Below are 140,248 nucleotides of genomic sequence, written 5' to 3' on the forward strand. Positions count from 1 at the left end.
TGCCTGGAAGGGAGCTGTAGATGAGGACTTGGTGATGTTCTGAAATAGTGTGAAAAACATCACCCTACGTTCATCTGCTTTCTCGTCAGACATTCATGAATCCTTGTCAAGAATTTTAGAGTTATGTGTTCAGACTGGTTGTAATTGAGACAGAAGTGGGGACAGAAGGCACGGCTCTCCCGGGACTTTTGCGGTTGGCTTCAGAAACCCTTTTCCCACTGCAAACGGACTCTGGACTCCAGACCCAGGTGCTTTGGCTTCCAGACCCCGCTTTCATCTCTTTCCAGCTATGTAACCTTGCTGAACAATGTTTCCAATCTCTCTGGACTGTTCCTCACCTCTGAACAGGACAGATCTCATTTCATTATCAGGATCTTCCAAGCGCTGACCTTCTGTGGTTCTTTGGAATTTCTTTAGGGCACTTTTCCTGCAGAGGAATCCAGTGACCAGTCTCAGGAGACCTCTGAGGGCTATTTCTTGAAGAGCCCCTAACGCAACAAGGTTGCCCAAGGCCGCACAGCTGGTTACTGCCCTGAGTACGGTTTTATTATTGGCGAAAGAGAAGTGGGCAGGAAACTAACGGTACAGCGTTTTCCTTTCCGAATGAAAATAGCTCCACCGTTTCGTGTTCGGAGGATCAAAGGAATTTTAGCTCGTTGTAAACAACTCAGAAAACAGAGGCGAGTGTAAAGAAGAAAAATGAAAAAGCAGTGGTAATCCCAGCAATACCAGTAAGCAGGAATAACATTTCTGGGAACTGCCTATAGTTTGGGAATTTTTTTCCTACGAGTACCCACAAACGCACTTTTATGCTCTATAAATACAGCCAAATTCATACTATGTTTTTCATATATAACAGTCCCTATATTATACACGATACATAACTAACATCAATTACATATAAAATATACATCACGTGTAATTAATATATATTTTTCCAGGAGTGTGCCCTCGAGCCTGTGACGGCCCTAGGGACCCCTGAACACCTGCTGTTACTTGGGGGAACACGGCCAGAGCAGTAGCTAGAGCCTCGCCGGGAGCAGCCGACCGCGGCATCTGAACTACAAGTCCCACCATTCCATGCGCGGGCGCAGTCGGGCGACCGGAGGGCGGAGGGACCACAAGTACCGGCAGGCTTGGCGCAGTCACAGGAACCACGAGTCCCAGAATGCACTGCTCGAAGCTCGCGCAGGGCCCTCCGGGATATGTAGTCGTCGGGGAGCTAATTCCTATTCATTAGGCCTCAAAGAAAATGCAAATTCCTCCAACGGTCCAGCGATGCGACTTCTCAGGGGCTAGCGAGGAGCCCGAGCGCGCGACGGGGAAGAAAGAAGCCTAGGGGCCTAAACTGTGGCGCGGGAGCACGACGCGTGCGCACGCCCGGCGGTCACCAGCGCCAGCGAAGGGCGCGCGAGAGGCCCCGAGCGGCAGGCCCCTCCCCTGCGCCCCGCCCCCCGGCCGGCGCGCCCGCCCAGGGAGCCTGCGCAGACGGTGCAAGGCAGAGGGCCGCAGGGAGGGACTCGCAGCGCCTGCGCAGAGCGGCGGCTTCTCTCGCGAGGACGGACGCCATTATCGCATCTCCTCGACAAACACCACGAGAATTCCGCAGCCCACACGGTAATTGCAGCTCCCGCAGCCGGTCGCGTCTCCGCCTCCCCCTTCCCGCGGGGCGAGAGCGAGAGCGAGAGCGAGATCTCCCCTCCTCCCTCCTCCCTGCGCCCTCCTCCGGCCGCCGCGCCCGCGCCGCCGCCCCCGCCCCCCCGACGCGGGGACCGGCCCCAACGGCCCGCCGCCCTGCGCGTCCCCGCGTCAGCCCTGTCAGCCGCCGGTCCGCCGCACCTCAGCGCCCGGCTCCGGCCGCCCCTCCCCCCGCCCCGCCGCCCCCGCCGGCGCGGGCCTCTCCTCCGGGACCTGCCCCTCACGAGCGGCGTCCGGCCGCGGGGCGGGCGGGGCGGGGTCGCGCTGCTGCTGCGGTGCAGCCTCTCCGAGAGGTCCCGGGAAGCCGGAGGCTGCGGGCGCGGGGACCGCGGCTGCGGAGCGGAAGTGCGGGAGGCGGCAGGTTCACCCGGGGCGGGCCCGAGTGAGGGGGACGTCCGTGGGGACCGCTAGTCGGTGCTCGGAACGCCTGAACCACCTGTAACGTTAACTCCGTGGATTCAGCTCCAGTTCTCCTTTGTCTGGCAATTAAAATAAGCGTGTGTTCTTGGGACGTGGGATTCTGTCACCACTGGCGTTAATTTGTAGCAAACGGCTGTCATGTGCGGGTCCTGTGCTGCGGCCGGGCCTGCCGAGCGTTTGCAGCGTTTCTCAGCACAGCGGTCCAGTCAGGTGGACGGGGAGGTGACTGAGGCTCACGGAGGGTAAGGGACTTGTCCGGGACACACAGCCAGGTTTGAACGCGATCTGTCTCAAGTCCATGTTCTTAAAAAGCTGCACACATACTTGATGTCTTAATAAAGAATTGTACCCAATAAAATGTCAGTGGAAAACTTAACATGAGAAGCAGAGCCCCCTGCCCCACTTCTCAGTTCCACTCCTCAAATTCTTTGGTATCTTTTTGTTGTTTCTCGGGGAAGTTCTCCATAGCTCTAAATAATAAGCTGGCATCGTATTGGTCTTATGCATTCTTGCCTTGCTGTTACGACAGGATGAGTTAGCTTTTCGTGTCTTATCTCACCTCTTCTGTCCCTGTCGAGCGCATATGGCTTCACAGCCAGCTAATACATTTCCCCTCTCTACAGCCTTTTCTGTTTTTCCTATTGTTTGTGATGGCCTTTCTTTTTCTTTGCACTTTCTGTTCCCATTGATTCTTTACCTCGTTTTAAATTCTCAAGGATGGTGCTGGATCTCTCCAACCTTCCCCTTCCCCCGCCCGCTGTCCTTTTTCTAGTGTGGACTGATAACTCTTTAGACCAGCCCGGGTATCATCCTGATGGTTTCTTTTACTGTACATCTGTGTTTGTTCAGGCCTCACGTTTTAATCTTGGCTTTTCTTTATTTCAATGAAAACTTTCTGCCAAGGAGCCTTATTCCTTCTGGGTAACTCGTGAGGATCCTCTTTGGTGTTCAGCCATTTCTAGAATGCCCCGAAAATGTCGAGTCCCACCATGAACGCTCTTTGACTTTGGGGACGTGTCCTTCAGCTCTGCAATTGGAAATTCTCTTGTATCGCTTGAGAATTTCGTCTGGTCTGCTTTTACTCTCCTGTTTAAGGAGTTCCTGTTAGTTTGATGATGGACATCTTGGATTAACTCCCTGAATCTCCCGTCTTTATCCTCTTCCTGTGTCGTTTCATTCTTGTTTCTGGGATAGGGCTTCCATTTATCTTCCAGTCCTATTTAAAATTTTTTTATTTCTACAGAGTTTTAATTTCTGAGGACTGACTTGTTCTTTTTTCGTAATAACGTATCGTCTGGTGAATGCGTTATGTCCTTGGCTTTGAGGATATACTATTAAGGATTTGTTCAGTTCTCTTGTTCTCTGATTTCTTGTTTCCTCTAGTGTCACTTGTTGTTTTCTTCTTTTTAAAAAGATTGGCTTCTTACTTTGTGTGGCAAGTACTCTTCAAATATTGGTAATTATTGTTGTCTAAGGCAGGAGGAAGCAGGCAGTGAAATCTGAGTCTGTGGGGCTGATTTTTTTTTTTTTTGGCCGCATTTGCGCGGCCTGAGGGGTCTTAGTTCCCCGACCAGGGACTGAACCCCGGGCCCACTGTAGTAAAAGCGTGGGGTCCTAACCACTGGAACGCCAGGGAAGTTCCCTGTGGGGCTGATTTTGAAAATGTGCGGGTTTCCCTTCAGGTGTTTGGGAACTTTTTATTGTGCTGGAACCTCAAATGCCAGAAGACATGTTCTATGGGCCTTTCAGCGTAAGGAAGACCCCTTTGATTTGGGGCTGCTCCATTTGGTGTAGGGAGGGCCGTAGTGCAGCTCTTCTGTATAGGGATCTGACTTCTGTGGGCAGCCACAGCCCTCGCCCTCGACCGAGGATCCTGGGTATGGGGTCCTCGCCTTCCACAGGCTTAGAGCCGTCCTTCGGTTGTATCCACTCCTGTGTGCTGCAGATTGCTATTTCCTTTTCCCCCCATTAAATCCTCTTGGTCGCCAGAAATTTGCAAAATCTCTTGCCTGTTGTCTTATATTCTTTCTTGTGGGTTTATTATAAGATCTTAAAAGTCATTTTAATGGGATGAGCAGAGCTCACCTGTGGGGCCAGTCGCTTTCTGTGAGTAGGTAGTCCGGAGTCTGTTCTCATTGCTGTGCTCTCCTGCCTCCCGGTGGCCTTGGTGATGGTTGCCCACCAGCAGTGGGATGGATGGCCAGATCACGGTCCCCATGGCCGCCGCTGCGTTGCAGTTGTGGGCGGGTGGTGTGCGCTCCTGCCGGCCGTTCTGGCTCCGCAGCCTTGCAGGGTGCCAGGCTCGTCTGGGGAAGGCCAAGCACAGACAGCGTTAGAGCAGAGATTGTGATTTTAGACTCTGCAGTGAGCTTCTCTCTGTGTCACTGGGCCGAAGTTTAAGGATTGCCTCTAGGTAAGAAGTGATTACAGTGCTCTAAGTGTAATCTGGATGCATTTACTTGATTGTCTTCTGAAAGTTGTGAGCAGTGAAATACATCAGTTGTGTTTTCCAGGGCCTTGCTAGTGGAGTGGTCCACAGCAAGGACCACAGGATAACCATCACTGGGCTTTTGAGAGAAAAGCAGACTCTCAGGCCCTGTCCAACATACGGTATCAGAATCTGGAGCTTTGTAAACTTTTCCTTTTTAAAAAAATTTTTTTATTTTTTATTTGTTTATTTTTGGCTGCGTTGGGTCTTCGTTGCTGCGCGCGGGCTTTCTCTAGTTGTGGTTAGTGGGGGGCTGGTCTTCGTTGCAGCGCGCGGGCTTCTTATTGTGGTGGCTTCTCTTGTGGCAGATCACGGGCTCTAGGCGCACGGGCTTCAGTAGTTGTGGTGCGCAGGCTCAGTAGTTGTGGCGCACGGGCTCAGTAGTTGTGGCGCATGGGCTTAGTTGCTCCGTGGCATGTGGGATTTTCCCGGACCAGGGATCGAACCTGTGTCCCCTGCATTGGCAGGTGGATTCTTAACCACTGCGCCACCAGGGAGGTCCCAGTAAACTTTTCCTTTTGAAGGAACTTTAGACTTACAGAAAAATAGCAAAAATAGTTTAGAGAGCTTCCCTATGCCTATCACCCACTTCCTTTAATGCTGACATCTTAGATTATCAAATATTCTTATAAAAATCAGAAAATTAACATCGTCACAGTACTGTTAATTGAACTGCAGACTTTGCTGAACTTCATCAGTTTTCCACTAACGTCTTTTTTCTGTTTCAGGAGCTAATCCAGGATCCCTCTCTGCATTTAGTTGTCACGTCTCCTTAAGCCTCTTCCAATCTGTAATATTTACACAGCCCCAAAGTATCTCTCCCAAGATGTTTATAAATTACAAGGGAAAAATAGTAACTTCACAGTGGAAAAACCTGGCAGATAGCATCTCAGCATCACCAGTAATAAGACATAATGATATCATGTTTCTTGATATGCACTGAGACAGAAATGCATACCCAGAGTCTAACCATGACGAAACCCAAGTTGAGGCACATGTGCCAAAATCTTGACTAGTGCACCTCAGAAGTACCCCAGGTGTTGAAAGATAGGAAAAGATTCAGAATTTGCACTTTAAAGGACTCCCAAGTGTAGCATATGCACTTTGCTGAAGAAATACTTCCTGTGTTAGATGGTTGTCAAGGAGAAAAGAGATAAAGAACCACAAGCCTTGTTTGGTGGATTGGTAAATGGGTATCCCTGGCACAGGGTCTAGGGGAGTTTGCCTAAATGGCTTATTGGTAACACCACTTACAGCTTACGAGCCTTAGTTTTTCCTTATGACCTTCATCTACGCTATAAATTCTGAAAACTTTAGCTGTACAGTTAAGTATACATATTACATGACAATGCCAGACTGACTTTAAAATGTCCATGTAACTTTACCACTTTAGCTATTTAAATCTGGAAAAAACAAGCACTTTCTCATTTTGAAGAAAAGACTTCTGGGGGAAAATACGTATTAAAGCTCTCAACGAGAATGTCTTAGAAAAAGCTGTAAAAAGTTCTCCCTTTAGGAGAGGGAGATAAAGGTCGTTACTGTGCTCTCTGACTTCACATATGTGATGGTCATGAAAACAGTTGCATAATGAATTGTTCACTGCAATTGCCCTGAACCATTCTGAAATGTTTATTTTTGGCAAATTTGAGAGCCGCTGGGGGGGCGGGGTGGGGGGCGGCATCACATGGTTGAAATTTGCTCTTAAAAAGTTACACTTGTTTTGTTCCAGGATAGTACCTGGAGCTCATTTAAGTCCTCAGAAGAGTAGAATCCTAGCATCATCCCTCCCTTTCAGAGTAGTTTTAAAACTACTTAACCCTTAGGTTTCTCACTTTTGTGTAGGTTGTGAAACCAGTTAAAAGCGAGAGCTTTAGCTAATGATCTCATTTTATGCCATCTGCCTTGCCTTTGACTCTGTCTGTCCACTATCCGGGGCTGTGCCCGGCCTGCCTCCTGGGAAGAGAGGGGGCCCTCTTCAGTTCTAGAGGGCAGGGAGCAGGGGGATCACTCCTGACGCCTTTTCACCCTCCCAGTGCACGCCCTCATCATAATGCTGCAGACTAAGTCTAAGAGGAAGCTGAGCTTGGGATGACCACCCAGAGCCTGCCATTGCTTGAAACCTGTGGGTATTCTTGAATGAAAACACGATGGAAACCTTAACTTCCTAAGCCACTAGCTGAGAGTACACCCGAAGCATTGTGGAAGTCACGTGGAATTGATTCCTATTTTGAATTAAATTCTCTGCATCTTTCACATCTACCCATAGCCAAGAACTGTCTGATTTGATTAAATGTTTTGGATCGTCTGCCTCTGTGGTGGGGTGGACAGTAAGATTTGCTTTGTCTTTATAAGGACCCTCGTGCTGGGGAGGGGGGATGGTGGTGGTGATGACTGGTGACCCATAGGGTTGGATTGCTGACAATGCATAAGTGATGGAGGAATAAAATCCACCAGAAAAGGCCAGAGAAGGTGAAGAGATGAGAATAGGTTTTATTACATCACTGAAAAGGTAGATAGGTGGGATGGAGGGTCTGTGGAAGCCGACTACCCTTTCCTTGCCCTGAGTCCTTCTGTGTTAGCATTTAGAGTAAATGAGTGCAGGTAATGCTCTGAAGGAGAAAGTGAGTTGGCAGGAAGGGCCCAGGTAGGGATGGGGCGGGCGGAGTGGTGTCAGGAAGCCGGCACTGCGCTGGGCGGCTTTGGGCAGAGCCCTGTACTGACAAACCTTTTGTAATAAAGATTTACCTTCTGTGCTGCAAAGAATGCTGCTTCTGGTCTCTAGTGATTTTTCCTTTTTCTTCAAGGTGGAAAGTCATCAAATGACTTGAAGCAAAGTTAAACCTTTCTAAAGTAGCAATGGGTTTGGATAAAGCTGGCAGTGAAAACTTGATGCGTGTGCTGCTGGCATTTCCTTGTAGGTGTGAACTGTGTCCCTTGAGTGTGGTGACAGCCCCCGGGCACCTGGATCTTCCTGGGTGGGGGGGGGGGGGATGACTCAGGCTGCGGTTCCAGCTGTCACCACCAAGAGTGGCCCTGCACTTGCGTTGGCAGGTGGATGGCAGGATGGGACCTGTCCTGTGAACTGGTGGGCTGGAGCCAGGGGTGGGTCTCTGGAGCAGAGTGCTGCGTTAAGCTGCCTTTTATGCTGGGAGCTTCCCTGGAGATGCCAAGTCATTCACTCCACCCATGATTTTGACTGAATCTGACAAAGAATGCTGGGCATCCTGTTTACCAGTGAAGAATTGCTGCAACTGTCAGTGGGCAAACATAGTTTGCAGTCAACTGGCTTTCTAGTTTTGAAATTAAACATTTTGTGGATTTTTCAGATTTGCAGGATTCAACTAATTTCACGTTTTTTGTGAAGCGACGGTTTAATATTTATTACATTATCTTACATCTGTATAACTTAAATTTGCATAATTCAGGTTTGTATAAAATGCAGTCCTACTGTGTTGGGAGAAAGAAAGCTGAAGGGGTGCAGTAAGATGAAAGCAAACGTGTACTGCCTGGGGTTCCCTCTGTGCGTAGCTGTTAATAAAACACTCAGGGCTTCCCTGGTCAGAATCTGCCTGCCAATGCAGGGGACACGGGTTCGAGCCCTTGTCTGGGAGGATCCCACATGCCGCGGAGCAACTAAGCCCGTGCACCACAACTACTGAGCCTGCGTGCCACAACTACTGAAGCCCACGCACCTAGAGCCTGTGCTCCACGACAAGAGAAGCCACCGCAATGAGAAGCCCGCGCACCACAACGAAGAGTAGCCCCCGCTCACCATAACTAGAGAAAGCCCGTGCGCAGCAACGAAGACCCAACACAGCCAAAACAAACAAAAAACACTCAATTCAGCTTGCTTCCCGAGTTTTCCAGGGATCATTCAAGAGCTCAGGAAGCCTGCTTTGCCTCTTTGGGATTTCTGTGGATCCACTATGATCTGAAGCAGAAATCGCTCTTTCCGGCCAACAGGAGGTGGAGCCGGCAGAGCCAGCCCATCCTGGAGCGCCTCTCAGGAGGCCACCATCACTGCTCTTCAACAAAATTTCCTGCCTCTTTTTCCCCTGTCTCAGTCTCCAGGCAGTTTCTAGAGTCTGGAGATGCCACTGATGTGGTTAAACGCTCGGCTGCAGGGCAGAAGTGAACAAACTTTGTGTCAAGAGCCATATGAGTAGACATTTTTGGCTTTGGGGGTCTGTCCCAACCACTCGACTCTGCCCTTGGAGAGGCCGGAATAGACGTGGCTGTTTTCCAATAAAACTTACCTCCAAAACCTACCGCTGGCTGGACCTGCCCCTCAGACCGTAGTGTGTGGCTCGAGGCTGCAAGTGCTCATGCAAGCTGGGGAAAGAAGTCAAGCAGGGGAATTGGGCGAGAGTGAGCCGGTGGCGAGGCGCCCCCGCTGGGCCCCTTTCCCGCAGGCCGCTCCACCGCCAGCGGCTGCGCTCCTCTGCTGACTCAGGGAGCCTGGGGTCGTCAGCAGGGTGTATTTTGGGGAAATCTGCACGAAGTATAATCGGCGTCAACGAAGCACCTTCAGATGAGAACGCGTCTGTCCGTCCTCACTGCCGTTCTTTGGAAGAATAGCCTCAGCATCTCTTCATAGGAATTGGATTTGGGTTTTTTCAGGCTTCGAAGTTGCAAGAATAGTACAAAGAATTATGGTGTAGGCTTGTCCTAGAGTCTCAGATGCTAATATTTTATATTTGCTAAATCCTTTCTCTTCTCTGCAGCTCTCTGTGTTTGTGTGTGTGTATATTTTTCTATTTTTTTTCCTGAACAGTTTAAACTATGAAGTCCCTTTAACCTTAAACACTTAAATGGCTGTTTCCTATTAACAAGGACCTTCTCTTATATAACCACAGTACAATTTTCAAAATTAGGAATCTCTCATTGATGCGGCTGTGTTATCTAAGCATCAGATCTAGTTCAGATTTTATTAATTATCCCAATAACGTCCATTTTTAGCAAAAGAAAAAAGGACTCCTTTATTAACATTGGATGTATTTTTCCCTAAGAACATTTGCCCTTACCGACATTATCATAAATTGGCACCATACTCCTTACAAATTACAAGTTTAGTGACATCAAAAGTCTGCGTATTTATTGTTGACAGCAAGCACTTTGCATAATCATTTCCTTCTGCTATTCTGTTGGGGAGAGGGATGGGAAAGACTGACAGTAGAGGTAAGAGGCAGAATGCCGGGCTGTTTTTAAAGTCTGCCCAGATCATTGGCTGCACGTGTGGATGCGGTGGGATTATGATGTGCTAGAGCTGTGGATGAGAAATGAGTATGACCTTACATGGTGTCATTTGTTAAGTTTATAAAAGTTCTTTAAGGTCGCTCTCCAGTCTACATAGTCCTGTTGGGCTGGGGAAGGGTTATTTTCTAAGGGCTTCTGCTGTTCAGTGCTGGACCCATCTATTTACAAAAGTACAGTTGACCCTTAAACAGTGTGGGGGGTAGGGGCACCAACCCTGCACGTAGTGGCAGATCTGAATAGAACTTGTAGTCAGCCCTCCGAATCCATGGTTCTGCATCTTCGGTTCAACCAGCTGCGGCTTGTGCAGTACCGAAATGTTTACTGTTGAAAAACATCTGCATATCGGTGGACCTGTGCAGCTCAAAGCAGTGTTGTGGCTGCTTGGCTTTGGGGCAGACTTGGCAGTGTCTGCTCTGCGTGCAGGGCAGCCACGCACGGCTTCCCTCCCGCGGTGGTGTGGGGCGCACATCTGAGCATGTGTGAGACCCTTGGCACACGGCGTTCTTGGTACTTGGACCTCCTTGCCCATTTGCAGCCTGAAGTTCAGAGTCCTCGTCACGTTTCAGACCAGCTTCCTGGGGTTCTGGAGCAGTAAGAGGGAGGCATTCTGGTCTGATTAAGGCATTTGACTACGCATGTGGCTTTGAAAAGGTTAAAGTATCTTTATAAATACATGCTTTACATGGACATTTTAATGGCATGAACTTTTCATCAGTCTTAGATCAGGCCCAGTAATTTTTGGGTTCTAAGTGCAGTTTCTATAGGAAGTTGTTTTCCATGACTAAGTTTTTTTGTTTTTTTAAAATTAATTAATTTCTTTATTTTTGGCTGCGTTGGGTCTTCGTTGCTGTGCGCCGGCGTTCTCTAGTTGTGGTGAGCAGAGGCTACTCTTCGTTGCGGTGCGTGGGCTTCTCACTGCGGTGGCTTCTCTTGTTGCAGAGCATGGGCTCTAGGAGCGCGGGCTTCAGTAGTTGTGGCACGCAGGCTCAGTAGTTGTGGCTCGTGGGCTCTGGAGCGCAGGCTCAGTAGTTGTGGTGCACGTGCTTAGTTGCTCCGCGGCATGTGGGATCTTCCCGGACCAGGGCTTGAACCTGTGTCCCCTGCATTGGCAGGTGGTTTCTTAACCACTGCACCACCAGGGAAGTCCCCATGACTGAGTTTTAATTACACATTGAGAATTATGATCTTGAGTAAAATGGAGACTGTGAACTTGGCTCCTTGGCCCCCGAGGTGACAGTGGCGTGGGCTGTGTCTGCCATCTCCGAGCCATGCCAGCGCCGTGCATGGGTCAGCCAGCATCTGCGACTCGTCCTTGGCGGGCTCCTTACACTTTTGTCCGTTTTCTGCTGTGGATCAGATTACTTCGTTCTCCTTGGTTATGGGCCCTGCCTCTGAGGGGCTGTGTTTGCCTGATGTCAGTTGTGTTTCAGAAACCTCTGCAGTGGTCCCTGCATCTGTCACCTGTCCTCGTTACTTGTTTTAATGACTGCTCAAGCTGGGTGTTCATCGTCTTTTTTTATGTTCCTGGCTAGGATTACAGCTTTCCTTAACATCTTGCCACATGGTCGTTAGTATTATTTGGTTTCTGTGCAATTTCGAGGTGGGAAATGGTTAGGACACTGGCCTCCTTACCCTGGACGGCTGACCGCCCTCCTCTCCAAGCCTTGCAGCTCATGGGAATAAACAGGAAGGGCAGATGAGTGATAAACTGATTTCAGTTTCTGGAGGGAGCTGAAGGATGGATGGATGCACAGCCCTGCTCTCAGGGGAGGCAAAGGGAACATGTGGTGATGGATGACAGTGGGGTTAGTTAGCCCGACGCAAAGTGCGTTACCGAGTGACCGGGCCCTGCCCCCCATGCCTACCCCTACCGCCACCCCACCTGCTCTCCGGTCTCATGTTGCCTTAATAAATATTTATGGTGAGGCGATGGGCCTGTCTCTGTAAAACGGGGATGCACCTACATCCAAGGTTGTGAAGACTCAGGGAAATAATGCAAAGATGTGTTTGGGATCCATTGAATGGCAGCTCCTGTAATTACTGTTATTATCACCAATCTCACCCGCCAGGCCCTGTATCTTTTTATGCTTTACCAGTTTGTATGGGGCAGGTTTAACTGATAGAAATTTGCATGGAGTCAGAGTTTTGTCTGTGATAAACTTCCGTCACAGAATCTTAGAATTTGAGAACCGGACAGGAGCTTAGAGGTGATTTAAATAGTACAACTTGCTAGTTAAAAGCTTGGGCATGGGGGCTTCCCTGGTGGCGCAGTGGTTGAGAGTCCGCCTGCCAATGCAGGAGACACGGGTTCGTGCCCCGGTCCGGGAAGATCCCACATGCCGCAGAGCGGCTGGGCATGTGAGCCATGGCCGCTGAGCCTGGGCTTCTGGAGCCACAACAGTGAGAGGCCTGCGTACCGCAAAAAAAACAAAAAACAAACAAACAAAAAAAAAGCTTGGGCATGGTTGTAAAGTATACACTTGTTAGAAACGCACGGACCCTTGATAAATGTGTGTTTCTACCGTGAGGAATCCTCCAGTGTGAACTCCACACAGCTGGCCCAGCGGCCGCCCTTGACAGTCATCAGGCTTAAGACAGCCTCTTGTTCTCTCCGGGGAGGTGACTTTTCTCCTGCACTTCTCAGAAAGTAAATTGTGGTAGATTCTGTTGCTATATAGTGTTGTAAGTTTGGCAGACTATTTGTTATTCAGTGATATTTTATGGACAATTTTAAATTCTATCAGATGCTTTTAGACAGTTTGCAATGTTGAGTTTGAATTCTTATAATTTTAGGGCCAATATTTCTTATTGGGGCACATGTAAGTGGGAAAATGACTTTAAAAATTTTACATTTCACCCTGAATTCAGCGTGATGTGTTGTGGCTCTTTGCGACATAACTTTCTTCTGTAGAGGTAAAAACATTGACCTGTCATCTAATCTGTCCTCACGTCTCTGGATGTTTTCCACGTTAACTGTAAAAGCACAGCAACAAGTGAAGCGAAGTGTAGGAGGGAGCATTGCCTGTAGCCTCCAGATGTTTCATGTTTTACTTTTCGTTTTTTTAACGGGAAGGTGATTACAACCAAGATCTCTTCTGTCCCGTAGCTGAAGGGTTGAAGGAGCTGCCAGGCCAGGGACAAGTTCAGTAAAATCTGTGCTTACGGGGCACGTGAACCTCAAGGTCGTTTCTTTATTCACTTGCCCAGGATTTACGGGTCGCTCCCATGTGCCCAGCAGGGTGTTTGTGACGTGATGATCCAGCGCGCAGAGCAGAGGTTTTTACATTAGAGTGAGGCTGTCAGTCACTGGACAAGCTGTGACAGCCCCCGAGCAGCCCCAGCCAGTGTGCAGACAGCTGGGTGCGGCTGTGTTCCAATAAAACTTTATTTGTGAACGCTGATGTTTGAGTTTAATGTAATTTCATGTCAGGACATACTGTTCTTCTTTTGATTTGGTTCATGGGCTGTACAGGTGGAGGGTTGGAATTGGTCCACGGGGCCAACCCTTGGTCTAGTGAGTGAGTGAATAAAATGAGGTCATATCTAGGTAGGCAGGAGCCGGATTGGGAGAGGCCTGAAATGCGGGTAGAGTTTAGATGTGATGCCAAGCCGGGCGCTGTGACGACAACCCTTTGGGAGGGATGAGCCTGGAACTCATCTGCAGGTTGGATGGGAGGGGATTGGCTTCCCGCCTCACCGTGTGTGGCTTTGGGAGGGATGAAGGGACAGATCCGTGGATTCCACCTTAGGGTGGGTTACAGAGAGATGACACCTAATCGCCAGGGACCAGAGGCAGGGACAGGGAAGCCGGTTCACGGGTTCAAGGAAGCGGAGCCCAGCGGCACAGGTGTAGTGGGAGAGGAGTTGGGTGGGAAGGAGCAGGTGGGCAGGGCCCCCGGGCCTGGTGATGGTCGGATACTGGGGGTGACAGCAGAGAGAGTTAAAAGAGGAGTTGCAGGGTTTTTTCTGGGGGGCTTGGTGGGATCTCCTTGAGCGGTGCTCTCGGGAAAGTGTAGGGATGGGGGCAGAGTTCAGCTTTGGAAGTGCGGGAGCGGATTTTATTGTCAAATGGCCATAGTGTGGTTTGACATACTGGACCAGGGAAATCACTGGTGAGGGGTCCGGGCGGCAGTGGAGATTTGGGGGCATGGGTGTCACTCCCTGTAAGGGCCTGCCGTGTGCCCCCAGGATATGTGCTTCTGGGCTCTGGTTCCCGGAAGGGGCTCCGGGTGCCGCGGCGTGTGGCTCAGACCTGGTGCTGCTGGAGGGCCCAGCGTAGGTGGGGCCAGGGGTGAACCCCGGGGAGGAGGAGGACCCCAGGGTGCTCTGAGCGACGAGAAGTGCTGAGCAGGGAGGCCGGTGGGAGTCGTTCACAGGGCTCTTGTCCAGTCCGACGGTGAGTTTGGAAACCAGTGTTTTGTTTGGGGGCCTGAAGGGTGTGGGAAGGGATCCTGTTTGCGGACGGGCGTGGGCGAGAGTTCCAGAATGTGCTATAGGAGTTTGGCTCTGGAGGGACGTGATGGCAGCTGGCGGGCGGCAGAGTGGATTGGAGGGTTTTATTATTTTTGCTTTTTCTAAAACAGTTATTTTGCAGTCGCCTGAGATTTGCAGGTACGTTGCAGAGGTGGTACAGGCTGTTTTTCCACCATTACGTCGTACATGGCCGTGGCTGGGACGGTGTCCGCCTCCAGGGCGCTGGCTCTCCGAGCTCACCTGAGCTTGTTGACTGAATCCGTGATCCTGGCTGTCTCCTCGCTGGAATCTAGGGGGCACTTCCTAGAGGGGCCCGGTGGACACACAGGCGTACACCCTGCATCTAGGTGCACGACGGGGCGACGTTTTGGCACGTTGCGTTGTTCCTGTTTTTTCCTGCGTTTGATAGTAAGTTGCAGAGGTCACCTCATTTCACCCCTCAGTGCTTGAGCACTCGTGTCCTGGGAGCAAGGACATTGTTTTACATAACTGCACCTACAAACAGGAACAGTGATTCCGAGTCACTGAAGATACGGTCCATACTCAAGTTTCCCCTGAGATTCTTTGTGGCTGCCTCTCCCTGTCCCGCCCCTGGACCTCCCTACGCTGGCAGGTCTCCGCAGCCTCTGCCAGTTTGTTTCATGCCGTGGACTTTTCAAGAGTCTGGCCAGTAGACCGGCATCTCTGACCCCTTCGTTCGTCCTCCGATTGCTCAGCTCTCCGCCGGTTCTGGGCAGCGTGCCCCGATCCTCCCGGCCGGGTAGCTGCTGCAGCCCCCCACTGGTGTCCTCCCTCAGCCCTGGCGGGCAGTCGATCCCCAGGATACCCCCAGTGTCACTGCTCCGACTTACTGCCTTAGTGTCTTGTGGGCAGGGCTAGCTCTGCTCCCTTCAGCGTGTGTCTAGCACAGAGCCCGGGGGTTGTTTTTTGAAGAATGTATGGATAAATGCAATAAGATCATTGATATTAATTGTATACGTAGTCCATAGACACTCATTAAGGCTTGTCACAGAACTAAGAAATAAGGTTAAGGTGTTTAAGCCTACAGTCCCCGTACATTATTATAGTCCTGCATCTTTGGCAGATTTAGTATTTTATGTTATCAGAAAAATACTTCACAGTGTAAGCAATTTAGGAGCTACCAGAGAAGAATTAAAATATGGGCATTATCTATGTAGAAACTGAAACTTTTATTGCGAGATATATGCAGGCCTCTGCACTGTATTTACATTTATCATTGGCAGTTGGTAAATCAAGTAAAAGTTGCTTTTAATTGCTTTTGTGGTTTCCATTTTATAGCAGACATTATCTGAAATTCATTTTAATGTGTATGTGGTTCTTATGCTTTCTTTCTAGAGATATAATTCCTGAAGGCAGTGGTTGTCATTGTGGTCCACAGACCCCAGGGATGTCCTTGAGACATTCCCAGTGGGTATTTGAGGTCAAAATAGTTTTCATGACTGTCAAGAGGTCATTTGCCTCTTTTTGCCTGTTAACATTTGGACCGAGTCCCCGAGCTACCATTGTTGCTGGATTCCTTACTGCCGTGCAATTCAGAAAAGCCATTCTCACCTAAGAAGGTCCTTGATGCAGCAGTAAAAATCATTCATTTTGTTAAATCTCAGCCCTGAGCACCCCTTTTTCATACTCTGTGTAACGAAACAGGAAGTGTGTGGAAAGCACTTCTGCGTTTTGGAGTTGGGAGGTTGCCTGGAAGATGGGCCTTTCTGCAGTTACCTGGGTTGCTAGCTGAACTGGCCGCTTTTTTTCATGGACCACCATAACGGAATAATTGACACGTTACCAGTGTTTCTTACTAAACGGACAGAGTTAGCCTGTCACTGCAAGGAAAGCAGCTAACACTATTGCCAGTGGTAAAATTTGTACTTCCAAGTAGAATTGGAATTTCAGAAAGCTTGTATCTGCCACTGTGAACCTGGCAGCTTCCTAATACTTCAAGACTTTTCTTTTTCTTTTTTTTTTTTTTTTTTTTGCGGTACGCAGGCCTCTCACTGTTGTGGCCTCTTCCGTTGCGGAGCACAGGCTCCGGACCATGGGCCCAGCCACTCCTGGGCACCCGTGTCTCCCGCATCGGCAGGCGGACCTCCAACCACTGCGCCACCAGGGAAGCCCCTCTTTTTCTTTTTTTAAAATTAATTAATTAATTTACTTTTTTGGCTGCGCCGCACGGCATGCGGGATCCTAGTTCCCTGAGCGCGGCTCGAACCCGTGCCCCCACAGTGGAAGCGCTGAGTCTTAACTACTGTACTGCCAGGGACGTCCCCAGGACCTTTCTGATGAGATCAGTGCTGACGTTAAGGAATGTGTTGCTTTAGATAATCTGTAATTAACAACATTCGGAAGGTCTGCATAACTCACTGAACCAGTATTTTTCCAAGTGACCAAATCAGCCCCGGGTAAATGTCCATTTAAAGACAGATTTTAAAGTGATAAAGTAACAAAAAGTTCAGCAGTACAGTTTTAGATTCCACATTGCAGCTCACGTTTGGGGAGAAATAAAGCCCTTGTTGAGGTTTGGTGTTGTATTACAGAGGAATATCCGCAGTTATCTTGAACGGGCTGTTCAGACGCACTGCCCTCTTTTTCATGCAGTAATAGATATGAGAACCCAGTTGTTTTCCAGTAAGTCTGACATTAAAGAGATTTGTCAAAATGCAAAACTGTGTCTCTTCTTGCTGAGATTTTACTGCTGTTGTTTTGGAAACTCTAGTAGTTATTCTTAAAAAATTAATTAACTAATTTGTTTTTATTTTTGGCTGTGTTGGGTCTTCGTTGCTGAAGGCGGGCTTTCTCTCGTTGTAGCGAGCTGGGGCTGCTCTTCCTTGCAGTGTGCGGGCTTCTCATTGTCGTGGCTTCTCTGGTTGTGGAGCACGTGGCATGGGCTTTAGTAGTTGCGGCACGCGGGCTCAGTAGCTGTGGCTAGCAGGCTGTAGAGCAGAGCCTCCATAGTTGTGGCTTGTGGGCTATAGGTGCGCGGGCTTCAGTAGTTGTGGCTCACGGGCTCTAGAGCGCAGGTTCAGTAGTTGTGGTGCATGGGCTTAGTGACTCCACGGCACGTGGGATCTTCCCGGGCCAGGGATCGAACCTGTGTCCCCTCCACTGGCAGGCAGATTCTTAACCACTGTGCCACCAGGGAAGCCCCTCTAGTAGTTATTTTTGGTAAAAAAAAAGTTTTGTATGTTAATATGTAATATATGGATTTTTGTAATTTTTGAATGAATAAAGTATTCCCACATTTTCTGTTCTAATATCAGAGATGGTGATATTGATAGATACATGTCCACGAGTACAAGCTCACTAACTTTCAGATGGGGAAGGGGGTCCTGAGACCAGTGTGTCTTGAAGTAGGACAGTGGTGCTGTGGGATCAATTTAAATCCGGCCAGTTCCGTTTCCTGCATTGGTGGTTTGTATTTGAGGAGGTTTATATATTTTGGAAAAGGTGAATAGAAGTGGCCAGTTTAATCAAACATGTTAACTTTAGAGGGGAAGGACCTGCCATCTGAGGCTAGTTTGACCTTCTTCTCCTAATTTCAAACTTAAACATTTTTAGGGGGGCTGTTTTGAAGAAGAAACAGTGTGGCCTGGATTTTCTTAAGAATCAGTGCTTTCCGATGATCTAGTACCTGGCTGGTCATTTATAGTCATGTTTCCTCTTTCTTCCCTATTTGTCCCTTGAGTATCCCCCTGCCACGCCACACTGACTTGGGGAAAATCAGTAAGCTGAGTCTTGTTCACATGTCTCAGTTTAATAAAAGTTGATTTCTTTGCTTATTTCATACTGGCTTTTAATTAATTTTATTACTCCATCTATATCCAGATGGATCTGATTGAATGGAATGATCTTTATTTTCTTGGAGGTGCCCTGTTTCTGGAAGTTGAGCTTTTTAACTGGGCACCACTGGGCCGCTTCCTGCTGGTCTTTATGGTGTGTGGACTCGGCCTTGCTGCTCAGGTGGACGTGAAGCTGGTGCCAGAGGCGGGGCGGCGGCTGGGGCACCGTCCCATCCCCATCTGGTGGGACGGGGATGCTGCTGGGCCTGGGTGCTGGCGGTTCCCACTGTCTCCTGTGCGATTGCTCTCCGAGACTTGTCTTCAGGGTCTTCTGTCCCTTGTACTCATCGGGGCCGCTCCTGCGCCTCCGAGGACTGTCTTCAGCCCGTGTATTTGGCATCTGTAAAGGGAGGTCAGCCTGGCATGGCCTACTCCCGAGGCCCCTCCACGGTGAGCTAGGCGTGCCCCCGCTTCCACCCACGACGTCACGGCACCTGGGCCGCGTCTCTTCACACGGCTCGCCTGCAGGGATCTGACGGCTGGGAAGTAGTTCTGGTAGAGCAGAGTCGGAGGTCACACAGTGGCTGTAGTGTGCGCCTCCCAGGGACAGCCTCCTTGCAGACAGGTTCAGTGGGGCGCTTGTTCAAGGGCTGATGGGAGAAGCAGCTCTGTGCAGAGTGTCTGCCCTAAAAACCCCATATGTTGTGACATCCCTAATGAGATGACCCGTGTGATGTCGTTCTGGTGGTGACTGAGAAAATCCCGGGGTGGGCACACGGGGCTTTGCCTGGTTACGTCTGCTGAAGTTCAGTCGTGTGCTCGATTACAGTAGCTTTTCTTTTTTTCCTGTTTCAGTGGCCTTGTGGTTTTATTTTACGGGTGTCTGAAATATTTAAAAATGAGCAAAATTAAAACTGTGCAGTTCGGTGTTCTTTTTTATTTCAACACTTCTTTTTAATAGAGAAAAATAACATATTTACATAGTTCTGTGTTTCTGCTGATGACCAGCTGCTCGTGTCTGTTGCTGAGAACCCCTGAGCAGCTTGTATTTTCACTGTTAAACCTAACATGTCATTTGCATGAAGTTCACAGTTGTAAGCTAAACAGATGTGTGACTTAATTGTGGTACAGTCCTTACTGAAATCAAAACACAGATGTAGAGAACTCTGCCGCCCTTCCTGCACGCTTTGTCAGCAGATGTGCGGCCCTTCATAGTTCTGCCCTGGGGGGTGACTCTCCCTTGGGCTCTCCCACTAGACCCACGGCATGGACGTGCATGGTGTGCCAGGCCCCAAGCCGGGCAGGGAGCAAGATGGTGAGAGTTCCGGCCCAGTGGAGCTCGTCTTCCAGCAGGGGAGACAGATGCTAAACAAGATGGGTGTTTAGCCTGCGTCGTAGGTTAGATATAAGGGCTTTGTGATAAAGCAGGAAAGGGCAGCAGGGACGTGGGTGCTGGTGGTGGGTGTGACGGGTGAGGAGTGGCTGGCCGAGGGGCAGGTGGACTTCGGAGGGTGAGGGCTGAGCTGGTGTGAGCCTGCCCAGCTGGGGCGGCCTCCTTAGACGGCGGACTGAGGAGCCACAAGGGGAGCCTGAGGGGCGCGGAGAGAGGCTGGCTGGTGCTGGGTGCCAGGCACGCACCTTGAATGATTGGGGAACCTTCAATGGGCTTTGAGCAGACAGTGATGCTGAGATGGGCTTTAACATGATCCCGTAGCTTTTAAACACTGGCAGTAATTCTGGGGCAAAGGCAGAGCAGGGAGACCCAGGTGGGGGCCAGTGCGTGGGTCCAGATGTGCAATGACAAGGCCGGAGTGAGGACAGCGGGAGATTCTGCCTGTAGGTCGGATGAGAGAGGAGAACCAAGGCCCAAAGGTTCTGGCCTGAGCACCTGGGGTGGGAAGTCTGGAGGTGTCAGCTGGTTGTGGAGAGGTACGAGTTCAGTTTGGGTTCCTTCACGTTGAGACTAGACACTCAGGGGAAGTGGCCTGGAGGCCGGTTGTCACGTAGATCTGGAGTTCCTGGGAGAGGTCGGAGGTGAAGTGGATAGTGAGCCATCAGCAGATAGATGGTATTTCAGTGTGGATGAGAAGAGGTCCAGCGCTGAGCCGCAGGGAGAGGGGTAGTCTGACCCATGGTTCAGGAGAAGGGGCACTGCAGGGCAGGGCACATCAGGGCGTACCTGCGCGAGTGGTCATGGCTGTGGATGCTCACACGCTGTAGGCTGGGAGGTGGATTTAGGGCAGGATTGAAGAAGGCTCCCTAATTTTTATCCAGATTTGATGTGCTTGGCCTCATCTGTGTACTTACTGCTCTGTTTTAGAAAAACAGTAATAATAAGCGCTATAAATAACATGTACTTATAGAAAGTTCAACAGTCCAGGGGCTTCCCTGGTGGCGCAGTGGTTAAGAACCCACCCGCCAACGCAGGGGACACGGGTTCAAGCCCTGGTCCGGGAAGATCCCACATACCGCGGGGCAACTAAGCCCATGCACCACAACTACTGAGCCTGCACTCTAGAGCCCGCGAACCACAACTACCGAAGCCCGTGTGCCTAGAGCCTGTGCGCCGCAACAAGAGAAGTCATTGCAGTGAGAAGCCCACACACCCCAATGAAGAGTAGCCCTGCTCGCCGCAACTAGAGGAAGCCTGCACACAGCAACGAAGACCCAACGCAGCCAAAAAAAAAAAAGCTCAGCAGTCCAGAAGGATAAAGGATGAAGGTCAGGTTGTTTTATCTGTACCTTTTCCCTCCTGTGTCACCTTGGTTCAGTGTGTATCATTCCAGAGCATCTCGTGTGCATTTGCATACACGGACACGTGACTACACACAGACACGTGACTACACATACATGCAATTTTTCTCTTATACTCCTTTCTGTTAGTATTGTGTTCTGGAGACCTTTCCATTCACATGAATGACTGCGGTGTCTCATGTCATTTACTTTACTAGTTCCCTGCGGCTGAGCACTTGGGTGGTTGATTTGGGTCGGTGGGCTCTTTTTCCGCCGGCACCCTGGAAGATGCTCTCTTCACAGGCTTGTAGTCGTTGCTGTTTAGATACATTATTGAACAGTAATCGCAGTCCAGCTCCTTTACGATATTAAGACTGGACTGTCTCCAGGATTTCTGAGAAATGGCAAATTTCATTTGCCAAACTGGCATCCACATGCATCGTTCTGTTCTAGTTTTCTTGGGCCTGTTGCCCTAATTTTTTCTGTTCATACGTTCACTGTTAGCAGAATTTTAAATGACTCTTTATCCTGGCAGTAGAGTCATTTTGAGTAAACAGCTTGGGTAATTGTGTGGTGTCCTCATTTGGAAGAGGGTAGGATTCAGGATTTTATGGTGAGCTCGGAGTATCTTCTTAAGTCACTCACGGAGCTTCTAGAAATCAGGAAAAGCTTGAGTGGGGCACCTGAGAACTTTCCACCAGCCATTTGTGAGAGACAGGTATTTAACCTGGGACGTGTGGCCCCAGGGCCATCATGAATGGGCTTCAGGGTGAGTCACGGAGGTTAAGCCTGGCTGCATGCAGCAGGTTCCAAAATGTGTTGTTTTTAGAGCAGGTGGTTGGTGATTTTCCTTTGCTATAAAGGAAGTCCGAGGCAGGCAGTCCAGGAGGCCAGCAGCAGGAGGGCAAGAAGGAGGAAAGGTCCAGGAGCTGCCCCGCACTGCGTCTGCGCTCACACCCCATTGGCCAGAGTGGGTCACGTGGCCACGGTGTGCTGCAGCGGCTGTGCTCTCTGGTGGCCCCGTGCCCTGTGAATTCGGATTCTTGTAACACTGAGCATCAGGGAGAGCAGGTACTGGGGTAGGCAGCCAGCAGTCTCTGGTAATTATGAGGCTCTGAAACTTGGCAGGACTGCGTCTGTGCTTTTTTCCTGGAAAAGGATCTGTAAGTTTTTAAAAAGTAGATCCTGAAAGCAGTGTGTGACCTAAAACGTTTTAAATCCATCAATTCAAAGGTGGGTAGGGTGGTATTATCTAACTGAGGGCCACTGCCTTCATGAAGGAGTCCACTGTACCCCTTTAATAATCCTTGCTTTGGTTCTTACTTTGGAAAAAAGACCGAGTTATGGCCCTAGTGGCTTTGGTCTTTGTACCAACCACAGTTAATCTGCTCAGAGGTCACCTTCAGAGGACCCAGGTTTAGAATAACCCCGGTAGGTCCTGCCTGCCTCTGAGTCCTGGGGCTGCGGGTGAGGCTGAACGGGTGCCAGGGCTGAGAGTCGTACTGCATATGAGGGAGGTCGGAGGTGAGGATTTCCTCACGGTGGACGCCTCAATATTTAGTTGTCTGACCATTTTTAAAAAGTATTTTTACTTTTGAAAAGCTGATAAATGTACATGATAAAAAAAAGGCAAATACAATTTCCTTTCATCTTTGTGCCCCAGGGATAGTGTGTGCATGTCTAGCATTTTTTTTTTTTTTTTAAAGTGTGTTGTACACATTCTGCCCCATTTTTGTTCATGTAATACTGCATCTCGGGAGTTGTTCCTCAGAGAGCTCTGACTGGTCCTTCTAGACCAGCAGTCCCCAACCTTTTCGGCACCAGGGACCGGTTTCATGGAAGACAAATTTTTGCACAGATGGTGGGGGGAATGGCTCAGGCGGTAATGTGCGTGATGGGGAGCCATGGGGAGCGGCAGGTGAAGCTTCACTCGCTCGCCCGCCACTTACCTCCTGCTGTGCGGCCCGGTTCCTGACAGGCCACAGACTGGTATCATTCCATGGCCCGGGGGTTGGGGACCCCTGTTCTAGACTGTTGCCTAGCCTCTCATTGTTCAGCTGTGCCAGACTTGTTTTTTTAAAACAGCATTCAGGTTGCATCATCCATTCTTTTGCTGCTAAAAGCAATGCCTTGGTTGTTTTGTTTCTCCGGTGGGTAGATATTTGCACAGACGTGTGACTCTCGGTGCTGGGAGGATTCCTTGGTGGGAAGGTCAGGCCGGGCAGCAGCACTTTGATGCCTGTTGCCTATTGGTCTTCAGAGCTAAGCTCCCATCAGACGTGCACAAGAGCGCCCACGTCCTGACAGGCCTCTAGCACGCCTGTCACACTGAGCGGCTGGTTGAAATTTGCATTGAGAGGTCGTGTCTTCTCGTGTTGAAAAGCTTTGCGACTTTTTTCCCTGTGAATTTACTCTCATTCTTATCCTCCTTTTGATTAGCTTTATTGGTCTTTTTCCTGTTGCTGTGAAAGAAGGAAATTAGCTCTTTGGTGCATGTGTAACAAGTGTTTTCCACTTTGTTTGAATTTTGCCTTAAGAAAAACCTTTTTATTAAATATAGTACAAATAGAGAAAATCATAGTTTTGCCTGTTTGTTGTTGTCATTGAAGTCTCCTTTAATTTATAGGGGCCTTTTTGACGCCCCCCGGCCCCCCCCCGTTTAATGAATTTAAAAATATTTCTCTTTCAGCCCATGGACGTGGTTATCCTTGTTGAGGGTCATTTTTTCCCACCTTTTGCCAGGAGGAGCATCTTTGAGTTGGTTTCTGAGTCCTTTTGGTACAGCCCTGATGTCTTTGATCGCTTCCCTACATCTGGGATGACAAGATGTTATCTTGCATATTCCTTGCCTCAGATGTGGAATTAGCCATTTCTCCAGGAAGCCCTCATCTCTTGGTGAGAGGCGGTATTTCACAGTGTAGGCTGTAGGGAGACACGCTGCTACTGGATTCAGCTCCTGGATTCTGCACACACACCTGAGTTCATATGTCCAATTCCAATACATGCCCGGAGTCAAATCGGCAGCCCCGAGACCTCTTCTGCCCGACCTCTGGATCTGCTTGTCAGGACATCGGGAGTGACAGGATTGGAATATCCTGTAGATCCTCATTTGCGCATGGAAAATTCTCGGAGGGAATTCCAACGCCACCACTCAGTGTGATTGTTAAAATTTGTTTTGTGTGTATTCTCCCAATTTTTCTCCCCATTTCTAAGCAGATAAATTGTATCTCGGTTGTCAGAGCGTAGAGCCGTTGCAAACTGCTTTCTCCTTTAGTCTCGGTTCTCCATGTAAACGTAGACTGCTCACCACTGACCAGTTCATATGTTGTCTCTCCAAGTGACCTTGGTTTTCTGAATCTTGTTTTCCAGCAGTTTCTTCAGGAAGGGTTTCTGGGAGCGCTGTTCTCTGAGTGCTGTATGTTGGCATAAGTTGCTGCCTGTGTACCTGAAGCTCACTTTGTCTGGGTGTAAAGGCTCCCGTTACTTTCCTCTAGTGTCTTGTGTGTGTGAGTCTCTCTTCTTCTGCTGTAGTTGGATAACCTGCCCTGCCCCCCACCATTTTAAGGTGTCCAGTATTTTTGTCTAGATGTCTAAAATAACTTTTCTTTTTTTCTTTAAATAATTTTACTAGAATGTGTCTTGGTATTGGTTGTTCTGCCTGCCCTGCCCCAGGTTTATGGTGTGTCTTTTTCATAAGTAGTTTCAAATGTTTTCTCCTCATTTCTGAAGAGTTTTTTTGGATTTGCTTGTAGTATTCCATTTCATCGCTTTCCTTTGGTTTTCTTTGTAGAGTCCCCTATTAAACATATGTTGCATCCTCTTTGCTTGTCAGCTACTTTTTCTTCAACTTTTATCTTTCATTTCTTTTTTTTAAAATAAATTTATTTATTTTATTTTATTTATTTTTGGCTGCATTGGGTCTTCATTGCTGCATGCGGCCTTTCTCTAGTTGCGGCGAGCAGGGGCTGCTCTTCGTTGCGGTGCGCAGGCTTCTCATTGCGGTGGCTTCTCTTGTTGCGGAGCACGGGCTCTAGGCACGCGGGCTTCAGTAGTTGTGGCTTGCAGGCTCAGTAGTTGTGGCTTGCGGGCTCTAGAGCGCAGGCTCAGTAGTTGTGGTGCGTGGGCTTAGTTGCTCCGCGGCATGTGGGATCTTCCGGGACCAGAGCTCGAACCTGCGTCCTCTGAATTGGCAGGCGGATTCTTAACCACTGTGCCACCAGGGAAGCCCCCATTTTGTTTTTCTTACGGTGTAGTTTATTGTATTTACTTGCTCTTGGATTCCTTCTAGTTTAGCCTTCATTTCCAAAATTATTTTCCTTTTATTTCTAATCTTTTCTGAGTTTCCCCCCCTCATTTCTGAGTTTTTCTAATGCTGGTTTATGGTTAGTGATACCTTATATAATTTCCTTCATGAATATTAGTTTGTTTTGAAATATTAAGATAGAGTTTTCATCTCTTAGGGACATGTCTTTCTAGCATGCTTTAACTGTCCGTAGTGATGCTACTTTGCTCCTATTCACTTTTAAAATATATCACCTTGGCATGAGATTTGACCTCCATATTTTCTTTTGTTAATTTTCTGTGGAATTGATTTTCCTGGATATATGGAAGGAAGGCTAGATTTAGAATCGTTTTTCTAATTTCCGTGTCCTAGAGCTCTATTTTCTGTCGTTTTTAGAAAGTTGTAAAAAACGTGGTAGCTGTTTCCTTGCGCTCTCCTTTCTGTTTTCCTCCCCCCCCTCCCCGTAATTAGACTCTCTTTCTCCCTGTCCTGTACGCTTCGTGTTCTATTCTAGTCATTTCTTTCCAGTGTATTTAGCGCAGGAGGGAGCTTTGGATGACTAGACTTTGAGCGTCCGTGGCCCAGAATGTTGGCCTGTGGCCGTTCCGCAGCTGCCCTGGCGTTTGTCTGCCCCCAGTGGTGCTTACCTCCTGGGTTCAGCCGCTGTTCCCAAGCAGACCCGTTTTTTCCTTCTCGCTGACCCCTGCTTCCTCCTTGCTGCACCCTTGAGGACCTCGTGCTGTCAGTGGTTTGCCCACTGGCTCATGCTTTGGGGCTCTTCAGGAAACACCCGATCTCTCAGCTTGTTACAGACCCTGACCTGGGTTCGCTGTCCTCATTTGAGAGATTAAAAATCTCTGTCACTGCCACCCCTCCCCAGCTGGACTTCTAAAGGGCTCGCCGGCAGTGCCTCTGCGGTCCCCGCCCAGTTGTTTGTCATCGGCGTCTGCTCTGGAAGGGACGTTTGGTGCTTTCGTGCTTTCCTCAGTCTCGCGTGAGGTGTCTAAATGGCGGTACCACACCTCGGCCATTTGATGGATTGCACCTACATGAAGGTGTTGCGTTCATTTTGTGAAGGGAAATTTAAGGCAGGAGCTTGGCTCCTTCTGCAAATGGCTGTCCCTAAGAAATCCTGGCGCTGCTACCGTTTAAGCTGTAGAATTTAAATCTGGCTTTATAGGATTTACGAACATGTGTGGAACCTGCGAATTTAATTTTATGCCTTTGGAACTTAGCCATTTAAAGGAGCTGTCAGTAGACTCCTGATTGAGACTAGGTGATCTGAAACTCTTAATTCAGCTGCCCTGCGTGGGCATGGTGGGAGTGGGCACGTGTGGGGCAGGCGCTGTGCTGTAGAGTTGGGTGCCCACTGTCCGCCCTCAGGGAACGTGCAGTCCAGTTGGGGAAGATAGATTACTTCTTTCATAAATACTTGTTTATAGGTAATTGAAATATAAAGTGTAGAATGATAAAAGTATTATGGTGGCATTGATTCCTGATCTCCTGGCACCCTGTTTGCAAGTACTGCATTTAGACCGCTGTGTTGATGGGTCGTATTTGGAGTGACGTGGCCTCATTTCTGTCTTGGAGAAGGTGTGTCTAGGCCTAATCGGAGTGTTTGAGGATCAGGAAGAAAGGAACGCACTGTGTTGCAGATGTGGTGCCATCTCGGCGGCGGCAGGGTGGTGGCGGACAGGCCCCGGGCTGGGGCAGGGGGCCGGTGCTGGGCTCAGTCCTCCCAGGAGCTGCCGCTCTCTGCCTGCCTGAGGGGAGGGCGCCGCGAGGAGTGGAAATGGGGCGAGGGGACAGCCTTGGCGGAAGGGTCCGTTTGGGTAAAATTCGGGAGGTATGTTTTCAGTGCTCTCTGGGGTGTGGTGTGTCTAGTGGATCTGAGAGCCGGCAGGGGCAGGCGAGGGACAGGACGTGTTCCGTGGGCAAGAAGGGGACCCAGGGACGTCTGGCTTGGGGTGATGCGTTCTAGCTGTCTTAGGAAGGTGACTTAGGAGGCGGTGTGGGAATGGACTGGCGAGGTGGGGACTAGTCTGGTGCTGAAGGACAGAGGCAGCGAGAAATGTTCGGGGGCCATTTCTCAGTTCTCAAAGGACACTAACCTTTTGGTGGTTTGGGGCAAGAAGAACCCTATATTTAAAAAACCCACAGGCTTCTGGTGTCCTCTTGGATACAGAACGTGGCTAGCAGTTTCCAGCATTTCAAGGTCAGGCTCGTTCATCTCCCTCTCCGCTATCCTGGCTTTTATTTTTAGGTGACAGAAACCCCGTGCCTCGTGAGTCTGATTCCTGCCCATTGACCGGCCGCTCTCCTCTCGTCCTGGATGATGTCAGAACAGGACCTGGCGGATGTGGTGCAGATTGCCGTGGAGGAGCTGAGTCCCGACCACCCAGGTACAGAGCGCGGGAAGTAGGGAGCCGGCGCTCCCCCGAGTCTGTAAAAGCCCCAAAGCGCTTCCACAAGTTTCCTCTCCCTTCAGTAAAGCAAGAGAAAAAGCGGTGCGTGCCCTGTATGAAAAACCCGGACCAGAGTGTGTGAGCTCTGTCAGCCCCATGCCCATCCTGGTGGTCCCTCCGCCTCCCCTCGGCCCACCTCTGCACCACACGTGGCTGTCCAGCCTCGGCCTCTCTTCCTGCCCCGCCCCCAGCTCCCCTGACTCCCCTTTAAAGCCCCCTGTGGTCACATCTGGGCCTCTTCCGCTGCTGTGGACAGTCTGCCCTGCACGTGGACACCTGCGAGGTGTTCCATGCACGCTGCTCCCTCCTTCATCCACCTCTTCCCTGGGGACGCCGTTAACATCGTTAACACTGTTTTTCTTTTAAGTACACCCTGCTACAAAGGTCCTTGCTGCGTATTGCAGCAAATACTTTCGTAGGGTGAGTTCCCAGAAGCTGAACTGTGTATGTTCAGAGTTTTGGTAAGACACACTTTATCCGATTATTCTGTGAGGTGACTTTCCTGCCCTTTTGCCAGGGCTGGTAATTTTCCTTAGTCACGTTAAAGGCACCCATCTACTTTGGAACCTTAACTAGATATTAGACACGTTATAAGGGAAACTCTAAATTTCAAGAACTTCATCTTGAACTACTTCACCTATGAAATACTTTGTTAGCACTTTATTTTATAAAAAGATTTCTTAGTAAGGGTCCTCCTTTCTGTTAAGTTTGAAATAACAAGCATACACAATTAAATCACGTAATGTTTTGGTTGTCTGCTTATTCTTTCTGGAATAGTAGAGTTGAAATGCTGACTTTTTTCCCCACAGAAAAGAGAATTTTCAGAAATCTCATAAGAAAGTATGACGATGTCTATCTTGCGTGATCTCTTTGCTCTGTTAGTTGAAAAAGCTTCACTGGGAAATTAGTTATGTATGGAAGGGTGGGTAGCACGTGATTTGGGGATTGAACAAGCAGTCACAAAGAGATTGGGGCACCCTTTCACGAATGCTGTTCTTTAGTCAGTTTTTGTCATTTTGCCTCTGAGTTGTTTATGAGAAGCACTGTCACCTGGTAACTGGCAAGATCAAGACCTGCCAGATCCTTGAGCCAAGTCAGGGTGTCTGAATGTAGCTGTTTAACCCCAGTTTTCTCTGTGAAAGTGAACCAGTTTGTTTAGAGCGAGAATGTGAAGCCTTGACCTCATTTAGCGCCACACCTCAGAAACCAGTGAACTAGAAAAAACGCAGCGCTGTCACTGTACATCACAATTTTAAAAACAGCTGTTCGTATTTTGGTGGGTGGATGACCGTCTCTTTAGAAAACACTCACACTGCAATGCTGTAAAAGAAAAATGTTCCAGTTATATAAATGTTAAGCATTTTTAGAACTATTAACATTCTGACAGTTTACTTCCCAATTAAATTGTCTCTCTGTAGATTACAGTCCAAGGAAGGGTTAGAGAAGTCACTTCTGATCCTGGTGTTGTTCCACGTGGCTTTCTTAACTAACTGGGAAGTATAGCTGTGGCTGTGTAGTGAACACCTACTGTGTGCAGGGCTTCCTGAGGCCTCCGTAGACAGGAGGCCTGCCATCTCTGGCCCCAGAGGGCTCCCCCAACACCGGCAAGCACTGTGCTGCCTCCCACACGATTGTCCTGAGTGGGTTTAAGATTGAGATGATTTTTTTCCTCATTTCTAAAATGTGAACTTTGTAAAACTTAAACTGTCAAGCAAGTAGAAGAAATAAAAGTTTCCCATAATCCTAGTGATAGAACTGCTTTTAAATTGTTGGCATGTATGTCCTTCCGTTTTTTTCTGATTTCCATTTAAAATCAAAATGCTTAGGTTCTTGTGACTTTGCATGCACTCACCACATGGCTGCAGTCTCTTTGCCCATCTGCACACACGTACAATTGTAAATTTCATCGGGCCTGTCATTGCAGGTGATCGTGATGGCTTTAAAATGAACACTGAGTTCTTTTGTCTAATTTTAAAAGTAATGCACGCAGAATGATAAAAAACAAAGTAAAAAAGGACCAAGAAGAAAATAAATAGCAGCCCCGCGGCCCGTAGAAAGTGAGCGCCGGAACCCAGGTGTGTGCCCCTGTCCCCGCCACGGGCTGTGTCTCCTTTCCCTCATCTGCTCTGCTGCCCTTTGCTTACAGCCTGAGGTGCTTCGCTCTGCCAAGGGCTTGGAGTCTTCTTCCTGTAGTTACAGGAAGCCAGCTGTGTGACCCTGGTCAAGTCGCTTAACCTCTCTGGACTGGATTTCAGCAAGTTAAAAGGATCAGACTAGCGGTTGCCGGAGCCTCCCCGTCCTCCCAGTCCTTTCTTAATTACCAACGTCCAGTGGGAGTAGGTAGGCTTTGATGAAGGTTCTGAGAACCTGTGTTTTTGCACTTGTAGCCACGGATTTTTCCTTTTTTACCTTAATGACAATTCATTCCCACACATTTTATGGAGGTGTTGGAGGTGTGGAGACACAGTGTACTTTGCAGGGCCCTCTGGTAAGCAGGATGCTTCTGGCGTCGTTGGCCCGTGGCTGGTTTCTGTGAGGTAGAGCTTTGGGTGACAACTTAGCTCTGGAAACCAGCTTACTGGTCTCGCCTGGGACCCCTGAAAGGTTCACGTTAGAGTCGCAGGTCTGTTCAGCGTCTTTACATTTTAGAGTTTTGCGACGAATCATCTGGCACATACAGGTGTAAAGGCACCGGGCTTGGGACCATGTGGTGCCGGCCTTGAACTTGGGCCGAGTTGCTCATCCGTGGAGAAGCCCTGAAGACCCCTTGGAAGGTGCTGGTGGGAGGCCTTGATTTCAGCCACACTGGCCGGGGGAACAGCTTTCCCTGTAACTTAGCGTGTTACGTTTGAGACAAGTTTCATGATTAGCACCTCAGAAAATGTAATATTCAGAGAGTGGCTTTGATTTTGGGATGAGGTGGCCGGCTGACAAGACTTCATTTTAAAGTCGGGAAGAAATCATTACTAGCGACTGGACTCCATCGGAAAAGGGTAGCCGGGTAGGGTATTGAGTGAGAAGCCCGCAGTCTTGGTGTTGGGGTCAACTCAGTGGCGCATTAGTGAAAAAATTTATCCGGAATCTCAGTTTTCCTTGAGATTAGGGAGAGATCCTGTTTTCTGCCTGACTGAGAATTTTAAGTTAAATCTGTAAAAAGTAAAATGTGAAGCAGGTTGTGCCATTTCTCATGTCACCTCAAGGTGACACCTCTACACTTAAGGTGTCAGAACTGTTTCCTGTCTTAATATTAAACAGCTCTGTAAAACTTTTTGAATTAAAGTTTTTTTGTCTCTGCCTTTAATTTTCAGTTGTACTGGAGAATCATGTAGTGACAGACGAAGATGAACCAGCTTTGAAACGTCAGCGACTAGAGATCAATTGCCAGGATCCTTCTATAAAGGTAAAAAATTAATGTATGTTTTTGTTTGTATCTTATGTGGGGCTGCCATAACGAATTATCACAATGCGGGGCGGAGCGGGGAGCACTTAAAACAATAGAAATTTACTCTCTCACAGTCCTGGAGGCCAGAAGTTTGAAATCAGTTTGTCACCAGGGCTGAGTTCCCTGCAGAGGCTCTGGGGGAGGGTCCCTCTTGCCTCTTTCAGCTCCTGGGGGCCCCAGGCGTCCCTTGCCTCGTGGCCGCTTCCCTCTAGTATCTGCCTCCGTCTTCACGTGGCCTCTCCTCCCTGTCTGTGTCTCTCCTTTTCTGTCTCTTATAAGGGCAGTCTCTTTGGATTTAGGGCCACCCTAACCTAGGATGACCTCATCTTAATTTGATTACGTTTGGAAAGATACTATTTCCAAGAAAGGCCACATTTGTAGGTTCTGGGGGTGATGATGTAGACGTATCATTTCTGGGAGTCACTGTTCAACCCCCCACGAATGCATAAAGGCATGACGTTTTCCCTTGAAGAATCACATGGTTTAATTGGGATCGCTGCCACATGAGGCCTCTTCCTCTGTAGACCCGTGGACCTAGTGTGCACGGAGGGAAAGTGCACAATTCCTGTGGCGAATATTTTCTACTAGTGATGAAGCACTTTTGTGCTTATCGTTTAAGTCACCTAAATTTTAAAGTTTGCTGGGTGGGGTCTGGGAAACCACAGAGTCAGTCGTGGGTGATGGCTGGTTCTTGGGTTTGCTTGTTTGGTCTGCAGTTTGCAGAGGCACAGAGATAAACACCAGCACCTGTGAGAAGTTAGGACAGCAGTGCAGAGAACCAAAGCGACTTCTCCTATACCCTCTGCTTCTATAGGGCTGTGTTTAGAAACATCTGGCTCATCTTTTTAACGAGGAGAAGCAGCGTGAGCTTAAAGATACGTGGCGTGGTTTAAAGACACATTCAGTTAAATTTCTATTTCCTACTAATGGATAGAGGGCTGCTGCTTCAGTAACCCCACATTATGTCTTAAAATAAAATGCAGTTATAATTTTATCACAAAAGAGGCGTGTGTGGCAAACAGCACAGCAGTCAGATGTGGATAAGGTGCAGTGAAAGCGCCCCCGCCTCAGCCCCGTCCCCTGGTCGGCGAGCAGGGCCTCGGGCCCCGGCTTGAACCCGGCACCCGTGTGCTAGGAAAAGTGTGCTCACCAGATTGCCAGAGCTCTTTATTTTATTTTTTTCACTTTAAATTGGTTAATTTAATTTAATTTTTAAATATATCTTTATTGGAGTATAATTGCTTCACAGTGCTGTGTTAGTTTCTGTTGTACAACAAAGTGAATCAGCTATATGGATACATATATCCCCATATCTCCTCCCTCTTGTGTCTCCCTCCCACCCTCCCTATCCCACCCCTCTAGGTGGTCACAAAGCACTGAACTGATCTCCCTGTGCTATGCAGCTGCTTCCCACTAGATATCCATTTTACATTCGGTGGTGTATATATGTCCATGCCACTCCCGGACTTTGCCCCAGCTTCCCCCTCCCTGTGTCCTCAAGTCCATTCTCTATGTCTGTGTCTTTATTCCTGACCTGCCCCTAGGTTCATCAGAACCTTTTTTTTTTTAGATTCCATATATATGTGTTAGCATACGGTATTTGTTTTTCTCTTTCTGACTGACTTCACTCTGTAGGACAGACTCTAGGTCCATCCACCTCACTACAGATAACTCAATTTCGTTTCTTTTTATGGCTGAGTAATATTCCATTGTATATATGTGCCACATCTTCTTTATCCATTCCTCTGTGGATGGACACTTAGGTTGCTCAGAGCTCTTTAAAAGGAATAGATTTGGATGATTTTTGGTTAATATCCCTTGTATATAGAAGACTTATTTAAAAGTACTATTCTCTGCCTTCCTTTGTTTTAATTAATTTGTGAAGTTGTGTTATTAGTGTATTAACAGTGATGTTTGTCCAAACTCCGGGCAGAATCACTTCTAGTTCAGAATTAAGACGACGAGGTTTCACTGTGTTTAGGGAATTTGGGAGCCGCATGGTTGATGTCTTCAAATTATAAAAAATAGTGGGGTCATCGGTGATTTTATCTCAAGACTTCAGCCAGCGGCTAGTGGTTGTCACGACGTCTTAGGTCAGGGTGGGCCTCGGGCGCTGCCTCGATGTCACTCTCGGGATGGGCCGCCCACGCTGTGTCTCCACATGACCCTGGCATGGTCTGCCGTGCCTCCACGGCCCGTCCTCCTGTGGGGGAGTCAGCGGAGGGTGTGGGATTTAGCCCTCTCCCGTATGTGTTAGCTCTCCCGCGATGGGACTCGTCAGGGGGGTGATTGCTTGAGACACAGCAGGTTGTTGGGACAGTGTGTGGGTTTTATTTACCCCACTGCTGCCCTTGCTGCCGTACAGACCGGGCAGTTAGACAGATGTGTTTAATTTCCTCAGAAGATCAGCTCAGTCTGTTCAAAGCACTGAATAAGAGTATCCATTTTCCTCGCCTCCTGGGCCTTGACTCCAGCCGCACGGTGTGATGGGCCACGTGGCTCAGCTGTGGGGTCACCTCCCATGAGGAAGGGGAGCGGCCGCCGGAGTGGGTCAGCCGCGGCCAGTGGGCAGAGGGGCCGGCCTCCGTGCCGCCGTGCGCTGGGGTCCCGGTCTGCTCCGAATGGCCCCTGTGCCCGTCTGCTCTCCGCAGTCTGTCCCCTTCCTGCTGATGTGACTGGCACTCTGGGCATTTTTCCCTTTGAAGTCAAGGGCAGAAAAGGAGAGAGACAAGGTAAAATACGAACTCTTCACTATTTCAGCTGCTGCCCCCGCTGCCCCCCTCACTGCTGAGCTGGGCGGTTGGATGCTCCAGGGGCTTGCTCTGGGCTGACGCCCGTTTCCCAGTATCAGCTGGTGAGGCCAGCAGGGGCAGCAGCCTGCTTCCCTCTGCGCCCCTGCCGACTCAGGGCAGGAGCAGCCGCCGTGGGAGGGGACGAGCTTCCTGTCCGGTGTTTGTCTGAGCCGTTCCTTGCCTTTGGAGCCACACACGTCCCTGTGTTCGGCGGGACTTGGGTGGCAGCAGTGGAAGGCGAGGCTGCTCTTTCTGTGGCCACTAGGTGGCAGGCGTGCTGCTCCCACGCGCGGGAGAGTCATTGCCACATTTCACCTTGGGGGTGGGGCTCGGGGGAGTGTAACACGAGCAGGCGGGTTTCCGGGCCGTTTTGATGTTGGATGTCATCTGTTTTCATTGTAGAATCTGACCAGTTTTATGTGTAAGTTTACTGATTAATAGAAACTTGCGTTGCAACGTCCACTTACATCTCGTGTTATACGGACTTAAGTGTAACTAAGAATCGCGACTACACAGAGAAGTAAGAGCCCGGTTACGTAGTCACATTGTGAGTGCACAAGGTCGAGCTTGTTTAGTGAAATGCTTCTGGCTTATAACTAAAGAGCTGAAGTGTGGGGATTGTTCTGTGGGAATAGATACAGCTGAGTCTGGGAAATAGCTGTTTCATGTTCCTTGGAATTATCTCCTTGGAGTTCAGGATGCCCTTCCTGAAGCTTTCCTTTTTTTCACTTGCAGTCATTCCTGTATTCCATTAACCAGACAATCTGCTTGCGATTGGATAGCATTGAAGCCAAGCTGCAGGCTCTGGAGGCCACATGTAAATCACTGGAAGAGAAACTGGATCTGGTCACCAACAAGCAGCACAGCCCCATCCAGGTGCCCATGGTGGCGGGCTCTCCTCTCGGCGCCACCCAGACCTGCAACAAAGTGCGATGGTAAGAACCTCCTCCCCGGGCCCATGCCCCTTGGTGCTTTCAGGGTGGGATCCTAGTCAGACTGGAAAGAAACACGGGGCCTCTGCGGGGCGGCTGGGGTCGTCCTCACAGTTTCTTTTTGACATAAGCCAGGCTGGTGCATCTCTCCTTTGGAACTGGCCCACTGGAGCTTTGAAGCTGTACGTTCGTTTCTTCTCTTTTTTTTCTGTTCCATCTGGCTAGTCTTGAGAGAATTTTTTCTTCACAGGTAGCTTGTTTTTTTTGGTTTTTTTTTGTTTTTTTTTTGCGGTACGCCGGCCTCTCACTGTCGTGGCCTCTGCCGTTGCGGAGCACAGGCTCCGGACGCGCAGGCTCAGCGGCCATGGCTCACGGGCCCAGCCGCTCCGCGGCATGTGGGATCTTCCCGGACCGGGGCACGAACCTGTGTCCCCTGCATCGGCAGACGGACTCTCAACCACTGCGCCACAAGGGAAGCCCCATAGGTAGCTTTTTATACATTTCACTTGAGTATATCAAACTTTCCATTCGTGTCTATAGTTTTTATTGTGCCTGTATTTTGTTTTTCTATCTAGAGCCTAACTGTAGTGACATGTAGTAGTTCAGGTGCCGTTTGAATCAGAGCTTCTGGAGAGTGTGGGCCGATGGGGAGGGTGTCTCTGTCTCTGACCTGTTTGCCTGTCCTTGGTCCGGGGCACCGTCAGGGGCTCTGCTGAGATGAGCGGAAGCTCAGGTCGTGGGCGGCTCCTTCCATCAGTTCCACTGGTGTTTTTTTTTTTTTTTTTGCGGTACGCGGGCCTCTCACTGTCGTGGCCTCTCCCGTTGTGGAGCACGGGCTCCGGACGCGCAGGCTCAGCGGCCGTGGCTCACGGGCCCAGCCGCTCCGCGGCATGTGGGATCTTCGCGGACCGGGGCACAAACCCGTGTCCCCTGCATCGGCAGGCAGACTCTCAACCACTGCGCCACCAGGGAAGCCCTCCACTGGTGTTTTTTATCCTTGCCCACGGCGGGCTACAAGGAAGTCTCACTGTGACGATGGCAACACCTGTTTTTGCGCTTGGCGAGAGCTCGGGGCTTTTACCGAGGGTCTTGTCGTGGCTCTCTGGGCCAACTGCTGCCTCTCTCCCGTGTGTCTGCGGAGGAGGGCGGTGGGGCTCAGAGGAGGGGGAGCCACGGCCAGGCTGCTGCCGCGTCTGCAGGTCCGCCCGCGTGTGCCCTGGGGCACGTGGGATTGAGGAGGGTGCTCAAGTATGTGCCTCGTGTCAAGGTGGCTGCCTGTCCTGGTCTGCCTGGGACAGCCGTGGATGACGCCTGCAGTGTGGGCCTCCTTTAACTCTCAGAAGTGTCCTGGGGTGTTGGAGACCCTGCGTGGCCCCGAAAGCTGCTCTCCAGCTGGGGTGGGGGACCCCAGGGGTCTCTGTCCCCAAAGGGAAGGCCTGTTGGTCCGTGGTGATTCACCCTGTGTTTATACCTTGTCCTGATGGGTCAGCCGTATCTTTTCTCCCAGTGAACATTTGTGGAGCGTGTCTTCTCTGCAGGCAGTGAGGCTCAGACCTACCAGGACCAGTACCCTTTTTTTTAAAGAAGCTGGTTGTCCATTTACTTATTTATTTATTTGGTTGTGCTGGATCTTAGTTGCAGCAGGCGGGCTCCTTAGTTGTGGCATGCAAACTCTTAGTTGTGGCATGCATGTGGGATCTAGTTCCCTGACCAGGGATCGAACCCGGGCCCCCTGCGTTGGGAGCGCAGAGTATTAACCACTGCACCACCAGGGAAGTCCCAGCCAGTGCCTTTTATAAAGAATAATTTTTATGTAATGACCTCATATCCTAAAATGCAATGTTTAGAAAATATAATTTAAAAACTAATGTAATGTCTTAATTGTAATGTAAGGAGAACTAAAAGGATGGTCACGTATAATAAAATAGCATGTATTTTGATATGGAAAAGGCTGGGGGAACTACATAAGGAGTTAGTGAATAGGACCAAACCTCCCATGCCAGAGCTGGCAGCCGGGAGGGCTGTCACTCTGGGACTCAGATACCATTGGTGGTGGAATATTTCCAAATGAGCAGTTCTTGATGAAGTTTCACGTAAAGCAAAGTGTAGTTTTTTCTAGACTCAAACAATAGTGAAATTCCGGGAAAAGTCACCTTACGTTGAAACGATCCAAAAATACTTTGTGTATGAGTGTAGAATGGAGTAAGATTCTGGGCTCAGAGTTAGAAGCATGTTGTTCACGCCCATGAATGGGACCTGTGGGATCTGTGTGGGAAAGGTTTCTGTCGGGGAGGCTGTCTCATGCCCTGAAGGCTGGCAGCCTCCTTGGCTCTGCCCGCCAAACCCGTGGGGTCTCAGGTGTAACCAAGTGCGCCCCCGGGCCCCACCCTCGAGGACTGTTGCTCTGAGAGATGAGGCGAGAGTGAGACAGGCTTCCTTCCCTGAGTAAGGATGGCTCTCCTGGTGGCGTGTCCCTTTGTCACCTGTGTCAGGAAGAGGTCGTCTTCAGGACCCAGGGATGTGCCGCTCATACTGCACCGTCGGTGGTTTGTGGCCGTTCCATGAGGTCGGGCGGACGAGGACGAGTCCTCGGGGCTGCAGGTGGCGCTGCAGCTGTGCTTGGACCCCGAGGCCGCTCGTTTGGGGCTTCCCTGGGTGTCAGGTCCAGGGGGGAGGACGGGCCTCGGCGGGCAGGTTGTCCTCGTTTGACACCATGGGGTGACCGGGCTGAGTCACAGAGTTGTGCTGTTTCCAGTCTGCCCGTCTTCAGAAGGAGGATGGGGGAGAAGGGCAGGTCTGCAGGGACCACCAGCCCTGTCCTCTCCTGCAGGCCAGTGATGGACCCGCCATGGCCATGCCCGGCCTGCTGCTGAGCGCGGCCTGACTCGTGGGCCACGTCCCGTCTGAGGATGGCGCTGATGGCTGCTTGGGGGAAGGCACTTCCAGACTGCAGGGAGGCCCCTTCTCTCTCCAGCATGCCGGTGACGGCGGGGCTCGTGGGGCGTGTTAGCGACTCTCCCGTTCAGGAACCCCGGGGCGCTTCCCTCCGCTGGGGAGAAGCTGTCATCGTGGAGAGACCTCCGTGTGCATTGACAAGCGGTGAAATCAGAGTAAAGTTTTCTAATACAGACTCAGGTGTATAATCTAGTTAATCCAACTCAGTTAGCTTTTCTGGTTTTAAAGGATCGTATTGTGACATAAAATCAACCCATTATAGAATACACTTATTGTATGTTGGCAGCAGATTTATTACTATCGTTAATAAAACCATTACTTATACAAGTTAATGTTAGATTAATAGAAGGAAAGGTCACTCCTTTGTTTTCTTAGATATAGTTTAGAGTAGGTTGTTTATGAATGATTTTCAAAGAAGATACTAAGTCTGGCATTTCCCTCCATGAATGTTCTAAAAATGAGAAATAAAAATTGCCAGTCATTGAAAGCTGTTAACAAGAAAATTTGGGGAGAAGTAAAGCTCAAGAATTCAACCCTAGTATATCAATGAAAAAAGTGTACATTTAAGTTAGAAAATGACTAATTTATAAGCACATAAGTAAATGAGAAATGTGTATCTTAAGTGTGGGTAGTAGAACACAGAAAAGGAAGTCTCCAGAAAACAATGAGAAATTGGTTAACATTCCGAGTAATAAAGTACTTCTACAAGTACTTTGTACCTCAGATACTTAAAATAACAGAAGCATATAAATCCCAGATTATTTTATATCTGGATCATGTGCTTTAAAAAATAACTTAAGATTCCTTAGGCCACTTGGCACTGGCTGTGAGTGTTGTTGGGAAGTCTGTCATCTCCCAGGACAAACGAGGATGACCCTGAGGGGCTTGTCGGCTGTGACGAGGCCTCTGGATGGTGGGTGAGGAGTTGTCCACTGCAGCGTCACTGGCCTCTCCACTCGGAGAGGCCGCACCTGGCCCAGAGCAGCCCAGCAGCTGTGGGACACACCGAAATCCACTTGCCTGTGGGTTATTTCTAATTAAAGCTGGCCTGGACTAGACTTTGCTCTCAGCTCTGAGAATTATTTATTTATTCTCTTGAATTCCCAGAGCACAGAAGGCAGTGGACTGCTGCCAACCCTATTTGGCATTTTGGATCCAGATTTTTCAGATTCTACGCCTGAATGAGATCCTTTAAATAAATTCAGGAAAAAGGAAGAGAAAGAAAGAGAGAAAACCTTTTTCTTTGATGCCAAAGCTTAATCATTGTAATAAACATGTTTGTAAGTTTACTTGGATGGGGTTTCATTCAGCAATGGTGTTCTACTTGGGAAAAAGAAAAATGGACTTGACTTCTTTTAGGTGACTGCTTTTTTTTCCTCCTTGCAAGTGTGCCATAAATTGGGATTTTGCCTCATTGTGATCCTAGGTGTAGCCATGTGAGGTTTCAACCCTAAAGCTGTGTCGCACTGGCATTGGAAGGGGCGGGCGCCGAAGCTTTCTGTGACGAGCTGCACAACTCAGTACGTGGCAGCTCACCCTTTACGTGCCCCTGTGAGCATTTCAGGAGCGGCCTCCATTGAATTGTGTGGTGTGATGGGATCAAGTGTGTGGATGGGGACGTTTATATGGATTAATGTAAAACCCCATTTTCTGAGCTTTGAGGCCAGGCACAGCCACTTGAAGGACGGGCAGTAGGTAGGACCGAGCTGAGCCTGGGGTGCAGGCCCACCTGGGTTGCTGTCCTGGTAGATGTCCTCTGGGAGGCCAGTGCGAGTGCCCATGTGCAGTGTGGGGACCCAGGGACCTGTCCCTGCTGCCCAGCGGGGTCCTGTGGAGCCAGACTTACTGAGAGTGTCTCCAAGCCAGCTGGTTCAGGTTTGTTTGTTTTCATGAACTGAACATACTGATTAGCTGGAGAAATGCTTGTGTTTCTTTTAAAACAATTGATTTTTATTCTTTTTTTTGTTTTATATATACATATATATATATGTATATATAAATATTTATTTTTCTGGTCTTAGTTGTGGCGTGCGGGCTCTTCATTGTGGCCTGCGGGCGTCTCTCTAGTTTTGGCACATGGGCTCCAGAGCGCGTGGGCTCAGTAGTTGTGGTGCATGGGCTCTCTAGTTGTGGCACATGGGCTCCAGAGCATGCCGGCTCAGTAGTTGCCCTGCAGCATGTGGGATCTTAGTTCCCCAACCAGGGATCAAACTCACGTCCCCTACATTGGAAGGCAGATTCTTAACCACTGCACCACCAGGGAAGTCCCTCTTTTCTTTATTTTTTAATGTACAAATGGTTTATTTATTGAGATATTATTGACATATAACAAATTTTTAGCTTTAAAAGTTTAAACATTTCTTTTAAAGCTTTAGTGTGTTCCTATAATTTTAAAACAATTGTAATGAATCAGAGGCTTCTTTCCCCCCCTAATATTTATTTATTTATTTCAGCTGTGCCGGGTCTTAGTTGCAGCACATGGGTCTTCGTTGAGGCATGTGGGATCTTTTAGTTGCGGCACGAGGGCTCTTAGTTGCAGCCTGTGGGCTTCTTAGTTGTGGCATGCGGGCTTCTTCGTTGCGGCATGTGGATTCTTAGTTGCGGCATGTGGACTCTTAGTTGTGGCATGCATGTGGGATCTAGTTCCCTGACCAGGCATCGAACCCGGGCCCCCTGCATTGGGAGCGCGGGGTCTTACCCACTGGACCACCAGGGAAGTCTCGAGAGTCTTCTTTTAATACTCAAAACTGAAAAAAAAAAAAAAAAAAAGTGATTTCTTTTAAAGTTTTTCTTTCAGAGAGATGTGTCATGTAAGATGAAAGTTTACGTGTAAAGGGAAAGTTTTCTTCTTTCTTTTCCTCTAAGCTGGTTATTCACCCACAGAGAATTGAACTATTTGATCAAAAAGTTATTTAAATTATTAAATTATTTAAATTCCCTCTAATACGCTGATTGCTGATTCTTTGTTTTATTTCCCAGAGGGTCTTTTTAAAAAAATAAAAACGTTGATGGATGTTTATGGAAAGGCCGTTCTGGTTTTTTGAGCCTTCATGGCTCCTGGGTAGAGAGGGGCCTCCTCCTGGGCGTCTCGGTTCTGGCAGTGCAGCCCCAGCGTCTCTGGGTGGTCATATCGTTCAGAGTTTAAGGTCGAAAGAAAGTACAACATTTCATAGGCTTTGGACTGTGACAAGATAGGGTTGTTTGAATTGTGAAGAAATAGTTTGGTTTTAGCCGTGAGGGATTTGTTTCATCCTTTCCTTATCGAATTTTGCATTTTGCGATTTCCATTTAATTTTGTGTACATATGACTTCTTTTCCTGACTGGTGTGGGTTACCTTTCACAGCTGCACACTTCTGGTGGCCTAATCCTGATACCCTGTACATGTCAGGGCTACCGATCAAAGAAAACATACAGTTACATACATACAATATAGGGGATTGTTAACCTCATGACTACAGATTAGAGATACAGTCTAATAACCAAAGCAGATATAGTCAAAAGTTTTAATAGATCATGCACATTCTCATAGTTTGGAGTACTTCTCTAGTTTTAGGATAACTCATGCCTCATGATTGGGGTTGTGTTGAATCTGAAGACAATTTGGAGAGAACTGCCATCTTAACACCATTGAGTCTTCTGATCCACGCACAAGGTACACCTCTCCATATTCGCAGATCTTTAAGCCCTCTCAGCAGTGTCGTATAGTTTTCATTGTAAAGCTCTTACATGCATTTGTTAAATTTATCTCTAAGTACTTCATACGTTTAGATGCTCTAATACATGGTATTGTGTTTTAAATTTTAACTTCTGCGTGTTCATTGGCAGTATATAGAAATACAGTAGACTTTTCTCTGCTGACCTTTATCCAGAATTATTTCGAAATTCACTTGTTTCAGTAGCTTTTCAGTAGGGTTTTAAAAAAGTTTTACTTCCTATCAAAGTTCTGTACCTTTTCTTACTTTGCTGCACTGGCTAGGATCTCCATTTCAGTGTATACTTTTTAAAAATATTTTTACCTTATTTCTGGTCTTGGAGTGAAAGCATCCAGCCTTTCACCATTAAGTGTGATGTTAGCTGCACATTTTTCATAGCTGCTCTTTATCCGGCTGAAGAATTTCCCTTAGATTCCTTATTTTGTGAGAGTTTTTGTCCTGAGCAGGCGTTGAATGTTTACATGCTTTTTATGTACCTACTTGAGATGACATTTGGTTTTCCTCCTTGATTCTGTTGCTACGGTGAATTATACTGATTGATTTTGGATACTAAAGCAGCCTTGCATTTCTGTCGTAATAAGCCTGACTTGATCATAGGGTAGTACCCTTTTTATGTGTTTGGAGTGATGGCTAATATCTGGTTATGGATTTTTGCATCTCTGTTCGTGGATTGTATTAGTCTGTAGTTTTCTTTCTTGACGTGTCTTTATCTGTTTTGTTATCAGGATAATGCTCGCCTCAGAAGGTGAACTCATTGTCCGTTTTTTTAAAAGAAGTAATTAATTTTTGGTTGCATTGGGTCTTTGTTGCTGTGCGTGGGCTTTCTCTAGTTGCGGCGAGCGGGGGCTCCTCTTCATTGTGGTGCACGGGCTTCTCATTGCGGTGGCTTCTCTTGTTGTGGAGCACGGGCTTCTCATTGCGGTGGCTTCTCTTGTTGCGGAGCACGGGCTCTAGGCGCGCGGGCTTCAGTAGTTGTGGTACGTGGGCTCAGTAGTTGTGGCTCACAGGCTCTAGAGCGCAGGCTCAGTAGTTGTGGCACACAGGCTTAGTTGCTCTGAGGCATGTGGGATCTTCCAGGACCAGGGCTCGAACCTGTGTCCCCTGCATTGGAGGCGGATTCTTAACCACTGTGCCATCAGGGAAGCCCCATCGTCTGTTTTCTGAAAGTGTTTCTATAGGATTAGTTTCATTTCTTCCTTAACTATCTGGTAGAGTTTACCAGTGAAGACATCTGGCCTAGGTTTTAATTATGAATTCAATCTCCTTAATAAATGCAGAACTTTAATAAACGTGGAACTTCTTGAGGCGGTGTTGTTTGATTTGTGTCCCTCAGGAGGTTTCTTGTTTGTTGAAACTCTGGAGTTTATTTGTATAATATTCTCTCTTCACTGTAGGTCCACGTGACATTCAGTTGCTGAGTCTCCTCGGGCTCCTGGCCTGTGGCACTTACTCAGCCCCTTGTCTGTATGGCTTTTGGGGGTGCTGGTCAGGTGTCTCGTGGGGTGCCCCTGGTGGCTTGGGGAGGACGGTCGCAGAGGTGAAGGCCTCCCACCGCCTTTGCTGGGGTGCAGCACGGCGTGGCCTGTCTGTGTGGCGTGGAGGCGGGTCACGGGGCTGAGCGGCGGCAGGCCTGGCCTCTGCGCAGGCGCTGTCCTCCCCGGCCCCTGCGCCAGCCCCGCTCAGGGAGCAGAAGTCCCGTGCTACATCCCAGGGAGCGTCTGCCCCTTTAGGCACTGGCCTCACACTGTCCCAGCTTTGGCCGTCGGGAGTGCTCGTAGGTGGCTCTGGTGACCTTTGACGCCCACCTCCCCCTTGTGGGTCTTTTGTTTGGTTTGACCGCTTCCTTCTGGGCTGTGCAAGACGTCCCTTGCCTAGTCCTAGAGGCGTTCTCTCTCCTTTCGTTGGGGACGGAGCTGTGGGTGCCAGGGTCTGGCTGCCCGGGGTGTCCCCCACTCGCAGGCCTGCCTTTCTGTGAGCAGGCGTCTCTGCAGCTCCTTGGGAAGAAGAAGGGACGCACAGCTCTTCTGCTGCCTCGGGGCTGTGACTTTGCATTTGCAGCGTCCTGTCCTGGGCGCTGTGGCTTCTGTGGGGTGGGGGCGGGGTGGATCCCACACCTTCTGGGTCCTGTTGGCTCCAGGCAGCTGGGGGTTGACGTCCGTGGCAGCAGGTTACCCCATTTCTCTGGTGCAGTTGGTTATTTGGGGGGAGTTGGTTTTACACTGTATTTTGCTCATCCCCTTTGATATTGGAAACAAAGTTTCAGTGCTAATTTATTCTTATCCCTAAGAGTATTTTTGTGGATCCTGGTTTTTATGACCTTTTCATCTTTAACCTGCAAGCTAGAGAAATAAACCCTTTAAGACACATGTTAGCGACTGTTTAGATGCTTGGCTGTTGGCTGGTTTACGTGAACTGCCACAGCCCAGGAACCCTGAGACTTGTGCCTTCTGCTTATGTTCTTGGTGCCAAGTGGCATGTCTGGTCCCCCCACTGCTCTCCCCGCAGGGACCTGAGACCCCATGCCCTCCATCCTACTCCCTAAGGCCTCTGGGATGCGTGAGCACTTGTCCCAGGGCTACCTTTGCGTGGAAGGCACCTGGAAATGGAGTCTGGCTGTGCGGCATCTCCCAGAACAGGTGCAGGGGGGTCATGGTGGACCCCAGCCTATCTGCCTCTCAGGTGTGAGGACCTTGGGGCATCTGGTTTTATTGTTTAACTGAGGAGTGTCCCCCCGACCCCTCTTATTTTGCTCTTACTGAAACTCTAGGACCCTGGTAAAAAAAGTAAACAGTTTTCTTTTTGTAAGTACAATACGTGGGACACAATTTCGTATTTTATTAGGACCCCGGTTCTTGTATGTGAGGCAGAACTATAATTGGAAAGCCAAGGATATGTGCTTTACCCTCCTGTTGGCATATTCTGATAAGCAGAAAAGAGGATTACTCGAGATTCTTGTGAGCTCGCTTCTGTCAGTAGAGGGTTACACAAAACTCAGAAAATTAATATTATACACATTTCCCAAACTGAGCTGGATGAGTGACAATTTTGAATTGCAGAAGGATCAGTGTCAGCAGATATACTGTAGTGAGGCTCAATGGTAGGAGAGAGGGAGGCAAATACTTTTTCACACTTTTTATTCTTATTTTTGTATTAATTTATTGTTTAAGATTTATTTTATTTATTTATTTTCGGCTGCGTCATGTTTTCATTGCTGCACATGGACTTTCTCTAGTTGTGGCGAGCGGGGTCTCCTCTTGATTGCGGTGTGCAGGCTTCTCATTGCGGTGGCTTCTCTCATTGCGGAACACGGGCTCTAGGTGTGCGGGCTTCAGTAGTTGTGGCACGTGGGCTCAGTAGGTGTGGCTCACAGACTCAGTAGTTCGGGTGCGTGGGCTCTGTAGTAGTGGCGTGCAGGCTTCAGTAGTTGTGGCACATGGGCTTAGTTGCTCCGCGGCATGTGGGATCTTCCCGGACCAGGGCTCGAACCCATGTCCCCTGCATTGGCAGGCGGATTCTTAACCACTGCACCACCAGGGAAGCCCCACACACTTTTTAATATTCGGCTGGAACTCCTCCCCAACCACAGAAAACAAAATTGGGCATCATTGTGTGAGCAGAAATAATGCCCAACTTGACTGCCTCACTCACGTGTTGACGAAAATAATCAATAAACAATCTATAATATGAACAGAGAAAAGTTTTATGTGAGTGAAACTAAAGACTATAGCACAGAAGACTGCTCCAGGAAGCAGGGTTTTCAGCACAGTTTTGTATCTCGTCAGAACAGGGAACATCAGACAGGTCAGGGACACACACACTCCTTCAGGGTTCCCACGGGACAGACAAGCATGTGCACAGAGTCGGCGTGGCCTTGGCACCGGGGAAGGGAGGCTTATCGTGGAAGGAGGAGCAGCCCTGGCCTCCCGGGGAGGGAGGCGTTTCATGTTATTGTCGCGTGGACTCTGCTTCCGATCACTGTGGCCTTTTCTTCAGCGGTTAAAGCGGATGTACAGCAAGTGTCCGCTAGGCCGCAGTCAAGCTGACTCAGGTGTGAGCCAGGGTGGCGCCCACACCTCAGTGCGCGAACGTCCCTTTCACCACGGGCTGCAGGCAGCAGCTCTGTGTGAACCGCGCTGCTGTGCGCCCTTGCGGTCGCAGGTCACGCTGGAGGCTGGCTTTGCCGGCTGGGAGTTGGTGCAGGCACCGTGGCCCGGCCCCCCTGCCGCGCAGCCTCGCCTTTGGGCATTTTAAGTCGCCTAGGCTTGTCTTGGGAAGGTTAGAAGTTTCTCCTAAGACGGCAGTGCCCCCAACCTGTGTGGACGCCCACTTGTGGACGCTCGGGACGCGCCATCCCGGCCCCAGCCCTAGAGCGTCTGGTGTCCACGGCGCGTTGCTGCGGGTGGCGGCTGGTCTCTTCTCCCGGATGAGCTTTTGCTCAGAGAACTCACAGTCAGAGCTTGTGGACGTTCTCTTTGCTCTTTGGAAACTGGAAATAAGGGGTGACTGTGCTGCTTGGACAGACCTGATTTTTCCCGAGGGACCCCGTTCCTCCAGGGAGCCTAAGGAGTGCTGGTGGGGTTTAACCCCATGCCCAACCTGCCCCCGCCTGCCCTGAGCCACGTCCGTGGCCGCTTGTTCACTGATGGCAGCCTCGGTGTCCATTCAAACCATGGTCACATGGTGGGACTGATGAGCAAGGGGCAGAGGAGTCGGTGCTTTGGGACAGCGGCACAGGGCGTTCTGACCTGCTCACCAAGCAGTTTTCTGAAACTCAGGGGAGGCTGAAGGCCGCTTTGTAAGAGAACTTGGAAATGTTTCGCAGGACAGCTCTGAAAGCTGAAGATATTTGGTTTTAAATCCATCAAAATAAAACCATTAAAATCCCCAACACTGGAAGGGTAAGTGGGAGCAGTAGCTGCAATAGGATTATTCCTGTTGTTCAGCGACAAGTGGCAAAGGGCGTGAGAGATTCTTGGCTTTGAGTCCAGGCTCCGTCACCTGAACGTGATGAGACCTTGGCAGATTCTACCCTTTCTAAGCATCAGTTTCTTCATCAGTGAAAGGAGAGTGAGAACCGCGAGCGAGGGTCGCCGCGAGGGGATGACGCGTGTGAGTGCTCAGTGCTCCGTGATCCCCGGGAGGCTGAGAAATCACTAGCACTCGTCATTCACCGAGTGTCCGGCGACGTCAGCCAGCCTCGTGCCTGCTGGGCGCACCCAGTCAGCCCTCAGGACGCAGGTTGCCCTGAGTGTCGACGGCATCCTGGGCTGTGCTCTGGGCCTCGCGTCTATGGACGCCTGCTCTGTTCTTTTTTTTCACAGTGCGGACCAGCCGAGTGAGCCCGAGGTTGCCCCTCAGATCTGAGGCTGCTCCTTGAACACACAGGCTTGCCGGTGTCCTGGGCGTTCATCTAGGCAGCCGGGAGGCATCACTGAACAAACCAGACGGAAGGTCACATGCACAGTGGGCTGGACCGGGCGGGCTCTGGGGGAAGCTGGTGCTACTGGGAGCAGTGGGCAGGGATTTTGTGCTTGGTGTTGTTTTAAACCAGGGGCACCCATCAGGATCACCTGGCAGAATTGTTAAAAAAAGAGAAGTGCAGGCTCTCCAGGGCGGGCCCTCGCTTCCCCAGGAGATTCTGATGCCCAGGGAGTCGTGGGGTGCAGGTCCGGCTTCAGTGACTTTGGTAAAGGACGTTGGCTCTGCCGCTTGAGGACTTTGGGCTCAAACCTGCCATTGCCACTGAGTAGCTGTGTGATCTTGGACGGGCTGTTGGCTATCTGTGCGGGGAAGGTACCGCAGTGCCCGCTCCGGGTTTGAGGCTTTGTTTCACGCGGGGCCCTGGGGCAGTCCCGCCTGAGGGGGGCGGCCCCCGCGTGACTGCCCCGCGGAGGTGGTGGGGGCCCTGCGCTCACAGTCACTGTCCGCCAGGGCGGGCAGCCCTCGGCACGTGGTCACAGGTCACAAGCTGTAGGGCGCGCTTTACTTCTGAATGATAATGTCCTTAGGCCAGAGTATTCAGCTTGTGTGTAACTAGCATAATCTTAGAATTAGGCAAGAATGTTCAGCTTGCACGTTAGCCTCATCTTAGAATTAAAACAATCAGGATGGTCTGTGGGTCTAGGCATTTCCCTTTTCCCTTTTGGTTAAGTTTTTATTTAACAGGAACTTTGAAAACTGACATACAGTTCTAAGTAAGGGTATAGATAATGGTTTAAGACTGTGAAAGAATGAACTGAGCACATGAAGTTTTAAAAACCAGAATGACCGAGGAATAGATAAAGTGATCAGTGGAACTGAATAGAGAGCCCAGAAATAGACCCACACAAATATGCCGGCTAGATTTTGACAAAGGTGCAAAAGCAGTTTGATGGAGGAAGGACAGCTTTTTGAACAAATGGTGCGGGAGTAGTTTCCACAGGCAAAATGAAAGAAATGAACCTCGGTGGAAACCTCACACCTTGAACAGCAATTGATTTAAAATGGATCACAGATTGCAACATAAAATGTAAGACTGTAAAACTTTGGGATGAAAACACAGGAGAAAACCTTTGGGACCTGGGGCTAGGCAGCGGCTTCTGAGACGTCGCACCAAAAGCACTATCCATGAAAAATAAAAGAGAAAGTGGACTCAACCGAGATTAAAAATTTACGCTCCTTGAAAGACCTGTTAGGAGCTGAAAAGAAGCGACCGACCAGGAGAAACTGTTTGCAAACCACATATCTGATAAAGGACTAGTGGAATGTCTAGAATAAAGACCTCTCAAAACTCAACAGTGGAAAGTCAAACAATCCAATGGGAAAGTCGGCAGAAAGCAGAAACAGCTCTTTTACCGGAGAGGAGAGACGGCTGGCGAGTAAGCGCGTGAAAAGGAGCTCAGCGGCGCTAGCCAGCAGGGAGACGAGGACAGGAGACAGCTGGACACAGCAGGGGCCCTCCAGATGCCGGCGGGACGCGGAGACCCCGGGCCTCGCGCCGCTGCTGGTAGGCGTGTAAGACGGGGCAGCGGCTCTGGAAACAGATCGGAAGCATTTCTCGCCGTTAAAATGTCCTCACCGTGTGGCCCAGCAAGCACGTTCTTGGGCACTTATCCCAGAGAAATGGAAACTCATGTTCACACAGAACCTCCACATGAATGGCCATGGCCGCTTTGTTTGTAATAACCAAACCTGCAAACACCCCGAAGGCCCCTGTCTGGGTGAAAGGTTAAACATGCGGGTGTGCCCCTAGGCACATGCTTGGGCCTGGCCGCCTCCCAGGCGTCAGCAGAGGCGTCTCAGAGGTCACACGCCCCGTGCTCCCACCTCTGTGACATCCTCTGAGCGTCCAAGCGGTAGACGGGGAGCAGGTTAGCGGGTGCGCCGGGGAGGGAGGGTGGGCGTGTCTGGGAGGCAGCACGACAGGCGCACGTGGAGACTGGTGCGATCTGAACGAGGCCCGGGGTTGGTGCCAGCAGGGTCCCAGTGTCGCTTTCCTGCCCTCGGTGTCACGCTGCCGCTTACACAGGATTCCCAGAGAAGCAGAAGCAGTGGGAGGGGTGTGTGTGGCGACAGCCAGCACCCACTCTAAGGGGCTTCCCACTCGGAATTGGCTCACACGGCTGTGGAGGCAGCCAAGCACGTGCACAGTCTGTGTGGCAGGTGGACAGGCAGGGGGCATCGTCACCAGGTGGCACCCCATGGGCAGGAGCTGTTTGGAGTCTCCAAGATCAGGGACAGCCTAAGCTGCCTTTTATTATTATTTTTTAAAATATTTTATTTATTTATTTAGTTTGTCCATGTCACGCAACCTTTTATTGTTATTTTTTTAAATATTTAATTTATGTATTTAGTTTGTCCATGTCACGCAGCATGTGAGATCTTAGTTCCCCAACCGGGGTCGATCCTGTACCCCCTGCAGTGGAAGCGCAGAGTCCTAACCACTGGACTGCCAGGGAAGCCCTTAAACTGCCTTTTAAAGCTCTCACCCGATCAGGCCACGCCCACCCAGGGTGATCTCTCGAGTAATTTAACATCAACCAACTGGGACTTTCTATCACATCTGCAAAGCCCCTTCCCGGCAGCACCCAGAATCGTGTCTGACTGGGTACCTGGGGCTGTGATTCGGCCTTGGCAGGACACTGACGTGCTGTGACAGTTGCCCCGTACGGACCCTCAGGATAACTACTGCTGTCTTCTTCTTTTTTTTTTTTTGCGGTACGCGAACCTCTCACCGTTGTGGCCTCTCCCTTTGCGGAGCATAGGCTCCGGACGCGCAGGCTCAGCGGCCATGGCTCACGGGCCCAGCCGCTCTGCGGCATGTGGGATCTTCCCGGACCGGGACACGAACCCGTGTCCCCTGCATTGGCAGGCAGACTCTCAACCACTGTGCCACCAGGGAAGCCCTGCTGTCTTAATGTGATGTGGATGTTCCATAATTTTTGAAAAACAAAATATTAAGTTGTACAACTTGAGGTTGACGTAATTGCGTTAGTGGAAAGGTGTATTTTCTGGAATATTAATATTGGTATTTAAAAACAGATTCATTGCTCACTTAAATGTTTCTGTTATAATCTAAATACCATCATCCATTAAAAACAAGTCCCCTGATGAATAAGCTTTGGACCGTCAAATTTTACATCGTCCCTTTTGCTTTTTGAACTTTCTTTCCCACTTCGTTTCCTTCACAAGATTTTATCCTGTCAACCAGGCTGGCGCATTCCTGTGCAACAGAAATACGGATAGAAATTGAAGCTGAAAAATGTATTTCCTGTAACCGTGAGGCCTGGAGGGTTAAAAAAAAAAGCTCTTCTGGATTGAGGTCTCATTACAGCTCTTAGTACACAGTTGAACAAAACAGGGTAAATTATTACCAGTTGATAGTTAACTCTTAACAATGCAGTGTTGTGAATTTACCCTTGAGATGGATGGGGCTTTAGTGTTAGTTAATTCCTGAATCTCTGGAGGGTTATGAGTAATCTATCACTTAAAATGACGCAGGGTTCAATGTTGGTTCCTTTTCTGTTTTCAGTTTTTATAGTTTGAAGTTCTGAGAAGCTTTGTTTACATAAATAAATCTGTGGAAGATGAAGGAGGTCCTCATTTCTTGCAGGTGTGTGCCAGCAAGCTTAGTGGTCTGTCATCACAGATTACTTTGATTATCTGTGAGCTGAAACCCTAAGTAGGTCCTCCGTGCGCTTTGTCAGAGGCGAGTGGTAAGGAGTGACCCCCGCAGAGCGCCTGCTGTCTTACGTCTGGATGGACGGGGTGCCTGAATGTGATTGCGGGGAGGCTTTGTGAAAGGGAACAACCACATTGGCCAGAGGTGCTCTCCTGGGGCATCATCTTTAGGACATAGAACGTTCTGGAAGGAGGGCATCTGGGAATTGAGGCCCTGCGGGATCTGCACACCGAGGGGCCCCCGACGGTCGGGTGCCCCGGGGCTCCCTGTGCTCCAGCTTGAAGCTGGGTGTCTCAGACCAGCATTTCCTTGGTCTTAAGGTCCTTTAGGAAACAGAGGTGTGTTTAGTCTAACGACTTTGCCGGATGTTGGCGTGAATCCATTGTAACCTGTTTATTTCCGGCAGACATCCCAGACCTTGAATGTGCTCATGTCCATCGAGATGTCCTGTCGGGGTGAGAGGGAACACCTTTGTGTGGGTACCCTGTGTGTGACCTCGGTACCAAGTCAGAGGCCGCCTGGCCGCTGGTGGTACCTGACCTGTGGGTAGGTGGTCGGGAGCTGGTGGGTCATTTCAGGTGTCACTGATGATTAAGTAGCACGGCTGAGAAAATGCTGATGCCTTTGAGTGAAATGCAGGCGATTATGCTTCTTCTTTAGGAAAATATCCTGTGGTCCTGCCGTTCACTTCCGCATGACACGGTGCCATTTGTGCCTCTGCTTTTGGGGACATTTAACAGGGTGTGGCTGGGACAGGGGCTGGCTTCTCATGGGTGCCTTTGGGTTCATGGGCTTTCCTCCTGTAAAAGCAGGGTTTCCCCGACTTGGAGTTTGGAGAGAGAGATCCAGGCATGACATTGCTCTCAGGTAACACTGCTGTACATCTCGAGTGCCTGTTCTTTCTGCACAAAGCACGGCGGGAAGCGCTGAGGGCTGGAAGGTTAATGAGCAAAAAATCTTGACGACTGTGCTTAGAGACGAGCCACTGGCTCCCGCGTGTTTAAACACGTGTCTCAAAAAATAAAAAAATAAATAAACACATGTCTCCCTCCGGAAAGAGCCCCCGGTGGGGCACAGTTCTTTTGTAGCATCGTTTCCTTCGAAGCAAAGTCCCCGGACCCTTGGCTGTGGTTCCTGCACTGGCCCAGCAGAACCCAGAGGTCAGTGCCCGGCGGCTCCCCCGCAGCCGCTCCGCGGGTGTTCGCCCCTTTCTGTGCATGACACTCACATCCTGGGATGGAAGTGATAAGCACAGCGGTCACGAAAGCCTAGATTGCAGATGGGAATTCGCTCGGATGCAGTGAGTAAGTCTCAAGCTGTTTTTCATGCAGACCTGCTCCTTCAGAAACCTTCCTGCACAGTGACAGCTGTGACACCTCTGCCTCTTCTCTGTAAACATGTAAATATTTGTAACCTGACTCTCCCGACAGTGCCAACAAGGAGCAGAGCTAGACTCTCCATTAAGAAGCCCAGCCCCGGCTCGCACTTTGCCCGGTGTCACTCGTGCACGTAGCGCAGCCCTGCCGGGGCCTCCCCTCTGGAGCTCGGGGCGTGGGCGCTGACTTTTGATGACTCTGTGCTCTGACAATGAACGCTGTCGTGTTAAGGTCTTCTTTTCTCTGTGATTCTTTTGTTCCCTAGCGTCGTCCCCCAGACTACAGTAATTCTCAACAGTGATCGGCAGAACGCCGTTGTAGCCAAGATGGAAGACCCCCTGAGCGGCAGGGCACCGGATCCCCTGGAAAATATCATTAGCAAGTCAGTAGCACGACACCCCACCTCTCACCGCCACCGCTGGGGCCCCGGGGACAGGGCGGCGTCCTGGGGCGCCCGTGTCGTTGGGCCCGGGGTTCTCCGCGGCCAGGGTCTGGGGAGGACGGCCCGGCCTGTGTCCACCGCCGCGCGTGCCGGCGGGAGGTACCCTGTGTGCTCACCACGATGCGCGGATCCCGCCCTCTCACCTCACTCCCATCTGTCTGTCTGTCCGAGCATGTCGGGTCGGCGACGTCCCCTCTGGTTGGTGAAGTGGCGGAGGCGTTTCGAGGTGGTGCCTTTTCCACCCCTTTTTCTTTGGAGACGCTTTGGCTGTACCCTGGGTCAGAGGCGGGAGTGCGTGGAGGGCACCATCGCCCCTCGTGTGCTGGCGCCCCGCTGGCGTCGGCCCAACTGAGCTGCTTCCCGGCGAGTCTCGCAGGCCCTCCTGCAGCCAGTCCCGCTTCTACCTGGCTGTAGCCCAGGTCCGCAGGGCCCCAGACCCCAAGCAGCCCGGCCGCGGGAGGTGGGTGCGGACGCTCCGGGCCGAGGCCGTGGGCCGGCAGAGCAGCAGAGGGTCCGTGTGCCTTGTGCCCGCGAGGGCGGAGTCGTGGCCAGGTCCGGAGCATTTAGCGAGGTCCATCCCCCCAGGATGGAGCCCTCCGGGGTTTGCCTCGGCAAGCAGGGACCTCGCGCTGCTTCCCCTTCCCCGTGCGCGGCAGCATCTCGAAGGCAGTCGAAAAGGTCATTCAGAAGGCAGTAGCGTGCCTCCAGGTAATGGAGCCCGTTTCAGAGCTGGCTGGTGTTCTGGTTTCCTGGCCGTGCCTTACTGCGCTGTATCGGGGTCCCTTGTGGTGCTAAGGATGCCCCCCAGGAGATCCTCGACTGGCTTTTTTAGCCCACTCGAGCGGTTTCTGTCAGTGGGCTAGTTGGGAGTGAGAGCTGCGTCTTCACAGGCCGGGTCATTTCTAGGACATCTCTCGGGACGGAGTGGATCGGTGCAGTCAGTCTGGGTCTGCAGACATACTTTCTCTCACTCAGCCTTTCCTTTGACACGGCCTCAATCTCACCCTGATTCAAACGTCAGCGTTTTGTCGGGTTACCTCCGCGATCAGAAGGGAGCGTTCTAGGCCTTGAGTCACAGCAAGTTGTGATTTCACTTCTTTTGTGCTGTAAACATTTTTTTAAACGTTTCAAGTTTCATACAGTTTCTTGGAGCCACAGGCTGTCTCCTGCTATTAATCTGAGTAGAAAGAGCTGAGGGAAGGCTGGTGGCCCAGTGCATGTGCAGAGGTAGCTTCTCTGAGACGTGAAGGGGAGAACGTCGGGGTACAGAACCATCTCTGCGTGTTGCTGTGCTGCTCTCACCACACTGCTGGTGTCTCTGTTTCCCGCGCAGCGCGGTGCCCGGGCGTCGGCAGAACACCATCGTGGTGAAGGTGCCAGGTCAGGAGGACAGCCACAATGAGGATGGGGAGAGCGGGTCCGAGGCCAGCGACTCCGTTTCCAACTGTGGACAGTCAGGAAGTCAGAACATCGGCAACAACGTCACCCTCATCACCCTGAACTCGGAAGGTGCGTCCTCGAAGCTGCTCCTCTCCTCCGCGTGGACGGTAATGGGTGTGCCGCGGCTCTTGAACAGCTCGGGCTGAAACTGCGCGGGTCCATGACACGTAGACTGTTCAGTAGTAGATGTTACGGCGTTGTACGGTCTGCACACGGGGAGCCGTGAATATGGGGGCGCTGCGTTCACGGGGGGCCCACTAGCAGTTACGTGTGGATCCCTGACCACATGGAGGGTCGAAACCCCTCACGTTGTTCCGGTGTCAGCTGTAATTTTTTCCCCTGCTTTTTAAAAAAGTAATATATGTTTATTGTTTTTGAAAGATGATAAGATATGAAAATGACAAAGAAAGTACAAATAACCGGAGACGTTCCTCATCCAGAGATCTCTAGAAACCTTCTGGGCTTTTTCTACATTAACATACACGCTAGAGTTACGATTTTGTAACTCGCTTTTCCCCATTGCGTAGTAGAAATCTCTCCACGTTGATACAGGTTCACATAATCGTTTTCAGTCAGGTTTGCTTATTGAATCTAGCTCTGGAGGCTTTCCGATGATGGAGAGCTGTAACTTGAGAGCTATCGGTCGGCTCACTTGTGTGGCCACAGCTCTGTCCTGTGTCTCTGATGAGGGCCTCACGCAGACTCAGAGGGGCCACACGTCCAGGTTGAGTCCACGCTGCCCCTGCCCACTGTGATATAGGGGGAGCATCCTCTCTCCTGCTGGGTCTGGGGTCCACTCTCACCTGGCTCTGGGTCCGGGTGGCGGCCTGGCAGGCCCTCCAGAGGGTTCCTGCCACCTGGCAGCTTTGTCCTTCTCTTGAGGGCTGAGTCGATGTTTCCCAAAATAGCGCGGAGAGAGAGGAGGGAACTGGGCAGATGTAGCATCGTGTCACCGAGTCCTCAAGCGTATAATTTGTTAACTAGGAAGGGCTGGTGAGATGTTTCTGCTTCTCCGTCTGAGTGGTTGATTTTTCCTAAGAGCACAGTATAGATTTTTCTACAAAGATTTTCCTGTTAGACTTGTTACCACATCTGAAGCATTGAAAATGTTTTCCTTAAAACGTCATTCACCTCTAACATAAGTTGCTAGGGTTGAGATGGCAGAGCAGGGAACAGAGAAAAAGCAAACTGGGCAACTTAGAAAAAAAATTGAGGTCTAATTTCCGTTCCATAAAACTGACCATTTTAAAGCAGACGTGCCGGTAGAGCGTGCACATCACCCCTATCTAATTGCAGGGTATTTTTACCACCCCAAAGAGACCCCACAGCAGTACCCCCGTGCTCCAGCCTCCAGCCCTGCCACCTCTGATCTGCTTCCTGTCTGTGGGGTTGCCTGTTGTGGATGTTTCATACGAGTGGAAGCACGTGGTGCCCTCCTGTTGTACATGCAGCAGTCCTTCATTCCTCTTTATGGCCGGATGACGGCCCATCTAAGTGTGTAGATAGGCCACACTTTGTTGATCCGTCACCCACCGATGGATGCTGGCGTTGTTCCCACTTTCTGACTGTCACGAACAGTGCTGCTCTGAACGTTTGTGTGTAGGTTTCTGTGCGTGTTTTCATTTTTCTTGGGCTGATACCTGGGAGTGGAATTGCTGGGTCAGGGCAGCTAGTCTCTCTACTCATTAGACTTGAGGAAAAGAGGGTTGCTCCTGATTTCATCTTAGTGGATATCGAATGAAAATTACATCTGTAACAATTGCAGAGAAAGCTAATTGTTCTTATTCTTTTTCCATGTGGATTTTGGGTAAATACTCCTGTAGGTCTAGCTGTGTCCTTTAGGCCTAACTTGTTTGGTTTAAACGGCCTCAGCTCTGAAACATGACATTGGATAATTTGGGGGGAGTTTGGGGTTATCATAAAAACCAAAAATGTCATCATTTAAGTTTGTATGCCCTAATGTGATCTGATTAATGTGAAATATATTTCGGGGGGACTGCAGACTGACTCTAATGTGAGCTTACAAAAAGGGATCAGAATTTGAGCTTATTAGTATTAAAATCTGTAGGGAAAAAAGTACAGGTTTTCTGTGTGTCTGAGTGCAAGCTTGCTGCCACTGTCCTCGGGAAGGTGTCCCCCCCCCACCCCCCCGTAGTTCTACGTCCTGAGAATGTCAGGTTGAGCCACCTCGGTTGGCACGGGGTTTGGGAAGATGGAACAGAGACCGCCGGTGTGTGCATGTAAATGTGGGCAAAAGAGCTAATCTGCAAACGTCTCGCACGGGCCTGTAGTGGCGTCATGTGGCCAACATCCTGTGACATATATGATGCACTGAGAGTCGGATTCGCTGCTTCCCTCCCACGTCCTCCCGGGACCAGAATAGCTTGCTCGACTGGGGAGCGTCCAGTCAACTACTTCCTATCAGAGAAATGGGGATAAGACGTAGGCGCTGAAGGGCTGGAGGCTCGGCCTTAGGTGGAGTCATCTTACTTCCTGATAAGAGCCCAGGGCTGCACATAGACAGACGTTCTTCTCTTCTTATAAAAGTATTTCTGTGCCTGATTGCAGAGAACCACAGAGTTTCAGAATGGCTATTTCTTAAGAATTCCGCATTGTCTGCACGAATTGGCATGCCGTCCCCTAGCAGATCTTTATTATACTGGAGCGGTGCCAGGGGATTTACCCGTGCGTTAATCGGCGGTTCTGGCTGTCACGGCACCAGCTCCGTTTGGATCAGACAAACGCTGACGGTGGGGAGCGGTGAGCCGCAGGCTTAGCTCTTAGCTCTTGCCCTTCTCTTCCCCGGCACAAGGCCTTCGTTTACCCCGATCTTTGGGAAGTACTGAAAGTGTGTGGGGTTCATCGTTCCAAGATTAAGCTGGTGAACTGAGTCAGAGAAACAGATTAGCCAAAATGGACCGAAAGTGGGATCTGTGCATTAATGAAGGGATTTAGTTAGATTCTTAATAAAGAGTTTAATTCCTGCCGTTTATGCATTTGATAATTCTTACAGAACTTGACTAATCCTGCATGTAAAACGTTTGGTACTTGCCTTTAATAGGGAAGTACTTCTGTTATAATTGAATTATTGTCAGAAATCAGCCTTGTATATGTAGCAAAGCCCTGAGTCAGTGAAATGATTTATACTCACGTATCTGTGAGTATAAATAGATAGAGATACTCACATATCTGTGCTGGGGTGGGGGGCAGGGCAGGGAGATAAAGTCTGGGAGGAGCAGGTGATTCAGCAGGGTTGTCAGGCACAGCACGGGGACCCCGGAGCACCTTCTCCGGGGTGTTGCTGGGCTGTGGGCTACGAAACAAGATCAGTACAAATTGCTGTGTTCACGAAACTGCAGCTGTACGTGTGCTAAGGAGGAAATTTAGCCAGAAACATTTCTTGAGAATTTGTTCACATAATTTATTTTATATGAACTTTTCTTAACACAAATTCTTTTTTATTTTAAAGATTTGTTTTGATGTGGACCATTTTTAAAGTCTTTATTGAATTTGTTACAATATTGGTTTTGTTTTATGTTTTGGTGTTTTGGCCGCGAGGCATGTGGGATCTTAGCTCCCCGACTGGAGATCGTACCTGCACCCCCTGCATTGGAAGGCAAAGTCTTAACGACGGGACCGCCAGGGAAGTCCCTGCATAAATTCTTTGTGTATTTGGTAACATTAAAACGCATTTTAGCAGCCGTCATAAGTAGGCTGCTGACAAGAGCAGGATTAAGAAAGAGGATTAGTGCAGCAACGTCAGTGGGTCTTTGTGCAGGACCACGTAGTGAATGGTCACTGATCCCAGATCAGAGAAGAGTGGCCGGAGGGTGGCATCACAGCATCCCTCGCCGAGTCTCGGGTCGGCATGTGGGACCCAGCATAGGGATACCCCGTCTCTGCCCAGCGCTCCCGCTCTTTCTGCCAAGTGTCCTTGGACACTCGCTGTTGTCACAGTTGAGCTCATGACGACTGTGCTCAGCGGGCGGGATTCCCCGGAAGAGGCTGGGCTCCGTCGAGGTGTGGCCACGTGGTTCTGTGGGATAGGCCCAGCCTCGGGGGATGGAATTGGCTGCAGTGCCAGAAACGTTTGTGTTTTCCCTTTCCCTACAGCATTATCCTGTATGTAACCTAACGCTTTCGAATTCCCAGTTTAAAAACCCCAAACTGTCAATCTGTCCATAGCTTAAAGAGGTCACGTCAGTCCCAAAGAAGCAGAGGTGCTTGGGCTACAGGCACATAGTTTACTGTGTCTAAAGCCAGGAAGGCAAGCTGTCAGGTTCTGTGGTTGGTTGGAGTGTTACCGATTCACTGCAGGTGTCACCCTTGAATGAGGCTCACAGTCAGGGTGTAAACACCTTAATTCAGAAGGGCTCAGAAAGAGGCGACAGCTTCTGAGGACGGAGTGTGATCCATGCTGAGAGGCGGCCCACAGGGCCTGTTCTGGAAAGCCTCCCTGAGCCCCTTCCCAGGGCCACTTGGTCCCCCCAACCCCCAGCCCGCACCTCACATGTAGAGAAATTCGTAACCAGCTTGGGCAGCCTTTATAAAAGCCCAATGGAAACACAGCCTGATCCCTGCTCGTGGGCACGAGGTGTCCTCTGAGGCTGGCCCAGAGGTGCTGGAGCCGGCCTCGAGGACCTGACCTCATGTGACCCCCTGGGCCGTGTGTGGACACCCCGTTCACCTCAGAGCCTGCATCGTCACCATCCCTTGGGTGGAGACTGAAACGCCTCCCTGGTGGTCCCCTCTCGTGGCTGCAGAGACCAAGCCTGTTGTGAGTGATCGCTGAGGGGGAGCGGCGCCCGGGGCGTCTGGGAGCCAGGGCAGCAAGTGTCTGAGTGGCCCATCCTGGGGGCCCTTCCCTCCATCACAGCTGCCCGCACAGGACTTAGAGGCTTCTGGGGGCCCCCTGGACGGAACACCGGCGTCTTTGGAGAGAGCCCGGGCGCTGGGCTGGGCTTGGTTCCGGGGTGGCATTTGGAGTGCTGGTGACCTCCCAGCCTGCGTGACGTGTGTGCAGGGCATGCAGGCTGCTGTCGGAGGACTCGCAGTTTGCCCTTTGCTTTGGAGGAGTGGTGACGCCTTGTGTCGCGTTTTCTCAGAGTCCCTGAGTTGCAGTAAGGCATGTGAAGTCCTGGCACGTAGGAGGCGTGGAGTAGATACTGTCTTGTCTTTGCCCCACGCGATTAGCTCCCACTCCTAGGCCCGGGCCCAGCCGAGTGGCTCGGAACCAAGGCTCCCTGGTGTCAGTGGACGTGCTGGTGTGTGCATCAACTACCTCGGGACGTGTGCCTGTGCGTGTGTGTGCGTGCCTGTATGGACGTGTGTATTCTGTATATACACATGTATGTATGCATGCGTGTCAGCGGGTGGGGAGCAGGGGAGGCATGACACAGGTAGCTGCTTTATCTCTCTGTCAAGTTGGCGACCCTGAGACTGTGGCCATCCTTTTCGTCTTGGGGCTTTCTCCTGTTCGTTTCATTTTCCTAGAACTAAAATAGACCCTCACAAGAAGTATTTGTATTCTGAACTGTTTGGTAAGAAAGTTGAAGCTACTGCTGAAGGTTTTTCTTTGAATAGCGTTTTTAGAAATGTCAGTTAATTTAATTAAAGTTTTAAATGATTGGAATAGAAAGCAAGTTTATTTTTCTTATAACCCAACTGGTAGTTTTTAAATAAAGCCACTAGAATCTATTGTTTGAGATGCCAAAACTGGACCAAGCTATTTTAGTAAAATAAATATATCCTTTCTGAATTGTCAAAAGGCAAATTTCTCAAATATTTATGTGGGCTGGTGCTCGGTCTTGTTTTACATTTAAAAGACGTGATTCATTGTCACTGGTGGAAAGCTGGGCCCAGGCTGGGCTCGGGCTCTCGGGTCGGGTCAGAGGTGACTTGGGGCGGAGTCAGCAGGTGTGGTCCGCGCACCTGGGTGAGGACTGTGCGCCCTAGCGTCTGGGCCAGGGAGCGTGGAGGCGCTGCCGTCTCCCGGGAGTGCCTCGGCAGTGACCGTGCAGCCCTGGTCCTCCCTGCCCCCGGAGGGGTCCTCTGTTCCCACGGCGATGGCTGTGTTGGTCAGACTTGCTGCAGGCTGTGTTTCTTGTCCGCCTAGCTCGGGCTTCTTGCTGTTCAGATGACCACACACCTGAGACTCACAGCATTAAGGAAGTTAGGTTGTAGACAGGTTATAAAATGCCTTGCAAAATTTTGAGGTGTTTGAAAGAAACTTTCTGGACAATTCCCTATGTTACCAGAGATGTTTAAGCCATTATTTTCTGGAGTGATAGGGAGGGAAAAGAGTTAATTTTTAGACTAATTTATTTTTGGGGGGGAGCAGTATTCCCTGAAATAGTAACTTCTGTAGGAATTTAAAATGCCATGTTTCCTCCTCCAGAATGTCCTGGTAATACTCCTAGAGGCCCGTCTGCCAGCTCCGGGGCTGGGCGTTCATCCGTGGTCCCGTGTCAGCAGGGAGCTGGGCGAGGAAACAGCCCTCGCGGGCCCGCAGAGCCCGTTCCAGTGGCCACGCGCGCCCTCCCGCTCACGGTGGCCAGCCGGTCGCTTCCTCACTGAGCCCGTCCGGCCCTTTCCATGTTCTCGCCTGCAGCACAGCTCGCAGAGATCATCCGTGAAGACTGGGGAGTTTCCGATCAGTCTGAGGGTGATCATTCTTTACGTAAAAATGAGGCTTGGCTTTCCTTTGTGAACGTTTTCATTCATTTAACTTGGTGTTTTGCCTTCCTAAGAATTAAGTTTAATAGATGAGGTCGCTTTTTCGTTCCTTTCTCTGGGATCAGTTTGACAGTGTCTGCCTTTACCCACGTGTGACCCCGCTGTGTGCGTGGGATGGCGTGGCGTGGCCCCGCCTTCCTCGGTTGTTGCTGGAGCTGGGAGGCTGAGGCTGTCCGGGGTGGCTTCTGCAAGGAAGGTGGCCCTTGCTCTGGCGCATCGCTTTTGGAGCAGTAGGGCCAGGTCTGGGGCTTGGACAGGTGGGGTGCTCCTTGCCCCGGCCAGAGAGCTGAGGCCCCCTTGCTGGGGGCTGGCAGGACTCTGTCCCTGACCCCCAACCCCCAGCCCCGCAGCCTCTGGTTCTCTCATGGTGCATGTGCAAGGGCTCTGGCAAAGAGGATGCTTCCGGGGCTGGGGAGCCGAGGAGGGGGCGCGTGTGCGGGCAGCCCCCGGGGAAGCCGGCTGTCAGTCGGAGTCAGTGGTGGAGAAGCCGAGCCGGCCTCCCTCTTGGACGGAACGGCCATCCCGCCACCTCCACGCACGCTCAGTGTCACTTTGATGAGACGTTGACTCGCGGTTTGGAAAATGATGCTGAGCTCCTGCCCAGCGTTTACTTTGCTTTAAAGATATTATCTGAACGCGGGAGCCGGCCTTGTAGAATTCATGATACTTGTTTCTGAGAAAAGCGCAAGGCTCTCTGGCCCCGTGGCGGTGGGGTGGAGCCCGCAGCTCACTCTCCTTGTGTCCAACGCGGCGCCCCTCCTGCAGCGGCCTGCCCCTCCCCTCCCACCCCCCTCCCTGTCCCTCCCTGTCCCTCCCTCTATTTGCTTTGTGGCTTGATGGCCGCAGGTGGAGGGAGGGTGGTCCTTCCACTCTGTTTGGTGTAATTAAGCCTGTGATTCTACATTGGCTGAGGGTTTAGATCCTGAGCACTAGACCCAGTGCCAGGCATAGAATTGCCCAGTGTCTGTAGGTAAACTAATAAACTCTCCAGGAGTTGGAGCCTTCTTGGCATTCCAGGGATGACTGAGAGACAGCGCCTCTAAAAGTCGCTTTCCATCCACGTTTAGATCACGTGTCCACTAGCTTTCCTGTAGGCAGGTGAACGTAACAGGTGGCTGCTGGCGAGAAAACTGCACGTATCCGAGCCTGTGCTCATAGCTCTACCTCTTCACTTCTAAACCATCCGTGTTCCTGAGAAATGATTCTTCTGACTTATCTCTTATTCCGAGTTCCAAAAATCAGATCTGTGATTTGTTCTCTGTCCTTAGCTGAAGTCAGGAGCTCAGCCTCTCTGGCCCTTCCAGCAGCCGCCCCGGCCCTTCCAGCGGCCGCCCCGGCCCATCGGTGACGTGGTCGTCCTGACGGGGTTGCAGAGCCTCGCCTGGTGTCGGAGGATGTCCTGTGATTCAGGAGCCCGGCCGGGAGCGGCTGCCTGTGGCGTGGCAGGGCAGGGGGTGCGAGTCACAGACCGGCTGGCCTCTGGGCCTCGTGCTCTGTTCCAGGCCTGCGGCAAAGCCAGGCGGGGCTGGCTGCCCTTGTGGGGCCTTCTTTGCGCGTAGAGGCCAGAATGTAAATATCAGGACATTTCAAAACAAATCACATGAGAAATCTTGAAACAGTGATGACCCTGTTGGCTGGGACACGGCTTAAAGGCCCGCCGGCCTCGGCAGGAAGCTGCGTCCCTCTTAGAGGCTCTAACTCTCCCCCTTATCGCCGCCCAGCGCTGGTGCTTTCAGGGGCCGCCTCTCATACCTTAACTTGCCTCCACGTTAGGATCAGAAGGGAGCGTTTGGAAAGCGGCCAGGTGTCCAAGCAGAGTCAAGAGTTCTCTTGATTTGTGATCATAAGTGGAGTTTCCTTTTGCCAAAGGATAAGGCTTTTTAAAGTTGATGTTTGTTTGACAACCGTCAAGCCCTTTCACACACGTGGTCAATCCTGCAAATCCTGGGAGGCTGTGACAGAGAGGGAGGCTGGGTGGGGGGCGCTGGCCCACTTGGTCAGGGTGTAGCCGGGAGGCCCAGTGCCCACTGTGTGCCTCCCAAATCGTCCCTCATCCCAGACGGAGCTGGCGGGGTGCCGGTGCGCTCGCAGGCAGGGGTCTCCCGCCTCTCCTCCTGGGCGGGAGGAGCGCCAGCTACCCTGTTCCTCTCTGTGGGCCCCCTGCCTGTCCTGGGAACGGCCCGGGCCGCCTCGCTGGAGGTAGAGAGAGCGGGGGCAGTGGCCGGAGCTCACCGAGACCCCTCTCTCTCGCAGAGGACTACCCCAATGGCACGTGGCTGGGGGACGAGAACAACCCCGAGATGCGGGTGCGCTGCGCCATCATCCCCTCTGACATGCTGCACATCAGCACCAACTGCCGCACGGCCGAGAAGATGGCGCTCACGCTGCTGGACTACCTCTTCCACCGCGAGGTGCAGGCCGTCTCCAACCTCTCGGGCCAGGGCAAGCACGGCAAGAAGCAGCTCGACCCCCTCACCATCTACGGCATCCGCTGTGAGTGTCTGCCGCCACCCCGTGCCGGCTGCGGGAGGGCTCCGCTGAGGGTGGGACCATGCTGTAGGGGGGAGGGGGCTCGGGGTCAGACCTGGGCGCGGGGCCAAGAGGGGACTTTGCGGATTGAACGTTTCCTTTAGGAAGGGCTGCCCAGGGCCTGGCCCGCGGCAAAGACACCGGAGTGGGGGCCTTTCAGACCCTGGCCTCCCCTGACCTGGGGCCGCCCTCGAGGAGGGAGGAGGGGTAGAGCCGAGCCTTCCCTACCCTCCGCCGACAGCGGCCTGTCCCGGGCTGCCCAGGGGCGGGCAGGCCACCCGCCTCGTCCCTGTCCTAGAGGGCTGGGGTTCTGGGCTGCCGTCGCTGGTGGGGCCGGGGACCTCGTCATACTGATCTGGATCCCACGCGTGGCTGTGAGGGTGGCGCAGGCTGGAGTCTGTCGTGACGGCATCGTCCGGGTGACATCTGGAAGGGGTGCGGCGTGCCCGCTTCCTGCTCGTCAGCACCCGCTGGCCTGGTTTCACCCGAGAGCCCGCCCGACCCAGAAGGTGTTCGACACGGCTTACGATAAAGACACACAAGAAGCACGTAGGCTTCCAGCAGAAGGGTTAGGTGGTCACGTCTGAAAAACCTGGTGCTGGAGAGTCTAAGTTAGCGAAACGGAATGGAAAACCAATTACCCAGAGTTCACTATCTCACAATAGAGAAGGGGTGCCATCCTGCCCCGGGGGACCTCGTTGCTCACACAGAGCTCTGACGGCAATCCCCGGGCCTTTGGGTGGGGACGGTGAGAAGCAGGGAGAGGAGCTCTCCAGGAGCCTTCATGCACAGGCGGAGTTGTCTTTCCTGTGTCTGCACACTGACCTTGGTGGAAGTTGGGGTGTGGCCTGGCTGCGGGTTTTCCTGACAGGTACTCAGCTGGGCGTCCAGTCCCTGCCTCACCCCAGGGGGCTCGTCCTCCTGGTCCCCAGCTCATGGCCCCGGCCATTCCGAGTCCCCGTGCGTGTCTCGGAGCCTGGGAATCATGTGGAGTGGCTCCTGAGAACCCACCCGTGGGACGCGCTGAGGTCAGCCCTCGGCGGGGAGGAAAGCCGGGCACGGTGGGCAGAGCCCGGGCCAACTGACAGGTGCGTAAGGGCTTTGCCGTCCGTGTTCTAGGCTTTGTGAGGCCTGGGTCGTGCCTACTTGGCTCTGAAACAGCCATTCTCACAATGCGGACGGATCGGCGTGACCGTGTTCCAAAAGAATGTTGCTTTCATGGCAGGCAGCGCCCCCGCTCTAGAGCACGGTGCCAGCCGGGACCCTCACAGCGCGCCGGCTGACGCCAGGGGTTCTGGAAACGTGAGCCGGAATGTCAGGCTTGGACTGAGGGTCACCTGGGGGCCACCATGGCTGCTGCGTGCTGCAGGGGTCACCGGTTCTCTGGCAGCGGGTGGTAGGTTTACTGCCCCGAGCTTCTGAGTTACAAGGGGGGTGGTCGTGCGTACAGTGGAGCCCGCAGTGGGCCGGAGGGCGTTCTGGTGCGAGGCCGGCCTGCCTGCGTTCTCTCGGAGGCTCCTGTGCCTCGGAGAAGGGTGGGGGGTGTCGGGGGGCTGGCGGGGAGCCGTGCGGACAGCTGCTGTGTGTAAGCAGCCCAAATTGCCCTCTACATTTAGCTTACAGTTTTTTCTTTCTTTTTTCTAATGGTTCGGTCTCGCCGTGCAGCATGTGGGACCTTAGGTCCCCAGCCAGTGATCGAACCCGTGCCTTCTGCATTGCAAGCGCAGAGTCTTAACCACTGGACCACCAGGGAAGTCCCTACAGTTTCTTTTTCAGGCAGGGGAAGCCTGTGGGTGTCCTTAAAATAGAGGAATTCCTGACCCAGAGAATACATTTGCCACCACCAGCCACGCCCACCTCGCTGTGGACAAGACTGGACTTACATTTTTCTTTTCTGAGTGTCAGAAGTATTTTCCTCCCTTTCTTTTTTAAGGGAAGAAAATCAGCATTTTGAAACACATAGGCACTTCTTCTAGAGAGGGAACAAGGTTACTGAGGGAGAGCGAAGTCGTGCGGGATGCCACCTTCTTCAGGGTTCCCAAGGGTTGACAGGCCTCCCAGAAATTTGGATAACCAGCCATGTAGTTCGTGTGCTCTGTGCAAAAGTAGATCATTATTGTAACTGAAAAAAAATTGGCCACGCTTTCATGAGGCATGTGACCTGAGAATGTAGCAGTTGCCTTTCCCCCTCGAATTGAGAGTGTTACAGCCTTAGTTCTTAGGGCTTTTACTGGTGGGTCACATAGGCGTTTGCTTAGGCTGCGGGACACGCCTGGCTGACCTGATGAGAACAGAGATGAGGTGGACGCGCTCCCCAGCGTCGACAGGTCCTTGAAGACGTCTGTGAGGGGGGCGCCGACGTGGTGAGATCCCACGAGCCCCCCAGCAGCTTGGGCACAGACGGAGGAGTCACATGTCCACGGAGGACTGTCGTCGGGTCAGTCCCCCCGGGGCAGAGATGGTGTTGCTGCCGGAGCTTCGCTCGCGTGCGGCGGGCTGCCCGAGTGGCCCGGGGCTGCCGTCCTGAGCTCCGCCGACAACACGGTGCCCTGTCCGGGTCTGGGGCCACGGGGCTGAGACCGTGGCGCCGGCAGGGCCGCGCTGCCTCACAGGGCTACGGATGAGTCTGTGTTGCCACTGGCAGAGGCCCACAGCTTGTGGCCTTTGTGGGCTGTAGCAGCGTAACTCCAGTCTCCGTGTCCGTCGTCACGCGGCCATCTGCTCCTGTGTGTGTGTCTGTGTGTCTCCTCTCCTGAGGGCAGCAGTCGTCCTGCACTTAGAGCGCGCTGTACTCCAGTGTGACTGCATCTGCAGTTAATTAGTCACGTCTGCAGAGACCCTGTGTCCAAGGGAGGTCACGTTCCCAGGTCCTGGAACGGACATGAATTTTGGGGGACACTTCGGCACAGTACGCAGGGTCTGGGTTCTTTGGAACCTTGGTGATCAGGCTCCTCTGGGCCCAGCATGTGTCTCTGGGAGCTGGGAGGAAGTCGTGGTTCATGTGGGCTGGTGGCGGGACGGAGCCTGTGAGAACGGACGCGAGTGGGCGCCCTGGCTCACAGCAACCTTGGAGCTGCCGACCGCGGCCACCGGGCTCTCCTCATCACCGAGGAGCGGCTTCACTCATGGTGCTGTGCCCAGCGCCTGCGGCTCCCGTGTGTGGGGAGAGGGGGCCAGCCTGGCTCTGTGGCCGGGACGCTGGACTCCGCGGTGCCCACACGGGAGCTGAGACCGTCACGTGAAGAAGTCAGTTGCCAGCACTCAGGTTTCTGCTTCCCTCTCCCTGGAACTCGAGGCTATGTTAGCAGTGCCCTGGTTTTCATTCCGTTGTGACCGATAAGCCCCACGCCACCCCACACCCCTCCCTGAGTACACAGGATTCCAAGCCCCGCGCCTTTTTTCTTGTCTGTCCTTCCTGCGGTGCATCTCAGCCCCTCGTGGGGCTCACATGAGAGCCGGGAACCACCAGTGTCAGCGATGGGCGTCCTGGAAAGGGGGAGGTGGTCAGCAGGGACGGGAACCCGCTCAGATCTTCGGGGGGCGCCCGGGCAGCACTCGGGAGCAGCGCATTAGTCTCCCCGGGCTGCTGGGGGGCTACGTGGCTCGTCTGCGGACGGGCGCCCGCTGCTGTCTGGGCAGAGGGAGGCGCTGCTGGGCTTTCTGTGGCCGTTTCTTCTCCACTTGGGTGGGCGCCGGAGGCCCGAATTTTAAGGCTGGTTCTCACTCCTCACTGATAACTCGGTTTGGAGCTGAAGTGAGGAGATTGACGTTCTTATTTCACGAGGTTTTCTTAGGAGCATCAAATGACTTGAGATAAAATGCTTCAACAAGTGTGAAATACCAGTTAATTCAAAGTAATCTTTTTATCACTCATTGTAAGAGGTTCCTCCTCCTTTCACTCAGCTGAGGTTGCTCAGGGCTGGCAGAAAAGTTGAAGAACGCTTTTAGCAAAGTCAGAGGAAGCCCACCCATGAGGCTCTGGGGGCGGAGCCGAGCCCCCTGTGCCCTCCTGCGGCACGGCTCGGTGGGGGAGGCATCCGTGCTGCTGGCTCCTTCCTTAGTGTTTCCTGGCAGCCTTCCCGGGGGCATTTGCCGTCGAGCTGGAGTCTTGAGTCACTGTTGGAAGGAACTATGTAATAAGATGTCTTAGAAGAATTTGAAAATGGCTAATGCACAGTTCTACGAATGTACGTTTTTTCTTCGAAGGACGTAAGCCAGGTTTTGAACTGGCAGATTGGTTTTTACAAAGTTGAATTTAAGTATTAATGTTTTCGCTCATTTCTTATGCTTGTGTGCCCACGTGTGTGTTGTATATATTCTCTTCCATTACTAACAAGCTTTGGAATTTTGCATGATCTCATTAATCCCTAGAGGCATTCGGAAGGTGTTTTCCTTGCGTGGGAAGGCATGAGGGGATCTGAGGGTGGCCTGCAGGGTGTCCTTCTGTATTGGAGCAGGTACCTAATGAGGTGGTTGGACACGTGTGGTGGCCACTTCTTCGCCTGTATTCGGGCTCCTCTGTAGCTGTAGTGGGTAGTTGGCTCCTCCTGTGACTGTAGAGCTGTAGTTAGTGGTCGGGTCCCCTTGTGACTATACGGTTCTTGTTCTCATAGTTGGGCTCAGTCAGTATTTGAGTTCTGTGGTAACTACAGTTGGTAGTCGGGTTCTCTTGTCACTCATGTGGGTAACTGGCCGGAACTTTGTGAGCCCCACCCTGCATCTAGAGCCGTACCCGGCATGGAGCCGTCTCAGTAAATATTGCGATGACTCCAGTTAGTTTAGAGATGACCTGAAAACCAGCAAAGAGGTGCCACCTCCTTTATGTGCTTCCTTTTCTGCAGGAGGACAAAGTGGGGCTGAGGCTACCTTGCAGTTGATCTTCTCTGATCCTGTAAACCCTGCCCCTCCTTAACCCAATTTCTTTTTATCAAGGTGACAGACATTTTGGTTGTCTTTCTGTTTGGAGTCAAAAACGCCTTAGGCTATGTTCACAAAAAAGTTAAGTGTCTTTCCAAGACAAAAGAAACTTAACAACTAGTTAAGAAAACAAAGGCTTCCTTTGTTTTGATTATTCCGAGGGTCTGTGCTCTCCACAGAGCAGAGTTTACGGATTGGGCATCAAAGGATCTCTCAGCAGCGCTCCAAACTGGGTGCTCTTAGTAGCCAAGACAGCAAGTTTTCCAGCTGAATCTTTTTTTTTTTTTTTGCGGTATGCGGGCCTCTCACTGTTGTGGCCTCTCCCGTTGCGGAGCACAGGCTCCGGACGCGCAGGCTCAGCGGCCATGGCTCACGGGCCCAGCCGCTCCGCGGCGTGTGGGATCTTCCCGGACCGGGGCACGAACCTGCGTCCCCTGCATCGGCAGGCGGACTCCCAACCACTGCGCCACCAGGGAAGCCCCGAGCTGAATCTTTTTATTATTAAATTTTTGAATTTCATGCATTTATTTTCCCGTTAATCAGCGAAGCTTCATGACCAGCTAGAAAGGAGGTCACCCTGTTGAAAAGCATTTTTTGTGGTTCCCGTGTTCCTGACCGTTACTCCCTGTTGATTCAGCACAAGGAAGAAGTGAAGTGGTCCAGTGAGAGCTGGGCGGGCTGGCAGGGAGGGGTCTCCATCTGCCACCCGGTTTCCTCCTTGCTGGTAAGTGGTCTCAGATGCCCACATCCCGCACTGAGAGCTCGCCGTGGCGCAGGGGCGGACAGCGAGGGTGCCAGAGGGCTGCTCTGCCCTCTGCGGCCAGCGGTCCAGTGGAGGTGATGCCCACTCGGCTGGGCCGGGCTGGGCATGCGGTGGGGCCCCAGGGAGTGGATTATGTCCGCCCTTAGGGAGTTGCATTCTGATGGAGGGAGGCAGACGGAGAGGCAAGGGAAGCTCCGTAGGCCTCAGGCTCAAGTAGCAGTGGAAGAAAGTTGTAACCAGCATCTAGGCAACAAATGGGTAAGCGTCTGTCCTGTGCCTGGACCTTCTGGGCTCTTGGCAGGCGTGGGTGAGGAGAACAAAGATCCCCGTGTTTGTGGGGGAAGCGGTGTAAACGCCATCAGTATCTAAGCTCTCTAAAGTGTTAGAGCGCCGGGACGGGGCTGGCGGGGGGAGGACTCTGGGGTGAAGTGGGCTGCTTGAGGGGAGGGTTACTGAGCTCTCGCTGGAGCCCAGACTTGAGAGGAGGGAAGGAGGCAGCCAGGCAGGCATGAGCAAGGAGGAACGAGCTGGCGTTCCATCTCGGCCTCAGAACCCTAGAGGCCGTGCGTGAAATCAGGGTGGACGGTTGGAGCGCGGGGCATCCAGGACGCTTGTGCGAACCCTCACCTCCAGCTTGTTGCCCGACTCCATCTGGTGGGGGTGGATCACGTCAGATAGGTTAAAGCTGAATAAATGAGAAGCGATCATTGCACACGACAGGCAGGCCTGAGGCGGCTCTCGCCCGTCACGCTTCATGTTGGCTCTGCGCCCTGACCACCAGCCGCGCGGAAGGCCCGTGCCTCACAGAGCCTCCCCTCGGGTGTGTTCTTGCAGGTCACCTCTTCTATAAATTTGGAATCACGGAATCCGACTGGTATCGAATCAAACAGAGCATCGACTCCAAATGTCGGACGGCCTGGCGGCGAAAACAGCGAGGCCAGAGTCTGGCCGTCAAGAGCTTCTCCAGGAGAACCCCGTCCTCGTCCTCGTACGGCGCCTCAGGTATGACGCAGGGTGGCCCAGGCAGGTGGCCCCGGGGACGGTCAGAGTGAGAACGTGCCTTGTGAGAGGCGGGGAGCCTCGGCCGGACCCCGAGAGGCTCCCGGGGCAGCTGTCTAGGTGGAGGACATCCTGGGCTCAGCAGCAGGAGCTGGGCCAGGACTGCCTCAGGTGCCGCCCTGAGCGCTGCTCCCTCTGCCTGCTGGGCCAGCACGTCGCTGGCTCACTGTCACTGTCACCGTCCGCGTGGCGTCTGCAGGCGAAGGCTGGGGTGCAGCCTAAGTCGTGCTCGTTACTGCCCTGGTGAGGATGCAGCCTCGGTTATACTCACCCTCAAGAACGGGAAGCTCTTAGGCTTTCTTTTCAGGCATTGAAAGGACAGCTGGGAAAGTTCACCAGGAGTGACAAGGAGACCAGCATTGCTTGTCACTGAAGACGTCTCAAAACGTTGTAACAGAAATGGTCTTTTAACTCCCGCGGACGGTCCCGGGGCAGTGGCTCTCAGACCTGAGCCCTGACCGGGATCGGGACCGGGATTCAGGGGCAGCAGCGGGCAGGGTGGGCGGAGCTCTCGTTCTGGAAGTGCTGCGGTGACAAACCAGGTCACCTGGAGGCCTTACAGGGTTATGAATCTTGCTGAGCCAGACCTCAGGAAGCGGTTTTCCTTGGTGGTTTGGTGGTTATCAGATACTTGGCCTTAGCCATGTGAATCATGCAAGCTGGGGGTAGCCGACTCTCGTGGGCCAGACAGGTCATGCCCTGAGCAGAGCTTCTGTGCGGGGCCTGCATTGAAGGGTCTCTCGGTGAGGAGCCCGGCCTTTCTGTCACCACCAGGATTCTGTCCTGGGAACTTAGGTAGCAGTTGGGGCCCCGCTGGGGGTGGCTCCTTGCCGAACCGGACTGGCTCTGTGGTCCTAAGAGGGTAGGCGTGGGGACTGTGGCTCCAGGGACGCAGGTTTCAGTGTGGCCGGGGATTTGCCGTCTTACCCCGGGGCCACCTGGTCAGCACGGCCGTGCTCAGTGCCTGTTCCCATCAGATGAGGTGGGCTGTGGAACCCGCGTCCCCGCCTCTGGAGGTGCCCGGGACAGGTGACGAGCTGACTTGCATGCGGGCCCCTCGGGATTGTGTTCAGTTCAGATCCTGCCTCTGGGCGGTGGTCTGAGGCTCGGCGTTGCCAGCCAGCAGCTGCGTGAGGCCCCAAGCCTGTCCGGCCCACCTTGGAGCAGGAGGGTACTGGGTCCTGAAGCTGTGCTTGGACTGCTGGGCTGGCCACCTTGCATCCGCTTCTTACCTTGTGGTTGGGGACTCAGGTGGCCTTTGCCCCTGAGGTCTGATCTCCATCACAGGCTGGTGATGTCATGCTTTGTCTTTACCCTCGCTCACTTGTTGTTTTGTTTTTCTTCCAGTTATTAGTGTTTCTTTCAGTTGAATGACAGTAATTCAGTTTAATGTTAGTTGCGTGTCTTTAGTTCCTCTGTTTTTCTGTCCATAAACGTGTCAGGGTTCCTCCTAAGAGGCTGTGGGTTTTGTTTTGTTTTTGTTTTTCTTTTTGGCTGTGTTGGGTCTTCGTTGCTGCGTGCGGGCTTTCTCTAGTTGCGGCGAGCGGGAGCTACTCTTCGTTGCGGTGCGCGGGCTTCTCATTGCGGTGGCTTCTCTTGCTGTGGAGCACGGGCTCTAGGCGCGTGGGCGTCAGTAGTTGTGACGCACGGGCTCAGTAGTTGTGGTGCACGGGCTTAGTTGGCAGGCGGATTCTTTTTTTTTTTTTTTTTGCTGTTGTGGCCTCTCCCATTGCGGAGCACAGGCTCTGGACACGCAGGCTCAGTGGCCATGGCTCACAGGCCTAGCCGCTCCGCGGCATATGGGATCTTCCCAGAACGGGGCACGAACCCACGTCCCCTGCATCGGCAGGCGGACTCTCAACCACTGCGCCACCAGGGAAGCCCGGCAGGCGGATTCTTAACCACTGCACCACCAGGGAGGTCCCCAGGCTGTGGGTCTGGCAACTCTCAGTGCTGCTGTTGGTCCCGTGGCTTCTTGTGGGTGGTGAATGGCCACCATGAGGGGCTCTTCAGTGCCGTGGCCGGGCAGGCGCTGAGCCTCAGGACGTGTGGCTCGGAATGGACTCTGGCCGGCCTCGGTGGCTTGGGAAGGTCCACTGGCTGCAGCAGCAGCGTCCATGGCCAGAGTGACGGGCGCTTTCTCAGGGGCAGGGGGCCCTCTGTGTCGTCCTGATGGGCCTCGGAGGACGGACACCATGGTGCCACCCGGCACCTTGCTGCCTCCGCCCACCTGGGTCTCTGTGCCTGGGTTGTGCAGCAGGGGGCACTGCGTCGGGGCGGGGGTCAAGGTGTGCCTTTTTAAGGAGCATTTGAGGGAGGCCGGCACCATCGCACCCCCTTTGCCTCAGGTGCTGTGTGTCTGGGAAGCACGGGGGGCGAGTTCTGGGCTCTGGGACGGGTCTGGACTTGTCTCGGGCGGTCCGCTGGAAGCCAGAGGGCGACCCCTCCTCGGGCGCTGGAGCCCTGGGAGTTTTGAGAGGAGCACGGACCACGTTCTTCTTTCATCAAACTCTTGGAAGTACGTTGTTCTGTAACTTTCTGTTGACTGGATCTTTTTCTACTTTAACGTACTGCCTACTTGGCCCAAACTCGATACAGCACAGGGTGGTTGGTTAAAGGGCCTCTGGGATTTCGTCCTTGTCCTTCCTGCGGACTCGCGGCCTGACCCAGCGAATCTGCTCCTTAAGGCTATTCTGGTGACAGACATAATCCAGGAACATGTGATTTAGCCAGGATTCCGTTAATTTGGAATTGGTAGTAATTCCAGCTGGAGTTGCCGTGTTCTCTTTTGAAGTATCAGCAGACAGATGCTACAAGTGAGATTCTGAGCCGAGGCTGGTCTATTTAAAGCTGAATTAGTACTGCCAATTTGAACACAGACCACAACATCACTGGTTTTCAAGGGATTTTAAAAATATCAGTTTATTAAAACGTTTGTATCTCACCCTGCTGTCTGGCCACACCATGTGAACTTTCGTATGTGCTTGAGTTTAAGGTGGCTTAAACCTCCGCCCCCAGTGCTTCTCCCCACAGCTCTCATTGGGGAGCATCCGTGTAGCGCTCAGAACGTTAGGGTCGCAGAGAACCAGCTCCTGACTGTGTGTCTCTCTGGACATGCGGCAGCGCCACCAGTGGAGGCGAGGCCTTTGAGGGGCTGCCCTTGCCGTGTCACTGCCGGGGGCCATGGTCCTCCCTCAGCGTGAGTCGTTGCCTGGGGTCACTTGCCGTATCTCTTGGATTATTCTTGACCACAAGCAAGTAACAGATGCAGTTTTTTGCACTGCACTTTGATATCAGTATTGATTGTAAAACATAGATTTAAATTAGTCTTCACGTTGCATAATTAGAGGGAGCTATTGATGACATGGTAAATTCAATAACTTGAATTTCATAAGTATTAACATCTTAATACTGTTATACTGTAACTTTTTAAAAGGCAGCCAGTGGAATCTATACCATGTCAATTTGATACCCACCATTAAGCTATTAAAAAATGCAGGAAAATTCTTTTCTTCAAGAATCAGACATTTTATCTTTTTCCTCTTTCCATTCATATCAGCATTCTACTTCTCACAGAATTTCATTTTAATGTAATATGGTTTTATCTTTAGAAGTCTTTTTGAGTAATCCATTCTTTAGAACAAAAATATGTATATACATTGAAAATTAAAATTTTTTTTTTCCTGAGTCCTAATGTTCTAAGTGTATAAGAAAATTCTTCTGATTGAGATAGTATTACAGTTAAAAGTAATACACAACACATGAAAACAAACGTATCTCATTCTGGGTTAAACATGGAAAGTAAACTTTTACTGGAAGTGTTCCTTTAATTGAGTGGATGGAACTTTTCTCCCAAGTTAGTTTTTTGTTTGTTTATTTACTTTTGGCCGCTTTGGGTCTTCGTTGCTGCGCGCGCAGGCTTTCTCTAGTTGTGGCGAACAGGGGCTGTTCTTCGTCGCGGTGCGCGGGCTTCTCATTGCGGTGGCTTCTCTTTGTTGCGGAACACGGGCTCTAGGCACGTGGGCTTCAGTAGTGGTGGCACATGGGCTCAGTAGCTGTGGCTCCTGGGCTCTAGAGCACAGGCTTAGTAGTTGTGGCGCAAGGGCTTAGTTGCTCCACGGCCTGTGGGATCTTCCTGGGCCAGGGCTCGAACCCGTGTCCCCTTCATTGGCAGGCGGATTCTTAACCGCTGCACCCCTGAGGAAGTCCCTCCCTCCCCCAAGTTACTTTAATTATCCATGGTCCCTACCTTGCGCTGGTCTGACACAGAATTTAGTATGCACTTTTTTCCTGTTTTTCGTTTTCCGTTTTTGTCACTACATCTGAGGAGCTTCACTTACGTAGTAGGTGGGAACCATCTGTGTCTGTGGGTCACTGGATCTTTAGACGCTGACTACAGGTGAGAAAGCCCCGCTGTCTAACAGCTGTTGCTCACGACACTGCACATTGGAAGTCCAGGAACGAAGGCTCTCCCTTCATTTCCGTGGGCAGTGTGGTTGGGGAGAGAGGGAGGCAGAGGTGGGCTCAGCCCCAGGATGGCAGCTCAGGCTCGTGTGCATCTCCCCGCAGACACCATGATGAGCACGCCGCCGCCCACCAGTGAGCTGCAGCAGCCCCCGCCTCAGGCCCTGCACTACGCCCTGGCCAACGCCCAGCAGGTCCAGATCCACCAGATCGGGGAGGACGGACAGGTCCAAGTAGTATGTACTTCTCACCAGTTTGCCTTTGCGAGTGGAAGGGGAGGGCACGGCTGGGAAGCAGGGGGAGGGGCGCCACGACCAGCTCCCCCTGCACTTCTGGATCCCGCTGACAGCCTGGGATGGGGTCCAAGTAGAAATAGTTAAGGTAGGCCTCCTACATCTCGTAGACCTCTCTGCCGGCCCCTCGCGGCTCCCCTGCCTGTGCACTTCTGCCTGTCCTCCTGGGAGACATCAAGATGTATCACAGATATTTTCTCAGTTCAGAAGCATGGGCACCCGTTACTGAGAGGAGAAGAATAACTTTGTTCTGCGGCCAGCGGAGAGAGCTGGTGGCCTTAGTCATTCTGTAGTTTCTTTCAATTGTGTGACGAGTCGCCCTTGTGTGCTGCCGGCCCAGGTGGACGTTCCTCCCGACGCTTCTTGGGAGAGCGGGGCAGGAACTTCCAGGGGATCCTGGGGATGCTTTAGGCACCCAGCCTCCTCGCCGTGGGCCTCGTTGCAGGGCTGCCTCCTGGAGACCTGGTTCTGACCCAGGCGGCCTTGGTTTGATGCTGCACTCAGCACGCTGTCTGGAAAGGGAGGGCTTCCCGGGAGCACCGAGGAGGGTTGTAAAGAGTTCTTCTTCCAAGGGAGACGGAACAGTTATAAACAGTGGATTCTTTGTTTAGCTGACAGTCACAAAAGCAGTTACTCTAATCTCGTTAGCAAGGAAGTTCTTTGAAAGAACTCCAGAAGAGATAACTGTGATAGAGGTTTACATAGATGCAGTAAAATGAAAGCAATAGAAAATTCAACAGTAGTTTATTTTCAGGTCCATTTTGATTAAGGTAGAATTTTAAATAAGATAATGGATATTCATTTCATTGAGCTAAGTTAAGGTTTACAGGAATTATTTGTCTGCCTGTATCTACAAACATAAATGCATTTTACTTGGAGTCTGATACTTTGGAACCACGTTTATTGTTTACTTCAGCTGTTTAGGTAGTCACGTGTTTCTTTGATTTAAAAAGAGTTGGCTGACGTGTTTTCTGTGTAGACACATGTACAACTGCCACCCACCCTCCTAGTCACGCTGCTGTGTAGCCTCCAGCACCCCCAGGTCACTAGGGACCCTGTCTGAAAGTCCATGAGGTTTCTGGTCCCTCTGAGTTGATAGTACAATTTAAAAAAAAGCTTGTCAGTTTAGTTTTCTGGAAAATTGTGGTTTCTCCTTTTTCCTGTATGTCCTTCACATTCTTAAATTTGCCTGTTTAGTAACATGTAAAGATTTAACAGATTTTTCCTAGGCCTCATTGCCCCTTTAAGAATTACTGCGAAGTATTCTGTGTTATGTCCTTAAAGTAGAACTTCAAGAGGGTGTTTAGTAAGCTCACACCATGCGTGTGTGATACTGGCCACTCAGGCCTTAGCTGTCTTTTCTTGAACTGCGAGTGGAGAATCAGGAACAAACGTTTCGGAGAGCGTTTCTTGTTTCTTCTGATGCTTCTTGGTGTCTTCTCTTCTGCGGATCCCACAGGGCCACCTCCACATCGCCCAGGTGCCTCAAGGGGAGCAGGTGCAGATCACGCAGGACAGCGAGGTGAGTCTGGCTGCCAGCCCAGGGCCCGCTCTGTGCCCACGGGCCCTCTGCACTCTGACCTTTGTCCTTTGCGGTGGACAGCTGGGCATCCCCAGGTGACACAGGTGTCCAGCAGAGACCGCCTGCTTCCCACTTGCTGGGGCACAGACCCGAGGCCCTGCCTGCCCTCCACACCTTCCTGCCCTTGCCGCACCGTGGCCCCATCTGGGCTTCTTTGTGAACACTTGCTATATGGAGGCTTTTGCTCCTGGCTGAAGTGCCCTCTGCAGCCCCAGGGGTGGGAGCAGCACGAGGGGGCCGCCCCTGAGACTGTGGCCTCACGTGTCCTTGGCTCCTCTTGGCACGTGGGGCCAGCGCGGGACTTGAGGGAGGTGGGACTCCGGTGAGAGGGCCCGTGAAGGTCCTGTGAGCCTTCGGCGCAGCTTTTTCTGACTCGGCCTCAGCCGCCTGCGGTCCCGCCATCCCGGCCTCTTCCCACTGGTGTCCTTTTACTGTGACTCCACGGTAAGGACAGAGGCAGGAGGCCTTCCTGGCTTGCGTACCTGCCCAGGGGGCGTGGTGTGTGAAGGTCAGCTTGACCCTCCAAAGGCGAGGTCGGCGGGTCAGGCCCGGGCGCAGGGCTGCAGCCCGCAGATTGGGGCGTGGCTTCCTGCACCTTGTCCCCGCCTGGGAGCAGTGCTCGCCCTGGATATCCCCCCCAACGTGTGCCATGTGGGCGGAGCTGAGGGCCGGGCTTGCTTCCAGCCTCCGGCATCGGCGCCAGGGGCTGTCGGCCCCCGGTCTCAGGAGAGTCCCGGGGAAGCCTGGGACTCGTTTAGCGGTGCCTGCTGGCTCCTCGTGTTCAGGCCGCACCGGGCTGCTTTCCTTAAGTGGGTGACGTTAGTGCCCCCGACCTCTCAGTCCCAGCCCCCAGCCCCACAGTCAGAGAGGGAAGAGGTGGGCGGGTTCTGAGGGGACGGCTCCGAGCTGGACAAATCCCTGTGAGTCCTCAGATGACGGGACAGGTGTGTCCATGGGAAGGTGGGGCGCACGGCCAGGTGGGTGCCCGGGGGGTGGGGAGGCTAGCGGGGGCGGGGGGGGCGGTGAAGGGGAGCAGCGCACAGAGGCTGGGGGGGTGGGAGGGGCAGGTCCCGGGAGGCCTGACCACAGGTAAGGAGTGGGCTTCCCCCTGCCTCCTGCGGGGCCAGCGGGCTGGGGGTGGGTGTCTGTGAGCTCACACAGAGCAACATGTTGAGGGGGGGAGTGGGCAGCAAGCTAAGCGCAGGCGCCCCCTTGGGGGCAGGGGAGCTTCCCTTCTCCTGGCACAGGTGAGGGGGAGGCCACGCCCACAGAGGGCCGGCTGTCGACCAACACGCCTACCTTGCTGGCGGGCCTTGAAAGGAAGGAAAATGGTTAGGGTTGGAAAAGGAGAAATCAGTGTACATCCGCTTTTATATTGTTTCTGCTAAAAATTCATTAGAATACTTACTGAATTCCAATTTTAGTATCAGTTTTGCCCCTTTTTTTTTTTAGTTTTCTTCACTGAATTCCTCCTCTATATAATCCAGTGGTTTTTTTTTTTTGCTTCCATTAGGAATCGAATGCACTGAATTAGAAAAAATTGCTGATAGTGTAAAGATTACTTTGTAATAAGTTACAATTTGCAATTAGTCTTCTTATCACAATGAAACCTTACTTTGTTCACTTAAAAATTAGGTAGTTATTTTGTCAAAATGAGGATATCTGTAAAGAGACATTTAGCAACGCCTACGAGACTTAAAACAACTATTATTTTTTTTAAACAAATGAAAATGAATTTCCAGCTGGTGAGATCTCTGTAGGCCTGTAGTCTGGTTAATTGCATCACGTCCCATTGATTTCCTGATTGCCATAATGCTCCATGATGTGTCAGGTGTCCCAAAGGGGAAGCTGGGTGATGGGACGCAGGACCTCTCTGTACTACTTTTGGTTCTTCTTGTGAGTCTGAGATTGTTTCAAAGTGAAGAGTTAGAAAAAAGACATTTCCATTTGGGGGTCAGGGTTGGGGGATGGCTACAATGTTTTTTCACTGGTTTGTTTTATTCGTTTTTGTAAGAAAAAATAGCACCTGTAAACTCAGCTTAAGTATTGATATTTTGGGATTTTTATGGCTACAAGGGACCGATGTTGGAATTGATGTTAATGGTTTTGCTGGTTTTCACTAATGGCCTGGGGATGTTCCTGCCTCTGTCTCGTGCATCTTGAAGCTGTTGTCTTTGATCACACCCTTATTCATCCATTTTGCAGGGCAATCTACAGATACACCACGTGGGACAAGATGGGCAGGTAAGTGCTCACCTGCGGTGGATCCCAGCGTGGCAGGAGCGGGAGCGTTGGCCCCGGGGACACATGGAGACACATGGGGCTGGGGCATGTGGACGGCGGGGCCCTGGGCTGTTGTGCAGCCGCTGTCTGTTAGAATAAGGCAGGTTTCGTTCCCGTTCATTGCTGTCAAACTCCAACCGCTGCCTTTTCTTCTGGTCCTGAGAAAAAGACCCTGAAACCCTCATTGAGCTCACCTGATACGAACTGTCTACAGAGTGAAGCGCCCGGCTGAGGCGTTCTAGGGGTGATTTGCTTTCTAAGATGGAGTGAAATTGCTGGTGAATTCGAGGATTGACGTTTTCACGTCCTCGTGAAGAGTTTCTGTTAAAGAGATGTTTATAACCTGAATAATTATGAAAGAGAGTCTGGACGATCTTCCTTTTTTATAGAACGTAACTTAGGAATCATGAACATGGAGCTCAGTCACTATCAAGATAACCATAGACACTATTCTCAGAGCCGAGTGCACGCTCCCTTCTGGCACACTGTGTGCGCTTCCCACGTCCTCGGCGAGGGCCTCATGTCTGCCACAGACGGTCATGCAGGGTGTGCGTTGCTGGACTCGAAACCAAAGGACATCACGCCCCGAGGGTTTCCCGTTGAGCCCTCGGAGCGCCTTGGGACGAGTGCGATGTTCAAGTTGCACTTTCTTCGTTGAAAGTGTCATCTTGAACATACTCATGAGGTTCTAATCAAAGTCCTAAAGCAGTATTAATATATAAAAATGGCTGCCTTGGCAAAAAGCCAAAGAGTTGCAGAGTTTTAAAAGCTGCGCTGAGTTTTAACCTTAGTTACACCTCTTCTTTAGCATCCTTCTCAGGGCTCTTACTCCAGGTCGGGAAAGCTGGGGGCTCTTTGTCACTTGAGCCTTGAAACAAAACCTCTGCTTTCCCAGAGTTGTGCTCTGGTTTTTTTCTGCTGCTCCTGGTGAGGTGGCCCGAGGTGACCCGGCAGCCTGGGGAGGGGTGTCGCTTCCGGGCAGCTGTGTTTGCTTGCCTTTCCGTTGTGCTTTCGGGGAAGGTGTAGGGAGAGGAGCCCTGTCCTGGAGGGTCGGTTACAGCGGGGAGCAGCGCAGGGGCGTCGAGCCAGCCTCTGCCAGTGGGAGGGCGGCCTTCTCCATACGGCAGCGTGGGCCCCGCCGCCCACGTTGGGCCTCACATACCGCGATCTGCCGCTTGCGTCTGTTGGAGCAGATTAAGGGTTGAGGGGCCCCCCAACCCCCAGGTAGGCCCTGTGAGGCTAGGCACTCAAACCCAGGGTGGAGGGGTGAGGGTGGTGGAGAGGAGAGCATGGGGGTTAGAGGTGAAGCTCCAGTTGGGCTGAGAGCATGGGTTCCGGTTACTGGAAAAATGTCCCAGTCACACTTCTCACCCAGTCCCTGTCGAGTGGAGTGACAGTCATGATCGGATGCTGAGATGCCTCAGCATCTCAGGGAGGCTTGTTCCTCTCCCTGACCCGGACGTCGAGTTGGCCGGGTGTAGACAAAACAGTCCCCAGAGTGTTCCATCGGTCAACAAGGCCGCACGCGAGGTTCATGTCGGGTTCACTCTGGCAACACGTGCTCTCTTGGCTTTGCCGCTTTATACGTTAGAGATGTTTGTGAGGTTATGTGGACATTTTTAACCTTAGCAAGATATTTACAAGTTTTAAATGAACTGTACAGGGTTAGAATTTGACCTGGTTTGGTGCATTAATTAAGAATGATGTGATTAAAAACATGTTTAGGGAGCAGTAAATTGTGCCTTGTGTCCCTTTAGCACAGCGTCTGTCCTTCCGCTGAGACCTTTCCGCGCATTGTCCATAAATCCTCGCCTTCAATCACACAACAGTTTGCCTTTCACGCCTGGAGTCTGGTTGCCTCCAGGGCTGTGCTGGCCTGATGTTCTGCCCCTCGAAATGCAGGCTGTTTTGGCAGGGGGAAGTGAGGGTCTGTGTTCAAGCAAAAAGATGCTGCTCTTTGAAAGGAGCAGACACGTCCGCCCGCCGTCGTGAGTATGTGGGCAGCAGGGGCCTGGCTGCAGGAACAGTGCCGTTAGCCTCCTGCGCTGTTGGCTGGCAGGCAGGCCCCAGAGCTTGTGGACGGAGCAGTCACTTCAGTTGGGCTCGTCGCTGGGGAATCGGGTCATGGGGCCCCTTTCAACCGTTAAGGTTTGAATTTGAGCCTCCAAAGTGGGGCCTCTGTGAGTCCAGCCAACAAACACTGGGCCTTGGACCCCAGTGGGTGCTTGGTGAGCTGCTCTCCCCACCCTGTGGTTGCCGGAGGAGCTTTTCCAGGTGAGGAGGGGTTCCCCTCTGGGGGAGAGAGGGGACACCCCGAGCTGGGGCCACTGCTCCCCGGCCGGCTTTCCCTCGTCCCAGCTCACCGGTGGGCCAGGTAAACCCGGCTCTGGCTCCAGGTCTGTCCGCCCTCCTTAGAGCTCAGAGGTGCACTGTGGGTGTGAGTCTGCCTTCGGGCCTCGAGAGGCGGCCTCACCGGTTCCATCCCGACTCCTCCTGGCCGTGCGTGGGGCAGCAGGGTGGGGTGTGGGACAGCCCCGCCACGTGCAGGGGGCGTTCCCATCTGATGACGTGCATCTGAGGCCGTGGCAGGGCCCCCCTGCCTATCCCAGACACCCACCTTTCCCCACCACGGTGCTGTCTTGTCCGCAGAGGGTTTCTGCTCGCTTCCAGGCCCTTAAAGCACCACGATGGGTTCTGTCCTGCTTCAGCTGCTCACGGCCGGGGCCGGGTGACTTTGCAGTAATGCATGACAATTTCGGGGTGCTTTCTCTTCACACCGCAGGACTGTGTACTGTCGATAACTGTCTGAATTTGACCCCAGTCAGCGGGGTCCCCGGGTGCTGGTAGCAGCAGGTGCTGGGACTTCAGGGATCTGACGCTTAGGAAGGGCAGGGAAGGCTGAGGGAGATGCTCTCAGACCGGGGACTGGTTCCCATGGAACCACAGCGCCTCCTGGCTTCTCGGGAATCACCTGCGACCCACACAGTGGGCTCTCCGAATTTGCGTGGTGACTTTTGGGTAAAAACGTGGCCATGTCTTTAAAGGGAATATCTGGATATTCAGTTTAGACAGCAAGAGGTACAGGCTTTGGTTCTGATGAATTGGATGTGGTTGAAGATTTAGCCAACTCAAAATAATCTTTCTGATTTCTCTAATCAGTTGGAGGAAAGGCAGAATAATCTTACTCAGTTTAGGAGGTGGCAGTGCAGTTGTAGAACTAAATCTGGAAGTACAGACGTTACACGGGAGGTGAAGTCTGAGAATTGGAGGAAAGAAGTGGCCGAAAGAGGACGTTTGTTCTGGAAATGCTCTCAGTGTCACCTTGGCTTCCAGGAGGCAGATGGTGGTGGGGAAGCGGAGGGCATCCTCCTGGCGGGAGCGGGGTGTGGGTCTGGGCAGGGCCTGCTCTGTGGCGGGGCTCTGTGGGGTCACAGGCGCTTCATGTCAAAGCCACACGTCTCCTGGGACGTGTGCGTGTGCTGTATTCTTTCCCTCTCACTTCTCTAACGGTCACTGTTTTCTCGGGGGTCGGGTTGTCTGAGGCGTCAAAGTGTGTGTTTCACTTAGAGCTTCACGTCTGGCCCCTCAAGTGAAGACCACTGCTGAGGAGGGAGTGGGTGTGAGGCCGCGCGTGTCTGTCGCGTCCACGAGTGTGGTCCCCGCGTTGGGTTCATCTGGGTAATTCAGGAAGATTCCGAGGGGACACATGCAGTGACACAGACGAGGCGCTGCCGCTGCTCCATCTCCTGGCTGCTCTGCTTTGAGCGCTCTGAGCTGCTCAGCGTGCGTGAGTTCAAGGGAAGCGGGGTGAGCGCCTCATCTCGGCTCGGTCGTGCTTGGGGGACAGCGGCCGGCAGTGAGACCGTAGGACTGGGGACCCGCGTTGGCGCTGGCTTTGTGGCACGGAGACATCTGGCTCTGAATCTGCCCCGGTTAGAGCCAGTCCCGAGCCCGTCACCCTTCAGCTGTGTAGACGAACGCATGCCAGGAACCACGAGCCTTACTGTGAGACTGTGAGCACTGGGGCGCGTCCCTGTGCTGCTGGTCTCATCGTCGCCTGGCCGCAGCCATCCCTTGCTGTACGACCCCCGCCCCCACCGCCAAATTTGGGGCCAGAGAAGACAATCAGTTATTATGCTTGGGGCTTCCCTGGTGGCGCAGTGGTTGAGAGTCCGCCTTCCCGGTCCGGGAAGATCCCACATGCCGCGGAGCAACGAAGCCCGTGCGCCACAACTACTGAGCCTGCGCTCTAGAGCCTGCGAGCCACAAGTACTGAATCCCACGCGCCACAACTACTGAAGCCCGCGCGCCTAGAGCCCGTGCTCCACGACAAGACAAGACACCGCAATGAGAAGCCTGCGCACCGCAGCAAAGAGTAGCCCCCGCTCGCCACGACTAGAGAAAATCTGTGCACGGCAATGAAGACCCAACACAGCCAAAAACAAATAAATTAAAAAAAAAATAAAAATTATTACCCTTCACCATTCGGGGTTCACCGGGCCCAGCGGGAGGAGGTGGCTCTGCCACGTCATGTCACTGGGTCGTCTGGAGGCTCGGGGCTGCCCTGTCCAAGGGATCCCTCCCGGGCCTGGAGCTGGGCTGTCCCCCCAGCCCCTTGGTTCTCCATGAGGGCTCCCCCAGTGGCCCAGGGCCTCGCAGCACGGTGGCAGGGTCCGCGGGGCGGGTGTCACCCGCTTTTGAGAGCTGGGGCGCAGGCGTGCAGCCCCATGGTGACCGCGCTCCTGAGGGCGGTGGGGGTGCCCACGCCGCGGTCTGAATGCACAGGACGTTGCTGGCAAAGAGGGATGCGACACCTCTCGGCGTCCATTCTGGGCCCAGCGTGGCTTGACCGTGAGCCCCCCAAGGGCAGGGCCTGTGTCCTTCACGGGGAGGCAGGGGCCTGCCTGAGTGCCCGGAGAGGCCCGGTGGATTTCCATGGAGACGGTTACTGGGTGAATCATGCACCACGAGCCCCGGAAATGAGCCTCCCTGCTCAGGCTGGTGGGCCGGGAGTTAGTCTGTCAGTGCTGGCATCGAGACCTCAGCCCACCCACCCGAGTGGCATAAAGTCTGCATCGAGAACTTGACACTTATTAACTGTGTGCTTCGTTGGGGCAGCTTGGCTGATGGTAAAAGTTGGGTGCATTTTTTATGATTATTGTGTATTGTGAAATTTTTGTTGAACTGTTAGAACAGTCTTAAAATGTCCTTTTCTGCATTTGAAGAATTGAGATTTTTACGATTTCTAAGTTTTGCATTCTGTTCATCTTGGTTTTGGGGGAGTTTAAGAAAACAAAGCAAAGACCGCAACATTTATTCGTGTGGCTAAGAAGCAGTGCTCCCGAGCAGGCTGCTGCTGGCTGACCGCGAGGTCCCCTGGCCACTGTGTCTGCGGCGCCTCTGTTTCCTGGGCTCGTCAGCACCCGAGGGCAGGCCCGCCCCTGGGAGGGCGCTGGCGCCTCTGTTTTAGTTAATACCGAGTTGTCACTAAAGGTCAGAGCGCAACCCAGGAGGAGGAGGCTGGGGCCCCCTGCACCTCCAGTGTCATGCTCTGGCCTCCCCGGCTGCCACAGCCATGGGAGGAGCCAGCCCGCTGCCCACGGGGCCGGTGTCCCTTTCTGGAGCTGGACGTACGCTCCCTCTGACACCCCAGCCTTGTGTTGCTGTTGACGATGTGAGCTAGGGGATGTTATTCTCCTTTACACGTGGGGACAGTAGCCGGTGCCTCTTCCAGGGTTGTGCAGGGAGGTCAAGTCCAGGATGGATGCAGCCCCCAACTCTCATGTGAGTCCTCAAGCCCCCGCTGGCTCCAGGTCTCTAGAACACAGTCATCACTGCTGTTGTCGCCTCCACCACCAGGACTGCGCAGCCACTGTCACCTCCCCCTCCGCTGTCATCACTGCTGTTGTCGCCTCCACCACCAGGACTGCGCAGCCACTGTCACCTCCCCCTCCGCTGTCAGCACTGCTGTTGTCGCCTCCACCACCAGGACTGCGCAGCCACTGTCACCTCCCCCTCCGCTGTCATCACTGCTGTTGTCGCCTCCACCACCAGGACTGCGCAGCCACTGTCACCTCCCCCTCCGTTGTCAGCACTGCTGTTGTCGCCTCCACCACCAGGACTGCGCAGCCACTGTCACCTCCACCAGTGTCACCTCCCCTTACACCACAATCAAGGGATCAAGCGAGTTTCGATGCTTGTGAGCTGTGATCTGTCTTCTCTGCCTCGTTCTGTGGAGACTAAAGTGACAGAGCTCCCTCTGCCTGGCCCTTAGGAGTTTTACTGGGGGGAGGTAACAAACTAGGAGTGTGTGAGAAAGGTAAGGGGCAGATCCACGCTCTGTTTCTTGCCTGTCGCATTGTGCATTCAGTAGGCACTCAGGTGTGGAGCAGAGCCGTGAAGATTCACAGAGCTGCTTCCAGAGGGCATGTGGATCCAGGCGATTCAGATCTAGTGAGATGTGAACGCTCACTTGGTCCCAGCTCCATTGCCAGGCAATATCGTATCTGTTGGAACGTCTGAATCTGGGTCAGTTTTTTCTCCATAGTTGGGAGATTTTCAGCCACACGGGGCATCTTTAAAGACTGGAGCTTTAGTCATGGTGCTTACGTTGTGAATCACGAAATGGTTTAGTACTGTTTCAACTAGATGCGTATTTTGGTATATTTTTATTTTTTTACAGTTGTGGTTAACGTCGTCTAAGATGCGTATGAAAAAAGTTGTCTGTCTGTAGGCTGAACGACGTCAGGACACTTGGAAACCTGGGAGTTGTGTGTGTTCTGGCAAAGCCCGTCTCTGTAATAATGAATATGCCACACACACACACACACACACACACACACGCCCAGAAACACACACATGCATGGGTCACATGTGTTTAAAAAAGGCAACACGGTGATGTGTCCAGGTTACTCTCCTCCTGCATCTGTGAGATAACTTCACCAGTATGTAACTAAATAGCCCTGGTGTTCTCGAGACTCTTAAACCTCTCTCGAGTTCTTTGGCATTTGTGTCCATCCTTATACTTTGCTTAAAAGTAAATTTCAGTGGCTCTCGGAACTTTTTCCATAAAATGAGGCATTATAAACCCAGCTGGGAAAAAGATTAGAAGAGGTGGGAAGTATCCAACATTTTATGTTGTAGGACTTTTTTGGAGTGTAGGCCTTTTTTGGGGTGGATGAGAAGAAGGGCTGTGTGTGTGTGTGTGTGTGTGTGTGTGGTGTGTGGTGTGTGTGTGGTGTGTGTGTAGGGTGCCTTTATCTATAGCAGTGAAACAGTGTCTGCCATTCCCAGGGACTCTAGTCCACTTTTAGTGGTCTGCCACGCCAGGAGAGCAGTCTCAGCCTTGCAGATGGTACACACTGTCACTTCACTTCTTTTTTTTTTAATATTTATTTATGTTGTTATTTTTGGCTGCATTGGGTCTTTGTTGCTGTGTGTGGGCTTTCCCTAGTTGCGGCGAGCAGGGGCTACTCTTCGTTGCAGTGCGCGGGCTTCTCATTGTGGTGGCTTCTCTTGTTGAGGAGCACGGGCTCTAAGTACATGGGCTTCAGTAGTTGTGGCACGTGGGCTCAGTAGTTGTGGCGCATGGGCTTAGTTGCTCCGCGGCACGTGGGATCTTCCCAGACGAGGGCTCGAACCCGTGTCCCCTGCATTGGCAGGTGGATTCTTAACCACTGCACCACCAGGGAAGCCCTCACACTGTCACTTCACTTCTAATAAAAATGTTCCCTTCAAGAAAATATGTTCCTTCCAAAACACAGACACACATCTTTGAGAACCTAGGTAGCTCAGGGAATTAACCCCTCATGGAAAAGCCTTCTCTACCAGAAATGGTGGAAAATATCGTTTAAATGAGAAAAGGCCAGATGTGGAGGGAGTTTGGTGTTGAGTGGTTCCCAAAAATACCCTAGAAGAGTCACAGAAACAACGGCGCGTCTCCTGCTGCCCGGCCGCGGAAGCCGAGCGTGGCGCTGCAGGCTGTCGCCCTGCCCGCCCTGCCCGGGGCAGCTGGCCCCGTCGGGACCCGGCGGCATCTCCTGCTGCCAGCTCCGTTCCCCGGGAATCCTGGTCCCCAGCGGAGGCCTGGGGCTGCCGGAGGGGCTCCCGACTCCCAGGACTCCCCGTTCGCCACCTCCTGGGCCCGTGGGCAGCGGGGAAGGCAGTTTTAGGCGTGGCTGGGGATGACCAGTTAGTGACGCTGGCGGGGCAATCCACGCCTGTCATTTGTCCCTGGAGCTGTGACGAACAAGACGGTTTCTGGTCGGACAAGGCCCGGAGGTTGACAGAGGTTTGGGCCGGGAAGGATATTGTAATGACGTTTTTAGAAGAAGTTGCACCATGTGGTTACTTACGTGTACGGTTCCAGTATTGTAGGTCATTAGAGTCACGATGTCTTTGGAGGCTTATGTCAGTTGAGGCTGAGTAGCTTTACGAGAAAACCCCAAAGGCCCTTGCGATTGTTTGGACGCATCGCCCACGGCCCTGAGCCCCTTCGGTCAAGCCCCACCTCAAAGGCTTTGACTCCAGACAGGCAAGAGAGGAGTGGCAGGCCTTAAAATTCGAGAATGGTTTTTGATGAGTTTCATCATTTTGAAATATACGTTTAAAATGTTAAGTTAAATAGCTTTAATGCTATTAGATCCAAATTTTGTTCATTTCTGTTCTTCACAGTACCCAGTGTAGTATCAGTTGTCAGTACTGAGTGATTCCTTGTTGGTGAATGAACACAATAGTAATTATTTCAAATCAGCATTAGTTACCTGTAAGATATGCATGTGAGTTGAAAGCATTTTGATACACTTTTATTTTTAGGCCATTTTAAAATGTGGCATACGTTCACTGATGATTTTAGTCATGAGTAATAACTTGGAAATGTCCGGAGCAGTACTTACCTAAACCTTACGGCTCAGTAGGCTGAAAAATTGTGACTTCTGACTAATTCCAAATTTCTTTTTAGTGAGGCCTAAGTTGTAGAACTTTTTCTGCATAAGGAAGGTTTGGTGATTTCTCTGGGCTCTCCTGAAGCTTTTCTGTCACTGTCTGTGTTTTCCGTGAGGGGCGTGCGTGCAGCGGGCAGTGGAGCCCATGCCTGGTGCTGGACCAGTGTCCCTGGCGTTTGGGTGATGGTGCAGAGCAGCTAAGGATTCTTCACCCCAGCAACTGTACTCCAGACGCCGTCAGGGCAGCCGCTGTCTGTTGGAAGGAACGAGTTACCACTCCTGCACCAGGAATTTACTTTCTGGATTTCTAGCTGTGGAGGAGGGTGGGTGGAAGGCCAGCCCTATAATGGGGCTGCCCCGTGAAGTGCTGGCCATTTTTTCCAGATGGTTCACTTCCTTACAGTAAGAGAAATAGGGGATGGAAAGTACCCGTGGGGACGTTTCCCTCCTGTTCTGCCCAGGCCCCGGCTTTTCCCCGAGCAAGCCCCGGGAGCTCTGGCCGTCCATGTTGTAGAGACTGGAGGCTCGCTCTGCGTGCTCTAGGTGGAGTCGTGTGTGGACTCTGGTGGTTGCAGCCCAGAGGGGAGTCGCTGTACCGTGTGAGGCGTCTGAGTTTAGACAGTGGATCTGGGCGGGTGGGGTGCCGGAGTTGGCGCTGGGCTCTCCCGGCACCACGGGTCTCCAGGGCTTGGAGGTCTCAGGAGGACGTGGTGGAAGTTGCAGGAAGCTGAGCCGGGTGGCCGGGGCCACCAGACGGGCCTGCGGCGTGAGAGCTCGCACGGGGCTGGGACACGAGTGAGCCCTTGAGCCACTCGGCAGAGTTACTGCAGAAGACAAACCTTTCAAGCACAATGTCACGTCCCACTTTTCCCCCCGTGAGAGTGCGCTTCAGGGTGACCGTTGGCTTCATTGTGTGTTCGTGAGGAATCTTTCGTGTAGAAATCACAGGCCCAGTCTGATCAGGGCGCCCGGGTGCGGGCCAAGGCCGCTGCTCCGGCGGGGCTGGAATGCCTGGCAGAGTTGGAGGACGCGGACGGGCCCCCAGCCTGGGCCCCGTGGGCGCTGTGTTCAGAAATTTGACACCACCCGAGGCAGAACCGGCGCGGACGCTCATGGTCGGGCTCCATGCAGCTCCAGAGCAGAGGTCGAGTTCTGGTCAAGGAGGTCCCGAGGAATCGGGACGGCTTCCCCTCATTCTGAGTTCCCTCTCACACAGCGACTAAGGGGGAACATTTGCAGACGTACTGGCAAACTCCACTACCGTCTTTCTTTACATCTCTTCTGAGGACTTGCGGCCCCCTAATGAAATGCAGTCCGTGTGATGTGCCACTGGGCTTGGACTGGAGAGAGAAGGTAGCACCTGGCACCCCTGTCAGGTGTGTGAGAGAGGAAGAGGGAGGGAGGGGCTGAAGGACCCTTGAACCGACAGGCACGCTGCGGATGACAGGCATTCAGGGTAGAAAACTCATTTAGAACTATTTTCGTGTGTAGGCAAACACAGTCACTGATTTCAAGAATCCAGGCGATGTTTCTTGCTGACGCCAAAGTAAAACGAGCAGACAGCTCCTCGGGTGGCCCCATACCCGGCTTCAGAGCTGCCCGCTGAGCTGTTGCTTTCAGCCCCGTGCCCACGTAACATTCCCACGCTGTCCCCTTGCTCTACAGACACGGCCCTCGTGCTGACCGGTGAAGGTCGGCCCAGACTCTGACCGTGGCCTTCCTGTGGCGAAAGATGCACATTGATGTGGACATCCAGCTTTAGAGCGGAGCCCTTGAGAAAGGGGGCGGCGTGGGCCGGCAGCCCAGTGACAGCTGCCCCGCCTGCCGGCAGTTGCTTTACCTAGCGAGGGCGGGTGCGGAGGGGGAGATGGGGAGACAGGTGCCTCCCAGGCCACACGCGTGGCCGCGGCCGTCAGCCGTCTAGACCAGGCTCTGAGGGGACGGGGGACACTCGGGTAAACCGGGCACGGCGAACAGGAGGGAAAGCGGGGCTCCTTGGAAGTAGGTCTTTGTGATGTAACCGCCAGGTGGGTCTTTTTGAGAGAATTCTCTGCCATTTAGGGCGGTGCTCCACCGGCACCTGAGTTGAGCTCCCCGGAGCCCCCGGAGCCGGAAGATAGATACCCCCAGGTGGATGATGCCAGATGGGCAGGTGTCTGGCAAGGAGACAAGTCGGCCAAGGAGATGGAACGAAGGGCTCAAAGCCTTTTCATCACAGAGGCCGGTGGAGAGAGGTTGAGAGTGCGTGCTCTTCCTTCTATTTTAAAGGGAAATGATTTCTAAAGTCAGATGAGGCTTTTGAGGTTTCTTCTTGTCTGATTTGCTGTGTAACCTTCTTTGACTCTTTCTGACGCGTTCCCGTCCCATGTGACTGGACCTGGCCTCGTGCTGTACTGGGGCAGCCTGGAGGGAGTTGGAACAGCCGCCCTCAGAGCCTCTTCTGTTTGGTTGCGTTCTTTCTGCCTTGCGGTCCTGGGCACATAAGTTAGCCTCTGAGTCTCAGCTTCTTCCCTGGTCACTCGTGGTAACAAACAAGAGGCCATCTGTGCCCAGTGCCCAGCACTGCAGCTCTTGGGCTGAGGCCCCAGGACCCCGGCCTGTCCTGCTGCTCCCATGCAAACCCACTGGCCCTGGCGGTCACGTGACCCTGATGCCGGCAGCCCTCAATGCCCTCTTTCCCCCGTGTGTGGCGGGGCAGGTGCAGACACATATCCCTGGTTGTTGGCCCGTCTCTTGTGGGAGCTGGGCTCTCCTGGCTCCATCCTCCCCAGGCGCCCTCATCCACTGGCTTCCATGGGTTTACCCAGTGAGGGAGCGTGGGGGAAGGAGCCTCAGTGCTGGATGCTCCCTCTCCGGGGGTGCAGCTGGAGCCCGCAGCTGTGGGATGTGATTTGTGAGATTCCCCGCCGTCCAGCCCCCTCTCGTTAGCGGTCACACGTGGTGGTGTCTCGTTTCCAGTGCATGCGGGACAGCGTCATCAACACAGCCCCGCACAGGCTACTGGCTATGCTGCGGAACGCACTGTAAAGTGAAGTGTGGACGTGCCCTTCCCTCGGGGCCCACCCCTCCCCCGAGGCAGGCTCCTATTGGCTGAGCGTGGAGGGTTGCTTTCAGGTGTCTTTTCACTTAGAGGAAGTTGGAAGGCATTCTTTACACCCGAAGTTAAACGTTTGCACCATTTGTGACTCCTGGTGTCCGTCAGTTGGCCCTTGAGCATGGCGTGCGGTGTAGACAAGCACTTGTTACACACGAACCGAGCTTCTCTTTGTGAGCCCGGGCGTGTTTGCGGATGGCACACCTGCCTCAGAGCGTAGCCCCAAGCTCCCCTCTGCAGGGCGCAGGGAGGGGCCGGGATGTTTGTCTCCTGTCTCCCCCATCTGGGTTGGGTGGCTGTAATCGGGTACCATGGACGGGGCAGAAACGGCAGATGTGTGCCCCACGGTCCTGGAGGCCGGAAGCCCGACACCACAGTGCCGTGTGGTTGGGTTTTGGCGAGGATCCTCTTGCTGTTATGTCCCCACGTGGTTTCCTTGGTGTGCCTGTGGGCGGGGTCCTGTGTCTCTCTCCCTCCTAGAAGGGCACTGACCTCTTGTAGGGGCCTCACACTCGTGGCCTCGTCCAACCCTAATGCCTCCTGAAGGCCCCACCTCCACACCCACACCCCATCACGCAGGGAATCAGGGCTTCGACACTCAGTCCAGAGCACCCTGTCTGTTCCCAGGAAGGACTTTGGACCTGTGGCAGCTCTGCTGTGGATGCAGAACGGGGATTTGGGCTGTTTGGTCCCCGTATACCTTCTTGACCACACAGTAATCTCATGTGCCTCACGTCAGCATGGATTGTTCTGAGACACGGCCTCAGGTGGGCAGGCTCCTGCGGAGGACATGGCCCCGGGGGTGGAGTTGGGTCCCAGTGGCCTTTTGCATGGTGGGTCCTTTGGTAAATGCTCCCTGCTGACTGGAACTCAGTAGGAAAATTGTATCACCTCTTTTTGGAAGTTCTTTCTTTCATCCCATCACAGTGAACACGACGATAATTTTTGTGGTTCTGTGGGGTGAGTTTTCCAAATTAAATAAAGAAACAGTGGGAGTCCAGCACACAGTTGGGGGGTGGGGAGCAGGGAGGGAGGCCGGCCTGAGCCCAACCCCGGCCTGCGCTCTGCTTCCTGGTCGCGACGGCAGCTGCAGCGTCTGTGTCGGTGTTTTGGCGTTTCAGCTCCTTGCCGATGGCCGGGCACCCTCTTCCTTCCCTGGGACAGGTCAGGTCAGGTCACTTACATGCTAATTAACACCTTTTTTGTTCTTGCAGCGCTGTCTTACCTGCTCCCTACCCACCCCCACCTGACCCTTCTAGAAGCCAGAGGCCTGGAGCCCACGGGCAAGTGGAGGCCCTGGATTTGACTGGGGCTGAGTTATTCCACTCCCCGTCACCCCCACCTCACTCAACTGGAAGGTCTTTAGACACATGGTTAAGATCTGTTCCCAGGAGCGCCGCCCTCTCTGGAATGATGGGCTGAATACCACGCGTCTCCAGACTTCCGCTTTTGCTTTATCACATTTTTAGGCTTTGTTTTCCTTTCTTCCGGAGTGTGATTGAGGCTCACGCCCGATGCTGGAAGGAGGAACGGAGCAGAGGGCAGAAGCTGCTTGTGTTGACGGGAGCCACCGCCCCGAGCTGCAAATCTGGCTCCTGACTGCTGGCCTGTCAGCTCTGGAAGCACCAGCTTGCTGGCCTGGCCGTAGCATGCTTTTCTAAAACGTTGCATCCATTGGCTCCAGCCCTGAGGCCTGTGAGGAGTCTCCAGGCCAGGCCTCGCGCCGAGGGCTCCAGGAACACCCAGGGAGCGCTGTTCGGCCTGGTTCTGTTGTGTTCCGGGGTTCCTTGCCAGTTGTGCTTGTGTCTGGCCGTGCCCCTCGTGGGCAGGAACTCAAGTGGGATCCGAGGAAGCAGATCAGCGTTCCTGTCCTTGGGTTTAGAGGCTTAAGAATGGTTGTTTGTTTCTGACATTTGCTGTACAACTGTACAAAATAGATTTTGTGCCGTGGGGTCTCCTGGCCGGTTGGCGGTTTGGGGCATCTTCCTCTCACCTCCTCATCTTTCTGTCATGGGGGAAGCTGCTCTTTGAATTAACATCCAGGTTTGGAAAAGTCCGCTGGTTGAGTGCTAATATTACCGTAACCGGCTGGGTTCAGGCGGAAATGCAGACACAGGTCAGTGACCTTGGCTTCTCCCGGAGGCCTTAGGTGTGAGGGTCTCGCCCTTCTCCTGGCCACGCACTTAATTAAGCTGTGCTCAGTGCCTGTCTTGTGAGTGCATGAGGGTTTTTTGCTTTGTGTTTTGTGTGTGTGAGCGTGCGTGTGTGTGTGTGTGAGGGTCTGGGTGTATTCTTGGTTGGATTGAGAGTTTTATTTCTAAGTATTACTGGAAAGTCCTTGGGCCCCTTGCATTTATTTTAGGCTTTGCACCAGTTTTGCATTATCTCAGTTGGGTATCAAACAGCATTTCAGAACTGACAGAATATAGAGGAAAACCAGATGTGTGCACTCCAGAAAAACAGCGCTTGTAGATCCAGGATTCCCTGAGTCGGCGGCTTCAGATTCAGACACTGTGCCATTTTTCTTTGGTCTGAAAATAATGGGCTCTGCTTCAGAGACACACCAGGGAAGCCTGTGACCGAGGCCGGCCAGGTGGTGCGACCTGCACCCGCGTCGGCGCACGCGTGTCTCTCCAAGGGAGCGTGGCCCCGCCGGCTCCCTCGCCCGGTCCAGCCGCGGGCAGCTGCCCTGGAAGTCTGGAGGCCCTGCTTCTGGCTACTGTCCTGGGAGCTCACTGCTTTCCAGTTAGATGTTTCTGCCCCCCACCGCCTGCTGGGAAAGGCTGCAAACAGAAATGAGCAGGATGCAGGAGGGTGCCGCGGCTCGTTGTCGGGAGAAGTGGGAGCCAGGCGAGCCAGGCCCTCGCTATCCGGCAGGACCTCTGCCGCGGGCTGACTCTGTGCTCGTTCTGGGGCCGCCCCCGTCCCCCTGCCAGAGTGAGGACCCCCGGTGGGTGTCCAGCGGCCTCGGGTGCCGCAGGGATCCTGCTACTTTGCGCAGCTGGAGTCCTTGTCACCAGCTAAGATCCAGGTCAGCCTGACTGTGCGTCAGGAGCTGCACGGGGGCCCCGCCGCCCAGGGTGCCCGTGTGGTTGGCCCGCAGAGCGCTTTTTATTTGTCCTGGCTTCGCTGGCTCCTTTTACCTTTAGGAGAAGCGCCCCGCCTCCAGGGCGTCTGCTCCTGCCCCTCCTTCGGGAGAGGCCCTTCGGGTTGTCCTTTGTGGGGTTGTCCCTGCCAGGTGTGCTGCTGGCTGCACTGTGACGTCCCAGCTCCAGGTGGTGGTGGGGTCGCTCCTGCCCTGAGCAGTGGTGGGGGGCGGGGCGGGGGGCTGCAGAGCCGGCCTTCTGACTCCTTCTCGCGGCCGCTCTCTCATCCAAGCTTCTTCTGCTTTTGAGAAGACGTATTCTTAAGCCGGAGTTGGAGGCGGCTGGGGTCCCCGTCCACCAAAGCCCTACAGGGCTTTGCTCTGGGTCCGTGTCCAGGACGGCTTCGCCGAGCAAGCTGTTTGTCCCATTTGGGTACCCGCTGGTCACTCGGGACAGGTGCCTGGCGCAGGGGCCCACAGCGGGGGCCCGTGTGACCCTCCCGCCCAAGTACGGGGGCCCTTGGGGCCCGTGTGCCACTGTGGAGGGAAGCCAGGCGAGGCCCCGGTGGTCCCTTCCCAAGGCTGCAGGAAGGCGCCGCAGTCGTGCCTCCTTGTCTGCGGGGGATGTGTTCCAGGACCCCCAGAGGATGCCTGAAACCACGGGTAACACCAGACCCGTACTAGGGTTTTCCTGTACGTACACATCTTTGCTGAAGTTTATTCTACAAATGAGGCACAGTGAGAGAACATCCAGATGCCAGAGTCACTGTTCTTGTGCTTCGGGGCCACTGCGGAGTAGAAGATGGGTGTCCTTGAGCACAAGCCCTGTGATCCCCAGACAGTGGAGCCGATAACCTAGATGCTCCTAAGTGGCTAACGGGTGGGACATGCAGGACAAAGGTCAGGATGGGATTTCATCACAGTGCTCAGAACAGCGCGAGAGCAAACCTTAGGACTTGTTTATTTCTGGATTTTCCCATTTATTATTTTCGGACACGGTTGACGGCGGGTAACTGAAACCGCGGATGAGCGAGGTGGCTTTGGTGGGTGGAGCAGCCCTGGAGGCCGTGTCACCGCCGGCCTCTCCCAGGCTGGCGGCGCCCTTGCTCGAGTGCCACGTGAGAAGCGGGCCCCTTCCTGCCCACTGGAGTCGGAGCCCGTTTTCCATGGAGGCGCTTGTCTGCCTTGGCTGCCCTTGCCGCCCCACCTGAAGAACAGACCCCCTCCCTGCACTTTTCTGGGGGGAGCGGGGGAGGGCAGAGCCTGGAGGGCGGGGGCGATAGCGAAAGGCCCGGGAGGTCGTTCCCTTCTGTCCATACGCATGCTCACTTAGCACTAAGTGTCCAACTCATTCCTGAGTCGCTTATCAAGACCAGACCAGTGTGGAAACGTTGAAAGGCCATGGCATTTTGAAAGAACTCCCAGTTGAGAATACTTTCCTACGTTTTATTTACCCGCCAGGCTGGTAGTGATCACTCGTAGTGTACCACAGCACACCTTCATTTGTAGGGAGTGGTGGCTCATCACCAAAACCAGAGGGCAGGCCGAACTCGGAAATAGGTTCCATGACTTCATAAGTTTCATTAAAAGATAGTTTTGGTTTGACTTTAAATTCACCGTGTACAACAGTGACAAAACTGTGACGACGTTGTAATAGTTAACATTTGTAGTCGAGTCCAGGACCTGCAGGCGGGGGTGAGGCTGTGACAGGGGAGCACGGGCTACAGCCTCGCAGTTTGTGTCCCCCGGCCTCGGCCCTCAGTGACGCTCTCCTCTGTGGCACCTCCCCCAGCTCTCTCCCTAGCCGTCCCCGGGCCTTCTGGGCCCAGCTCCCCCCGCTGCGTATCTGGACGCCAGCCAGTTCTCATCTGTTCCTCCTGAGAAGCAGTCATGTCCCTTCACGGCCCGGGGACTGTTCCAGAATGTAGGCTCCTTGGGGTCGCGTCCTGCCCACAGTGTCTCGCACGCAGTGGGTCCTTAACTGAGGGAGCAGCGTGGGGGGCTCCGCGCGCGTGGGCAGCGGGTGCTGGGGAGTGTCCGGTGAAGGCCAGCCGCTCGCTGGGATTTGGTTATTAGAGGCATTTTAGTTACCTCGAGATGGTTTACATGGCTAGATTCAGACTCAGAGAAAAAGCCAACGTCCGTTTCGTACGTTCAGACTTGTCGGTGAGTTCTGTCTGCCTCCGTCAGCTGCTCGCTGTAATCTCACAGTGTAATGTGTCTGTGCTCCGCGCACCCCCACCCCCACCACGCCCACCGTGAGCGATGACTGCGCTGAGCCCTCTGTGCTGCGCCGGCCTTCGGTTAGTGCTTTGAGGTTTGCAGAGCACGTGTGCGTACCCGCTCCTTGGGTTCTCGGTGTCCGGCTTTGATGCAGGACCAGCCTGGAGATCCAGATGCCCTAGCCTGACCTTGCCTTTCCAGGGCCCGGCTCGGGGATGTGCATGCGTCTCTTCACAGGGTGCCAGGGGCTTGGCCTTACGTCTGGCCCTTAGGCCCTGGGTGGGTGGATGGAGCGGGTGGGTGGATGGAGCAGGCGGGCAGTGAGCCTGGCTTGTGTGTTTCTTCCTGCCTCTTCCCCGCTCACAGCTCCAGAGCTGTCACTCTTGGCGAGAAAGGCACCATAACCAGCCTGTATCCTCCAGCTGACAAGGTCTCTCCTTAACACTTAACCCCTCCTTTCTCCTGTTTTCTTCTGAAAGCTTTTTGTTTGAGTCTCTTAGGTTCCCCCAGAACTGCCAGGCTCGGGGCAGAGTGGACCACAAGAGAGCCAGGGCGAAGGGCGTGCGGACACGCTTCTGAACGTGGGGCTTCGGGACCAGCTCTGCTCCACTCCCCTCCTGTCCCTCGTTCTCTTTCCTCGTCAACATCAGCATGATCTTCACTTAGTTCAGAAATAGTTACTGAGCGTCAGGTACACTGCTGGACGATGGGGATCCGGCAGTGAACAGAAGAGACCCCTCCCACCCGTGTCATCATGGAGCCCCTGTTCCCGTTGCGTGGGATGAGCTGAGTCTGGAGTCAGGTGCACGGTGGCCGAGGCAGCCAGGGCTCAGAGGGGCCCGGGGGCGCGGGAGGCCCTGGTCCCCGCTGCCGGCCCCTTCCTCAGGGACGTGGGAGTCCCTGGTCCCTGCTGCCGGCCCCGTCCTCAGGGACGCGGGAGTCCCTGGTCCCCGCTCCCGGCCCCTTCCTCAGGGACATGCGAGTCCCTGGTCCCCGCTGCCAGCCCCTTCCTCAGGGACGTGGGAGTCCCTGGTCCCCGCTGCCGGCCCCGTCCTCAGGGACACGGGAGTCCCTGGTCCCCACTGCCGGCCCCTTCCTCAGGGACGCGTGAGTCCCTGGTCTCCACTGCCGGCCCCGTCCTCAGGGGCGCGGGAGTCCCTGGTCCCCGCTGCTGGCCCCTTCCTTAGGGGAGGGGAGACCAGCAGTGGAGAGGGGGCGGTGGTCCAGCAGCCTGGACGGCCAAGCAGGCGGCTGGGGCGCGGGCCAGTGGGGAGTGGGTGCGCCGGGGGGTGGGGGACTGCCGGCCCGGCTGGCAGAGCCGCCCCCATGGAGGTCACCCCCGGGGGCCCTCGTCCTGACACGTAGTTTGTGAGAATAGGAACAGGCCCGTCTGTTCGGTTTGCTCAGAGTAAGGAAACGTGTCGTGGCTCTGATTTTGGGTGGGCTTTTGACTTTTTGCTCTTTTTGGGAAAATGACTAAACTCAGCTTCCTGTCCCCCTGTCTTCAGGTCCTGCTGGCTTCCCAGCTTGGATCCTTTGACTTTCTGTCCCTGCTGGGAGTGTGTAGGCGGGAGGCCCTCCTGGGACGTGCTGTGCTTTCGTAAAAAGCCACGAGGGTGCCTGAACCCCAGCGGAGGCGCTCCTGGCCTCCTGGGGAGGGGGCGCTGGGCTTTGAGTGTGGGTGGCCCCTGAGCTCCGCTGCCCTCTGCCCTGCTGGGGCCACACCGGCTGCTGCCCGAGGCTGCTCGTCCCCACGGGGTGCAGGGGGTGGCTGCTCCCTGGCGACCGGGTGGCAGAGCTGCAGAACTGGGCAGGCCCATGTCTGTCTTTCTGACCATGAATGATCTGGTGGTGGGTAAGTTCTGGGGAAGAGAAAATGAATAATAGAGGGAATGTCAGTTTTCTCCAATTTTTTAAAACCTCTCGTGAGCTCATTAGTACAAACAGTTAATACAGGACAGAGTGGTGTTTTACAGAGAGCCATTGTTGTCAGGTCAGCTCTTTGGGGACCTAGAAGCTGGTTCCCGCCTGGAAGGAGGAAGCCAAGGAGATGAGCGTGGCCATCTACGTGGGCTGTGTCTGCGGGGACACATGACCACACCTGGTGGAGTATGTGCAAGTTTGTCCTCTCACAGCCTGGAGGTCATGAGTCCAGCACGGGCCTTGCTGGCTGAAGTTTAGGGGTCACGGGGCTGGTTCCCTCTGGAGAATCCCGGGGAGACAGAGGTGCTGCATCCCTTGGCTGGTGGCCCCTGCTCCATCTTCCAAATCTGCGTGGTGTCCGCGCTTTGTTATGTGGGAAGGTTCTCTGCTTTCTGAGCCGCCTGTGTGACACGGGGCCACCAGATGCTTCAGGACGCCGTTCCCACCTTGATCACCGGCTCAGCCCCATCTGTAAAGTGCCCTTTTTGTCAGGGCACACGGCCCAGGTCCCGGGGCCCGGGATTGGGACATACCCGTCTCTGGGCCGTCACTCTGCCCAGCAGAGCTGGCCGCTACGAGATGTGAAACTGTGTTTGCAGGTGGCTTCCGCAGACACAAAAGGAAAACCAGTTAGGACTTTCTTCTGTCTTTTATTCTGAAAATCGAATTTTCCTGCTTTCTTCCACTGATGGACTCGTTATTAGAGAAATAGAACTTCAGCTCATCAAACACTCGACTGGCGTTGGAGACCGCAGCGTGTTTTCAGCACCCTCGGCTCTGACCCCGTGTGGGAGGCCGGGGGCTGGTCAGGAAGCGCGGCCACGGCTGCCCCGCCCCGGCCACCGGGAGGTGGCCCAGTGGGCGTGTAATCTGAGGGGGTGGGGGTGCAGCCCCGAGGCAAAAGCCCCACAGCTCATGGCAGCTCACTCCCGTGAACGCAGAGCCTCGGAGGCCCCCGCCCACTCGCCATCCTCCCTGTGGGGCGTCGAGGCACCAGTCCGCCTGCCTGCCTGTTGCAGGGCGCGGTGGGCCTGGTGTGGGTGCTCGTGAGTGATGGCGTCACCCAGAGCCCGTCCTGGGGGCCTCGTCTGTCCCTCCCTCCAGGCACAGTCCAAGTGGGGTTCCTGGTGCACAGGACGGGGGTCCGTGATCCGTGATTTGTCTCCCTGGAGGCTAGTCGGATCCTCCCCCGGGATCTGGGCCTCACCCTCCAGCTTGTGTCTCCTCTCCACACACAGAGCCCTTCTCGACTGCCTCTGGAGCCTGGAGCCTTGTGACCCACGTGCACATTTCTGCTTGTTTCTCAGACTCGATTAGTGGCCCACTGTCTGGGGGCCGCTTCTCCCCGGAGTGAATGTGTCTTGCTTGCCCCAGAGTCGAGGCCCTGTGGCCATCTGCCTGTCCTCCTGGCTGCCCTCAGGCTCCCCTTCCCATGAACCTGAGAAAGCGGTGACTCTGGGAAGGTCTCCAGGTGCTTCAGCTCCTGTTCCATCTCAGACTCGCCCTTGGCCACATCCCTGCGTTCAGTTCGCTCTTTGGGTATTCTTTCCTGTAAGGCCTAAAAGCCCCTCTCTGCATCCAGCACTTGGATGTTTGAGGGAGGTGACCTGCAGTTGCAGTGGAGCAGCCTGGTCCTGCCGTGCATGTCCACACGGCGCACCCTTGTCAGCAGGTGCCCCGCCCCGCGGTCCAGGTAGCACGGGGCAGACTCCCCCGGCGCTATCTATGCTGACGCGGTTCTGCTCTGTGTCTGCAGGTGCTGCAGGGGGCCCAGCTGATAGCCGTGGCTTCTTCGGACCCTGCTGCCACGGGGGTGGACGGCTCGCCGCTCCAGGGCAGCGACATCCAGGTCCAGTACGTGCAGCTGGCACCGGTGACCGACCACACCGCTGCAGCCCAGGTGGGTCCTCCCTTTGGGAAGTGGACAGGGCCTGGGCCTCCTGCAGGTAGTGAACGCACTTGGGCCTTCTCCCGCGAGGAAGGTAAGTGATCCATGAGAGGTGCATGGTGTGGACGTAGGCGCTCGCTCGGGTCTCCGTGTCTTGTAAGTGCCTGAAAGTGTAAAGGCGAGAGGTTACTTCTTGGCCCAGATACCAGCCTTAAACAATTTCTTGAGATAACTCTTGTCTCATGCAAATGTTTACCTATAAATTTAGAGGCCAAATTAAGTGTACCTGAGACCTCCTTGTTCCTCGGGCTAGGGCAGGGCCGGCCCAGGGTCTGCGCGCCTGCCGGCCACGGGCAGTCCCTTTGCAGCCCTTGCCTGTGGCCTCTGCCCTTTTCCCCCGTGGCAGCCTCTGGTGGGCCGAGCTCTGCTGCGCTGGGCTGCGGTCTTCTTCCCACGCTGCTCGCGGTTGCGCTCTCCCAGGAGCCCCAGAAAAGCAGCGCTCGGGCTCCATCTGGACAGTTTCTGAGCCGTCAGGTCGGCAGGGGGGCTGCTGCTCGAGATGTTCGAAGCGTTCGCACCTCTGGCCCCAGTGGGTGTGCTTGGTTGGGCGAGCATTGTGGCCTCCCCTGGGTATGGGGGAGCCAGGTTTGGGCCCCCGTGCTCGTGCCTGAGCCTGTTTGGGGGCAGTGTGATCAAGGTCTGTCAGGGTGCAGTCTGGAGAGGGTGCCCTTGGAGCAGCTCAGGCTGCTGGTGCCAGGGTGACACGGGTGCCCTCAAACCTCGGGCTGTGGGCTTGACTCACTGACTCACTGCTGAGCGCCTCTGGGCGGGGGCGCTCTCATCGCTGTGACCTCAGCCTGTTGGCCTCTCCCTGCCTCCTTCCTGGACCGCCTCCTCTGCCCAGCACTGATGAGCTGCGCGTATCCTGCCATTGGCCTTGACTTGACGCTTAGAATTAAAGCCCTGAGTTTCCACGCAGTCCCCCTCCCCTCCTGGCTTCCGCTGGTCGCCGTCTTAGGTGTCGTATCCTGTTCCCACTGGTAGTTGCTGAGGAACACGGCTCAGCAGGGCCAGGCAGGTGGCCCAAGGTGGCCCTGGTGACCAGGTGGCTGGCTGGGTGATCAACGGTCCTGTGGGGACTTAACCCTAGTTCACAACAAGTCCCCACCTGGCCCAGAGATCTGGAACGTGTGTCCTGGAGAAGGTGCAGCCCCCTCCTCTCCCCAGACCTGTCCACTGTGCCATGTGGGCAGCAGCCACGGCCTGGACACTTGTGCTTTTGTGCAGCAGTGATCAGAGAGGCATGTGCTACTCTGGAGATTGACCGAGAGGGCATGAGGCCGACAGAGAGCCCACAGAACTTGGAGTGGGGGGGTGGACGAGCTTATTCATGTGGTGCGAGGGACATCTGTCCTAAAGAAGGACCCTGGGGCTCCGTCCGAGCTGGGCGGGTCTGACAGCCATGTCATTGCTGCTTCACACGCACGGGGGTACTCAGAGTGTGTGCCTTGAATCTGGGGTGCGTGTCATGTGGCAGGTCTTCCTGGGCCAGGTCTGTGGTCTTTGTGCGGATGTCACTGTCGAGGGGAGCCATGTCCACTGAGCTCCTGGCGCCTGACTTCCCGCCAGTGGGACCACGTAGCACACAGAGCAGTAGATCAGAGGGGGACATGTGCACTTTCTGGGGTGTCTTCCCCGCAGAAGGGCTCGGTCCCTGGGGCCCAGGCCCCTCCCTGGGCCCCCGCCCGCCTCACGCGCAGGGAGGGGTCTCCCAATGGTCTCTTCATTAGCAGGAGGCCTCCCGCCCTCCTGTGGGTTTCCTTCCAGAGTTTGCTGCTCGGAACGGGGTCATACTCCTCATCTGGTGCTTGGGGAAGGATGGGTCTGGCTCCCGAGGTCCCCGAGCCCCCCGAGCCCCAGAGGCTGCGTGAGGGGTGGGCCCGTTCCCCAGAGCAGCCGCGGGCAGGGGAGAGGGCACCCCGTCTGTGCTGGCGCCGCTCCGCTGTGCTGTGCTTTGCTGGAGCCCCAGTCTCCTGCCGCGTTTTGAGGACGAGGGGGGAGGGCAGGGCTCCCCACCAGAGTGTGGGCCTCCCGAGTGCCCAGCCCAGCTCGTCTCGTGGCCTCGGGAAGGCGCGGAGGAGGCCTGTGCTGAGTCCTCAGATGGGTGGGGAACCGCCCCTAACCCCCCACCCCCGCTACGAAAATGCCGTGTTGCCTTCCCCTTGAGCTGCAGTCGTAGGCGGAGCGCTGGCCCCGCAGGACTCTGCCTCCACCGTGTGGCTTTCTCCACCTCCTCCTCCGTGCACCACCACACCCCACCCCACCCCCGGGCCCCTCCAGCTACAGGTCCTCAGCGGAGCCGCGGAGCCCACCTCTGAGAGCCTGGTGTTGCCTTTGACCAGCGGCTTCGGGGAGTCTGAAAAACCCCCAAGTGATCTCCATCTGGGAGCCCATTCTTGGTGGCTGAGATGGAGGGTCAATGACTTATTCCAAGACGGTGTTTTTTTCCTTTAAACTACCTTAAAACTGTGAATATGCTGATCGCTTGGAGTGCACGGCCAGCGGGAATGGGAACGCAGCGCTGGTGGCTGGAGCTGAGGGGCACATGTGGGAGGCGGTGGGTAGGTGTGGGGGGAGCAGGGGCCTAGACAGGGCCCCACAGAGACGGACCGTGGCCCTGGATCTGTCACAGCTGCCGGGAGCATCCTCTCCCAGAGCAGGGGCGACACTCAGGCCCCCAGCCTCACCCTCCAGCTCGGGTGTGTGTTTACTCTGTGCCTGAAAACCGCTGGTGTCCATGACCAGGGAGTGGCCCGATGCGCATACTGGGCCCTTTGATAGAAAGCGCCCTCTCCCCTCTTGCAGGCGGCCGACGCCCTGCAGCCCACCCTGCAGTCCGAGATGCAGCTGGAGCATGGGGCCATCCAGATCCAGTGAGGGGACGGCCGCCGACCAGACAGGGCCCGAGCCAGAGCCACCGCTCAGCGCTGGTTCCGGTCACCCGCACCGTTCACACGCACCCGTCCCTCGGCTTCGCACGGGAGGGGGCCCGCACACGTTCTGCTCAAGTGCATCCGAGTGCCTCATCCTCGGGGAGAGCGCCCCGGTAAATAAAGACGAAGGTAGCCCCTGCCGCCCCCGCCTGAAGACCCTGTTTCTTTTGATCACCCCGCCGTGTCCGGGGAAGGAGCAGGAAGCACAGCGTGGTCGCGTTAAGTACACGCGGGAAATCAAGAACTACGATATTTTTCTCTGTTCAAACAGCTTTTTTAATTTGCTATGGTGTTTATAACAAAAAACAAAATTGAAAAAAAAGTGGAGTAGCAGAAGCCTTTTGCTGTGTGCTCTGTTCAGTGTAATGAGAATAGGTATTTGCAAAAGAAGACTAACGATTTTGATGGAAACGTTGCTTACCTACTTTTCTAGGGGGATGCTGTCAGCACTGTGATCGTGCATTTCTAATGGAATAAAATGTATTTATGACCACGGCGGCTGTCACGTTGTTTCCTCTTAGGAGATGGCCCCTGGGCCTGTGGCGGCCCTGATGTAGCTGTGTGGGCCCTTCCAGAGGAAGGGGCGTGGCTGTCCTGGCAGTCCTGTGATGGAGCCTGGGGTGCAGGGGGCTGCACGATGGAGTGTCTCCAGGCACGGTGTCCCTCGAGGCAGCGTGAGCCTTCAGAATTGGGGTGCTCCCACGAGTAAGCTGTGCTGTTGAATGGCATGGCCTCTTCCAGCCCCAGAAAGTCCCAGCTCTGGGGGGTCTTTAGAGAAAGTCGTGTCTGAAGGAGCATGCCATATTGATGGTCTAATTAACGTGTGTCTGGAATCCCAGAAGGAGAGAATAGAAGGAAGATGACACGTAAAGGATTGGGGAAGCAGAACAGATCTCACGTAGAAATACAGAGGAAGCCGTGCCTGGACACACGCAGAACGTCGAAGACGAGCATAACCCAGAAGCAGCCAGAGAGGAAGGACGGACCACCCTCATGAGGGGAGGGCACATCAGAAGCAGAGGCGTGATGGGAAAAACGCTCTGCACGGAGTCGGGTCTTTAGTAGAACAGCTGTTCAAGAACGCCGGTGACAGTTGGCATCTGGCCCAGAGCTCTGCTCTGAGGTGTACACCCAGGAGAATTGAAACCGTATGTCCACACGTAAATGTGCACACGAACATTCATAGCGGCACTTTTCACGATAGCCGGAGACTGGGAACAGCCTACAAAATGGGGTCCACCGACCCAGCAGCCTTGTAGCTCAGCCGTAAAAGGAAGGAAGCACTGACACAGGTTTCAAGGTCGATGAACCTTGAACACGTGCTGAGTGAGAGAAGCCAGGCCCAATAGCCCGCATACTATGTGGTTCTGTTTATGTGAAACGTCCGGAATGGGCGAGTCCGTGGACACAGCAGATGAGCAGTGGCCTGGGCTGGGGGAGGGGAGGTAGGGAGTGACTAATACGGCAAATACGGATTCTTCTGGAGAGGACGAAGATGTTCTGGAATTAGTGGTGCTGTTGGCCCAACTCTGTAGGTCCACTAGAAGTCACACTAGAAGGGGTGAAGTTTTGGGGATATAAATTATATCTCAAGGTTATTAAAAATAAAGAATTGGGCAACATTTAAAAAAACAGGAACAAAAATGAGGGTGTCACCTGCAGACGATTCCATCCTATAAAGGAAGTTGTAAGACATTTTCTTCAAGAGCAGGAATATGGACCCAGGAGGAGATTCTGAGAGCAGAAGGTTGGGGGGCGGGGGAGCAAATACAACAACGAGGAGGTGTATCTAGTACTCCGTGTAAACTGCCTCACAATAAAATGTTGGAAAACATTGCTCTGAAGGTTGGGGCAGGCAGGAAAGGAGCTAAGTCGTTGTAAAGCCCCCTTTCCTTGCCCTGGAGAGAAAGGATCAAGATGCTGTACAATTGTAAGGCATCAAAGTCAATATTTATGGGCTTCCCTGGTGGCGCAGTGGTTGAGAGACTGCCTGCCGCAGGGGACAAAGGTTCGTGCCCCGGTCTGGGAAGATCCCACATGCCACGGAGCGGCTGGGCCCGTGAGCCATGGCCGCTGAGCCTGCGCGTCCGGAGCCTGTGCTCTGCAACGGGAGAGGCCATAGCAGTGAGAGGCCCACGTACAGCCAAAAAAAAAAAAAAAAGTCAATATTTATAACAGACGTTTAAGAAACACAGCACAGGGCTTCCCTGGTGGCACAGTGGTTGAGAGTCTGCCTGCCGATGCAGGGGACATGGATTCGTGCCCCGGTCCGGCAAGATCCCACATGCCACGGGGCGGCTGGGCCCGTGAGCCATGGCCGCTGAGCCTGCGTGTCCAGAGCCTGTGCTCCACAACGGGAGAGGACACAACAGTGAGAGGCCCGTGTACCACAAAAAAAAAAAAAAAAAAAAAAGAAACACAGCACAGAAAAAAAAGTCAGTAAGGTGTGGGATGTCCAAACGGCGTGATTAGTGCACTTGACCTAATCGACGTGTAGAACACGGCATACGGCGGTCATGGGGCACGCTTTCTGTTCTTCCCACCTGCTCTTTTGAACTTTATTCAAGTCACCCACACACCAGACCAGGAAGAAGGTCAAATTAGAGATCAGAGTGGAAAAGTATTTCTAATTGACAAATACGACAGGTCAACATATCAAAACTCATGGAATACATCGAAAGGTGTGCTTAGAGAAAAATTTATATGTCCTTCAGATATATTCCCAGAAGTGGAATTGCTGGATCATATGGTAGCTCTATTTTTAATTTTTTTGAGGACCCTCCATACTGTTTCCCATCACGGCTGTGCCAATTTACATTCCCACCAACGGTGCACAAAGATTCCCTTTTCTCCACATCCTTGCCAGCACTTATTATTTTCTGTCTTTTTCATAATAGCTGTTCTGATAGGTGTGAAGGGATAGCTCATTGTGGTTTTGATTTGCATTTCCCTAATAATTAGCGATGTTGAGCCTCTTTTTATGTGCCTGTTGGCCATATGTGTGTCTTCCTCAGAAAAGTATCTATTCCAGTCCTTTGCCCATTTTCCAATTGACTTATTTCTTTTTTTGCTGTTATGTGAATTCCTTATATATTTTGTATATTAGCCCCTTATCAGATGGACGGTCTGCAGATATTTTCTCCCTTCTGTAGGTTGCATTTTTACTTTGTTGATTATTTCTTTTGCTGTGCAGAAGTGTTTTAGTTAGATGTAGCCTCACTTGTTTATTTTTGCTTTTGTTGCTTGTGCTTTAGGTGTCATATCCAAAAAACTGTTGCCAAGACCAATGTCAAGGAGCTTTTTCTCTGTTTTCTTTTACGAGTTTTATGGTTTCAGGTCTCACATTTAAGTGTTAAATCCCTTTTGAGTTAATTTTTGTGAGTTGTGTAAGATAGGGGTCCAATTTCGTTCTTTTGCATGTTATTATCCAGTTTTCCCAACACCATGTATTGAGGACACTGTTCTTTCCCCATTGAATATTCTTGGTTCCCTTGTTAAATACAAGTTGACCGTATATGTGTGGGTTGATTTCTGGGATGTTGATTTTCTTTCATTGGTCTGTGTCTGTTTTTATGGCAGTACCATACTGTTCTGATTACTATAGCTTTGTGATATAGTTTGAAATCAGGAAGCATGATACCTCCAGCTTTGTTCTTCTTCCTCAAGTATGCTTTGGCTATTCGGGTCTTTCGTGGTTCCATAAGAATTTCAGGATTGTTTTTTCTATTTCTGTGAAAAATGCCATTGGAATTTTGATAGGGATTGCATTGAATCTGTAGACGGCTTTGTGTAGTATACACATTTTAACCATATTACTTTTTCCAATCCATGTACACAGGATATTTTTTCCAATTGTTTGTGTCTTGAGTTTCCTTCATCAATGTCTTATAATTTTTCAATGTACAGAACTTTCACTTACTTAGTTAAATTTATTCCTAAATAAGTTATTGTTTTTGATGCTATTGTAATTGAGATTGTTTTATTTGTTTCTCTTTCATATAGTTCATTGTTAGTGTACAGAAACAGAAACAACTGATTTTTGTATGTTAATTTTGTATCCTGTAACTGTACTGAATTTGTTTATTAGTTTTAACAGTTTTTGGTGGCGCCTTTAGGATTTTCTATATATAAGATCATATTATCTGCAGGCAGAGACTAACTTATTCCTTTCTGACTTGGATGTCTTTTTTTTTTTTCCCCCTAGCCTAATTGTTCTGACTGGAACCTCCAATACTAGATCGAGGAGAAATGGTGAGAGTGGGCACCCTTGTCTTGTCCTGTTCCTAATCTTAGAGGAAACACTTTCAACTTTACACCATTGAGTATGATGTTAGCTATGGGTCTGTCATATATGGCTTTTATTATGTTGAAGTATGTTCCTTTTATAACTATTTGTTGAGAGTTTTTATTGTGAAAGGATATTCTAGTTTTCAAATGCTTTTTCTGCATCTATTGAGATGGTATGATTTTTATCTGTATTCTCTTAATATGGTGTATTACATTTATAGGTTTGTGTATGTTGAACCATCCTTGCATCCCAGGGATCACTGTCATGGTGTATGGCCCTTTTCATGTGCTAGTGAATTTGGTTTGCTAGAATTTTGTTGAGAATTTTGCATCCATATTCATCAGGGATATTGGTCTGTAGCTCTCTCTCCTTGCGGTATCTTTGGCTTTGGTATCAGGGTAATGCTGGCCTTGCAGACGAGTTTGGGAATATCCCTTCTTCAGGTTTTTGGGAGCATTTGAGAAGGATTGACATTAATTTTTCTTTACAGGTTTGGTAGAATTCACCAGTGAAGCCATCTGGTCCTGGGCTTTTCTGTGTTGGAAAGTTTTGATTACTGACTCAATCTCTTTACTTGTATTGGTCTGTTCAGGTTTTCTATTTCTTCATGATTTAGCCTTGGTAGGTTGTATGTTTCTAGGAATTTATCCATTTCTTCTAGGTTATCCAGTTTGTTGGTGTGTAATTGTTCATAGTAGTCTTTTACAATCCCTTGTATTTCTGTGGTGCCAGTTGGATGTCTCCTCATATTTCTGATTTTATTTATTTGAACCTTCTTTTTTTTTCTTAGCTGGTCTAGCTAAATGTTTGTCAATTTTATCTTTTTAAAATATCAGCACCGGGCTTCCCTGGTGGTGCAGTGGTTAAGAACCCGCCTGCTAATGCAGGGGACACGGGTTCAAGCCCTGGCCCGGGAAGGTCCCACATGCCGCGGAGCAGCTAAGCCCGTGCGCCACAACTACTGAGCCTGCGCTCTACAGCCCGCGAGCCACAACTACTGAGGCCTGCACGCCTAGAGCCCGTGCTCCGCAACAAGAGAAGGCAGTGCAATGAGAAGCCTGCGCACCGCCAACGAAGAGTAGCCCCCGCTCGCTGCAACTAGAGAAAGCCTGTGTGCAGCAACAAAGACCCAATGCAGCCACAAACAAACAAACAAACAAATAAATAAATTTATTTAAAAAAGTATATCAGCACCGTGAGCACTGTATACATTTACAATTGTTATATCCTTTTGATAAATGGATGAATTGACCCTTTTATCGTTATTTAATGACCTTGTCTCTTGTTACAGTTTTGACTCAAAGTCAAAACTTTTTAAAAATGTAAGTATAGTTACCCCTGCTGTCTTTTGTTCCCTGTTTGTGTGTAATATCGTTTCCATCCCTTCACTTTGAGCCTGTGTGTGTCCTCAAAGCTGAAGTGAGTCTCTTTTTAGACAACACACATTTGAGGCTTGTTTTTTTATTGTTCAGCCACTCTGTGACTTTTGATTGGAGAATTAATCCATTTGCATTTAGAGTTATTATTGATAAATGAAGAATTACTAATGCCATCTTATTGTTTTCTTAATGTTTTGTAGTTCCCTTGTTCCTTTCTTGCTGTCTTCCTTTGTGAATTGATGATTTCTATACTGTGTGCTTTGATTCCGTTTTCTTCATCTTTTGTGTATCCCCTGTAGGTTTAACAACAGTCCTTTTAAAGCTGACACCAACTTTGACCATATACAAAAACTCTACCTTTTAACCCTCCCATTTTATCTTTTTTTTCTTTTTTTAAAAAATACCTTTATTGGGGTCTAATTGCTTTACGATGGTGTGTTAGTTTCTGCTTTATAACGCAGTGACCATTTTATCTTTTTGGAGTCACAATTTACACCTTTTTACCTTGTGTACCCATTGACAAGTTAATTGCAGCTATAGGTCATTTTTAATACTTTGGCCCTTTAACTTTTATACTAGAGTTCAGTGATTAGCATACCCCCACACTGCAGCGTTAGAGTATTCTGAGTTTGACTGTATACTTGCCTTTGCTGGCGTGTTATATATTTTCTTGTGCTTTTATGCTACTGATGAGCATCCTTTCATTTCAGCATGAAGAACTCTTTACAGCATTTCTTGTAAGGCAGGTCCAGTGGTGAGGAGCTCCCTCAGCTTTTATTTCTTCAGAAGAGACTTTTATCTCCCCTTCATTTCGGAAGGACGGCTGTGCTGGGTGTTCTTTGTTGGCAGCATTTCTAATATATCATCCCACTGGCCTGCATAGCTTCTGCCGAGAAACCCACTAATAGCCTCACGGGGCTTCCCTTGTACGTGAGGAATTTTTTTTTCTCTTGCTGCTTGTAAAACTCTCCCCTTGGCTTTCATTTTACACAGTTCTATTGTACTGTGTCCTGGAGAAGATAGTTTGGGGTTGAAATTTTAGGGCGATCTCTGAGCTTTAGGAACGTGGAGGTCTGAATCTCCCCTCCAGCTTTGGGAAGTTCCGCCATTATTTCTCTCCTTCTGGGATTCCAGTATTGTACCCACTGTTTCTTTTAACCGTGTCCTATAGTTCACACCTGTTTTCTTCACTCTTTTTCATTCTTTTTTTCTTTCTGCGCCTCTGGCTGGATGGTTTCAAGTGGGCTGCCTTCTGGTTCACAGATCCTTTGTGCTGTTGGACCGCTCTATCAGATTCTTCGTTTCAGTCACTGTATTCTTAAACTTTAGGGTTTCTGGGGGTGGAGGGCTGGTGTGTGTTTGTTTTCTGTTTCTTTGTTGAACTTCTCATTTTGTTCACGCATTGTTTTACTAATTCCATTTAGTTGTCTATCTGTGTTTTCTTGTAGCTCACTAAACTTCTTTAAGAGGATTTTTCTGAATTCTCTGTCAGACATTTCATAGATCTCCATTTTTTGGTGTTGTAGTTTCATTAGTTCCCTTTCTTTTTTATAAAGATTTTTTTTTTTTTGGATGTATTAGTACCCTTTTGTGTGTCTTGTTTCCTTGATTATTCGTGATCTCGTGGCCTTGTGTTGGTGTCTGAGCATTAGAAGAAGTAGGCACCTCTTCCAACTATACAGACTGGGTTTGGCAGGGAAAGTCCTTCATCAGTCGGCCCATCCAGGAACCTGGGTGGGTGATGGGATGGTGTCCGCAGGTGGGCTCGCTGCTGGAGTCCTTGGGCAGCTTCCTGCTGGTACCTGGTCAGCCGGTGGGCAGGCCTGGTGCCTGGGTTCCCAGGGGCAAGCCGGACACCTGCAGCCACTTGCGGGTGCTAGAGTCCGGGGTAAAGTTGGACGCTCATGTCACTCGCCCTCCCCAGTGGGGAGGGTGTCTCTCTGCTGGACAGCCTATGCCTGGGGGAGGGGAGGCGGGGATGGGTAATGTGAAACTGTCTTTTCTACCCTCCTCATTGTGTCTTGTCTTATTTCTTTGCTCCACCCACGTGCTGTAATCCCTCACCTGGAGTCCTTAGCTCTTGGGAAGCATTTTCACGTGTGGATGGTTGTTCAAAGGGACATTCCTGGGAGGGGATGAGCCCTGGGAACTCCTATACTGCCCCTTCCTGATGGCGCTCTTAATAGCGCCTATCCTTACGAAATCTTACCTATAACTTAAAAACTTGTCACAAGGAAAATTCCAGGCTCAGATGACTTCACTGTTAAGTGCTCGGAAATGTTTGCGGAAGAACAGCAGTCTTTATAAACTCTTGCACAGAACAAAAAAAGAGGCTCACGTTCCATCTTGTTGTATGAGCAGCATTGACCCCAGCAGCCATGAGTGGGGTAGGTGTTTGCCCCCCTTCTAGCCAATAAGGGACATAATCTGGACCTGTAAGATAATCAGCTTTCTTATTACCAGGAAGGGAATAGAGACAGACAAGTCCACGTTGAAATGGACAAAGCGCGGGTGCCCCTAGGGAGACAGGGGAAGAGGGATGGGGTGGAGGAGGGAAACCATCTGATCCTTTTCAGAAGCGGGGTTTATAACGGTCATTCATTCATTGCGGCCGAATTATTAATGATTAGTGAGTTTTGCCCCCATGCTACTCGCCCGAAGAAAGGCAAAAGACATGCGCGCATGAACAGACCACAGCAAGAGGACCTCCAGATGGCCAACGAACGTCTGAGAAAGTGCTCCAGTGGTCAAGTCAAAACCACCATGAGAAGGCTCCAGAATCACCAGGATCCGAAAGACTAGCGACCTTGAGGGGTGTGCGGGTGGGGCATCCCGCGAGGTGGGGGCGGGGTTGGGCGGAAGCACGCAGACTCCCTACTGGGGAGAGCGCCCCGGGGCGGGTGGTCCAGCAGCCCCTCCAGGCGCCGCACCCTTCACAGCAGCACGGGGTGCCTCCCTTGGCCTGCCCTTCCCACGGGACACCAACAGTCGTGGGAGTGGATGGAGTCCTGCCGTCACACCGATGGGTGGGGCCAGAAGCAGGACTGTGACCCCGTTTATGCCCATTTCAAGAGGGGGCAGGACGAGCCTCCTTCCTCCCTGGCGTTAGAATTATCCAGGGGGGAAGGGGCAGTGGTGAGGCGGGCGGCCGGGGGGCTGGCATCTCCGCGTGTCTTAATCTGGGTGCGCTGGCGCTGTGTGAAGGTGTGCCGTGATTTGTATGTTTCCTTGTCACTCTTCGCCCTAAAAGCCTTTTTTTTTCTTCTTCTTTCTAAATAAGACACACAAAGGGCCAGAGTTTGCTGCCGGTAGGCCCGCACTAAAACGTCTTAAAACCTACGCTTCTGGCGGAAGGCAGGTTGTGCCAGACGGAGGATCTGAGACTCGGGGAGGAAGGAAGCACAGAGAAAGTGGTGAATGTGAGTTGTCCGGAAAACCGGCTGCGTAGGAGAAAGTAATGTCTGTGGGGCTTACAAAGAAAGAAACAGAAGTAGTGTGTGATGAAGGGAGTATTCGGGAAGATGGTAGAGAGCTAGTAGTTTGGGCTTCAGGCCGTTAAGTTGTCCTTCCTTATCCATTAAAAGACTAGGAACAGTATCTATAGCTTCCAGACTAATAGGGGGGAAGTTGCTGTGAGGAAAAGTACCCAGTGGCTCCGAAAGAAGGCAAGAAAGAAGGGGGCACAGGACGGGGACTCCTCTTGGGGTACAGACGCTGGGCTGCCGAGGTCTTGCACTGCTGTGTCCCCACTGCCGGGTGAAGCAAACACGATCTTTGTGAAAGGAAGATAGCATGGAATTCAGTCCACAAGCAGTTGTGCACACTCACTACCCAGCACACAATCAGGAATAAGCAAATGAGAGAGAAGGCAGCACAGACGGAACCAACATAAACAGCGGACCACGGGTGTCGGACTTATCCCAGGCTTTCACACAGTCTGCTTACGATGTTCAGAGAGAGGAGCCCTGAGAATTGAAAGTGACCTGAAAACTTTCTCGCGGTACAAAAGCGTCATTGTACAACTTTCATAGAATAATCAAAATTGCGAATTCAGGATGTAGGTGTCGTGGCAGATTAGGCAGAGCTGAGATCATTGGTGAACTGGAAAATAGGGTAGAAGAAAATAGAATGAAGAATGGTGTACCAAACCCTCAAAGAAGGACTTAGCCCACCCTTTCTCAGACTCCTTCAGAAAACAGAGACGGAACATTTCCCAGCTCAGTTTATGAGGCTCAGATAGCTTTGGCATCAAAACCTAAGAAGATAAGTAGGGACAGAAAATTACAGACCAATCTTACTCAGAGAAAAAAAATTCTATGCAAAATATTAGCAGATCAAATCTGGCAATGCAAAGTACAGACAGGAGATCATTCGCTGACTGACTTGTGGGTACCGAGAAACACATCGGGCTTGAGGTTTTATTTTATTTCTAGGAACCGGGCTGAGCTCCCTAAACTAAATACGTGAATTCACAAGCATGAACACAATAAATCCTTCAGGTTTTCTTGGTGCCCATGTGTTTTTAGCTCACGAGTGCAGCCTGGTTTGTGACACAACACATTTAGAGATTAAGGGGGAAAGTCACACGATTAGCTCCACAGAAGCAGAGCCAGCCTTTAAAAAAAATTCAGCCTCTATTCAAAATATTAAAAAAAAAAACAAAAAACAAGACAGCATTCTAGAAATAAGAGGGAACTTCCTCACCTTGCTCAAGGCTTTCCACAAAGCCCGGCCGGCCGGCAGCAGGCTCACCGTTGACCCCAGGAACTTGGTTCAGCGTTGAGCTGAAGGCCTCCCAAGCCGTGGGGGAGAAGGAAACAAGACTTCAGGAGTGGAAAGGGAGAGACAAAGCTGTCATTATTTGAGGTGATGCCGTTGTGTTCTAGAAAATTCCAAACAATTTCCAAAGACAGGTTATCGCAACTGTTAGCTTAGCAAGGTTTGGAGTCAAAACCAAGTCCCTACATACGAACGAGTTCCCTTCTGAGAGCACGTTCATAAGTACAACAGGTTAGCCTAGGTGCCCAACTAACGCAATCGGCTACATAGTACTCCACTGTGATAGGTTTATAATACTCTTCACACAAATAATACATAAAAAACAAGCACAAAAAATAAAAGGTCTTTAGTTTTACCGTACAGTACCTTGAAAAGTACAGTAGTATGGTACAACAGCTGGCGTACAGGGGCATGTTTGCATCTCTGAAAATTCACAACTTGAAGCTTTATGTAGGGGACTTCCTGTACAGAGTGTTCCTGCATTTCTACATTCCATCAGCAGTCACATGAAAATGAAACTGTAAGAAGACTTCATTAAAGTAGCCGTAAAATATCAAGAAATAAATCCAATTAAAGATTCATACGATGTTTACGGGGGAAAATCACAAACCTCCCGAGGGAGACCTGTCCCCATTGGTGGGTGACAAGGCGCCCTGTTGCCCTGGCCCTGGAGTCTCCTGGGCTTTGGCCCCCTCCCCTGGCCTCCTGAGCCCAGGAATCCTTCACCCAGTCGGGAGCCATAACCCGCTGACCGCCTCGCCCCCCACGCCCTCTCTTCCCTCCTCAACCCGCTTGAACTCCTACTCATCTAGCAAAAGCCCACACAGAAAATCCCAGTGTTCGCCTACCTGCACAGATCAGCGGGGGAGCACCCTGCGCTTCCCAGGGGCCGCGTGATTCTGCCTGGCGAGCCCACTCTCCCCTCCCCGGCCTGTTCCAGCTCCTCCCGCCCTCACTGCTGGCAAAGCCTCACTGTTTCATCAAGGGAAGCGAGCACAGGGGTCACCGCCAAGCAAGTGTCGGAGCACAGCTAGAAACCCACACTCTCAGTGTCTGCGTGGGGCTCCGAACTGGAGGTGACCGTGGGGTCAGGTCAGCCACCGGGACTCAGCCTCAGAGGCTCAGATGTGCTGAGCGCTCTCTGTGCTGCATCCCACGGAATCCTGACTGTGCATTAAAATCACCCCCCATCTCAGCCAGGTGAGGAGGAAGCAGGCCCGGAGAGCACCCGGCCCCTGACCTGACCCCCGCCTCTCACCGCCCCACATTCTGGCCCCCCTCCCCACGCCCCATACCCCAACCTGCTTTCCCAGGGCCTCCCGGAGGGTTAGTCCTCTGGCCAGCTGTCCTGGTCTCCTGAGGTGGGCTGTACGTGGTCTGGTGTCAGCGCGTGCTCTGGTGTGGCTGTGGCTCGGGGAGCACGTACCTTCCTTGAAAGTGTCCCCCCTACCCAACCCCGGCCGCTCCCGTTCCCTCCCACACACATCCTCTGGTTGCAGCACAAATGAACATGTCAGGAAGTTCGGAGGCTGCCGCTCTGGCCTGACCTGGGTGGGCTTAGAGCTCGGACCCCTCCTCACCTGGATGGGCCTCCTCTCATCCCCCCAGTGAGTCTCGTTTTCAGAAGGGTCTGTCCCCCGCCACCCCACACGGCCCAGCCACTTGAAGTCAACGGGCAGTAACCCTGTCCTGGGTTCCGCTTTCCGGACTGTGCCAGGTGGAGGGTAGTGAAGGGCCCAGCTCCACACACACAGGAGCTGGGGGGAGCTCCTCCTGCCGCGTCCAGAGGTGGCCAACTCGGGAAGCCTGCTCCTGTCCTTGACCGTGGGCGCCGGGAGGAGGGGTCAGAGCAGAGCCCCCAGCGGCCCCTGCTCGGGCACAGGGCTGGTCGGTCAGCCTTGAGGTTTCTCGGTGACCCCCCCGCCACACACACACCCAGGGTAGGGGACGCGTGCCAGGCGCCCAGGGGCTTTTGAGAAGGCTGGCGACCCTCCAGAGCGGAGTTGGGGGCAGCGGCCAGCAGCTGGTTTAGGGGAAGGAGTCGGCGGCCGCCCTGCCAGTCAGATGGAATAACAGACTGAGCAGGGCCTGTGCGAGCCGTGCCTCTTCTGTGTCCATTTTCTCTGCCAGAAAACGTGGAAATGGGTCAGTCTCTGGTTCCCCTTCCAACAGCATCAAAGACCACTCACCCACGCTGCCCGCTTTCTAGGACGGTGCCAGAGCACACAGAGCCTGCCGTCCACCTGCCCTCGCTGCTCCCTCCCTGGAAACCCACATGCCGCGGCCCCGGGGCAGCGAGCGGCCACTGGCTGGCTCTACAAGGAGTGAGATTCGCCCAGAGAAACCCGGATCCGAGCGTTGCCGGCAGATGCCAGGAGTGAGGGTCACTGCTGTGGGCACAGCTGCCAGGCGGTGGTTGTGACTATCCTGGTTGTGTTGCTTTACCACTGGCTTCGTTCCATGAGGCCGTAGGACCTATACGCCCAGGCTGCGTTTCTAGGTCAGCTGCCCTCTCGGGAGGACGGGCAGAGGGCCGAGGGGCCGTGATGCCCAGAGGAAGCCGGGAGTGGGGGGATGGTGGGCGGCCTGGCCCGCCTGCACAGCTGGATGGCGGCCTGAGGTTCCCGTAGGACTCGGCTGCTTAGCGCCACCCTGGAACCAGGCTGCAAGCCCAAGTGGGCAGAGCCGGGAGGACTGGCTGCAGCCGCCCCTGCTGCCCGGCTGGACCTGAGCCCCTGCCTGACCCTGGGAGGTGCCCACTGGGGCCCCCTACCCCCACCCCAGTTCCAGCCTCCTGAGGCCCGGGGAGGGGCCCTCGCCATGCACTCCCATGGCCGTGACCTTCCGTAAAGTTTGCACGGTGACGTCGTAGCTGCATTTGGTTATGACCACCGGCGCGACCCCCCATCACCCCTCCCCTCCTGGCACGGGCGCTGCGGTGGCTCCGGCTCGTCTGGGGCCTGTTCTGGGGCAGCAGGCGGGGGATACGGAGCGTCTGGGTTTAGTGGGGTGTGTTGACGGGTTTGCTGTCTCTTCTAGTAGAACTGAGCACCGCTAGCCGTCCTGGGTGTAGATAGGGGCGGTGCCCAGGGGGAGTCTGAGCGCCCCCGGGCCCGACGCAGCCAGTGGTGACGTGGGGATGCTGCCACCCCTGCGGCACCGGCAGAGCAGGAACCAAGTGTTCACCACTGTGCCGGTCTGGTGTCCGTGACTTTGTACTGCTTTTCCTGAAAAGGACTCCACAAAGTTGCGTAAGCTCTTGGCCTCACGAAACCTGGATTTATTCTCCATCTAGCCACCAGCTCCCCGATTCGAGGGAGCTGGTGGCTGAGGAGCCCAGAGGGAGGGACGAGGGGTCTGGCCTGGGATGTGGGCGGCAAGGCTGGTCTTCAGCTCATTCCCTGTGCACTGTCCCCTGGGGGACTGTGCTGGCCCTGCTCCCTGAGAGGACCTCCGGGTGTGACCACACAGGGGCCCTGGCTCCCGGCCAGGCTGGTGGGTGTGGGTCAAGGCCGCTCCTTGGAGCCCCAGGCTCTCTCCGCCCACCCGCGGGCGGCCTGCCTAGTGAGGACCTCGTGCCGGCCGGGCCGCGAGGCCTGGGGCAGCTCCAGGACCCCTGAGCCCGGACCCGGCTTATCGCGGCCCCGCTCCCCCCGGCCTTGCTGTTTTCAAGGATGATCTCAGTGCTGTGGGTGTAGCTGACTGCAGGCCTGTGTCTGGTCTTTGCTGGAGTTTATCACGAGCCCCGCAGATGGATCTCTCGTGCACCCAGTACAGTTTGCTTTATTCCCGTGCTGCTTTCTCCAGCTGGGACCAGGCCCCAGAGGACCCGGACCGCTTGCGTGCCTGCGGGAGCCCCCATCCCGGCCTCCCTGACTCACGTGGGGCTGGTGGAGTCGTTTTACCCACAAGCTACGGGTGCCAGAGCCTTGCCAGCGAACAGAGGGGACAAGGGTGGGTTATAGGAGGAAACCGAGTTTCTCAACAGGGTGATCCTGACTCCGCAGGACATGCTGGTCAATGTCTGAAAACACTGCGGGGTTGCAGCTTGGGGGCGGGCGTGCCACTGGCATCTAGTGGGTGGAGGCGGGACCCGTGATGTCAGGTGCGGGAGTTATTGTGAGCAAAAGGGGGCGGGGTGGGAGACCAGAAAGCCCTGGAGGCCCCCATTTCCCCCCCACAAGGCCGGGAGCCCCTCTGGGCACAGCTGGCTTCCCACCACGGGGCAGCCCTTCCTTTCCTCGGTGGGGACGACGGGGTGACAGTGGAGCACGGGCAACAGGGCAGAGGCACCGTGGAGGGACGCCCTCTCACCCTGGTGCCTGCACTCAGCGTCTGTGGAGGAGTGGGTGGTGGACAGACCAGGCCCGGGGCCTCCTGTGGGTGCTCTGAGCGCTGGGACACGGCTGTCCCTTGGGGCCTTGCTCAGACCCATGGTCCTGGGGGCCCTCCTTGCTGACCACCCCCCTACCCCACCCCCACGGACCGGAGGCCCTGCAGTCCCTCCAGCCTGGGCCCTCGTCCGGTGTGGGGCCTCGGGCAGCAGAGCAGGAGGTGGACATCGGGAGGGCTCCGTTCGGGTCAGGAGAGGCCGGTGGAGTGACGAGCAGAGCTGGGCCTATGGACGGGTCAGCCCCACACCCGGGGAGGGTGGATGCACTCCATGCACAGGCGGAGGAGGGCGGTTCGATCCATCCCTTTACTGGCCATGCAAACGACATCAGCCTCCCCTGCAGAGTTACCCCTTCCCTCTTTATTATAAGTAACTATTTTGTAGGAAAGCACTTTAAAACTACACAAACATCCCATGCTTCCTCAGACTTCCACTTACTTGTCTATTCATCTGAGTATAAGCGCATGAATTACAATTTTTTTCAACAGGCGGTAGTCTGTTACTGTCAGGGCACCCTGTCAAGCTGGCTCCAAGCACGTTGGGGGCCCCCGGGGGCGCTGGACGGCTTCCTGGCCGTCTGGTGTTTCAGGATGTTCCAGGAGCATCTGGTGTTTTCCTGCCCGGGTTGGAATCGGCCATCTCTCCAAGGAGTCCCAGCCACTGTCAGTGGAAGCTGGTGTTTAGAAACCATGATCTGGGTGCTGGGGTGCCCTGGGTCCTTGCTGCTGGGGTGTCACAGCTGCCAGCCCTCTCAGTGGACAGAACTAGGACTCGTACAGACGCAGGTCCACACTCGCAGCCACCCTCGCACAAACGCACTCACTCATACCCTTATATCCGTGTGTATCTCATGATCACTTCCCCATCGCCGGCTCACTTCCCCTGCCGGGCGGGCCGTGTGTTCAGGTTACTGACGCACAGAGTTCCTCACTCGGCCCATGGCAGGGTTCTGTGGGCCTTAGGAAGCTGTCCCTCGAGGCTGTGATTTGATGGACGGAGCAGCCTGGGCTCAGCGGGAAGCCTGGACCCGGGCGGAACTCAGAACAGAGTCCATCCTCGAGGCCCTCCTAGCAGATTTCTGCAGCAGCTCCTGACCTTGGGAGAAGGTTGAGCAGGCCTCCGTGTCCGGTGTGGGGAGTGATTCTGTGAACTATGGCTTGGGCGTCTGTCACGGAATTCTTGGCTCCGGACCGAGGGCCAGGAGGCAGAGGGCGAGGCGGGTATTCCCAGGCTGCAGCTGGGGAGGGGAGGAGGGAGTGTTTTGGCAAAACAGCTTGCACTTAGGCCAGGGCAGGCCAGTGGTCAGAGCGGTAACCCCGTGACCTGCGTCCGGGGTGGCTGGGACTTGCTGTTTCCTGGGGTCACGACGGAGCCCCCAACTCTCCACTCCGGAGGACACCCTGTGACCTGGCCCGGGGGCCCACGGGGCCTTCTGCTCGTTGGCCTTGCCAAGGATCGCGGAAAGGGGCCGGGAGAAGTGAGTCCGAATCCACACGTACCGTCAGCCCGTGCTCACGTCCCTTTTCCCTGGGCCGCCAGAGCCGCACCCTGACTCCCACCGAATGTCGTCGATCAGTGGGAAAGTCACGCGGCCAGTGCCCGTTTCCTCTGTGCAGGTGCCTGGCCAGCCCGCCGGGCTGCACCACCATCCCCCGCCGGTGCTCTGGCCTGTAGGGCCCCCCCGCCCCTTCTCCCGGGTTTGGCTGCAGGACGGCCTGGCTGGAGCCAGAAGCACAAAGGAAAGGAGGGTCGGATCGGGGGGCGACATTACACCCCAAGCTCCCCACCCTGCGGGGCTGGACGGGTCCCAGGGTGAGCTGCAGGGTCTGGGAAACCTCTGCAGGAGGGGAGGGCGGAATTATGCCCCCGGCCGCAGGGACCCTCTCCCCACAGAGCCAGAGAACGTGGGTAGGGATGTCGGCCCGTGAACTCGGCGCTGGATTCAGGAAGCAGGTTCTGACTGTGGTGCTGAGGTCCCTCGGGACAGGCCGCCAGGCTTCACGCCAGCATCACGGGAGCGAAGCGGATTCTCTGGTGATATCCACTCACAGGTGGCTCGGCCCTGACGCGTCCAGACCTGTCTTCCCACCGAGGTCCTTTTCAGCCCGAACTTCATGGTTCCTAGTACCTCCGGGGCAAGGAGTTCCCTGCTGAACTAGCCACGTCGACTGGCATTTCTCTTCAGTGCCCGAAAATACCCTCTCAAGTGTCAAAAGGCCTCACGAGTCTGTCGTGGTGACGGCAGACCCAAACCACTGAATCACGGGCTTCCTATTGGTGAAACGTACAGCATGTGAATTATAGCACAGTAAAGCTGTTAACGACAACAGCATCACTCTTCGGCACTTCATTATTCTTTCTGTTACTCCTTCGAACTCCTAACAGGTGGGTGTAGAAGGGGGTCAGGCACCACCACCATCCCCATTTTGCTGCTGAGGGAGCTACGTGATGGTCACAGCCCCGGACGGGAAGTGGGAGGTCTAAGACTTCGGCCCAGAGATGGTGAGTTTGGCTCCTTCTGTAAGCTCACCATCAGCCCACCTTCCACGGTTTAATGCTGATCACCCTCCTATCTAATTTGGTCATTTTCAGGTTGATTAATCTGATCCCCTGGACCCTCCCATTGCTTTTCTCTGAACCCTCTCTCTAAGACAGCGCTGTGGTGGTCAGCCTCCACGATGACCCCACTGATCCCTGCCTCTTGGTCAGCATCACCTTCCCGCATCAAATCAGGGCTGGTCCATGTGGCCAATGGCGTAGGGCGGAGCAGATGGGGTTGACTTCTGAGGCTATAAAAGGCACTGCAGCCTCCGCCTTGGCCTCTTGGATGGCGGCAGCCACCGTGTCGTGACACTCAGGCAGCCCCACGGAGAGGGCCACTTGCAGAAACACAGGTCTCTGGCTAAGAGCAGCAACATGCCCGCCGCGTGGCGGAGCCACCTTGGAAGTGCCCCTCCCACCCTAGTCCAGCCTCCAGATGATGCCATAGCCCCGGCTGACACAGGGCCACAACTGCATGTCACAGCCCAAGGGAAGGCTGCTCAGCCAAGCCCTCCCCAGACGCCTGGCCGACCGACGGTGTGAGAGAAGCCACTGAGTTTGGGGGTGACTAATTACGCAGTAGGGGGTGTGACTGGAACAAGCACCCAGACCTGCACAGAACCTAGACGTGGGGCTACACCCAAGACGGACAAAACCTTCTCAATTTCCTGCCCAGGTCCCTTCTTAGTCATCCTGGGGTAACTGTACTCCCGTCAGCATCAGTGGCCTGCTCGGAGGGTCCTCTCCAACCCGCAGGGCCACAAGCAGGGCACACCCTCACGTGACAACCAGACTAGCAGTTTCACCGCTTGGGAGGCCAGGTTTGGGTCTCAGCTCCTCCCCAAAGCTGGGCAAGCTGTTAGCAGGGGGTGTCTGCCCCACGAAGGAAAAGCCTTCCTCTGAAATGCCTAAGTCAGAGTTCTTGTGGGTAGACCAGAGGCGCTCAGCCTCGGCCATGCATTGGGAGCAGCGGCGGGAACTCCAAGCCCCCAGTGCCGGCCCCAGCCCGACACCGGCTCGGCGTCTGGGACACATCGGGTGCCAGGAAGCTCAGATCTACCCGGGCGTTCTGAATGCAGCCGCGGCTGAAACCGCTGGTTCACGTCAGCCACGTTGATGCTTAAAAGTGTTTTCAGGCCTTGTTTACAACATAGAGCAAGCACTTGGTTTAAAAAGGAGACTCCAACACATCAGGCAGTCCACATCTTAGGAAATGGTTTTTCTGGACAACAGTGGTCTAACCTGAGATGGTTTTTGTTTAATCGCATTTTGCCACAGGAAAAATTGCCCCAGGAAACACTGCGCGGAGGGCAGGATGCCCAGCTGGGCTCTTTAAATAGCAGTGGCCACAGACAGCGCAGTTCGCTGATTCTGTAAACGACCACAGAGGCCCTACCTGCCTGGAGCACAGCTGCCCGACTGTGCGAAACTCGTTAGGAAGCAGGCACTACGGGGACGCCCACATTTTACTAACTCATGAGGTCCCTTCAGACAGCTGACACTCAGTGACTGGTTCGGTCTTGTACTGGGCAGGGTTCTACCAGAGACAGAAGTCGTAGGACATTTTTATGCAGAAAGATTTCTTACAGGGCTGGGCGCAGACGGCTGTGGGGCTGGCACCTGGGAACAGCCAGGAGCTAACGCTGCAGCTCAGATGCGGGATTTCTTCTTCCTCGAGGAAACCTCCAATTTCTCCAAAAGCCTTTCAGCCTAGCGGCCGAGGCCCCCGCACATCACGGAAGGGGATCTCCTTCACCTAAAGTCAGCTGGTGGCAGAGGTTACACACATCCCCCAGGTGCCTTCACCCCAGCCCCCAGATGAGTGTTTGATTCAATGACGGGTGGACAGCAGCCCGGCCAGGTGCCTCGCCAACCTGACCAGGTCCCTCACTCGGCCGGCTCCACCCCAGGTTCCTCCCGCCCCTTCCTCAGAGGGGTCTTCCCTGGATACTCACCCTGAAATAGCCACCGTGTTGGGATTCTTTGCCCAAACGCACCGCCCCTGGACACCTGCGATGTTCCCTTGCTGGTTTAGGGCCCGCGTCCCTCTGCTCCTCTGCGGGGTGGTGCAGACATGCCCCTAGATGTTCCCTGTGATGATGGGGACACCTGGATGACTGTGACATGGATCGTGAGGCCACCACCCCCAAGGGCAACTCCCAGACAAGCTCCAAAAGGGAAGCCCCACGTGGGACTCGGCACCTTCGCCCTGGTCCCCACGGGGGAGTTCCTCACCTCACAGGCCAAGGGACTGGGCTCAAGTCCCAGCCCTGCCACCTGTTAGCTTGGTGACGTGGGCAGGTCACTTAGCCTTTGGGAGCCTCGGCTCCCATCTGTAACTCGGGCAAGAACACCAGCAGACCCTAGGTGGTGAGCATGACAATGGGCCAGGATGCTGCGGGCCCGCAGACCAGGCAGGGGACAGCGGGTGGAGGAGGAGGGAGGTGGCTTGGTCAGGCAGAGAAGAGCAGAAACAGAAAAGTGGGAGCAACAAGAGAGACATTTCAAAGGAAGAGCCTGTGACTGAACATGAGGGAGAGGTCAGGGTTGGCTTTTTTTTTTTTTTTGCGATACGCGGGCCTCTCCCGTTGCGGAGCACAGGCTCCGGACGCGCAGGCTCAGCGGCCATGGCTCACGGGCCCAGCCGCTCCGCGGCATGTGGGATCTTCCCGGACCGGGGCACGAACCCGCATCCCCTGCATCGGCAGGCGGACTCTCAACCACTGCGCCACCAGGGAAGCCCCAGGGTTGGCTTTTTGTTTTGCAAATGTCTGTTTCCTGATTATAGAAGCAGTCCTGCTCATCGTACAAAACTCCAAGATTAAAGTTTGGGGGTATTTCAGTTTATTCATTCTTCTTTTCTCCACCCTCCCCGACCGCCCCGATTCAGCATTTAATGTCTTAGACATCAGTTAAGATGATTTAAAAATTCTAATCATTTTATTTTAATGCATTGGCCATCCTGGACATCTTATTTTGACTATTCTAGATAGACTTCTAAATATATATATTAATATCTATTAATCCTATTAAAATTACATGTAAAAATATATATTCAGATATAAAGCCCACAAGGTAGCAGCCCCTCAAGCATCACCCCGTGAGCTGCATGCTCACCTGTGTCATTATGTTTCCTAATTTACCAGCCCCCTATTTGGGGGCCTTTCGTTTCCAGTTAGCATCCTTGTAACATGTTTCCCGGACATGGCAATTCTTCCATAGAGGAGTGCCCACGGAGTGACTGCCCTAGAGGTTCACAGCATTTTCAGGGCTGCGGATACGTGTCGGCAGATTCACTGCCTGGGGCCTGCTCTTATGTGCTGGAACTACAGGGCTTCCCAGGAGCCCTGTGTCAGGACCAGGGGATGGTAGAATCTCTCCTTTGAGTTCTAGTAATAGCACCTCTGAGAATGTTACATGTGTTAAAAGTCATTTAATCCTGAACACCATCCCCACTAGAGAGGCACTATTATCATCTGAATTTTGCGGATTTGCACACTGAAGCTCAGAGAGGTTAAGCAACTTGCCTCAAGCAGCACAGCCAGTAACTGGTGGAATCAGATTTGAACCCAGGCAGCTGGCTCCAGAGTCAGGGTCCGACCTGTATGGACCTGCATGTCCAGCGGCTGCTTCACCTACGCCCGACGTACCTGACTGACCTTCCTACGTACTTGCCCCAGGCCAGCTGGTGACTGTTCTCATCAAGGGGAGGAGAGGGACGCGCCCCTCTGCTGGTTTCCCTGGTAACTAATGAGCCCACCTGATGGCAATTCCGCTGTAACTGGTAACCTCCCCTTCCCCGCTGGAGGCTGCCACATCGTCCTGCCCACTGTCCACTGCACACGGTGGGGTGTTGCTCTAGGACCTTTCTTCAGACACGTGAGCTCTGCCACCCATGAAACCACTGATATCTGTCACTGACTCCGGGCTCCTTCTTTGGTCTTGAAGCTGGGCAAGCACGGGCCTTGCAGGCCTGCAGGGGGCAGCCCAACAGGGCCCCTACACACCGTTGCCTCTCCACCATGGTGTGGGTGCTCAGGGGGGGTCTCACCCCTTTCCTCCACGTGGGAGCAGAAGCCACTTCAGGGGGAGCCACTGAAGGAGAACCCAGGGATGCCCCCTGTGGACTGGAGCTCGTGGGGCATCAGCTGAGTTCTGGAACCAGGAATCGGAACCAAGATCGGGGACGCATCTTTTCAGGCTCCCCATCTAATGGCTACTGAGGGTCCTTCCTGAAGGGGTCTTAGTCAAGAGGGAGGATTCCTGAGACACTTTGGGAAGGTCACGTGACCCTCGTGTGACCGGGGAGCATAATAACAAGGGCCTCACAAGGTCCACGTGGTCAGACCGGGAGGGAGGACCTGAGCGCCTGTGTGTGCGTGAGGACGTGCCGTGGGGATGTGCGTGAGCGTGTGCGTGGGCGCGTGTGTGGGGGGGGCGTGCGTGAGCGTGTGCGTGGGCACGTGTGTGTGGGGGGCTGCGTGAGCGTGTGCGTGGGCACGTGGGGGGCGTGCGTGAGCGTGTGCGTGGGCACGTGGGGGGGCGTGCGTGAGCGTGCGTGCCATGCGTGCGTGAGCGTGCCTGGGGGCCCTCAGGGGCGGGGACTTCTGCCCCTCCCCGGCCGCTGGCCCTCAGGGGGTCACTTCCGGCTCCCGTTCCTGCCTCAGCAGTGGAATCCCAGGCTGGCCGGTGGTAGGGCTTCAGGACCCGCTTCGGGTCAACATCAACAATGGCCATGTTAAGCTCTCGGGCTCTGTCTCCCTGGGGGCTCACGAGAGTCGAGGGCGCCGTGGTGGGAGTACAAAATGGGCACCTCAGGGGCGCAACTCGGAGGAAAGGCGTCCCTCGCCCCAACCCCCGGGCACGTACAGCCCCCCTCCCCACCCTGGGGTCACTGGTGTGTGCGTGTGGGTGCTGTGGACAGCTGCTGGACGAGGACGCCGGTCCCGGAAGGAGCGTGACCGCTGAGCATCCGAGGGGAACCAGCGGGGAGGCTGGTGTCCGCCCGGCCACGCTTCTCCGCCCCCGCCCCGACCCCCGCGCCCACCAGCCTCCCGAGCCTGCGGGTGGGTCTGAGCCGCTCCACGCTCTGAGGGAAGTCCCAAAAGGAGCCCGGCGAACGGCAGCCCCCCAGAGACCTACGGGCTGGTAGCCCCGGGGTGGACGTCTCCAGAAATCCCTGCCGGCAGGTGCGCCTTCGCTGCCCGGGGAAGCGGTCCAGAGAGTTAAGAAGCGGGCCCGCTCTGCAGAGAAGCATCTTCCGGCTCCTTGCACATGTGTTCAGTTTACGAAGGAGAGGCAGGAGGGAAGCCAGCCGGGGACCAGGCGCCGCTCCTTCGTCCTGGAGCACACGAGACTGGGTTTCTTCCAACCACGCCTCGGCAGGCACGAGCAGGGTTAAGTGTGTGCGAGGGGAGAGGGAATCCCAGACCGTCCGGAACTTGAGACTTCCCAGCTGAGAGCGAAGCAGCCCGGGGAGAGGCAGCGCCAGCCACCCTGCGGTTTCCGCAGGCACCTGGGCCCGCGGAGTAGGGGAGGACACGTCAACAGCCTTCTCGTCACACGCCACCCGCAGGACACGCGGCAGACGTGCCTCGGCCGCCTCCGGGGTAAGTGCAGGCCCCCTGGGTCCCCGCCGGCTAGCAGCGGGGTGTGAAATGAAGTGCTGTCATTAGGAGGTGGGATGTGCTGGTGATAGGGCTCTCTGTGTCTTCTTCTTGTTATTAATGCATGCAGGCGTACAACCAAGTCGTGGCAACAAATGCAGTTTGGAAACATCTTTATGGCAAAACAAAGCGTTCTGCTTTCCTGTTGACAATTCAAGTGCTGGACCCAGAGCCAGAGCCCAGAGGCAGATCAGTTTGGCGTGGAGAGATGTGTCTGCGGTCTCTGCTCTGAGGGCGCAGTCAGGGTCTCCCTCCTTCCTTCGGGCCTTCTAGTCTTTGCCCAGTTTATTCTCTTTTTTTTTTTCTGTGATATGTCCCCAGTGACAGTCTTCTGTCTCACCACCCAAGCTCGGATGTGCCGCAGACAGTCCCGATTAGCGACACTTTCTGCTCAATGTGCATCTCTTTAAGGCTGTTCTGAGCAAGTGTGGAGACAGGGCTGGGTCCCCCGACCCAGCACGGGCGGAATGGGGGGCTCGCAGTGGCATATAACCTGTCACAAGCCTGCAGTATGGGTGACAAGCCATTTTACCAGACACGGGGCCAGCAGTCTCTTCATAACGGTTTCACTTGAGCAAGTTTCAAAGCAGGTCGCCTCCCAGTGCTCTGATGTGTCTGTTTCCCATTATACGGTCAGGCCACCAGCAAAAGTGACAGTCGCAGTTTCTGTTCGTGGACTTTCTGAACCACCCGGGAGGGGTCGTCCACAGGCGCACATGCGCCCACTGCCCTCACTCCCGGGCCTTCATAGCGATGAAGGATGGCAGCCCCCCGTGGGTTCTGGTTTCTTTTATCTGTTTGTTTTTAATTAAAATACAAAAGCCCACCTCTTAAATGGTAAAGGAAAGATGAAGGATGAGACTTGGCAATCCTGTTGCCTGCAGAGCTGGGATGGTAACAGTAATAACAGCATAGTAACACTGATAATAATACACAGCTTCCCAAAGGTCCTGTGCGTTGTGCTTTTATTTTATTTTATTTATTTTATTATTTTTTTTTGCTGTACGCGGGCCTCTCACTGTTGTGGCCTCTCCCGTTGTGGAGCACAGGCTCCGGACGCGCAGGCTCAGCGGCCATGGCTCACGGGCCCAGCCGCTCCGCGGCATGTGGGATCTTCCCGGACCGGGGCACGAACCCGTGTCCCCTGCATCGGCAGGCGGACTCTCAACCACTGCGCCGCCAGGGAAGGCCGCGTCGTGCTTTTATTTCTTCTTATCTCATTTGATTTTGCAACTACCATTTTCAAGTGAGGAACTTTAGGTTGAGGATCTTGACCAAGAACACATACCTAGTGAGTGGCAGAAATCTTAATCCCAGGGTTCCGATAATAAGTCCCATGTTTTGTGCTGAAGTCGTTCGCCCCTTCCCTTGTTATTCTCCATGATACCCGAGTGCTACCCTAGAAAACTCCCGCTAGGCAGAAGGTGAGGCCCAGCTGGAGGCCTCTTACGATGTGAAAACTTGGTGTGTGTGTTTAAAATCCAACAGTTAACGGGGTTAGATCTATGTCTACCGTCTACTGGTAGGTAATTCAGAGAGCCCAGAATGGTGATATGAACTCAGCACTGATGTGATCTAGTGGGGAAACAGACGGAAACGCGAGCCGCTAGGAAGCATTTCTTGGCCCTTCTGCCACGTACCGCGTGTGCTTCCGTAGGGCCCTGTATCCACTAAACGCTGTCACAGAGGAGAAGGCCCTGGATTGTTCGAGGGATTTCTGGGCGGGGCTCAAGTGGCAGAACAGGAAGGGAGGTGGATGAGGTTGGCCAGAGACCAGCCTCAGAGGTGGCTTCTCCTGAAGTGTCACTTTGCTTTGTGCAAGAATCTGGCATGACGTAGAATCTCGGGAAGCCCTTGCCATGTGGTGGCAACTCAGTCTCCCCGCGTCCTGAGTGGTGGCAGAGACAGGGCGGGGGCGGCTTCTTGATTGTTGAAAACATGGGCAGGATTTCCTGCCCCGCCGAGGATGGGGTCAGAACTCGGGGCCTTCTGATGCCCTGGGCTCCCGTCGGGTCTGAACCTGGCGGTGGTCAGGCTTCCAGATTTGGAAGTGTCAGCTGTCGGGCACCCCCATCGTCTTCCCGGCTTGGACTCCGAGAAGAGGGTCCCTCCAGGCCGGGAGTTCGGTTTAAGCTGAAAAGACAGAAATGAGGTGCTGGGCGGGTGAGCCCAAGGCCCGGGCACTCGCGGCTGGCGTGTTCGCTCCCGGGAGCCGAGTGTGTTCGTCCCCACCGCTGCCTGCTGTGATCTGTCCCCTGGGTTTTGAGTCCCATGGCGTGAGTTTTCAAGGGGGGAAGACTGCCAGGCTTCAGAGTGAGTGCTTACTTCACGGTTCTGATTTTCCTGGCAACGGTGTCCCAAGTCGCCAGAGTGCAGAGGCCCCTGTAGGTAGGAAGGGCCCTCGTCCACCTCCCCAGACCCGGGTCCGGACTGCCGGCGAGGTCATGAGGCTCCGTCTCCAGAGTCTGCGATTCCTCCACCCCGAGCACCGGCCTCGGGTGCTATCGCGTCTGCCTGCAGACAGCAGGGCTGCGGGTTTGGCTGGACTCTGACCCCTCCGCCAGGCCCCTCGCTCCTTAGCTGGTTAGGGGGGGCAGTAACCCCTCCACATGGGTGCAGGCCCCACTCTGTTGCTCCCCCAACCTGCTGAGTCCTCCCTTACCCGAGGCAGCCAGAGCCAGCCCCGCCTCCCTCCCAGGGACCCGCTTGAGACCCTCCTCGCTGGGCACCCTGCACCCGCATTTGGGGCGATGCCCCTCCTCCCCAGACCCCCTCCACACGTGCCAGGTGGGCCTGTGGATGGGTGTGGGCGTCTGCGTCCCGTTGTCCTGCAGGGAGCGGCTCTCACCCCGTGGGAGCTGTGGGCCCTGCCTCCCGGGTGGGCGAGGGCCGGGCACAACCCTCAGGAGTGGTCAGAGCGGCCCCTTAGCTCTGGCTCTGGGATCAGGCCTCTGCTCCCGAGGGACCGGCTTTCCTGTCTCCTGCGCGCCAGGCCGTTGCTGTCGTGGGTTTTCATCCTCACGTGAGTCCCCATAGACGAGCGGGGTGAGTTATGTTAACCTCATTTTATGGTCACAGAAGCTGGACCTCAGCGCAGTTAAGAAGCTTGCCAAGGCCACCTGGCCGGAAGCTCTGAGCCTCCCGGCAGCCTGGCTGTGCGGAGAGGGGTCATCTGCCCCCCAGATGTGATCTTAAAGAAAACGCAACAGATTTCTTGAGCTGTCACTCGCATACCGTTCAGTTCACTCATTTAAAGAGGACAATTCCGTGGTTTCTAGGGTGTTCGTGGAGTGGCGCAGCGCTCGCCGTAACAATTTCAGAACGTGTCCATCGCCCCAAGCAGAAGCCCCGTCCCCGTCAGCAGTCACCCCATCTCCTCAGCCCCCGGCAAGCCCCGTTCCCGTCAGCAGTCACCCCGTCTCCTCAGCCCCCGGCAGCCCCTAACCTTCTCAGTGTGTCTGTGGATTTGCCGGTCTGGACGTTTACCCTGAACGGAATCAGATAATATTTGGCCTTTGTGTCTGGCCTCCTCCCTCAGCATCACATCTTCAAGGTGCATCCACGTGGCAGCCTGAGTCTCTAGGTGAGACCCCAGCCTTTCCCGCCAGAGCCTCCGAAGACGTCCAGAGACTCAGGGGGAGGCTCGGGCTTCATCCAGGGCACTGCTTCACGTTTCTTGTGGAGATCCTATGTTCTGCCCTGTTCTCTATGTCATGACAAATAAACACAGAAGGCTGTGGACCCCTGGCTGCCTGTGGCCAGATTTGCTAAGCTAGCAGCCCAGACACCTTTCACCATAAATGCGTGGGACCCTGCTGGCTTCCCTCACCACTTGGACGTGAAGAGGAATTTCCACCGTTGCAAGTGTAAAAGCCATTTCCGGGAGACCCTGGGGGACATTTTCAAAATAGTGTATGAAGTGTGTATTTGAAAGCAAACAGCCATCTCAGGCAAGATAAGTGAATATGTGTCATTTCAGGTGGACAGAGTATTGAGGACCTGCCTGAAGCACTGTGCTGTAAAGGATTCCAAAGCCCTGGCTTTGGAATTTTGGTGATTGATTGATGATGTCTGCCGTGGGCTGGGGAAGGGGTGACAGTGAGCTGTGTGGTGGCTTCTGGTTGGTGCAGATTTGGTTGGAAGGGAGAAGCCTGGATCCTGGAAGTCAGGGCCGGGCACACTCAGAAGGCAAGTGTTTACACCGTGTGTGTGTGGACGGAAGGACACGTCCTCAGGCCCAGCTGCGCAGACCAGGCCAAGTTTCAGGAAGGCGGAGTCTGGGCCCAGGCCCAGCAGGCTGGTTTCGGGAGTCCATGAGGAAGTCATCTTCCAGGTCATCCCCCTCTGAGTAATTGAGGATTTAATAACCAGAATCTCTTGCCTCACCACATCTGGCAACGTTTGGGCCAGCACAGCGCGTTTCCTTCTTGGCCGGTGGGTCCCCGTGGAGGGAGCGGCGTGGATGGGCGCCAGCGCTGGGCCGGCTTCCAGCCCCCATCACATGCCCCGCACCTCTGAGGTCAGCGCGTTGCAGAGGCGCTACGAGCCCGTCCCCGCTCCGTCCTGCCCCCGGCGCCTCCCCTGCTCATAATTAACAGACAGTCCTTGGCAGATGGGGGTCCTGAGGAGTATTCCTCCAACGGAGGGACAGGGGGTACAGCAGATGCCCACAGATGAGGCCGGAGGAGGAACCCGTGTACCATCTCGGGGGGTCGGGTGTCTGGATGCTCGCCGCCAGGTCCCAGCGCTTTCCTTCAGTGTCCCCTTCATTATGCGTCTCCTTTATTTGCCTAATTCGTTTCTCTTGAAAGGTCGGCTTTTCCCCTTAAAAAGCAACCCAGATAGCAGATGTGACCAGAGCGGGGAGGGTGTGGTCAGTCTGTCCCTGTCTGGGCTGACGAGGTTGTCCTGGGGTGTCACCCCACCTCTTCCTCACCCACGGTTTCCTCTGCTCTTCGGCGTGCAGGCAGGTGGGCAAGGCTGGCCTGAGGCTGGTCCCGTCCCGGTTAAGTGCCTGGGAGGTGTTTATCCTGTGCAGTCTGGGGTGAGGGGGTCGCTACCAGCCAGGAGAGGGGACCCCAGGTGGCTGCCGCTCTCCATGTGGCAGGGTGACCTCAGCGTGGTCCGTGCCGCCCCTGCCAGGTGGACGTCGCCAGGCCCACGGTGGGTGGGTGCGTGTCCCACATGCCTCTGCCCTCTTCGGCCCCTGAGGGCGGGCTATGACTTTCTGTTTTGAGATGAGGTGACTCTGAGGAGCTGGAAAGTGGCCCCCAAGACACCCCCATCCTGATCCCCAGAAGGGCGGATGGATATGTGACCTGACACGGCGGAAGGACTTTGCAGGTGTGGTTGGGTCAGGGGTTGGAGATGGAGCGTTTCGTGGATCGTCCAGGTGGGCCGGGCATAATCATGGGGTCCTCATACGAGGCTGGGGACTAAGCCTCTGACGTTGGGCCCGTCAGGCCATGTGGGTGTTGCGTTCCATTCCAGCCCCCGGGACGGGGGCTCCATCAGCGAGTTCACGTCTTACCTGCTAACATCTGGTGGATGTGAGCAGGTGTCCCGAGCAGTGGCCACCCACGTGGGGCAAATCGAGGAAACCCTCTGCTATAAAAACAGTGTCCCTGTGGCCCACACCACATGGCCTGGATCCCCTGTTTACAATCCTGTTTTGTCCTCACCACTCAGCTATGAAATGCAAACCCTCCAAGGAAGAAACCGCATGGAACATTGAAGTTTTAGGGTGGGAAGTGGCTTTCACAGGACGTCCAACTCCAGCCCCTTCTGGAATGACCCGGTGCGACGCCACTTACCAGAACCCATGGGGAGGGCGGGGGTAAAACAGCGTGGGGTGTCTGATTCAGCAGGCCTGGGCTGGCCTGGGAACCTGCATCTCTCACACGCTCCCAGGAGGCACTGCTGCCGCTGGTCCAGGGTCCACACTCGGAGAGCCCCCTCTGGTTCACGGCTGGGCTGAACTGGGGGCTCCCCCAGCCCCTGGGTCCTCACCCTCTGGTTCTGGGAAGGACGCTCCGGGAGTGTCCCTGGGTGTCCCCAGATGGTTCTGACGCAGGTTGCTCACAGGGTGTGTGTCACGAACGAGCGGTTCCACCTGCAGGACCCGACTTGCTCGAGGTCACCCAGCCTGGCGCCCGGCCTCCTGGGCTCTTTTCAGGCCATTGTCCCTTTGCCTCCGTGCCAGCCAACGTGGAAAAGATGTTCTCCTATTGTGAGCGGCAGCTGTCAGCTAAGAACCCTTGTGTGGCTCTTAAAAGCCTCTCATTGCAAATACCTTCTCCAGGAGAGACAGCTGCTCCATCAGAGGTGGGAAGCAGAGCGGTGGGCCTCGAGCGAGGCGGACCCTCTGAGGCCTTCAACCAGGATAGGTAGCTGTGCAGGTTGGGCTTTCCTGGCGAGCTCACCCTGAATGCGTTATTCATGAGGGACCCAGGTGAGCTGGGAGGGACCCACTGGGCAGGTGCCAACCTCTCAACAACCTTGGTGCAGCCATGATGGAGAGGTAGGGCTGTGTCTCACGTGCTCGCCTGCCTTGGTCTCTCTGGGGCCCCAGGAGAGACACTGGGGTCCAAGGAGCTGCAGTGAACCGGGAGGCAAACCGCCTGTTGCCGCCCGCACGTCAGACCACCTCCTGCAGTGGGGCTGGCGGGGCTGCTGCCTTTGGGGACCTTGAGAGACGTTCTTTTTACTTAGAGCCGGTTCCCATGGCACCTGGTGGTGGGGTGGCCAGGTTCCCCGGGATTGGCGCTGCCCTAGGCGAGGAGAGGGGACCAGGCATCTGGGAAGCTGGGTTTGAAGCCCAGCGTGTTGGCGGGACGCTGCACTGTGACCTCGGGCCCTTGGTTTTCTCCATACAGCAGGGCTGTCATGGCCTCCGGCCTATTGTAAACGGTTGGCAAAGGGCCGCTCTTGGGACGCGTCCAGGGCCAGCCCTGGGGGCACCACCCCCGCCCCCACCCCCGTGTCTGCTGGGTGAAGGGCGAGGAGAGGCGAGGGCCGCGACAGGATGAACGAGGGATGCGTTTGCTCTGCGCAGCCGTCGTGGTCCCCTGGGCAGAGGTTCTGGCCTCTCCAGGAATGTGGGACGTTCCTGCTCGGCCACAGGGCTGGGGGGTGGACAGCAGGCTCCGTGCCGGACTTGTGCCTTGCGACGCAGACCCCACTGTCCCTGATTGTCTGGGTGACACGAAACAGGTGCCCCTTCCTGACAGCGGGGCCCAGCCTGGCCCCCACCTTCAAGTGGAGAGAACAGTGGTGAGCAGCTGGGTCGGTGAACGCGAAGCTTGGACTGAGCTCCTGGGACCCTGGGCCTCGAGGCTGCTGGGCAGGACGCACCCCTCCCGGGCAGTCAGGGTGGACAGAAGGCACGGCTGGAAAAGGGCTCTGGGCTTCAGGTTGTCCGCTGTGGCAGGGTTCTGGATTTGGGGGCACAGATGTACAACCAAGAAGAGACCCCTTCCTGCTTTGGGGGAGGGATTTGTGCACCGGTTTCGATAAGGGTCTTAGCTGTCTGCACGAGCCTCATACACTTGGAAGAATCAAATCTACTGAACAAAAAAGCTAAATCCCAGTTTACCATTTGGAGGATTAGTGGGCCCCCCCTAGACCTGCACTGGCACCGCCATCGACTCCACACGCCTGTTCCAAGGGCTTTGACCCGCGCTGTTTATACTTTTCACCATACCCGGTCCTTGTTCTGCAGGTGAAGACACAGACGCCACCAGAGATAAAAAAACAAAACGCTGTCCAAGGTCACGGGGTCAGCAGATGGTGGATCCCGGGTGAAGACGGGATTGTCTTACCTGAAACCCCAAACTTGTTTCGACCACACTGCCTTTTCTTGTGTTTAAGGCATGACTCAGTCGAAGCCACACTTAAAATAGCAGTGTGCAAAGGGGGCAAATGGGAGTGCGCAAGCCCCAAACGGTCCCGGTATTTATTCCTGGTGGGTTGGATTATTTTTATGCATCATTGTAGTTTTTCATCTATCTACAGTGAATATATATTATTTTCATAATCATAGAAAACATTATAAGGATCTTTAAGAACACAGGCATGATGGGCTAATCACGTGAGTCCCAGCGGGTGGAGCGGTCACCTCCTGAGAGAGGCTGGCGTCTAAAGCACTGACGGCCCCGCGTGCAGCCGTGTGTGTGGTCAGGCCTTTCTGGCACACGCCATCATCCCTTCTCTCCTCCCTTCTTGATTTAACCCTGACTTGTCTGGGGTGACAGTGGGCTCCGTTAAAAATACTTCCAAGGCTCCCTTGTGGTTAGGGCTGGTCATGTGGCAGCTCAGGTCAAGGAGGTGATAGCCGAGTGTTCCTCATAAGGCTTTTAGGGAAGCAATGAGTTTCCTGCTTAGAAGGGACAGACTCAGCCTGCGAGCACTGCTTACCCTTCCCCCTCCTGTCTGGAAGGCAGATGTGATGCTCAGAGGTGGAGCAGCCATCTTGTGTCATGAAGACAAAAGCCACACGCTAAGGATGGTGGAGTGGAAAGAGAGGAATTGGGTCCCTGATGGCATCAGGCCCCGTCCTGCCACTGGATTTCTGCTCCATCCTAACTGATACCCCTTCCTGTCTATTCTCTGGTCCAGTGTCTGGTGGCCACAGCATAATAAAATGCCCTGAGCACGACAGCTGTCTCCAAAAGACATCTTCTCATTTTGCTTTCTCCTTGAAGACATGGTCCCTAGCTGCTCTAGGCCTTGGGGGTAAACTCTAGGACAGGCTGAGTTCAGAGCATCTGCCCTCCTGGGTGGGGATGTCCTAGCGTGGGCTTGTGGCCACAGAAGTGGTGGCCCAAGAGCAGCCTGGGGAGCTCTGCTGTGCGGGAGGGGAATTTGGCCCTGGGCATGTGGGTGAGAGTGGAGGGTGGCAGGGCGTGGGGGCTCTGGAGGCACGTGGGTGAGAGTGGAGGGTGGCGCGGCGTGGGGGCTCTGGAGGCACGTGGGTGAGAGTGGAGGGTGGCGGGGCGTGGGGGCTCTGGAGGCAGGCTGGGGTTTTGTGGGCCAGTTACTCGACTGAGCTTAGAGGAAGAGGTTTTCTCCTGTGCCGAATGGTGACCGAGGTCTCTGCCGCCTCACCGGCCTCTCGTAAGGATTAAATAAGACATGCAGGTGCCCACACGCGGTGTGAGTCTCCTGTGGCAAATCGCCCCGGACCTGGGGAGTTACAGCAGCGAGCGTGCCCTCTCACAGCTCTCGGACCAGAAGCCCCAGATCCCGTTCACGGGGCTGGAATCGAGGTGTCGCAGGGCCGCGCTCCCACTGGCAGCTCCGGGCGGGGGGTTCCCTCCGGCCTCTTCAGCTTCCGGTGGCTCAGGCATCCTGGGCTTGTGGTCGCACCACCCCAGCCTCTTCCCCAGTAGTCATCTGGCCTCTCCCCTGGCTCTGTGCCAAATCTCTAAGGACACCTGTGACTGCACTCAGGGTCCACTTGGATAATCAGGGTCATCTCCCCACTTTAAGATCCTCAGCTCAGTCACACCCACAGAGTCCCTTTCTCTAGGTAGGGTCACATCACAGGTCCTGGGACAAGGACCTGACGTCTCTGGGGCATTATCATCCCACACAGGTAGTGCATGGTTGTTGCTGTAAGAAGGGCCTGGCTGTCCCCGGCTCCGACCCGGGTCAGCTCGGGGAACAGGTAACCTTCCAGCCCTGAGTGGACAACAGGAGAATGAATTGAGCTGATACCACAGAGCCCTCTGTGCGTGTGACTTGAGTCCTGCCACATGTGTGACAGCTGCCTTCATGTTATGTGTTCTGCACTGTGTGATTTTCCCTTCAGGGAAGATTCTGTGAGTCGCCAACATATGATTAAAATTAGACTTACTTTGCAAGAAAGCATTTTCCTCACTTCTCCACCCTTCCTTTAAATAATATGAACGATACAGTCTTTACTTTAAAGTGCAACAGCAAGGCTTCCCTGGTGGCGCAGTGGTTGAGAGTCCGCCTGCCGATGCAGGGGACGCGGGTTCGTGCCCCGGTCCGGGAAGATCCCACGTGCCGCGGAGCGGCTGGGCCCGTGAGCCATGGCCACTGAGCCTGCGCGTCCGGAGCCTGTGCTCCGTAACGGGAGAGGCCACAACTGTGAGAGGCCCGCGTACCACAAAAAAAAAAAAAAAAAAGTGCAACAGCAGTCTATCATGTAATGCGGGCATTCTCTAAGTGGGGCTCCCAGGCCAGCAGCAGCATCACCTGGGAAATGCAGACTCTCAGGCCCCACCCCGCCCTCCTGGCTCAGGAGCCCTGGGTGAGGCTGGCTGTTCACAGCCATCTGAACACGGCTGCAGCACAGGTGGCCAGCCACTTTTCTAAGGAATGCTTCCTCGCAGCCTGCTACATGCTCCTCCCAGGACCAACTGCGCTGCTGGGAGAGGCTCCTTCTGGTTTTGTGAATCTGCTGGGGGAGGGGCCAACTCAAGGGGGCAGGAGACACTGGCCCAAAGGAGGGCCACCCAGGAGGCCACTTACTATGTGGTAAACACTGGTGGCCAAGGACGTTGTGTTCACATCTACTGAGACTTTGGGAAAACGTTTGGGGCACCGTTGGCCAGGGATTTGGAAACATGCCTGCATGAGTGTAGATCATTGCAAATGCTTATTTTTAAAAAGGAGAAAATAAAAACCCCAGAATTGATTTTGGGAGATATGGACAAATTTATTCAAAATTTATGTGGAAAGGCAAAGAACCTAGATTTTTAAGGTGGAAAGAACCACTCTACTTGTTGCTAACACTTACCTACAGAGCTGCAGCCATCAAGACAGGATGGCGTCAGTGGAGAGACAGAGGACAGAAAATGGGGCAGAAAAGAATGCCCAGAAACAGACCCACTCAGACGTGCCCAGCTGACCAGCAATAAAAGTGCAAAGGCCGCTCCCCAGAGGGACCATGGCCTTTTCACCAACTGGCGCTGGAGCAGCTGGACGTCCAGCTACCGTGCACCTCATACTAAAGTAAATGCAAGATGGGTCGTGGACTTGAATGTAAAACAGAAAAGGACAAAAGTTTAGAAAAAAGAAACATAAGAGGAAATCTTCAGGACCCCAGGCCAGGGAGAGAGTTCTTAGAACTGACATGTAAAGCACAGCCCCTCCAGGGGTTGTCAGAAATGTGCTGACACCCATGAACTGGGCTTGATCAAAATGAAAAGCTTCAGCTGAGTGACAGACTCCATGGAGAAGATGGACAGACGAGATCCAGGCTAGGGGAAGACAGTTGCCAACCACGGAATTGACAAAGGACTTGGGTCTAGAACATAGAGAACTCGCAAAAGCCAACAGTGAAAAACAACCCAGTTAGAAAATGGGCAAAAGACATGAACGGACACTTCATCACAGAGAGGTACGGATGGCACATAGGGCACGAAAAGGTGTTCGGCATCATTAGCTATTGGGGAAATGCAAACTGAAACCCCAGTGAGATACCGCCACACACCTGCCAGCATGGCTGCAGCCCAGACAGGGGTAACACCAAGTGCCGGGAGGATGCCGAGAAGCTGGGTCTCGTCTGTTGCTGGGGGCATGCAACACGGTACAGCTCTTGGAAAAACCAGTTTTGTGCTTTCTTCTAAAGCTCAAGAAGCCACCCGGCGATGACACTCTGGGGGCACTTATCCCAGAGGAATGAAGACCTGTCTTCACACGAGAACTGCAGCTGTGCTTCTCACAGCCCCAAACTGGAAACCACTGTGACGTCCTTCAACACCGTGGCAAACTAGTCGGCAATAAAAAGGAACAAACTCTGTGGGCAGAGAGCTGCTCACACACATGCACACGCACGCACACACGTGCACACACGCACACACATGTGCTCGTAGAGCTGGCAGAATCTGAATACGCACGAGGCCTGTACGGACCTCCTGGTTTGGCAGCTATGATGCCCTCCTCCACCTGTGCAGGATGCTAACGCGGGGACGGTGGGAACGGGGAAGGGGGTACGGGACCTCCCGCACCTTTCTTCTCAATTTCCTGTGAATTTATCATTATTTAAAAATTAAACGTTTTAGGGACTTCCCTGGCTGTCCAATGGTTAAGACTCCGCGCTTCCACTGCAGGTGGCACCAGCTTGACCCCTGGTCAGGGAACTAAGGTCCTGCCTGCCATGCAGCGTGGCCAAAAAAAAACAAAGAAAGAAAGAAAGAAATCGAACGTTTTAAAGAAGGGGAGAATCGAAGAAAAAGCACCACAAGTTCTTCTTTTGCCCCTTTAATCTTTTTAACTTGGGGAAGTGACTGAGGCCTCTGGACAGCCAGCGTCTGCGTCACGGGGAGGCTCTGGGGACTCAGGCTGATCAGACCGCAGGGAAGGCGGGACTTTCCTGGGAAGGCCTTGACCCTGCTGAGCCCCAGGGGAGCCCTGTCTCTCTGAGCCTCGGTAATGGGTAACCTACCAAGCTGTCACGCGGACCGGGAGGGGGCGCATTTTGAAGGTGGTGTAGTATAGTTACGTCTGTGGCCGTTCCCATCGACATGTACTCTCAGTGTCCAGCCAGCAGGTACTTGCTGAACACCTCCGGTGTGCCAGACACAGAAGACAGGGGAGTGCAGAGATGTAAAGCAGCTAGCCCCAGGTCACAGAGCCAGTGAGCGGCAGAGCGGGGCTTTGAACCTGCCACTGGTTCTGGGGGCCACACGCTCCAGATGTGGGTTCTGGAGGCCCACTCCCCACGGCTGGACCGGCTGCCACAGGTCCTGGGGGTCTTCGTCACCCTCCTTCCTCAGTGCGGACGAGTCTGGGTCCTCCCGGGTCACCCAGCTCCACTCGTGGAGGGCGGCTGTGGTGAGGTGTGTCAGTGCAGCGGTGGCTCAGCCGGGAAGCCCTCGGCGGGGTGCAGCCATTGTCCTCCCCGAGTTCTGACCCGGCCCGGGGCACGGGCTGTGCTGAGGCCGGGCTCCTCGGGCAGCCGAGGCCAAGGGAGTGCGGAGCCGGTCTGGCCCGAGAGCGGAGCGGTGCCTGTGGGTCCTTGGCCACCGGAGCGGTCTCCCAGCCTCTACAAGCCCTGTCTGTCGGGAGCACCGACAGGTGTCAGAGGGAGGGAAGGCCCCGTGAGCCCAGAGGCTCTCCCGCAGGCTCTGCACTTGTCCTGCTGTGGACGGGAGGCCGCTTAGAGAAGGGGGAGGCAGCACGCTCAGGGGCCTGAAACCCGCTTAGAGACCCAGCTTTGAAACTTCCTGCTGTGTGACCTCCAGTAAGGCCCTTGACCTCTCTGGGCCGTAGTCTCCAGCCGACAGGCTCTGACAGGCTGCGTGTTGGGGTGCAGCGGCCTCTGCCCTCCTTTGCGGCCTGATCGAAGGTGAGCATCTCCTTCTCTCTAAGTAGCAACCGGCCTTTGTGGATGGCGTCTTGTTACCTGGTCGCCTGTCCCAGCATCACGATTGAGAGACAGTGGCCCGGATGAGAGGAGGAAGGACACAGCACCTGTTCAGGGCCGGCTCCCGCCCCTCCCATCGCCGTGCTGCCACGTTCCTGTGGGGGAAGGGCACCACCCTGCCCCTGTACCAGCGGCAGCCCCCGGGGGGGGGTTTCCCTTCCCTCACCCACCCAGGAGTTTCGTTCCCCGGCTGTGCTTCTGGTGGTCCTGGCTCAGACCAGGGTCCCTAACCCCCAGGTGCCACGGACCCCATCTCGGAGTAAAGACTTCTAAACGTGTAAAATAGCAACTCTCTTCTGGACGCACAAAGGGGCCCAGCTCCATCGTGGGGCAGATTCCCAACAAAGTAAATCCGCTGAGTGAGGCGTGAGCTCCTCACAGAGCTGAGTGGCCGCCCAGCATTGGATGCAGTGCTGAGCACGCACGATCCCACCAGCAGCAGAGGCCCAGGTGCCACCGATTCTACCCCACGTTGAGACCGACGTTTGTACTTGAAGGAAACGCTCCAGTTCACTAAATGAAGATGTAATTTTTTCCCACGCAAGGTCACGGGGTTCTTTATCCGTCCTGGGGACGGCAGATGGACCCCCGGTTAGGCTGATTCAGAAACGACAGGGCCTGCTCATCGAAAATACAGATTGCTAGGCCCCCCCGAAGAAAGTCAGATCCTGAGTCCCTATGGGCAGAACCGGGAATCTGCATTTTTAAGCCACGCCCCTAGGTGATGTTTATAGCACTAAAGTTTGGGACCTTTTCGAGAATGCAGGATGGGTTCTAATAACTAAAGTCTCAGTGTGTTTCTGCCACAGACCAGGAGCCAGATCCCCAGGCCATGGACAACTGGCCGCGAGAGGCCGGCCTCCCTCCCTCCCTCCTGCCTTTCTTTTCTAGGCAGTCACGCCTGTAGACGTGTTTTTCTCTGTAGATGGCTGTTACCAGCACCTCTATGTTAAAAAGTTGCCTTAGAGCTTTCAGAGGTGGTGTGTTTCTTCTGGGGTATGCGGGGGCCGGGGCGGGTGGGCTTCTCCAGAGGCTTGGGCGGTGTTTCAGGCCTTTGGACTTTCCTCAAGGGCCGTTCACAGCCGGGCTCAGAGGGGTGAAGGCCTTGGGGCTAGGGCCTCACGTCAGCCGCCCCACGAACGGACAGCAGGGAGGACCCAGTGTTCGGCCA

General features: G+C 53.5%; 1 protein-coding gene across 6 annotated transcripts; it reads left to right on the forward strand.

The window, feature by feature from the left end:
* The first annotated feature begins 1,493 nt into the window (after window positions 1-1,493).
* BANP (BTG3 associated nuclear protein) lies at window positions 1,494-111,123 on the forward strand. 6 transcript variants are annotated; one of them, XM_089903396.1, is made up of 14 exons: window positions 1,498-1,617; window positions 27,408-27,546; window positions 30,918-31,009; window positions 34,579-34,778; window positions 52,246-52,362; window positions 53,756-53,931; window positions 62,851-63,090; window positions 69,641-69,808; window positions 74,435-74,565; window positions 76,082-76,144; window positions 78,410-78,448; window positions 99,511-99,654; window positions 106,840-106,886; window positions 107,760-107,845. In XM_089903396.1, exons 2-13 carry the CDS (start codon window positions 27,477-27,479, stop codon window positions 106,870-106,872), a joined length of 1,473 nt encoding a protein of 490 aa, XP_089759522.1. In that variant the 5' UTR covers window positions 1,498-1,617; window positions 27,408-27,476; the 3' UTR covers window positions 106,873-106,886; window positions 107,760-107,845. The 6 variants fall into 6 exon arrangements, with proteins under 6 accessions (XP_089759523.1, XP_089759522.1, XP_089759521.1 ...); XM_089903395.1 differs by lacking the exon at window positions 107,760-107,845 and having other exon boundaries at window positions 106,840-106,971; XM_022582951.3 differs by lacking the exons at window positions 106,840-106,886; window positions 107,760-107,845 and adding an exon at window positions 102,508-102,691 and having other exon boundaries at window positions 1,500-1,617.
* The last annotated feature ends 29,125 nt before the right edge of the window (window positions 111,124-140,248 follow it).

This window comes from Delphinapterus leucas, chromosome 20 (assembly GCF_059928025.1).
Source record: "Delphinapterus leucas isolate spDelLeu-1000000601 "Yukka" chromosome 20, BTC_Dleu_Yukka2, whole genome shotgun sequence".
Taxonomy (NCBI): domain Eukaryota; kingdom Metazoa; phylum Chordata; class Mammalia; order Artiodactyla; family Monodontidae; genus Delphinapterus; species Delphinapterus leucas.

Bases quoted from the DNA above. Each gene is read 5' to 3' on its own strand.
- BANP (XM_022582951.3), top strand. From the start codon at position 27,477: ATGATGTCAGAACAGGACCTGGCGGATGTGGTGCAGATTGCCGTGGAG. The intron at 63,091-69,640 runs GTGAGTGTCTGC...GTGTTCTTGCAG, and splicing joins CACCATCTACGGCATCCGCT to GTCACCTCTTCTATAAATTT. The intron at 69,809-74,434 runs GTATGACGCAGG...ATCTCCCCGCAG, and splicing joins GTCCTCGTACGGCGCCTCAG to ACACCATGATGAGCACGCCG.